The 130456-nt window shown below is 43.9% G+C and overlaps 3 protein-coding genes across 5 annotated transcripts; 2 read left to right on the plus strand and 1 right to left on the minus strand.

Annotated features, from left to right (window-relative positions):
- Positions 1-285: 285 nt before the first annotated feature.
- Positions 286-50379, minus strand: plekhm1 (pleckstrin homology domain containing, family M (with RUN domain) member 1). Of its 3 annotated transcripts, none has more exons than XM_078223800.1 (12): positions 50207-50379; positions 36515-36594; positions 33509-33747; positions 30949-31596; positions 20414-20933; positions 17166-17379; positions 14102-15028; positions 11483-11628; positions 8129-8322; positions 5843-5906; positions 4608-4765; positions 286-1927 (listed from the first exon to the last, which is right to left on the minus strand). In XM_078223800.1, the coding sequence occupies exons 2-12, from the start codon at positions 36566-36568 to the stop codon at positions 1819-1821; spliced, it is 3273 nt and encodes a 1090-aa protein (XP_078079926.1). In that variant the 5' UTR covers positions 36569-36594; positions 50207-50379; the 3' UTR covers positions 286-1818. The 3 variants fall into 3 exon arrangements, with proteins under 3 accessions (XP_078079926.1, XP_078079925.1, XP_078079927.1); XM_078223799.1 differs by having other exon boundaries at positions 50197-50379; XM_078223801.1 differs by lacking the exons at positions 33509-33747; positions 36515-36594; positions 50207-50379 and adding an exon at positions 33244-33328.
- A 67122-nt stretch (positions 50380-117501) lies between these two features.
- Positions 117502-119193, plus strand: LOC144500932 (interferon a3-like). The gene is made up of 4 exons (XM_078224431.1): positions 117502-117633; positions 117992-118081; positions 118753-118986; positions 119095-119193. The coding sequence occupies exons 1-4, from the start codon at positions 117502-117504 to the stop codon at positions 119191-119193; spliced, it is 555 nt and encodes a 184-aa protein (XP_078080557.1).
- Positions 119194-124206: 5013 nt separating this feature from the next.
- LOC144500933 (interferon a3-like) lies at positions 124207-126035 on the plus strand. Its single transcript, XM_078224432.1, has 4 exons — positions 124207-124338; positions 124696-124785; positions 125595-125828; positions 125937-126035. The coding sequence occupies exons 1-4, from the start codon at positions 124207-124209 to the stop codon at positions 126033-126035; spliced, it is 555 nt and encodes a 184-aa protein (XP_078080558.1).
- Positions 126036-130456: the final 4421 nt, after the last annotated feature.

Raw genomic sequence — 130456 nt, forward strand, 5'->3', positions numbered from 1 at the left:
GAAACTAGATGAGCAATGAGGGAGAAGGAAATGGATGGCTGCAATGGTAGATTTAGATGAGAAAAACTGGGAGGAGACTCGAGTGGAGCAGAAACACTGGCATGGGCCAGTTGGGCTGAATGGCCTGTTTTTGTGCCGTGTATACCAAGCAATCCTATGCAGTTGGAACACGCTCAGGTTATGCCCTTCGTCAAAAATTGACAGGCAGAGCATTAGTTGAATACGTTTGTTAAGATTGTCACACACGCTTGGATTTAAATCAGAGTCACAAATACTCTTTGCACATTTAAAAATCAAATCTTTAATGACAACATTCTGTTCTTAAGAAAATAGAATTGTCTATAGAGTGAGAGTTTAGTAAATCTAGTCATGATCTTTGATTGCAATGAAAGCATAAAGTCTGCAATGCCAAAAATCTGATAATACAAAAAGAAAAGTACAAAATTTAAGATTATTTTATGGCTGTTTTGTCCTGCTACAGTTGGAAGACCACAAACTTGTGTTATGAGCCATAATAAATCCAGGGTGGCTCTGATGTACCCAAAATTCTTGAGTCGTTTTGAATCTGAGTAATAAACACTGAAGCTTTGCAAATACTTGCTGCTTCAAGGATTTATCTCATTACACGTCAAACACGCACTGAGTCCAGATTTTCCTGCCAGAATTATAAACACTAGGGTTGACAGATTTGAACACAGAGACAGAATGATTTGCACCAAGCTGCACACAAAACCAAGGTGGTTCATAAATGCAAATGGTGCATAACAGGGTGCAACTACTTACATTTTGAATGCTCTTAGTATTACTGAGGATTTTTTAAAAAGTCCTACAAGTTTAGCACCATTGCAACTATTTTGGGCCAGTTTACGTAGGAAAGTACAAACTCCCATTGGAAATAAACAATTTCTTGAAAACTTAGACAGCAAATATTAAATTTGTACTGATTCATGCAGAATGTCTTAGAAAACGGTGTTAAAATTAATTGAGCTGCCGGATGATACAAATGCATGAGGATCATGATGATCAGTAATTTAAATTAATGCTGTTAAGTCAACCCATTTAGAAACTGATCTATTATCTGCATTGCTGTTACTCTCTTAAAACAAAACAAAAAATAAACAGATAAAAAAAGATATGAAATCTTGATTAGCGTCAGACACACCAAGAAAAGTGCACACACCCATTTGGCATAAGTGTTAATATACAGGAGACATCCTGCCTTACTGGTGGAAGTTTAAATATCTTGTGTGTATTTACAAGGATTAGTTTGCAAAGTGCAATTCAAAGCAGCAAGGTCTAACAAATCTTTTTATAGCTCTTTTCATCTGTGAATACCATATGTACACATACTGTACATGCGACGTACATTCAATCTTCTCAAACCAGCAATACAGTTTACTTTTTTAACAAATCTATATGTATGGATTGAAAAAATGACTGAAGCATTACCAAAAAAAAAGAAACTGTACATGTCAAACACTTTCTAGCAACATATTAGGGGGTTAAGGTTGAACTCCATCTGTAGGCAGCCTCCTTGGTAAAAGATCCCAACTTTAGTAGAGCGCTGATGTCTAAAATTCTAAATCAACATCATTCTCGTCACAGAGGAAAAGAAGCCACACATTTAAGTGTGAGGTTTGTAGATGACTGATCGTTCTCAGGAAAGGAAATGGGTGAAAAGTTTCTGCCTTCATGAGTGGCTGTGCACAAGTTCATATCACACCAGCCCTTGAAAGCTGCAGAAATTCCAAAGACTCTGTACAGTACGAAGGTCATCTCCTTTCTCCCACACATCACATCTTCAACGTAGATCAATAGTTAATGCTCCATCTTGCACTCCTGGTACCTTTGTTTGCGTACACAGCGAGGACATGATAGGACTCCAGCTTTGCAAACTTTGTGGAAGACAGTTCTGCACTCTTTGCACCTGAGGAGTGAAAGGAAAAAATCAGATCATATTTATTTATTTACTTATTAGTCACAAGTAGGCTTACATTAACACTGCAATTAAGTTACTGTGAAATTCCCCTAGTCGCCACACTCCAGCGCCTGTTCCGGTACACTGAGGGAGAATTTAGCATGGCCAATGCACCTAACCAGCACATCTTTCAGACTGTGGGAGGAAATCAGAGCACCTGGGGAGCACACGAGGAGAATGTGCAAACTCCACACGGACAGTGACCCAAGCCGATGTGGGGCTGTCAACTAGTTGCAATTAACTTGTTCATTTTTATTTCCCAGACTGATGTTTTTGATCAGAAGTTATAGAAATAAAACTGGAATTAAAAATGAAAAAGGATCTCCAGTGCTCCATACTTTATTTTCAAACACCACTGAATCTACTTGTGCCCTCAAATATAAAGTTAATTAGCTTCAGTCACAACTGCTTCCAAGCCATTCAACACCTTTCACCTATGAAGTGTAGGAATTGAAAAAAGTGGAAAAAACAAGGGTGGCAGTAGGTAAAAGAGCTTGCTACTTGATGCAGTATCATTGGGGTTTGGGGAAGAGGTGTATTTCTGATTAGTTGACGACACAGAAAGATACAGCTTTAGTTACAAAAAATAGAAAATGCTGGAAAATCTCAGCAGCTCTGACAGCATTTGTGGGGAGTGTCAAGTGTAGATGCTCTTCTTCAGAGCAGCTTCAGTTAGTTGGGGCAGAGACAGGCAGAAAGCCATCCTTAAAAAGGTGAAGAGTAAAAAATAGGATTGTGAAGTAGATCAAAGATTTTTAAAAATCATGATTAAAGTGGATTTAATATTCAACAGAATGCAACTGAATGGAAAAACCCAATTAAACTAAAGTATTTTGGCATGAAGTGTTAAAAATAAAGGATTTGTCAATGTGACTTAATATTGTTGAAATTGACTGATGATTCATTTGACAGAAAAACCTGTATTCACTGATGAACTGAGTTCCAACGTCACAGAAGTGCACTTCATGACAGCTTTATGTGAAAAGCCTGCGCATCCTGGATGATGGCGAATCTTCTGACCCACTCCCAATCACTGATGGAATTAGGCAAGGCTACATGCTAACACCAACCCTCTTCATCATGTTTCTCTCTGCCATGCTCTCTGATGCCTTCCAGGATGGTGATCTTGACATTAAAATCAGATATCTCATGGCTGGGAAGCTGCTCGATTTGAGACAATTCCAGGCAAAGACCAAGAATACCAAAAACATATTACACTGCTGCCTATTTGTCGACTGTGTACTAGCTGCCAGTCCCAAGCTGGACGTGCAATGCAGCAATGACTTGCTTTCCAATGTGTGGAACAACTTTGACCTTATGATCCACAGCAAATGGAGATTTAAGTTCAATGATTTTCTTACATCTGGAATAAAAAGCCAGCATCAGCAATGCTGACCGTGAAATTACTAGATTGCCGTAAGAACCCACTGAGGACATCCTTTATCGTGTTGTGTGGCACTACCACCGTGTCAAATGGGCTACATTCAGAACAGATCTAGCAGTTGAAAACTGGACATCCATGATGACTACTTGCCATCAGTAGTAGCAAAATTGTATTCACTTGCAACCTGTAAGTTCATGGCCCAGCAAAAGGCAGCATGGACAAGTTGGGCTGAAGGGCCTGTTTCCATGCTGTAAACCTCTATGACTCTATATCCCCCATTCTACCATTACCATCAAACCAGGGGATCAAGCCTGCTTCAAAGAGGAGTGTAGGACAGAATGTCAGGAGCAGCACCGGAATGAGGTGCCAACCTGGTGAAACTACAACACAGGACTACATGCATGCTATACAGCAGAAACAACATGCTATAGGTAGAGCTAAGCAATCCCATAACCAATGGATCAGATAAAAGTTTGGCAGTCCTGCCATATCCAGTCATGAATGATGGTGGACAATTAAACTGACGGGAGTGGTGGCTGTTCCATGAATATTCCATCCTGAATGACGGCATAGCCCAGCACCTCCACGCAAAAGACAGAGCGAAAGCATTTGCAACCATCCTTAGCCAAAGGTGCTGAGAGGATGATCCATCTCGGCCTCCTCCTGTGGTCCCCACCATTACGGATACAAATTTTCAGTCAATTTGATTCATTCCACATGATCCAAGAAACTGCACAGGATACAGCAAAGGCTATTGGCCCCTGACAATGTCCCAGCTGTAATGCTGAAAATTTGTGCTCCAGAACAGCCATGATTCTATCCACTTGTTCAAGTACAGTTTCAATACTAACATCGACTTGACGAAGGGGAAAATTTCTCAAGTATGCTCTGTCCACAAAATGCAGAGCAAATCTGATCCAGCCAATTATCACCTCATCACTCCACTCTCATTCACAGCAAAGTGATGAAAGGTATTGTCAACACTTTGATCAAGCACCATTTACTCACCAATAACCTGTTCAATGATGCTCAGCTTAAATTGTACCAGGGCTACTCAGTTCCAGAGTGAAAATAAACTTCCATTTGCAAATTCATAAACTTCCTTCCTTTAATTAGATGCATTCTGTGCAGTTTTCCAAATGCTCCTGGGCCTCAGGAACTTTTCCCGTGTTGCATTGGTTCTCTTGCACAAATCAATTCTGACAATGGTTTATCTACATGAATGGTAAGAATACTTCTGCTTACCTTGAAGTTGATTCAAACTCAAAAGGGAAGATGATGTCATTGCTATTACAGAGCTGGCAGATGAAGCCACGCTGAGTGCAAAGGTCACACATATAGACATGGTTGGTGGCATAGTGGATGGCATGTTGCAAGAATGCTTCAAAAACTCCTTGTGCCGTCTGCAAGATAAAGGAAACACTGGATGGACAGAACACTGCAGTACAAACATATTTTTAATTTGGGAAATGTTTGTGGTTGGTTCATATCCATAATCCAAAAATGCAGTGAACACACTTGGTGACCGAAAAATGTTAATAAATCAACCACAGCAAAAAATGCACCCAGAGTGAGTGGATGGGTGAGTGAGACAGGGGCTGGGTGAGTGAGTGAGAGGATAGGTGAGTGAGGGAGACGATGGATGAGTTGATGAGAAGATGGGTGAGTCAGAGAGAGGATGGGTGAGTGAGTGACTGAGTGAGAGAGAGGTTGAGTGGGTGAGCATGTGAGAGGGTGAGTGAGCATGTGAGCATGAGCGAGGCTGAGAGTGTGTGAGCGAGCGCGAGAGAGGATCGGTGAGTGTGAGAGAAGATAGGTGAGAGGCATGTGAGTGTATATATAGATGAAAGAGGTGTGAGTGAGTGTATGTGTATATGTATATATAAAAAATGGGTTCTCATTCACCCTCATTCCCATACTCTCCCACAACAGACACTCTCTCCCACTCTCACAAGGGAGTAAGGGTGAGTGAACGAGCATCCTGAGTGTGAGCTGGATACATACACTCACCCTTTCACATTCTAATGTGAATCTTTGTTAATTACTAAATTTTTAAATTAATTTATCGTCTTTTTTTGCTTAGCAAGTTGTATCTTTTCAAACATAAACTTTATATTTGGAATTTATGTTTAATGTTGTGCCAAACTTTATCTTCCAGAAATGTACTTATTTTTAAGATGAAAAAATAAACTTGTTTTAATTATACCCATTTTAAATAGTGCAATAGATATAGAATATAATAGATCATAGGTGGACCATGTTCTGAGGCAGTAATGAAGAGAAATTCAAATGTTAAATAGCTTTGCCTTCATTAATTATCAACTGTACATGAAGCACATGACCTGACAGTCTTGTGCAACCCAATTTGACTCATGCTTTATCTATTCAGGTTGACAGGCTGAATGTTTGACTTTATAAAACATTGCATATCTCACATTGTATAGTGTGAATAAGGAGTTGAACAAATATTAGACACCCACCTGTCGAAGATCAGAAACACTGTACAGATCGGGTGACTCTAGGAGATATTTCTTCTGTTCTAACCTGAAACAGAGGTGACAACACTTTTAGTTGTTTCAAACAACTTACATCGGAGTCCTTTGTACTGAAGAAGAAAGTAAAAAATGTATTCCTTCAGTCTGTAGTTGCATTAATAGCCAAGGAAAAATAGTGCTTATAGATAATGGCTTGAATCTGGAGGTTGTAATGACTGAAATTGTCAATGTGCATTGTCATTACAGTTGTGAAGCTGAGAGCAACTCCTGGCAATCATATATGTGCAGTTAAATGCAGAAATCCAGTAGTTGGTGTCAGTGACTTACTGCTCCACGAGCGTACCACTGAAGACCCCACAGGGTAAAAGTTTAAATCACTTGAGCAGATGTGAACATCCATTCTACATGGTAATATCGCTGTGAAAGCCGCTGACAATGTTGCGCCTTACTGAAAGTGGTCTACGTACCAAACAAACTCTTTAGCACTTAAAATCGCATTTAATATTTGTGCAATGACAAATTTCTACAAAGACATTCCATAACTTTTTTTACTGATCGCACGCACACACACACACGCATCCTAATCAGTTTCACGTTCCAGCAAATTTATAAACAATGAAAGATAATTAGTTAATTTTACTTCCTAGTGTAAATTGAGTTTGTGTCTGTATAGGCCCCGTTTGTGAACACAACTCCTCACTCACCTGAAGAAGAAGCCTGAGACTCCGAAAGCTTCTGCTGCCAAATAAACCAGTTGGACTTTAACCTGGTGTTGAGAGACTTCTTACTGTGCCCACCCCAGTCCAACGCCGCCATCTCCACATCAAGTTGTGCATAGCCAGTTCTTACAAACAGCAATGTGCCCAATGATCTTTTTTAGTGATGTTAACTGAGGGATAAATAATTTGCCAGGATATTGGGAATAACTCCTTCGTACTTCCTTGAAATATTGTCATGGGATCTTTTACATCCTCCTGAGAGGACAGATGGGGCTTCAGTTTAATGTCTCATCTGATAGATGATCCCTCCAACAGTGCAGCATTTCCTTGGTACTACACCGGAGTCTGTGAAGCCTACATTTTTGTGCTCAAGTTCTGGAGTAGAACTTGAACCCACAACCTTCAGCCTCAGAGAGAAGAATGCTATCAACCTAGCCGCACTGATACCAGAAAGTGAATTTACCTTAGAAGAGCACCTGACAGGGTTTTATCCTTCCCTGACAGAGTACTATATTTAGTACCTTGGCCAAGAATTGCAAACTCTGTACAGTTTGCCATTTAGTCAGAAGTAAATCTGAGGCCAACTCAGGAACACAAGACTGAGATAAAGAAAACTCTGTACTGTGTCTTGGATGTCTGAAGAATGCTCCAAAGTGCTTTACAGCCGATGGCCTACTTAAGCTTTTGAAGTTTAATTACTTTGTTTTGTGAGTAACTGTGGCAGCAATGTCCCACAAATAACACTTGGCCAAAGACCAACTAAACAGTTTTGCCGAAGATGGTTGGAGGATAAACGTTGACTAGGATTCTGAGAGAATCTGCTCTTCTTCGAATAGTGGATTCTTCGCAGCAACCAGAGCAGGCAGAAGGGGCCTTTGAAATAACACTTCATTTGAAAGATGGCATCTGTGACAATGCTTTGCTTCTCAGTTGTTCACTAAATAAGTTTATTGCCAGCATACAGAAACTTTCCTTTGAATTTAGGTGAACACATATCCCACTTCGGATAAAGAGCACTCATTGCATCATAAAATGATCAACTGCACTCCTGTTTCATCAATGTCAGAAATTAGAACTGTAACATCTAAAAAAGTTTTTTTAAAGTTTATTTAGTGTCACAAGTAGGCTTACATTAACACTGCAATGAAGTTACTGTGAAAATCCCTAGTCGCCACACTCCAGCGCCTGTTCGGGCACACCAAGGGAGAATTTTAGCATGGCTAACGCACCTAACCCCCAGCACATCTTTCGGACTGTGGGAGGAAGCTGGAGCACCCGGAGGAAACCCACACAGACACGGGGAGAACATGCAGATTCCACAAAGACGGTGACCCAAGCCAGGAATCGAACCTGGGTTCTAGGCGCTGTTTTGTAATATATTGAGCAAAAACGCCAAATTTATAAAACTAAAGCTATTTTACATTTATGGAAACATTCTTAGCATGTGGAGGAGGGCCCTTCAGGGTGGTTTCACATTAGTGGGCAAAATTGGAGTTTACTTAACACAATGCTGCAACTAGTGCAGTGAAAGCTAAAAGCAGCGATTGCTTACTTTTTATAAAACGCCTGGACTGCACCACTCCGACAAGTGAGGAGATAGTCTTCCAACAGCTTCAACCGATCTCTGCTCCTGCGGGCCTGAGTCATCTGCTCAATATACTGGTATAGACTTCCATTTACTACATTAATATCAATGAATGGTTCATTTTGGATCTGCTGCAGGAATTTTGCAGCAATATCAGAAACCTTTATTGAAAAATAGAAAAAATTAACTTGAGTACTGACAGACTTGTTAACTTATTGCTTAGCATTCTAAAACCGCATTTTCTCCAACAATATCTGTGGCATTTAGAGATTTTGTACCACATCATCGTTATAGTGGAATTTTGTGTAATTTGAATTACACTACATAGTCTCAGGATTATTACTGCGTATTATAGAGATTTCCTAATTTTCTAGTAATGAGTGAGGAAGTGAACCAGAAACATCAGCTTTTACGCATCAGAATTGTTGAACTGAAATAAGGTACCTTAACATTTTTCATACAAGGTAAGCAATCATTATCACAGAGAATCCTTACAGTACAGAAGGAGGCCATTTGGCCCAGTGAGCTTGTACCAACCACAATCCCATCTAGACCCTATTCCCTTAACCCTCATTTACCCTGCTAATCCTCCTGACATTTGGGTCAATTTAGCATGGCCAATCAATGTAACCCGCACATCTTTGGACTGTGGGAGGAAACCGGAGCACCTGGAGGAAACCAACGCAGACACGGGGTGAAAGTGCAAACTCCACACAGACAGTGAGCCGAGGCTGGAATTGAACCCGGGTCCATGGCGCTGTGAGGCAGCAGTGCTAACCACCGTGCCACCCTATCCTGACTAAGCGTGTTAGAATTTTATAGGATTCTATGAGATCCCCTCTCATTCTTCTGAACTCCAGTGAATACAATCCTAACTGACTTATCATCAGGGAAACCACAAGTGGAAAATAATCATGGTCTTGGCAGCCTGTCTTTCCTCTGCTGATAAAATAACTACACATAGAAAATAGGAACAGGAGGCCATTCAGCCCTTTGAACTTGCTCTGCCATTCATTATGACGGCTGATTATCCAACTCAATAGCCCGATCCTGTCTCTCTCTCTCCCACCTCCCCCCCCCCCCCCCGCCGCCGCCACCCCTTGAAAACATACAATGTTTTGGCCGCAACTAACTTCTGTGATAGTAAATTCCACAGTCTAACTATTCCCTGGGTGAAGAAATGGCTCCTCATCTTGATCTCCTCAGATTGTGATCCCTGGTTTGGACACCCCCACCAGAGGGAACATCTTTCTTGCATCTACCCTGTCTAATCCTGTTAGAATTGTATAGGTTTCTATGAGATTCCCTCTCATTCCTCTGAACTCCAGTGAACATAATGCTAACTGACTCAATCTCTCCTCATATGTCAGTCCTGCTATCCCAGGAATCAGTCTGGTAAATCTTCTCTGCATCAAGAACATCTTTCCTCAGATGAGGAGACCAAAACTGCACACAATGTTCCAGATGTGGCCTCATCAAGACCCTGTATAATTGCATCAAGATATCCCTGTCCTCGAATCCTCTCGCTATGAAGGCCAACATACCATTTTCCTTTTTTATTGCCTACTGCACCTGCATGCTTACCTTCAGTGACTGGTGTACGAGGACACCCAGGTCTCATTGTGCATTGGGCGGCACGGTAGCACAGTGGTTAGCACTGCTGCTTCACAGCTCCAGGGTCCCAGGTTCGATTGTGGTCAGTGCAGACTCGATGGGCCGAATGGCCTCCTTCTGCACTGTAGGGTTTCTATGATTTCTATGATTTCATTCCCCTCTCCCAATTCATGGCCAGATAGTAATCTGCCTTCCCATTTTTGCTTAACATTTATCCAAATTATTCTGCATCTGCCATTTATTTGCCCACTCACTCAACTTGTCCAAATCACACTGAAGGATGTCTGTATCCGCCTCACAGCTCATCCTCCCACCCAGCTTTGTGTCATCTGCAAATTTGGAGATATTACATTTAGTTTCCTCATCTAAATTATTAAATCAAAGTGAATAGCTGGGGTCCCAGCACTGGTCCCTGCCTGCCATTTGGAAAAAGACCCGTTTATTCCTACTCTTTGTTTCCTGTCTGCCAACCAGCTTTCTATCCATCTCAATACACTACCTCCAATCCCATGTGCTTTAATTTTGCATGCTAATTTCTTATGTGGGACTTTATCGAAAGCCTTCTGAAAGTCCAAATAAACCACATCTACTGACTCCCTTGCATCAAGTCTACTAGTTACATCCTCAAAGAATTCTAGTAGATTTGTCAAGCATGATTTCCCTTTCACAATCCATGCTAACTCTGTCCAAATCTGCCACTGTTTTCTAAGCGTTTTGCTATAAAATCTTTGATAACGGTTTTCCTCACTACTGACGTCAGGCTTACTGGTCTATAATTTCCTGTTTTCTCTCTACCTCCCTTTTTAAATAGTGGGATTACATTAGCCATCCTCCAATCTGCAGTAACTGCTCCAGTCTACAAAATTTTGAAAGATGACATCAATGCATCCGCTATCGCTCAAGTCACTTCCCTAATTACACTGGGATGTAGATTATCAGGTCCTGGGGGTTTATCAGCCTTCAATGCCAGTTTCCCAACACCATTTCTCTACTAATACTGATCTCCTTCAGTTCCTCACTCTCACTAAACCCTGCATTCCCCCAATATTTCTGGTATCTTATTTGTGTCCTTCATTGTGAAGGCAGAACCAAAATATGTATTCAGTTCGTCAGCTATTTCTTTGTTGCCCATTATAAATTGCCCTGTTTCTGACTGTAAGGGGCCTATATTAACCTTCACCAATCTTTTTCTCCTCACATAGCTACAGAAACTTTTACAGTCAGTTCTTATGTTCCCTGCAAGTTTACTTTGTTTTCCTTTTTTTAAAAAATAGTCCCTTGGTCCTCCTCTGCTGAATTCTAAACTGCTTCCAATCCTCAGGTCTGTTGTTTGTCTTGGCCAATTTGTATGCCTCTGCCTTGGATCTGATACTATCTCTAATTTCTTTTGTAAGCCATAGTTTGGCCACCATTCCAGTCTGACTTTTGCCCTCTACCCTGCTACAAACCCTCAACAAGAACTCTCATTGCCAGATTACCCAGCCTCAAACTGGTGGGTTACCTACGGAGAGCACATTTTACACTGACCAGCAGTCATGTAACGTGGATTGATCCCCAAAATATAACTGGCTCCCATACCAACTCCTCTGGGTGGTCGCCATGCACATCTTTTTACCGCAAGTACACAAAGAAAATCACCCCCACCCCCGTATGTGTGGTGGGAGCAGTGCATTGTAAAAGCAACTAGAACCAACAACGGTCACTCACCCCCTTTTTCGTCAGGTCCCAGTTGTGGATCAGTCTGGAAGGGATAACTATTAATGTATCCTGATGACACATCTCACAGTAATAGAGGCCAGAATAGGCACAAAGCTTGGGTTTTCCAAAAGAAATTCCAATTTGTTGACGACATCCTTCGAAATAAAAACAAAAAAATAAACTGAACGTTTTTAGCCCATTTAAAAATAATTAATTAAAAGATAGTACAATTGATTACAATTATATAATACAACAGAAACATGAGAACAGATTTCCCTGTTGCCGTGTCTGGGGTTATTTGATGATCTGAGCACAGGGAATTCAAGAAAATCAAGTGAAGAGGATTGCATGTGCCTAACAGAAACTGTCCAATTTGACATCCTTTGATTTAACTGGATGACATATAAATGACTCCCTTAAATTTGTGCACTTCCTCCCACTCTGATTTCTGTTATTTGAATTTATCATTTGTATTCGTTAAGCTCTATTAATCTATACCATTTTGCGCAGAGCCATGAAAAGTTGTGAGAAAACCAGAGTGTTCACATTTCTTTTCCCAAGGGGGTTAACTATTGTGGTATGGAGTTTCCGTATTGCTGTGCTGGCATTTCAGTGCACAAAGCTGACACAAAAGATTATGCAATTTAAGCGTAAATTACATTCTGTGCAACTCTGGTAGTGCAATATTTCGCACTGGAAGCCAGTATCAAACACGTCATATTAGTCATTACTGCAAGGTTCCATTAACTGCACTCATTTGCAGGCCTTCAAGGCTCCAAAAATTAGCTATTGTCCTTGGGTGCGAAGATACTAATAACTATGTTTCAACAGCTTTTGATTGCTTTCTTTCTATTCAAATTCACTCACTGACTATTAGAACATAGAACATTACAGCACAGTACAGGCCCTTCGATCCTCGATGTTGCGCCGACCAATGAAGCCAATCTAAAGCCCCTCTAATCTACACTATTCCAATATCATCCATATGTTTATCCAATAACCATTTGAATGCTCTTAATGTTGACGAGTCCACTACTGCTGCAGGCAGGGCATTCCACGCCCTTACTACTCTCTGAGTAAAGATTTATTGTGCACAAATATAACTAAGCAAATAGGTCTGTGCAGTTTTCAACGTCATTTTCAGTTATTTAAAATCGGATTACTCAGAGGTACTTGACGAGGCACCATTTAGAACACTTGTCTTTTTTGATAAACTGTTTTCAGTTGCATAAATTAAATCAAGTAAATAATCAAACATACCAAGGATAGTTTGAAAGCAAAATTATTTTTTAACAATGTTCTGAAACATTGCCTGACTGCACTGGTTCATGGCAGATTTTATATTCAGAGATGTGCAAATATTTTTCAGTGGAAATTCAATAAAAAGAAACACTAGTCAAAACTAGCACAACTTGGGATGAAATTAGTACCCAGGCCACCAAATGAGTCCAATGCTGAAATCTGCCTCTAACTTTTCAATTTGAATGCCAACATTGAGGAGGAGTCATTTGGAAGATTACCCCAGTAGATGATCTGGAGAAATCTTTAAGCATTGTCAGATATTAAAAGGATGCAGTAACTCTATACTAATAGATGCAGCAACTCTATACTAATAATACTAATAACACCCAACAAAGACTCAAATTTGGCAAGAGTCTAATGACCAACCACCTCCATTGATTCTCTCACACTACCCCCATCCCCCTTGGGAAAGGATGGGATCTGTCAGAGGGAGAAGGATTGTAAATGGGTAATTTGTAATTAAGGTGGGACCATGAAGATGTACATACAAGTTGGGTATTAATTCAGCCTGCTATGACAGACTCAGTAATCTAATATTAATCTAATAATAGATTAGTATCTCAGTAATCTAATAATCTAACCTGTCATGCTGGCTCAACAAAGGAGCATTCTCCTGATAGCCAGTTGGCAAAGGATGAAATAGAGCCCATCTTTATTCACAGTGAAATACTGACTCAATCCTCATTGCAGTGTCAGTAACTTTCTCTTTATATGTACTCAAGCAACAACACAATCAATGCCCTCCACCTTCATATAGTTTTGCACAATTGATCAGAGTATTTCTTCTGTAGGAATGTGCCTTGAATTGTAGGGCTAGGATTGCTATCCCCATTCCCATAACTTTTGGATTATCTTCATTTTAACCTATGCCAACCTACTTCATCTGATAGACAATGTCACCAATTGTTTTTTTAAAAATATTTTGTGCTCATCGAGGAAAGGACATAAATACTGAGGAATGGAACACATCACTTTGGACACTAATTATAGAATCAGTCACGTCTGTTTCAATAGGATTTGACAAGCACCAGCTATAGTACCTGTACGACATTTCTTTCATTTTCCACACGAATAATCATGTACCAAGAGTGAGATTGATAATTAGGGGCAATTGTGTTCAACACCTATGAAAACTTGGACTGAGACTGACCAAATCTGTCTCACATGGGACCCATACAGTTAGTAAACAGGGAAGATTTTTCATTCAATCAGCCTTGGCTGGCTTTCAACCTTGGTTATGGAGATGAAAGGTTCGCGTCTAACATTTTGGATTATCCAGACCCTATGAGATTTTACATTTAGACAAGGAGCATAGCAGTAGCATACCTGCGCATCGAAACTCTTGTGCATCCAGCCCTTTCTCCATAGGTACTGCAGTTAGGCACTGGAGCAGATTGCTGTGCTCCCCCAAGCCAAGCTCCTTCAGTCTCTTTTCATTTTTCGCAATACCCGCATTTGCTGCCAAGGCATCTTCTTCTGCTTCCAAGAAAGATGATAAAACTGCTCGAATAAGTTCGCGCCATGCTTTTGCCTCCCTTGCACTTTCTGCCCGAAGCCTCAGAATGACGTTGGATGTAATTAACTTAAAGTAAGCCGGACCACCAAGTGCAGTATCAGGTATAACATCTTTAAATGTTTCAGCTCTGTAGCTGCTGCATAGTGTTTTTTGCTGCCCCTGAAACTGGAAATATTTCAGCGATTCCAATGACAAAGAAAAGATATAGGGAGTCCAGGTTTTATCTGTTAATAGATACAGTACAGTTTCCTTAATAGCATCTAATTGTGGTTCTGCCTGAGAAACCCAATTAAATTCTTGCTGGAAGCCATTTTCTTTCTCATGGTTTGACTGTTCAGCATATCGAGGGGCACGGACCTCAGACACATGATGTGGTTTCTCGCTCGCTGCATTCTCTTCATGCATTGCTTCCGGTTTTGGAGTTTGGTGAGGCCGGCACTTTACTAAAGCTTCCCGGATGCGGTCAATCCAGTCCTCCGCTTCATCTCGGGAGGGCGCGCGCAGGTACAGCCTCTTGCCAGCAAGAACCAGCTCAAACCTTCCATCGCTGTGAGCCGGTCCCACTGATTCACATCTTAATAAAGAGCAGTTGTCATAACAATTGCGGTCGTCATCATTCTGGTAAAGCCGGAACTCAAATGGTGATAACTCACAGTAATACTCCTTCCAAATGCCAACGTGGCCTCGCCTCTCCAAGTTGCCCAATTTTAGAAGACCGCGGAACGGATTTGAAATACCTGTTCAAACACAGTAATTCCAACTAATAAATAGTGTAAAATCAGTGTCATATTGCCACATCTATTAAAAAAAGTTTACGGTGACCTGGAACTACCAGGAGCACAGTTGGAGCCAGAATAATCCATTTCAACTGTTCTGATGGCCTGGCAGATACATTTACTTCTTGGTGCTGTGTTAAGCATGGAGATTAGGTCCAGACTTCACAGATGATCACTGATGTTGTCAGTCAGGGTACATGTATTGATGCTACATGAGGACAGGATGGAATTGGGCTTTGCTAATACATTAAACCATCTTGCACACAGTTGGGACATTGTAGGCTGCTGACACTTGATGAATCAGCTGTGGTTCAGTGCTAGCACCTTTACCCGAGTCAGAAACTTTAGGTTCAAGTTTAATTCTAACTCCAGAGTCTTGAGCACATAATCCAGGCTGACATTTCAGTGCAGACTGAGGGATGCTGCCCTGTCAGAGTGGCTGTCTTTCAGATGAGATGTTAACTCAAGGACTTGTCTAGCCTCAAAGGGAAACGTAAAAAAAAATCTCTTGTCAAGAAATAGCAGGGCAGATCACCTCAGTGCCCCATGTTCAACCGCTGTAGCTTTGTATTTTCTTTTACAAATTTGCAGGTTATATGCTAGATATTCTTACAGGTTCAGTGTTAATAGTCCATCATCTTAGTGAACCTGTGTCCCTATAATCTGGAGTGAACTTTTACAATGAGGAATTGGATATTAAAAAGTTTGTTTTGTTACATGCACTGGCTACTGTAGTCAGACAGGAGGCACAGTGGCACAATGGTTAGCACTGTTGCCTCACAGCACCTGGGACCCGGGTTTGATTCCCAACTTGGGTCACTTTCTGTGTGGAGTCTTCTCCCCGTGTCTGCATGGGTTTCCTCCTGGTGCTTTGTTTTCCCCCCACAGTCCAAAAGACGTGCTGGTTAGGTGCATTGGCCATGCTAAATTCTCCCTCAATGTATCTGAACAGGTGTTGGAGTGTGGTGATTCGTGGATTGTCACAGTAACTTCATTGCAGTGTTAATGTCAGTCTACTTGTGACAATAAATAAACTTAAACTCAACTAAAGACACAGATGCGTCTTTTCTCAACTTTCTGATTGATGAATGGAAAAGCCCTGCCAGAGAAATCACAAGTATAAACCAACAGCTTGGGTATATTAAATACATGAACAAACTGTTTTCATAATATGATCTTCCAGTACTCATTGTTCTATGAAACAATAAAAATGTAAGCTCTTGTGATTATGAGGGCAGAACTCACTTTTAAGCTAGCTGGTTCCTTATGTTTTCCATTCTGTTTGGTACATCTATCTCTATTATGTGTGTGAGTACGAAAGTCAGTAGGAGTTATTGGACCTCAATTCAAGTTTGGATGTGGGGCTATTACGCTTCCGAGAATTTAATCAAAGTTATCATTCTGACTAAAATGTTTGCCTTTGATACAAGAATCTTAAGCACCTGATGAACTGTGTGGCTAAGGTGGAAACATGCCTAGCTATTTAAATTTGTGAAAACTCATCCAACACAATGGCATTATTAGCAATGACCCTCAGAAGCTCAAATCTAAGCGTTGTGCAGGAAAATAGTTTTATGACTGGTCGAATTTTAAGGTGAATTAACAGTTCAAATCATCAAGGTCTCTACCCATAGTTTAACACTGCCTCAGAGTGTCAGGCACCCGGGTTTGACTCCCAGCTTGGGTCACTGCCTCTGCAAAGTCTGCACATTCTCCCCATGTACGCGTTTCCTTACTCAGTGTACCCAAACAGGCGCTGGAGTGTAACTTCATTGTAACTTCACTGCAGTTAATACTTCATTGTAACTTCACTGCAGTTAATGTAAGCCTACTTGTGACACTAATAAATAACTTAAACTTAAAACATCTACTGGTTAATGTTAAGTAAAAAAATAATGCTGCATTTCTTCTGGAGTTCAATGTTTGGATCTTGCTTCAAATCAAAATCATTGACAAGCCATTCAGTGCAAGTTCCAGAATATCACATAGCTATTGGATTAAAATTTTGAACATGTATACATAATAGCAGTGATTGGATTAGTTAATAAAAAATGTCAGATCCCATACTATTTGGAGGCAGTTCTTCAAACCATCTTACCTGCTTTTCGGCGATGAGTCACTTTAAAAGGTGAATCCCCCTGACCACGTTTATAGCGACAGATATTGGAGGCGGACTGCCCATGCTTGGTCAGCCGAGTGCTATTTTCATTCACTGGGCATGTGCTCACTGAACTTTCCTTTGTGCTTTTTGGAAGCTCCTCTCTTGGAGAAGGTTTACAGATGTCATCATCTGATATCCAGCTACTTTTTTTCTGAAACCACAAAGTTGGAGTTTAGAATGAATTGTTGGATGAGAATAATGGAGCATTTCAGCAGTTATTTAAAAATAAATGATTTTAAAAACATTTAATTAGCTTTCCATTTTCATGGTGCTGCATAATTCTGAAATGCGCTGTTTGCACTCTCCTTAAGTGGTTGAGCATCTTCAATATTGCACAAATTCCCCCTTCCTTCATGATGTATTTGACAAAACTGTTCAATAATTTACTTATAAATCTGTCTAATTTGTAGCAGTGAGAGAAAACAGAATTACCCAGAGTACGTAAGTAAATTGCAAATCCCTAGCTCCTTCAATGGTAAACTCTTTTGATGATCAGCCATGATCAAAATGATCATGCTCGAAGGGCCAGATGGCCTACTTCTGCTTCTATTTTCTGTGTTTATGTTCAAAAGGATTCAACTTTCTGAGGTAAGAAAGTTCTTATCAAAAGATGTCTTTTTTCCATTTATAATTCAATGGTTCAAAAAAAACCAAGAATATTCTTAAATTAAGAGGTGGCAGAAGAAAAAGCTTGCCAAGTTTGATTTAAAAAAATCAAAGACATTGAGGTGTCTCATTCTACTTGTTGATTTGGGGCACATAGATAGCTCAAAACATATCCATTGTCCAAAAGGAACACAACATTGCATAAGGTTAAATCTCACGGGATCCAGGGCGAGGTATCTAAATGGATACAAAATTGGCTTCTTGGCAGAAGCCAGAGGGTAGTTGTAGAGGGTTGTTTTTCAAACTGGAAGCCTGTGACCAGCGGTGTGCCTCAGGGATCAGTGCTGGGCCCACTGCTATTTGCCATTTATATTAATGATTTGGATGAGAATATAGGAGGCATGGTTAGTTAGTTTGCAGATGACACCAAGATTGGTGGCATAGTGGATAGTGAAGAAAGTTATCTCCGATTGCAACGGGATCTTGATCAATTGGGCCAGTGGGCTGACAAATGGCAGATGGAGTTTAATTTAGATAAATGCGAGGTGATGCATTTTGGTAGATTGAACCAGGGCAGGACTTACTACTCAGTTAATGGTAGGGTGTTGGGGAGAGTTACAGAACAAAGATCTAGGGGTACATGCTCATAGCTCCTTGAAAGTGGAGTCACAGGTGGACAGAGCGGCGAAGAAGGCATTCGGCATGCTTGGTTTCATCGGTCAGAACACTGAATACAGGAGTTGGGACATCTTGTTGAAGTTGTACAAGACATTGGTACGGCCACACTTGAAGTACTGTGTACAGTTCTGGTCACCCTATTATAAAAAGGATATTATTAAACTAGAAAGAGTGCAGAAAAGATTTACAAGGATGCTACCGGGACTTGATGGTTTGAGTTATAAGGAGAGACTGGAAAGACTGGGACTTTTTTCTCTGGAGCGTAGAAGGCACAGGGGTGATCTTATAGAGGCCTATAAAATAATGAGGTACATAGATCAGCTAGGTAGTTAATATCTTTTCCCAAAGGTAGGGGAATCCAAAACTAGAAGGCATAGGTTTAAGGTGAGAGGGGAGAGATACAAAAAAGTGTCCAGAGGGGCAATTTTTTCACACAGAGTGGTGAGTGTCTGGAACAAGCTGCCAGAGTAGTAGTAGAGGTGGGTACAATTTTGTCCTTTAAAAAGCATTTAGACAGTTACATGGGTAAGATGGGTATAGAGGGATATGGGCCAAATGCGGGCAATTGGGATTAGCTTAGGGGTTTAAAAAAAAAGGGCGGCATGGACAAGTTGGGCCCAAGGGCCAGTTTCCATGCTGTAAACCTCTGATTCTATTTAATGGAAGGAAAGAATTATATGTTTTGGCTCAAAGCTAAAAACATTACTGATTTGGTGTTTATACACAGTGAATAAAAATTATCGCACAAACAAAATAATATTATACTACTTGTTTAAAATCAATGAGCCATAGAACCAATTAAAGTGTTCCAGAATGTAAAGTAACTAAATGCTGAAGCTTTAAGACAGGATATTAAAAATTCTGCCACAAGCAGCAACTGTAAAATGTGGCCCAAGAGTAGGGGAAAAAAAAACCTAGCAGATTCAGATTGAATAGAGCAAGTTAATTTAATGATCCATTTTCATTTCCTTGTTCTCTCCATCTCTTCATAGACATGTACTGTTAATAGAAAAGTTGCAGCATCTCAAGTTGATGCAGGGGCCTTCAGAATAAATGCCACTACTGGGGCAATGTGGGCGCAAGGGAGAGATGAAATGCCCTCTCCAATTTATTCTGGTATCATTTGTCTCAATCTCTCCATTGCAAATCACAGAATTGCCCAAAACTAACCCCACTCTCCACAGCCTCTTTACATGTGATTCTATCTTTGCCCTTAATGGATACAGTTCTGTTTAAGACCCGAGTGCTACACTGCAGAATTTTACAGTAAGTAGTCTCACAACACCAAGTTAAAGTCCAGCAGGTTTATTTGGTAGTACGAGCTTTCAGAGCGTTGCCCCTTCATCAGGTGAGTGAAGAGTTTGGTTCACAAACAGGGCATATATAGACACAAGCTCAATTACAAGATAATGGTTGGAATGCAAGTCTTAACACGTAATCAAGTCTTTACAGATGCAGATAATGTGAGTGGAGAGAGGGTTAAGCACAGGTTAAAGACCTCCTTAACCTGTGCTTAACACACTCTCCACTCACATTGTCTGTATCTGTAAAGACTTGATTACCTGTTAAGACTCGCATTCCAACCACTATCTTGTAATTGAGTTTGTGCCTATATATGCCCTGTTTGTGAACCAAACTCTTCACTCACGTGATGAAGGGGCAACGCTCTGAAAGCTTGTGCTACCAAATAAACCTGCTGGACTTTACCTTGATGTTGTGAGACTACTTACTGTGCCCACCCCAGTCCAATACTGGCAACTCCACATGCAGAATTTTAGCTATCCAATCAATAGAGAAGTTCCCGAAGTGGCTGGGCAAATTGTTTCGCTCATTTCAGGGCATACTTGTTGTGAAATTTGACATTGGCCAAACTACAGTAAGCAACAAATGGATCAACTCACATGATTATCTCCTGGTTCAGTCAAGTAATTGCTGGGCACATTCAATTTATCCACTTCCTTTGTTCCAGGAGTAATTCCTCCCACAAGAGAAACCAGTTCTGCTGCTTCAGTGTAATTTTGGTCGGTTTTTACTTCCTGTTCTTGGTGTTCTACAGATTGTAAAGTTCTCATAGAGCTTGTGTGGGCCAATCTTTTCACATGAACATGGTTTAGCTTCTCATCAGCAAGAGCAGGGGTTGTCTTGATATCACTTTCATTGGTTGGTACTGGTCGATGCAAGGTTAAAGTAGGGGTACAGAGTGGCAGTGAGGATTCAACTTGTGGATGGTTTTCTGTAGTCCTTGTATTTGTTTCTCCATTGCATGTATGCAAATCTACACCCTGTTCAACTGGCTGAGCATTAACTGGAGAATCGTCTTCCGCAGGCTTTGAGGACAACTCTGACTGTGGCACAGAAATATAAAAATTGTGCTTCATGGAAACTGGTGTTTGGTCTCCTCCATTGAGTTCATCTGGTGTCCTTTAAATACACAGAATAATTATCAGCAAGCTGCTTAGCAACAGACAAAAGGGGGTGCAACGTAAACCTGTGAAATCTCCAGATATCACCTGAAGATATGATTTGCTGAATTTATTTCCCACATCAGTAATGAATGGTCTCAGCTAAATTATAGAATAGGGATCAAAATAAAGAGAAAAACAAAGGTAAGGATAAAAACAAGAGAAGACAAAGGGAAAGGTGAGACAACATGGGTCTTGGAATCATTACAGTGGAGGAGGCCATTCGGCCCATTGGGTCTGCACCAACTCTGACAAAGCATCTTAGCCAGGATTCATCCCTGCAACCCCACATGTCCATCCCGCTACTTCCCCTGACCTAAGGACACTAAGGGGGAATTTTCTAAAATTGTACTTCTTCAAACCTTGCAGGTACCATAATATCTGGTTCATTACAGTAAACAGAAACTGCTCTTTGAGAGGAAAAGTCAGAAAGGATCAACTTGCATATCGGAGTTCAACCTATGAGTACCCTTACTCTCCCAGCTTAGTGGGCAACTGCATTTTGACACAAGCCTAAAACCTGCATTTCAAGCTCCTTCTTCATATATATCATATATATAATATATATATATATATATTTCCATGAACTGGAGAGGCCCATATAGTGTCAATGTTCAAAAAAAGGCAACAAGTCAGAACTGGAAAATTACAAATCAATGAACTTGATTTTTGTTGTAGTCAAGTTCCCAGAGGATTCATTAGTGATGCAGTGTATTAGCACCTGGATGGGGACATGGCGAGTGTAGACTTTCAACATGGCTTCAGGAAAAGGTCAAACCGTCTGGAACGTTTTTGAGAAAGTTACTAGTGTAGCAAGTACTATTATGTAGACAGTTCAGTTAATACTGAATGCCTGAATTATCAAAAAGCTTTAGTCCAAGTGCCATGCAACACACTACTAAACTACTTCTGTTAGATTGGCAAATCTGGGTTTGAATCAGGAATTGACTGCATTCGCGTAGGCAGAGGTTTGCTATTAATTGCAGTTCTGCACCTATAAGCATATACATGGGAAAGAAGTAGCTAAACTGAGCACTGGTCCCTTTGAGGACAAGACTGAGGAATTAATAAACAAGGAAATGGCTGAGGTTCTGAACAAGTATTTTGTATCAGTCTTCACAGTAGATGACACAAAAAACATCCCAAGAATAGTATAAAATCAAGAGGCATAAGGGAGCCAGGAACATAAAACAACTATGACGAGAGAAAATAATGGTACAGCTAACGGTACAAAAGACTGACAAATCTCCGGGGCCTGATGGCCTGTAATCCAGGCTCTTAAAGTAAGTGCATGCATTGGTTGTAATCTTCTAAAATTCCCTAGCGAAGTCCCAGCAGATTGGAAAACCACAAATGCAACACCTTTGTTCAAGAAAGGAGGGAGAAAGAAAGCAGGAAACTATAGGCATGCTAGCCTCACGTCTGTCATTGGGAAAATGTTCAAATCCATTATTAAAGGAGCTAATAGCGGGACATTCAGAAAACCAGACACCATCCTGCAGTGTCAACATGCTTTTGTGAAGGGAAAATAATGTTTGACAAATGTATTAGAGTTCTTCGAGGATGTAACCAGCAGAGTGGATAAAGGGAAACCAGTAAATATACTGTATTTCGACCTCCAAAGGCGTTTGATGTAATGTCACATAAAAGGTTACTGCACAATACAAGAGTTAATGATGCTGGCGGTGATGTATTAGCATGGACAGAGGATTAGCTAACTAACAGAAAATAGAGGGGCTGGAAAATGGGTCATTTTCAAGATGGCAAACTGTTAACTAGTGGACTGCCAGAGGGATCATGTTGAGGCCTCAAATATTTACAATCTATGTTCGCGGCTTGAATTAAGTGACCTAATGCATTGTATCATCAGCAAATTTGGCTACAATGATATCTGGAAAGGATGTCACGAGAGGATTGGAGAGTCTGCAAATGTGTATAGATAGATTGGGTGAATGGACAAATATTTAGCAGTTGAAGTATAATGTGGGAAAATGTGAGGTTGCCCACTTTGGCAGGAAGAATAGAAAATCAGCAAATCATTTAAATGGGGAGCGACTGCAGAATGCTGCAGTACAGGTGGTGTCCTTGTAAATGAATCACAAAAAGTCAGCAAGCAAATACAGCAAGTCATCTGGAAGACAAATGGAATGTTGACCTTTACTGCAAGGGAGATGGAGCATACAAGTTGGGAAGACCATAACACATAGGACCAGATGTGGGTCATTCAGCCTATCAAGTTTGCGCCACAATTCAATGAGATCATGACTGATATATGATAATCTTCAACTCCAATTTCTGCCTTATCCTTATAATTCTTGATTCCTGCACTGATTAAAAATCTGCCTATCTCAGCCTTGAACCTACGAAACGACCCAGCAGGGTCGGGCTGGTCCCCAACCAGGGAAGTCTTACTACAATTATATAGAGCATCAGTGGGACCATACCAAGGGTACTGTGCAGTTTTGGTCACCTTCCTTGAGGAGAACATATCTGCATTGGAAGCAGTTGATTCTGAGGGCAAGGGGGTTATGGGCCTTATAAGGAAAAGTAGAGCAGGTTGGGTCTATAAGCATTGAAGTTTAGAAGAATCAGAGGTGATCTGACTGAAACCTACAAGATTGACAGGATAGATGCTGTGAGGAGGTTTCCTCTCAATGGGGAATCAAAACAAGGGAAGACAGTTTAAAAATAAGGAGTCTCCTATCTAAGACTGAACTGAGGAAGAATTTCTTCTTGGAGGGTCTTTCTTGGAATTCACTTCCTCAGCAAGCAGTGGAGACTGGGCCATTGAATATATTCAAGGTGGAGTTGGACCGATTTCTAACTGGAGGGATTTGAGGGGTTATGCAGGGCAAACACGAAAGTGGAGTTAAAACCACAAGAAGATTATGCACGAACTTATTGAATGGCAGATCAGGTTTGATGGGCCAAATGGTCTACTCCAAGAATAAAATCACATAATTGAGGAATGTTGTGTTGCCTTTGCCATATTCTACGTCACAAATATGTCACACATTTTCAGCATCATGAGTTTTTGTAGACAATGACAATCAATATTAACAAGTTAAAATGAATGTTTCATATAATCTCACTACAAACTACAAGAGGATCAGCATTGCTATTGTACAATTGATTTCAACTGGCTCAGGATAAAGGAGATAGGAGTTAGCCATATAACCGCTTGAGACTGCTGTCATTCAATAAAATCATGGCTGGTCTTCCACCTCGACTTCACTTTTCCGCCCTATCAGCTCGATTCCTTCAGAGTCCAAAATGCTATCAATGGCATATATGAATATACTGGAGTATGAGGAGGATATGGTAGAATACTGATAATGTCATTGGGCTAGTAATCCAGAAGTCCAGAATAATGCTCTGAGGACATGGGTTGAAATCCTATCAAGGCAACTGGTGGAATTTGAATTCAATGAATAGATCTGGAATTGAAAGCTGGTCCCAGTAATGGTAACCATGCAATGATCAACTGCTGTAAAAACGCATCTGATTCGCTAATGTCCTTTAAGGAAGGAAATCTGCCATTCTTGCCTGGTCTGGCCTACAGGTGGTTCGACTTTAACACGTCCTCTTGAAATGGCTGCACAAGTCACTCAGTTTAAGTGCGACTAGGGATGGGCAACAAATACCGCCCTTGCCAGCGATGCCTGAATTTTTAAAAAAATGACTGAGCATCCACCAATAGCCCTCTGGAGTAGAGATTTCCAAAGTTTCTTAACCCTGAGTGATGAAGTATCTCTTCACCCAAGTCCTAAATGACCAACCAGTTATCCTGTGTTTTTAGCCCTTAGTTCTAGCTTCTGACCAGGGAAACAGCCTTTCAGTATCTAACCTGCCAAGAATTTCATACATTTCAATTAAATCACCATCGCTCTGAGTTCTTCTAAACTCTAGAGAAAATAAGACTATTCTATTTAACTTCTTCTCATAGGACAACCTTCACCCCAGGAATCAATTTAGTGAATAAAAGCAAAATACTGTAGATGCTGAAAATCAGAAATAAAAAAGAGAAAATGCTGGATGAACTCAGCAGGTCTGGCAGCATCTGTGAAGAGTGAAATAGAGTTAACATTGAGCCCATAGGACTCTTCTACAGAACTGAGGGAGGATGGAAATGTAATGATTCATATAGTGGGTGAGGCACGATGGGGCAGAATGGAATGTCAGGAATAGGCCAGAGCTAAGGAGAGATTGACAAAGATGTCATGGACATGAGACAAAGGGAGTGTTAATGGTGGCATTAAGAACTGAAGAAGTGTTAATGGTGATATAACTTTATATCAATTTAGTGAACCTTGATGCATGACAAAAACTGTACAGAACACTGCAGATGAGGTCTCACTAAAGCCCTGTGTAATTGCAACAAGATTTCTTTACCATTATACCCCAAGTCCCCTTCAATATACCATGGGTCTTTCTGAATTGCATACAGAAGTGGTTCTTCAGAGAAAATTTCAAAATTATGCTTCCAATATTTCCACATATAGCAAGGTCACAAAATTTGACTTCACTAGTTTGATAATATTGTGCAATAACAATGATCTGTCAAATGTACTGAAATTGTATGATTATTATGCAAGATTGCTGGAACTCATCCATGAAATAATGTGTCAATTTAAGTGTTAATATTTCAAGTGAAAGGCTATGAAATGATCTGATAATGACCTATACATATGCTGATTGTGAGGCAATGGACTAACATTAAAAAAAAAACTGGGTTAAGAGGCAAAATTCAGATTTCTGAAAAAGCAGAAGCAGGAAGGAGGCCAAGAGGAAAAAATGCTTTGGTCAAGAATATTTATATTTCCTGAGATGTAAACTGAGTTCAAATAAAGAGATGCAGAACGGCAAAACAAGTCAATCTGGATACCAATTTGATCATCACATTTCACGGTTCGACAGAGCATGCAAAAAGCAGGAGGGTGATATCAAGATGTAAATATGATGTGGAGATGCCGGTGTTGGACTGGGGTAAGCACAGTAAGAAGTCTCACAACACCAGGTTAAAGTTCAACAGGTTTATTTGGTATCACGAGCTTTTGGAGTGCTGCTTCTTCATCAGGTGGAGTAGGCTCCATTCCACCTGTTGGACTTTAACCTGGTGTTGTGAGACTTCTTAAGGTGCAAATAAAGCCCTTTCGGAACTATAAACATCATATAATCCCTACAATACAGAAGGAAGCCATTCGGCCAATCAAGGCTACACCACAACAATCCCACCCAGGCCTTAACACCACATATTTACCCTGCTAGCACCCCCCCGAACACTAACGGGCAATTTAGCATGGCCGATCAACCCAACCCACACATCTTTTTGGAGTGTGGGAGGAAACCCACGCAGATACAGGGAGAATGTGCAAACTCGACACAGTCACCCAAGGCATTGAACCCGGGTCCCTGGTGCTGTGAGGCAGCAGTGCTAGCCATTGTGCCACCGTGCCGCCCATAGCAACATAAGAACATGTTAAATTGCTCCTTAGTGTCCCAAGATGTGTAGGTTAGGGGAATTAATGGGGTTGGGTTACAGAGTAGATCAGGGAGGGGGCCTGGATAAGATCCTCTGTCAGAGAGTCGGTGTAGACTTGATGGGCCAAATGACCTCTTCTGCACTTTAGGGGCTCTATGATTCCACGATAAGAAATTGGAGCAGCAGTGGACCATTGAGGCCCTCAGCTCTGCTCCATCATTAGGTTAATTAATGATCCTCTACCTCAACTCCACTTTTCCCAAATTATCTCAGTGTGTTCTGCAAGAACAAATCAGCTAGCCCATTCTCCTGCCTTTTCCCGTAACACTAAAATTTTTCCATTCGTGATGATCCAATTTGCTTTTGAAAGCCACAATTTCAGGCAGTGCATTCCAACTCCTAGCCACTCACTCCATAGAAAATCTGTTCCTCAAGTCACTTTTGGTTCTTTTGCTAATCACCAATTGACCCTTCCATCAATGAAAATAGTTTCACCCCATCTACACTGTACAGACACTTCATGATTTTGAACGTTTCTGTCAACCTGTCCTGGTCCCTCCACGCCAACGCTACAAGTTAAGAAAGCCCACCAATGCCTCTACTTTCTTAGGAGGCGAAAGAAATTCGGTATGTCTGCTACAACTCTCACCAACTTTTACAGATGCAGCATAGAAAGCATCCTTTCCAGATGTATCACAGCCTAGGACTGTGATACATCTTGTGCTGCTCTGACCAAGACCGCAAGAAACTACAAAGGGGTGTGAACGAAGCCCAGTCCATCACTCAAAACAGCCTCCCATCCAGTGACTGTCTACACTTTCTGCCGCCTCGGATAAGCAGCCAGCATAATCAAAGACCCCACACACCAGGGACATACTCTCTTCCACTTTCTTCCATCAGGAAAAAGATACAAAAGTCTGAGGTCACTTACCAACCGACTCAAGAACAGCTTCTTCCCTGTTACCATTAGACTTTTACTACAAGATATATCTTATATTAAATTGATCTTTCTCTGCACCCTAGTTATGACTATAACCCTACATTCTGCACACACTCCTTCCCTTCTCTATGAACAATTTGCTTTATCTGTAAACCGTATAAGAAACAATACTTTTCACCAATACATGTGACAGTTATAAATCAAATTTTTTAAAAATTGACTCTCAACTTCAGATTTTCCAGTCATCAGGTACTAAAAAAGATTGGAAGATTATGGTCAGTGTCTCTGTACATTCTACCCTTACTTTCCTCAATATTCTGGGATGCATCAGATCTGGTCCTGGTAACTACAGCTAGCCTTCCTAATAAGTATTCTCTATCAATTTCAGCCCATCCAGTGTCTCAAGTAGCTCCTCTTTCACTATGACTTTGCACCTGTCCTTACTGAGAAAGGACATTCTGCTTAGTGCTCATTTGGTACCTCAACACCCCTTTTTGGTCCTTTATTGACACCAATCCTCTGTTTACTATCCTTGTACCTAAAGATGACTTTGGAGTCCTCTTTTTGTGAATAGCCACTCTCTTCCCATGCTTTCTTTCACTTCTCATTTCTTTTCTCACTTCCCTTTTAAACTTTCTATATTCAACCTAAATCTCACTTGTGTTATCAACCAGGCATGCTTCATCTTCTTCATCATACTCTATTTCTTTGTTATCCAGGGAATTCTGGCTTTGTTTGTCCTACCTGAGCCCCTTATGGAAATGTACTTCAATTGTACCCAAATCACCACTGCTGCCTCAGCGCCAGGGGCCCTGAGTTCGATTCCAGCCTTGGGTGACTGTCTGTATGGAGTTTGCACGTTCTCCCCATGTCTGCATGGAGTTCCAGGAGTTCCAGTTTCCTCCCACAGTCCAAAGATGTGTAGGTTAGGTGGATCAGCCATGATTGGGGTAGGCGATGGCCTGGTGGTATTATCACTATGCTATTAATCCAGAAATTCAGCTAATGTTCTGGACCCGGGGTCGAATCCCACCACAGCAGCTGGTGGAATTGGAATTCAATAAAAAATATCTGGAATTAAGAATCTACTGATGACCATGAAACTATTGTCAATTGTCAGAAAAACCCATCTGGTTCACTAATGACCTTTAGGGAAGGAAATCTGCCGTTCTTACCTTGTCTGGCCTACATGTGACTCCAGAACCACAGCAACGTGGTTGATTCTCAACCGTCCACCAAGAGCAACTAGGGATGGGCAATAAATGCTGGCCAGCCAGCAATGCCCATGTCCTCCAATGAATAAAAAAAAAGATAAATATGTGGGGTTACAGGGATAGAGTAAAGGTGTCCTGGGCAGGATGCTCTTTCTGAGAGTCAGTGCAGACTTCAAGGCCGAATGGCCTCTTTCTGCATTATAGGGCTTCTATAATTAACTATAATATTCTCTTAATCAATATTGCCATCTCGACTCCTTTATTGTCCTCCCTTTCTTTTCTTGTATACCTTGTATTTCGGAATGTTTAGTACCCATTCCTGGTCTTTTTTGATCCAGATTTCTCATCACCACAATAAAAGTCCTATTTAAATATCTTAGCTGCAGCTTACTAACCTTTTTTACTATGTTCCATGTGTTCACATACATGCACTGTAAACTAATTTAGTTCTTAATTTAGTTTCTTATCCTGACTTCACTTAGTACCCAATTCTTAGTCTTCTGCTATCAGTCTCTCTTAACCTTTTGTGCACTTTTCTCTAACGTTACATCCCAATTCCCATCCCTTGGTTTAAACTCTCCCCAATACTAGCAACCTGCCCCCACCACAAGGACATTGGTCATAGAGTTTTACAGCACTAAAGGACCATGTCATGTCTGCACCAGCCTTCAAGCACTATCTATTCTAATCCCATTTGGTCCTGGCTATATGGCAGCATTCAAAAATCTATTGATCACGAATATACTCCATGACTGAACATCCACAGCCATCGAGGATAAAAAATCCAAAAATTCACAATCCCCTCGAGTAGAATAATTTCCCCTTATCAGAGTCCTGAATAAATGACTCCTTATCCTAAGATTAAGATCCATTCTTCAGCCAGGGGAAACAGCCTCACAGTCCCTCAGCCCTCTAAGAGTTTTGTACAATTCAATGAGATCACCTCTCATTCTTCTAAACTAGGGAGAATATAGGCCCATTATACTTAATCCCCTCTCATAGGGGAGGCAGTGGTATAGTGGTACTGTCACTGGACCAGTAACCCAGAGACCCAGGGTGATGCTCTGGGGGTGCAGGTTCACATCTCACCATGGCAGATCATGAAATGTGAATTCAATATGACGACCAGGGAACCGTTGTCAATTGTTGTAAAAAACCCATCTGCTTCACTAATGTCCTTTAGGGAGGGAAAACTGCCATCCTTGCCTGGTCTGACCTACACGTGACTCCAGATCTGTAACAATGCGGTTGAATCTGAAATACCCCCCGCGATGGGCAATAAGTGGTGGCCAATCAGCAATGCCCACATCCCAGGAACTAGTAAAAAAAATATTCACACCAATGCGGTTGCCAGTTGAAATGGCCTAGCAAGTCACTCAGTTCAAGGCCAATTAGGGATGGCCCAGGCAGCGACACCTAATGAATAAAAATACTGCTCGACAGCACAACTGAGAAGAACTCACCGTATTCAGGAGTCGCTGCTACAGATCCACATACAATATGTATTTTTTTAAACATGGAACAAAACATGGAATTCAGATACAACAGTTTGTTAGTGACTGCAGGTTCCAAATAGAACCTTATTGCTTATGCACAATAAGGTTAAGTTAAAAGTCGATATATCCCTTACCAACTTTGCAAATGCTTACAGCAACACGGGATAGGAGAACCGGCTGCCTAACCCAAAATGTTGTAAACCACAATGTCCAAAATGGTCGATCACAAGAGCACAGCCGTGATCAGGTCAGAGTCTTCCACCATGCTTATGGAGGGATTTCCAAATAAAATAAATGGCCACACAGTTATCCCATGGAAAATCTAGATGTCAATCTCTCAAACAGGAAGTTAAATTGGTCTCCCAAACTGAAAGGCTTCAGTCACAAAGGTATTTTCACTCAATCAGAATCTCAGGAAAATCTCAGGCAAAAAGCCATTCAGTATTAGACTTCATGCTATCCATTACTTTGCGAAATTATGCAGAACATATATTGATGCAACCATATGATATATTTTAAGTACCATAGCTGGAAATCTGATGCCTTCTGTATTGCAACTAACATTAGCACCACCCAAAATCATCAACTGAATCTCAGAGTCAATGTTATTTCCTAATCTGAAACCCATGAGGGGCAAAGTAAAACTAGTTTCCTAAAGATTGATTGTGAAGCATAAATTGCAAGTTGTATTATTTAAAATAAAATGTGAAAAAAGGCTATAGTCAAAAACTGTTCCTTAAAATGGTAAGAAGTTCTTAAAGACAAAACACGTCAGCTTTACAAATGAAGGTAAAATGGTGCATATTCCAATAGAGGTGCAGATAAAGGAAAGAAATACTTACTCTTGGAGAGATTTGTTGGAACTCTCTGCACTCGCAATACCCTTGTCTATATCACATGACCACAATTCTTCAGTAGTTTGATCAGGACTCTTCATCCCACTTGACTGAAGCAAACTGTCAGAGCTCAGACTCGATGAAAGTTGGGATGATCCAGTTGTTTCCAGACTTAGTGTAGAGGATGTAAGTTTTAATTTTCCTGAGTGCTGACTGCTCTGTGCAGTCGTGGAACCGGAGTGAATTACTTCAATGATATCAGACCCGGAGGACTGAGAAGCCGAATCCCATGATCCTTTCCTCCTGCCTTCAGAAAAGTCAGGCAATGAGTGTTCTGGGAGCTCCGATGTAGAGCATAAACCTGCCAAGGCCAGGGGAGTCGTGGTCCATTCATTTAGTACAGCTGATTTATAAGAGAGTGCAAATGAAAGAGATGATAGACCTTGCAGATAGCTCAGTAAAACTTCGCTGTCCTCTGAATCTAGCAGTAAGGCCACAGGGTGATAGAAGTCACATAGGTTGTCCTTTTCACGGAACAGAGATACTAGATAACACTCCATCAGGCCATCATTCAATGCAAGCCTGACCCATGCACGACACCGTCCAACATCAGTGTTAATAAAATTCAAATGTTCCAGCTCGGTCACAACATTTCTGTAAGATTAAAAAGATATTAGCCATTTTTTAGCAAAATAAAGGAAAATGAATTGCATTGCCATATTAATAATGTAATATATTGCCGATCTGTGCTGCAGTCCGCTTATCTTTGCGCCTCCACCATTAGCCATAGATAATGAGCATCAGCTGATCTACAGTGAGGGAGCTGCCAGGCTGACCTCTTTCATTTTAAACAACTTGAAAAGCCTTATTAAAACATTTGCAGCATCTTCTTCGCACAGCACATGAATGGCAAGGCCAAATATGCAACATCTTGCGTGTAATCACGAAGCTTGCAGGGTTAAAGAGAACCACAGCACCAAGCCACATTCAGCTGACTTGCATTGGTTCCATATTCTCTCTCTCGCGTGCTTTTACTAAGGAACCTGCCCCCCCACCCCCAGTACACCCTGTGACAAGAAACGGTGGCGCAGCTGGGCCTGTAGTTTCAATGCTGGTTGGAGGCTGGGAAAGGGAAGTGTTGCGCCGCCATAAAATGTCACGTTCTCCTTGGCTTTGGAGTAGAGGTATTGCACTGAGACAGCGTTTCCAAAGGTCCATCTGGCAAGGTCTGAGCCTCCTTTCCGCTTCCCATGTAGGCTTGAGGGTGATGATTCAGAACACAAGGCTGAGGCACTCATTTATTTATTTAATGTTTGCTCCGGTACTTGGCCCCTGCATCCTGTTTTCATGAGCACTGTTTTTTTTTAAATTTCAATTTCTCCCTCTCAAAAATCAAAATCGATCTACGTTATTCTGGTCTTAACTGACAAGGAGGAACACAGTAAGTGTAAATTTCAATTTGAAGAATGAATTAAAGCCTTTGAAATGATTGGAGAGATTATATTTTTGTTCCGAAATGTTTGGGTTTTGATTCCTGAAAAACCAAGGTAATATTGGAAAAATTCGGGATTTTTAGACCAAAAGACATGGGCCCAAATCTTCTGGTCTCCAGACAGTGAGAAACTAGACAGGTGACTGAGATGTGCACTGGGATCTTGTAAGAAGTCGTGTAAGAAGTCCCACAACACGAGGTTGAAGTCCAAAAGGTTTATTTGGTAGCATGAGCTTTCGGAGCGCTGCTCCTTCATCGGGTGAATGGACTGATGAAGGAGCAGCGCTCCGAAAGCTCGTGCTACCAAATAAACCTGTTGGACTTTATTCTAGTGCTGTGAGGCTTCTTACTGTGCCCACCCCAGTCCAATGACGGCATCTCCATCTCATTGGGATCCTGTGCGAGTGCTGGTATGCTGATCGAGGTGGACATTGTCTGGGAAGTTTCAACTTCTGATGAGTAATTCCCCTGCTTCCCAGGCCCTCCATGGATGTTTCCAATCCTGAGTTAAAGTCAGAGACTTTGAACAGTTCTTATGTATTTATTGGATAGTTACCCAGGAAACAATGGGCTGATTAAAGCCTGATTTAACTCCTGGTTAACTACAGAACAGACCTCTAATCACTCACACTGACCTCCCTGACCACCCGACGTCTTCGACTTGCAACCACCGCACCCTCCAATCCACCTCGCCATTCCTACTCACTTATCTCACCCCCACCCCCATCCTACCTACTTATTCATGCACGTATTAACGGACCCATACATTCATCTACTCACTAACATTCAAAATAAACATTTAAACTTACCAGACAGCAATTAATGCCATAAAGGGGATGTGTCCTGTCTTCCCCTACTCTACTACGCTGCAACGGAACTCGCCAAGGGATGCTGCGCTCCTCTGGTGGGAGAGACTACAACTAGGGGAGGGTCGTGAATCTTTGTGAATCTCCGGAGGGCAGTTGAGGCAGGGTCAATGAATAATTTTAAGACAGAGATAGATAGGTTTCAAGATTGGGGAATATGATAATAAAGCAGAAAATGAATTGGGTCCACAAAATCGCACAAACTTACCGATGAGTGACAGCCTTGAGCAGGGTCCAAAAGACAGGCTGTGGCAAAGGGGCTCGATTTCGCCCCCATTTTCCTCCATCAGTTTTGACATGCTTTGATTTCAAGCCATGTATAAACACCGATTCTAATACACAGCACAGCACATTTGCATCACTGTCATCACTGGTTACCACATTGTCTGAGTTTACGTAACGCTTCTGTAAGCACTTCAGGGAATTTGCCAGTTTCCTCTTTATCCGCTGAGAACAAAAGCAGGTTGCCGGTTATTTAATTTTAAATTAATTAAATGTTGATTTCACAAAATCACCTACAAACAGAAAGAGCCGTCAATTCCAAATTCAGGAATTAAATTATTGATCCAGGTAGTTCACCAGCTTACCAATACTAAAAAGTATGGCCTGAAATGGAACTGCGCGATAGCAATAATTTCCCAATATCAAACCTGCACCTAAAAAAGGAGTCTTCATACTAAAGTGGAATTCAGACATGGAATATTTGCACATTCATGGGAATTTTCTCATCCTTCAGACCTGTGAAGGGTACTTCTCTGGCCATCAGTCTGCTATTTAGCACCTCTACCTATAATGATCTTGAACTCAGAAAATTCTTTATTCCATTTGTCTCCTCAACCATTGTCACAGGCCGAATCAGAATGGAGGGTTGGTGGTTGGTATCCTGTTCGACCTTGAGCTGAGTTTGCAACCCTTAATACTTTCCATCAGAAAGAGCATCTACTTCCACTCCCATAACATCACCACCCCCACCATCAGCTGCTGAATTCCTCGGCTTGGACTCCACGCTTGAATATGCCAACACTCTTCTTGGAGGTCAGCTATTTTCCACCCTTTGTAAATCTTAGCCCACTCAAAACTCTTCTGCCTCTATCCAGTAGCACTCAAGGTCATGCTTGCCAGTCACTTATAGACCGGTTAGTCTCACTTCGGTGGTTGGTAAATTGCTGGAAAAGGTCCTTAGGGATGGGATTTACGACCATTTAGAAAAATGCGGATTAATCCAGGATAGTCAGCACGGATTTCTGAAGGGCAAGTCGTGCCTCACAAATTTGATTGAATTTTTTGAGGAGGTAACTAAGTGTGTTGATGAAGGTAGGGCAGTTGAAGTCATATACATGGATTTTAGTAAGGCGTTTGATAAGGTCCCCCATGGTCGGCTTATGATGAAAGTAAGGAGGTGTGGGATAGAGGGAAAGTTGGCCGATTGGATAGGTAACTGGCTATCTGATCAAAGACAGAGGGTGGTGGTGGATGGAAAATTTTCGGACTGGAGGCAGGTTGCTAGCGGAGTGCCACAGGGATCAGTGCTTGGTCCTCTGCTCTTCGTGATTTTTATTAATGACTTAGAGGAGGGGGCTGAAGGGTGGATCAGTAAATTTGCTGATGACACCAAGATTGGTGGAGTAGTGGATGAGGTGGAGGGCTGTTGTAGGCTGCAAAGAGACATAGATAGGATGCAAAGCTGGGCTGAAAAATAGCAAATGGAGTTTAACCCTGATAAATGTGAGGTGATTCATTTTGGTAGGACTAATTTAAATGTGGATTACAGGGTCAAAGGTAGGGTTCTGAAGACTGTGGAGGAACAGAGAGATCTTGGGGTCCATATCCACAGATCTCTAAAGGTTGCCACTCAAGTGGATAGAGCTGTGAAGAAGGCCTATAGTGTGTTAGCTTTTATTAACAGGGGGTTGGAGTTTAAGAGCCGTGGGGTTATGCTGCAACTGTACAGGGCCTTGGTGTGACCACATTTGGAATATTGTGTGCAGTTCTGGTCACCTCACTATAAGAAGGATGTGGAAGCGCTGGGAAGAGTGCAGAGGAGATTTACCAGAATGCTGCCTGGTTTGGAGGGTAGTTCTTATGAGGAAAGGTTGAGGGAGCTAGGGCTGTTCTATCTGGAGCGGAGGAGGCTGAGGGGAGACTTAATAGAGGTTTATAAAATGATGAAGGGGATAGATAGAGTGAATGTTCAAAGACTATTTCCTCGGGTGGATGGAGCTATTACAAGGGGGCATAACTATAGGGTTCATGGTGGGAGATATAGGAAGGATATCAGAGGTAGGTTCTTTACGCAGAGAGTGTTTGGGGTGTGGAATGGACTGCCTGCAGTGATAGTGGAGTCAGACACTTTAGGAACATTTAAGCGGTTATTGGATAGGCACATGGAGCACACAAGGATGATAGGGAGTGGGATGGCTTAATCTTGGTTTCAGATAAAGCTCGGCACAACATCGTGGGCCGAAGGGCCTGTTCTGTGCTTTACTGTTCTATGTTCTAGTCCTGTTGACCTACATTGGAAGCATTGGGAGCCAGGTAGCCAATTTAAAATGTATCCTTATGTTTAAATCTCTTCATGGTGCCACCCCGCTCTATCACTCTAAACTTTCCTTTCTTTACAGACCACTCCAAATTAAGTTTCTTGGACTCTGGCCAAATTCTCTCTCCCTTTGCCTAACCATTGGTTGCCATGCCTTCAGTTGTCTAAACCTCACACTTGGAAATCTTCTCAAAAATGTTTTTACCTCTCCACCTTTAACATCCTTTGTAAAACCCGCATCTTTAATCAGACTTACGTACATGCGTCCAAATAGCTACTATTTTGACTAAAATGATATTTTTGCCTGATTACATCTCAGTGAACCACTTTCTACCTAAAATGTGCTAAACAGATGCAATTTGATGCTGTTCACTCTGAAATCAGTGATCAACTGATTAACTCCAAAATATGTAAATATGACCACCAAATGTCACTTGATTACAATACTTCCAAATATATTATATTTCAACTGTGCAAAAAGCAGATCTTACCTGTCTCATTTTGGTCAGTTCCTGCCTCAATAAATATTCCCTAAATCTTAACTTTATGATGATTTGCTGAATGAGATTTACTTTTTACCTCATTAACCTGAACGTTACCAATGAGAATGCAAAAGCAGAAGTACAGCCTCTATTTTACAGCTGTCAGCTGTATTCATATTTTACTTCCCCTTACCTGTTTAACTTCTCTGGGAGCAACTGCATTTTCGGATGTGTGCGTAGAAATCATTGTGTATAGGTCGGCTCACATAACACCTTTAGACAGAGGAAAGAAGAAATGTTTAGGAGCACAAAATGAATTCAGAATTAAAATAACCACCAAGCTAACCTTGGCAAGTGCACTCTGAATTTTATCTCAACCCATCAATTTCCCTTGGATGACAAACCGCTAACCTTGACTCAGGCAGCCAACAACATAGAGCAAAGGTAATCCAAGGCAGAAGTAAAAACTTTTCCTTTAAAGCCCCACCTTAGTATTGGTTGACCCAAAAAAACTATATACTATTCATTCAGCGTCAAGCTCCACAATTTACTTTAAAAAGTAACCTCTTTCCAATTCTGATATTCTGCATTTTGGAAAAATCACTTTGGGATTGGTCAAATAAAGTTTTCTGCAAGCAAGCAGAAGTCCAGGCTGCAATTCTTTGGTTATCTGAAACAACATGCTCACATTGCATAATTCTGTCATCAAGAGACTCATGATTCAAATCCATCACACCATTTACTTTGAGAAGGGTTATCACACTAACCGGAAAAATGACAAAGCTTCCGTAATGTGCATTGCCGTGGAGCTATGAGGAGACGATAAAGGCATAAAAAAGCTACAGTACAAGGTTCTGTTTATGTGCCATAGATTTACGCCGGAACTCTATCACCCTGTCCGCCACAGAATCGGAGTGGGTAGGGGTCCGACAACGGAAATGTCCATTGACCTCGGGCGGAATATCCGCTCTTGCTCAAACGAGACCGTAAAGCCCCACCCTAATGTCCAGATATACTAGAAAAACCAACAATCTTGATCTTGTGTGTGTGCCTGTCTGTCTCTGTGTGCTATTCAGAGCTTCACAAGCCACAATGACACCATTTGCCAAATATGCAAAAATATTTCTTATTCAGTTGCATGGCAGCAGAGGGAGATCTGCCTCACGCATCACAAACCAGAACTGATGAAAGGTCATTGACCCGTGACTGTTTCTCACTCCACAGATGCTACCAAACCTGCTGAATATTTCTAGGACTTTCTGCTTTCATAACAAGGTTAAGTCTGGCTCAGTTGATTGCACTTTCACCTTTGTGTCAGATGGCTGTGGATTTGAACTGCACTATGCTAATGTTCTTGTACTGTACTGAGATTGCTGTAAACAGAGATAGCATCCTGTGCATGAGTAATTGAACCAAGTTTCTGCCTCTCATTCAAATGGCACCATCCAAAATGGAGTGTGCTCATCAACATTACTTGCAATCAACTGCCACCAAAACGGAACTGGTCATTCATCCTATTACTGGGAGACATTGCTGTTGCAGAATAAGTGATATTTGCCTACTAACCCATCATTGCATCACAAAAGGCAACTGAAGCACTTTGAAACATTGAGGTATGATACCTACCAGGTTTAGAGATAGACAAGGCAAGTGGTTCCTGTCATATTGTTGGCATTATTGTGCAGAATTGTGCATCTATTTATAAATTTGGGTTTCCAGCCCATTTCCATAAAGTTCTGTACTTTTAACCAAGAGGGAGGATAAGAGGCCCTTGTTGGTCACAAAAGAGACAACTGATCCCATGGCCTGAAGAAGCACCGTCAAAATCTGGATAGAAACCATTCCAGTGCCAGACGTTTAAGCTGCAGCTTTTACCCAGTGGGCCCCATAGAGTAAATTTGACAAAATTACTTGCTCATCAATCTAAAGAGAAGAGACTCAAGGGACCAATCTACAACCAGCAAATAATATATCAAACCATACTGAAGTGAGTGCTTATACATGATTTTGCCAGGCAAAGCAAGTGGCTGAATGGTGCCTTATCAACAGATCAGATAAACTAGTTAACCTTTCCAGACTGAAAGAGTGAATGAAGGGTAGCATGATATCATGTCATCAAGGAACTTGCATTTGCCTACATGGTAGCAAATCCATTGCCACCCGGTCAAAGAAATCCACATATTTCACTTGCACTGCCTCAGATCCATGTGCCTATGAAATCTCTCCCCCTCTCCATGCAAATTCCTTATGGATCCAGGGTTACTATCATGGATAATGCCAGGATAGCACCCTAAGAAATACTTCTGCACTAGAGGTTTGAACCCATGCTGTTAGCATTATTCTGCACCAGACTATAACCATCTATCCCATTGAGATAACTAGCCCCCAAATCTGTAACAAAAATGTGAAAAATCAAATAACATAGAGTCAACACTAACTGAAGCTTAGCTCCATAGAATGGAACACGGCCATAGCTTAGTGATCTAGTACGCTCACCACAGAACCAGAGAAGGGATCTAAGTTCCACTCTGGAAACCAGAGCACAAAATCTAAATTAATACTATAGCCTAATTCTGCGGGGCACCATTGGACAGAAGTGTCATCTTTCGGATGAAATGTGAAACTATCTTCCGGGGTAAACTTAAAAACTGGTCACGGGTGACTTGCTTCCACTCCGGGGAGGTGGGTTCTGCGCTGGCTTAATAGTCCAATCCTGGAGCTGCAGACCCTGTTGCAGGCTTGGCAGGTGGTGTTTGATGAGGTGGGTGGGTGGGTGCGACGCTCTGGATTCTGCGCTGTCTTTCCGCTGCTTACACTTGGTCTCCGCATGCTCCACCTGGTGACACTCAAGGTGATTGGGCACCTTCGCAGATGCTTCTTCTCCAGATTGTGCATTCGAAGACAAGCGATTCCCACATATCGATGGGGGTGTTGCATTTACTTAGGGAGGCTTTTGGAGTGTCCTTGTAACATTTCCCCTGTCCTCCTTGTAATCTTTTGCCATTGCGGAGCTCAGAGTAGAGCACCTGTTTCGGTTGTCTTGTGTCAGCCATGAGGACAATGTGGCCCACCCAACGCAGCTGGCTAAGCATGACCAATACCTTGATATTGGGGATATTGGCTTGGTACAGCACTCTTACGTTGGAACACCTATCCTGCCTATTCTAGGGGAGGTACAAAAGATCCCATACCATTATTTCAAAGGTAGGGAAGTTAACCCATGGATTTTAGTCAATATCTATCACTCAAACAACCAACATTACAAACAGATTACCTGGGCACTAATACATTGATGTTTGTGGGAGTGTGTTGTGTGCAAATTGACTACCACATTTTCTGCATTACAACAGGACATATTCTTTAAAAAAAAAACTTGGTTGTAAAGCATCTTGGGCTGTCCTGGTGGAGTGAAAGGTGAAATATAAATCCAAGTTTTGTATTAAACATGTTGTTCAGATCAATGGACAGCTATTTTCTTTGCAGCAAACACAAACACCATATGCGGAGGGAGCATTTGAAGAAAATACTGATGCAAAATGCATTTAGTATGGCATTGACAAACAACTGACTGATCAGGATGTTTTTCAACGATTTGATACAGAGTGAACAACTTGGATTGCAGCACTGACTATAGCAGCAAGGAAGTGGTCACTGCTACAGAAACAGCCTCAACAGGAACATGCGAATGACTGAAACAGATACCTGCACCGACTGTGGTGTGCCATGTGATAATCCAGCCACAAACAATTTCATAGAACTAACTGTTTCAGTGACTGGAGGAGCAACAAGCTAAAAACAATGGGGCAGATTACATTGACAGGCCATCTAAAGGACCCCACCATTAGCCCAACTTACACCGACATCTTTCAGCTCAAATACATTTTGCCCAAGAAGATGCTATGGCACAGTGGCACTGTAGTTAGCACTTCTGCCTCACAGCGCTAAGGACCCAGATTCAATTCAGGACTTGGGTGACTGCCTGTGGGGAGTTTGCACATTCCTCCGGGTGTTCTGGTTTCCTCCCATAGTCCAAAATGTGCAGGTTAGATGGATTGGCCATGTTAAATTGCCCCTTCTTGTCCCAAGATGTGTAGGTTAGCGGGATTAGCCATGGGAAATATGTGGGGTTACAGGGATGGGGAGGGGGAGAGGAACTGGGAAAGATAGTCAAGGTGAAGACTTGATGGGCCAAATGGCCTCTTTCTGCACTGTAGGGATTCTATGATTCTATGAAGTGTGAGCTGATGGTAACACAATGAAAAAAATCAGGGCATCTGGGACTTGACTGAACAGAGCAATAGGGTTTCGGTGTAACTAGGTTTTAAGGATTGGGGAATAAATGCTGGAAAGATCGAGGAGGGGGATAACTGGATTGAGAGAAAAAAAAGAAACACGAGAAAGAGTCTGATTTAAACTTGACATTTTTAAACTCTCCTCCTCAAAATTCAAAACCTTAACAAATGCAACCCCAAACTGTAGAAGTTAATTTTCAGAACCAGCAAGGCTGACTGGTAATAACTAACAATTATCATATCGGTAAAAAAGTATTTACACAAGGAATTACTCATCTTAAATATCTGAGGTAGGATTAGCCCGTACCTATTGTACAAGGACAGCAACTTCATGATACCCAACACACACCACTGGTGAGCCCAACAGTGAAATACTGTTTCACAAAGTTAATGGTAGAATGGCACAACCCGAACAGCGAACTTCTGGATATTCGCGTTTAAACGCTAATCTTCCCCTCACCTGAAGTTAATATACCATTTACACATAATTGCAACTACCACTATTTTGACAGCCAATTCTGATTCAATGACATTTCTACATGTTGTGTAGGTAACGTACATTTACACAAAATGGCCTTATGAGTGATTATGTGTGGTCATGGTTCTTTTGAAAAGCAGCTTTTTCAGTAACCTTTTCAAAACAGCAACAAGTCAGGCAACAAAGAGTTTAAACTATGAACATTAAAAAAAACTAGAGGCCTAATTGAGAAGGCCCTTACGAACAGAAAAAAAGATTGAGGAGTTGTTATTCTTAAAAATTACCTATGTCCTTAAAGCTCACCCGCTTAGCGAATTGGGAACAAATATGTTTAAAGGATCAGGTCAAGAGACCCATTGCTCTACTGCCGTCTCACTGACTTGATTTAGAATTAAAGTGCCATAGGCCTGAACACACAAAAATAACAGGAGAAATATAGCAAAGCGCATAAAAGTTAGGGCAACGTGTGTGGGTGAACTTTGTTGACCGTTTGTTTTTTCTAACCTTCAACACTTGTCGCCACCGTTTTAAATGCAGCAAATAAGGATATATATTTTATACATTTTTATGCAAGCCAAAAAATAATTTGCCTTTTGCAAGACTAACTTCTGAATCACAGCTCATGCTCGTCTCCCTAAATTATAAAAATTATTCTCCTATATACTGATAACAAAAGAAGTCCTGTAATATTCTCCAGTGTGACTCATGATCCCGTGCTGTGATTTAACATTGCTTGATTCAATTGGCAGCAATAGAGAAATGCTTTTACTCAGGCTCACTGTGAAGTTGTCAGACACAATGGAACACAGTGGAAGGCCAGACTATTCGATCTGCCTGCACACGTGAAGCACAAACCTGGCGATGTGGAAACGCATCGCTTTTCAGCCTTTTGGCTAAGATCAAGCGTCGGCTCAAACCCAAGATGGAGTACATCATGCCTTATCTTGTCAGCTTGGATCTTGTTTGCCTCTCTTGTGGGAACCATGAATTAGATTCAATTGGAACTTGAATTTGGTTTTTGGAGCAAGCAAGGAATGGATCTGAGTTTTTCTGGGCAATTCTAAGAATTGGCTGTGTCACTTTTAAGGGTGGAGTAATTTTTTTTTCAAATGTGGAAATGCAGTCTACATCAGGTCATACACCGGTACTTCCTTCATCATCAACAGCACATCTTCAACATAAAAAGCAGAGGACTTTCATCAATAGCAGATTTTTAGGGGGTGCTGGATGAATGTTCAGCTAAATATCTTCTGATTGTACAAAATTCAAACCAACAGCCAACAAACAAGCTCTGGGATTTGTTTGAAACTCTAACACTGCTCCGTTCTCCAGGGTATTAAGCTGTTTTTAATGCTAGGAGAGGTGTTGGTGTTATTTGATCCCAACCCACGAGTCTCATGTGCTGAGTAGCAAGCGGCACCAGTTTCCAATGCACAGGGCTCTACTCAAGCTATTTTTTCTTGCTACCAACTTAAGAGGATCTCGGCATATTTACTTCTGGGGTGTAACTTGCTTTGGAGGATCTGCACGTCAGGAGCCAGTACCACTAAAGAGAATCTTCACATAATATATTAAAGGAGATAAAGCCCTCCATTAATTAAGGACACTTAACTAAGACAATTACTTGCCCAAGGCTTTGAAATAAGATCAAGCTCGTTGTTCTTGATAAAGCTCTCCAGAAACTTGTCAAAACAATTAAGAAGTTCTGAACTCATTTGTAAAACAACACCTGCCAGGTGATTTGGGTTTTATTTGGTATTTAGCAATTCTATAGCTTTATATTTTGGATTTTTGTTTGAAATCTGATTCTGCTGTCAGGATAAGATGACTGATTTTTCTGCATTTTAACATAGCGAACCCAAGTGGAAAATGGAAAAATGTCCATTACTACTGTGCAGCTAGATTATCCTGTCTTTCCACATCAGTGAAGTAGGAATGCTGTTCTGTACACTTAGACACTTTCATAGCATAAAAGTGCAGCTGACAAGCTCACACATAAAATTCCTTCCATTGGCTGCACCCCACAGCCCAACATTCATCAGCAATGGCATAGGCATGAACGAAACTGTCCTAGTAACATGAATACTATCTGTTTGGCAGTTTTAAAGTTTATTTACTAGTGTCACAAGTAGGCTTACCTTAACACTGCAATGAAGTTACTGTGGAAAATCCCCTAGTTGCAACTCTTGAGCGCCTGTTTGGGTACACGGAGGGAGAATTTAGCATGGCCAATGCACCTAACCAGCATGTCTTTTGGACTGTGGGAGGAAACAGGAGCACTCGGAGGAAACTCAGGCAGATACAAGGAGGATGTGCCCGCTCCAGACCGTGACCCAAGCTGGGAGTCGAACCCGGGTCCCTGGCGCTGTGAGGCAGCAGTGCTAACCACTGTGCCACCGTGCCATCCGTAGGTTTGTATATAAAATGAAGCCCAGTGCATATTCCTCAGTCTAATACCAGAAAAGTGACATGCAGACGTTGCTCTCCTGACACTGGATGCACAAGTATAATAGTCTCTTCAGAGTTAATTTCTACTCTACCAATAAACTATAGATGAGGCTGCAGTAACTTGACCCTGGGAGCATGACAGTGCATAGCGCCTTTAATGTAATAAAATGCCCCGTGGCATTCCACAGGAGCTTTTACAAAATTTGACACGCAGCCACACAGGGAGATATCAGGTCACATAACCAAAAGCTTGGTCAAAGAGGTAGGTTTCACAAGGAGTGTCTTAAAAGGAGGAAAGAGAATGGTAGAGTGGCAAGGAGGATTACAAGGGAATTTCAGAGTTGCCTTGGGAGCTGAAGACACAGCTACCAATGACAGAACAATATTGGTATGTAGAATAGGAAAGTCACTTATTAGTTGGAAGGTGCAAGTCTAGCTGGGGAGGGGAACAAAGGGATTTCAGAGTACAAACACATCAAATGTTGTGTCACAAGTTAGTTGACGCCATAAATAAGCAAACCAAACACTAGGTGTTATTTTTAGAGGAAGTTATGTTAAACCTATATAGAACCATGGTTAGACCACATTTAGAGTATTATGTGCAGTTCTGGTCGCCATTTTGTAAAAAAGGATATAAAAGTACTGGAAAGAGTGCAGAGAAGATTTACAAGGATGATACCAGAAATGTGTGGGTATACATATCAGGAACGGACTGACAGGCTGCGGTTCTTCTCTCTTGAAAAAAGACAGCTGAGGGGCGATCTAACAGAGGTCTTTAAAATGATGAAAGGTTTTGATCAAATGGATACGGAGAGAATGTTTTCTCTTGTGGGGAAGAGGAAAACTGGAGGCCATGGATATAAGATAGTCATCAAGAAAATCAACAAGGAATTCAGAAGAAACATCTTCGCCCAATAAGTGGTAAGAATATGGAACTCATTACCACAGAGTGTGATTGAAGCAAATAGTATAGATGCATTTAACAGGAGGAATGGCACAGTGGGTTAGCACTGTAGCCTCACAGCGCCTGGGACCCAGGTTCAATTCTGGCCTTGGTGACTGTGTGGAGTTTGCACGTTTTCCAGGTGTCTGCATGGGTTTCCTCCGGGTGCCCCGGTTTCCTCCCACACACCAAAGATAAGCAGGTTAGGTGGATTGGCCGTGCTAAATGACCCCTATTGTCCAAAATTGTGCAGGTTAGGGGGATTAGCGGGGTAAATGCGTGGGGTTGAGATAGGGCAGGGGTGGACCTGGGTAAGATGCTCTCTCGGAGAACCAGTGCAGACTTGATAGGCCGAATGTCCTCATTCTGCACTGCAGGGATCCTAAGAAAGAAACAAGACAAGCAAACGAGGGAGAAGAGAATAGATGGTTATGATGGCAGATTTAGATAAGAGGAGGCTCGTGTGCAGCATAACAGCGGCATGGATTCTGGTTTGACAGAATGGCTGGTTTCTGTAGGCCCATATCCTATGCTATCCTGTTTGTGTAATTAAAATTGGTGACGAGCATGAGGCCAGAATTAGAGGAGCTATTAGAAGGTTGTAGGGCTTTATACAAAAGGCACGGATGAGGGATTCAGCAGCTGATGAACTAAGACAGGTAAGGGGTATGGAGAGAGTCAGGCAATGTTCGAGGAGAAACGTTGGTCTTGGTGATGGTGAAAAGATGCAGTTAGAAACTCACCTTGGTGAAACACAGTGCTGGGTTAAGACCAGCCTGGTTCAACTTCAGTGTCAGGGAGATGGATGGAGTCAGCAGTTAGGAAACAGAGTTTACGGCTGGAATCAAAGACAATGGCTTTGATCTTCCCACATCTAATTTGTGGAAGTTTTTGTTCATCCAGTACTGGTTGTTGAATAAATAGCCTAACAATTAACAGTGATGGGGAGGTGGTGGCGTAGTCGTATTTTTACTGGACTAGTAATCCAGAGACCCAGGGTAATGCTTTGAAATCCAGGCTCGAATCTCACCATGGCAGATGGTGAAATTTGAGTTCAATATTTTAAAAATCTTGAATTAAAAGTCTAACGATGACCATGAAACCATGGTTGATTGTTGTAAAATCCCATCTGGTTCATTAATATCCATTAGGGATGGAAATCTGACATCCCTACCTGCCAGTGATGTCTATATCCTATGAAAGAATGAAGGAAAATAAACTGTCTGGACAACAGAGAGGTGTTGGCGAAGGATAGAATGGCCGACATGTCAAAAACGGCAGGCAAGTTAAGACAGATAAAGGGGGATGACTTTTTATTCATTTGTGGGACATGGGCGTCGCTAGCTGGCCAGCATTTATTGCCCATCTCTAGTTGCCCGAGGGCAGTTGAGAGTCGACTACGTTGCTGTGGCTCTGAAGTGACACATAGGCGAGACCAGGAAAAGATGGCAGATTTCCTTCCCTAAAGGACATCAATGAACCCGGTGAGTTTTTCCGACAATCGGCAATCGTTCATCATCATCAGTAGATTCTTAATTCCAGATTTAAAAAAAAATTGAATTCAAATTCTACCATCTGTCATGGTGGGATCTGAACTCGGGTTCCGAGAACATTAGCTGAGTTTTTGGATTAATAGTCTAATAACAATACCACTAGGCCATCACCTCCCCATCACAGACAATGTAATTTGTGACTCTGACGAGAACTATTTCATTATTGCAACACCCATGGAACAAAGGGAAAGAACCCTTCCCGGTCCCTTATTGAAAATATATAAGTAGGCTCTTGCTTTTCACCATTACTAAATTGCAGAAGTTCATTTCCGGCACAATTAATCTAAGCATCTTGCAAATGCTTACTCATCTGGGTATCCTTGGCAATAGCTGTCCTTCCTGTTTCTATAGAGAAATATGCAAGAAAAATTGGCCTGATCAGGTCCTTTCAATCTTCAAATGTTACCCGCTTAATTAGATGTAAACTTGGGTTTAGTGTCAGAGGTTTTAGCTTGACTGGGAATTTCTCCAGCAAGAATTGGACTGTGACCAGAACAAGCACTGGAAGCACTGGAGTGGGTTTCCACAAGGCATTCAATAAGGTGCCACTTAAAAGGTTGAGGCAGAAGATAAGAACTCAAGTTATTGGAGACGATATATTAGCATGGATGGCAGATTGGCCAACTAATGGGAAATGGAGAGTCGGGAAAAATGAGTCATTTTCAGGTGGGCAAACTGTAACCACTGGAGTACTGCAAGGATCAATGCTAGGTCTCAGCTAATTACAATCTAGATTAATGACTTGGATGAAAGGACTGACTATATCATCAAATTTGGCTGTAATATAAAGTTAAGTAGGAAAACAAGTTTTGAGGAGGATACAAAGGGATATAGAGTGGTCGAGTGGGCAGATGAATTTCGATGTGGGTAAATATGAGATTGTCCACTTTGGTACGAAGTATAGAAAAGCAGAACATCATTGAAATGCAGAGTGCAGCAGTACAGAGGGATCTGGGTGTACATGAATCACAAAAAGTCAACATGCGGGTAATGAGCAATAAGTATTAAAGTAGGGAAGTTTTGTCACAACTGTACAGAACATTGGTGAGACTACACCTGGAGTACTCTGTACAGTTTTGGTCACTTTATTTGAGGGATATACTTGCATTGGAAGCAGTTCAGAGAACACTCACTAGGCTGATTCCTGGGGTAAACGGTTTGTCTAATGACTAAAGGGTGAGCAGGTTGGGCCTCGAGAAGAACGAGGGGTGATCTGATTGAAGCATAGATTTTGAGCGGGCTTGACAGGATAAAGGCTGAGACGGTGTTTCCTCTCTATGGTGAATCTAAAACTAGGCAGTGTTGTTTAAAAATAAGGGGACTATCATTTAAGATGGAGATGAGAAAGAATTGTTTCTCTCAGAGAATCGTTTGTCTTTGGAATTCTCTCCCCCAACGATCATTGAATATATCCAGTTCAACAGATTTTTGATTAACAAGGGAATCAAGGGTTATGGGGAACAGGCAAGAAATGGAGTTAAAGCCACAATCATATCAGCAATTATCTTACTGAATAGTCTAGCAGACTGGATGGGCTGAATGGCCTACATATACCTCTATTTCTTATGACCTTATGAGCAGAGCTGCAAAAATAACAAACAAAATTATACTTGGCAGGTAGAATTAATTGTATTAATTTGTAAAAAATTAGAATTAGAATTCTTAACAAGATGGCGCCAGAGCGAGACGACTTCTTGCAAGCTGTGCCCAGCATACCCTCCATTTCTATCTTTTACTCTCATTTTCACTACACCCTGCACTCTCTCGTTTCCTTCTCTATGAACGGTATGCTTTGTCTGTATAGCACACAAGAAACAATACTTTTCACTGTATGTTAATACATGTGACAATACTAAATCAAATCAAATTATAAACACGACTTGGGAAGAAAGTACAAAGGAAAAACAGAGCCAACTATTTTTAAAAATCTGAACTTGTTCACGTGTTTATTTCAGTACTTTGTGGTTCGGACGACGTGAACAAAACCCTCCCGGTCTATTTTCTTCCTTGGAGTTGCGTCACAAGAGCTGAACACTCACTGAACAAGTTAGCCCAAAGAGTCAGAAATTCTACTGCTTAGTTAGCAAGCTAATGGCTAAAGGAAACTAAATAACTGAGTTTTTAAAAAATGTTCTAAAGGAAAACGGCAGGCAACACTTAATGTGATGTTTCACAAACAGTGGAAAACAACATCAAGCGTTTTTGACTGTAGTATGATAAGCCAAGCCACAAGTGACAACTGTGACCCAACACTTAAAACAGTCAACCCCTCAAAGGACTGACTAAACAGTTGTATCTTAATAAAAATGCTTGCTTCATCTCCTTTGCAATTTTGTTGGCCAATTAGCCTCCTGCTCTCCTGAAGTGTTGCCAACTTGCTGAGCTACACATCCACAGGCAGTTTGACAAAAACTGGCCCGCTATCAACCATCTGTGAACTATTTGACTGTAGGTAGTCATCCTTCCCTTGACAACTACACACAAGTGCTAAACAAACGCATTTCCAACAGGGTTGTTGGGTAGATCAGTGTTGAGAACCACATCCAAGGCTCTTTTCCCTAAGCCCAAGTTCCTCCAGGCCTGAAACCTGCCACCAACAACACGAAGAGAAGGTTTCTTGGCCCTTGAGCGATGCCCCCTACTCTTGTGAACCCAGTTTGTATTAAGGTTATTGTTTGACATCGTCTGCTCCTGTGAGCAATTTTGGGCCCCACACCTCAGGAAGGACATACTGGCACTGGAGCGGGTCCAGCGGAGATTCACACGGATGATCCCAGGAATGGTAGGCCTGACATACGATGAACGTCTGAGGATCGTGGGATTATATTCATTGGAGTTTAGGAGGTTGAGGGGAGATCTGATAGAAACTTACAAGATAATGAACGGCTTAGATAGGATGGACGTAGGGAAGTTGTTTCCATTAACAGGGGAGACTAGGACGCGGGGGCACAGCCTTAGAATAAAAGGGAGTCACTTTAGAACAGAGATGAGGAGAAATTTCTTCAGCCAGAGAGTGGTGGGTCTGTGGAATTCATTGCCACAGAGGGCTGTGGAGGCCGAGACGTTGAGCGTCTTCAAGACAGAAATTGATAAATTCTTGATTTCTCGAGGAATTAAGGGCTATGGGGAGAGAGCGGGTAAATGGAGTTGAAATCAACCATGATTGAATGGTGGAGTGGACTCGATGGGCCGAATGGCCTTACTTCCGCTCCTATGTCTTATGGTCTTATGGTCTTATGTAGTTGCTGAACTGAACTGAGTCCAGAACTGGGGGAACGGCACTGGAGATAATGTCACAATTTTTGGTCTGCTATTTCACACAACAATACAAAATTACTTTTAAATAAAATATTTTGCTTCATTTAAAAAGATACACAGGCCACTAAGGCCAATTATGGCAATTACCCCTGCTGAAGTCAGCTAACTCAGCAATACATGTTCAAGTAAAAAATTGAATAAACCAGGAAGATTCCGTCTGTTTAGAAGTAAATTAGGAAAGCTTAACAAAACAACATTCATCAGACGATTCTTTTGTCACAACTTTCAGAATTTTAATGAAGCTGAACAAAAAGAAAAAGGGAAACTTGACTTATCAAGAGCTTAGCGAACAGAACTGTAACTGACACTGCCCACGCTCCACAATAAGTCAAGTTTAATATGGAGATGTTCCAGCTAAATGCCATTAATAAAAGTCAAGTGTTGAAAAGCTTATTTGTGGGGGAAAGAAAAACAACAAAAGCATTAATTGTCGAATTGACATGACCATTAGAAAACATTTAAAAAAGTGTCCCCAAACCTTTTGTTTGACAAAACAATGCTTTGCTTCTGCTGAGAAACTTTTTTTTTTAAAACAAAAGAGAAACAAGCCAATGACAGATTGGCAAGTGTAAAACAGAAAATTACAACCAGGGCTTCCAAAACAGGGTTTCATTGACAAACCTATTCCTGATATGCTTCTTTCAAAGGCAGCTCGATCTCAAGGGTGACAGACAGTGAAATGTGGGGGTTTGAAATCTCAATAGGGTTTCTCCCATCACAGGGAGATGCCCTGACTCACCTGTCCCCAGTCCCCCAGTGGCACCACCCCAGCCCCTTTATTCTTCACTTAACTCAGCTAAGTTACCACACCGCTTCCCTTCCCCTCGTCCAGTTGCTTCTTACCCTCACAGACCTTTGTACTCTTCACTTTTCACCCCCTCAGCGTCTCCCCCAAGGGGCTTCAGCTCTGCCCTCAGCGCCCGTCCCCAGACGACAATCCAGCCACATAAACAACCTCCTCCCAGCGACTCCGCCAGAATCCCGGCGCTCGCCGCGACAACAAGCCTTCTCCTCCCAGCGGACTCCGCCAGTATCCCGGCGCTCACCGCGACAACGAGCCTTCTCCTCCCAGCGGACTCCGCCAGTATCCCGGCGCTCACCGCGACAACGAGCCTTCTCCTCCCAGTGGACTCCGCCAGTATCCCGGCGCGCATCGCGCAAACGGTCATTTCTCCTCCCAAGGACTCTGCCAATATCCCAGCGCTCACCGCGGAAAGCGCTCTCCGGCCAGCTTCCCCGATCCCTGGAAGCGGGCTCCACCTGGCGACAGACTGCTGTGAATACAACACCTGAAGCAGGGTTTCCAACCCTCCAGGATTGGACTGGAGTCTCCAGAAATTAAAGAGGGATCTGAAGGAGAAAAGCTATAGAAGGTCATGGCAAAGCGGCTGAACGAAACAATCGAGATCAACCCTAGGCAGAAAGGGTTCTTAGCAACTTCTGGATGTAATGAAAATATTGCAGTCTGAGGGGAGCAAAAAATAACCACCAGGACCTTTCAGTTGTCTTTGTCGACTTGTTAAAGGTGTTCAACTCGGTTGCGCACAAACTACTCCTGAGATCACTCCAAAGAGCAAAGCTACCCAAAGCCTTCGTGGATATGGTCGAGGGACTACACGCGGGCAACAAACACCACGGTAGTCGAAGGGAACAGAACTGTGACAACCGAAATCATCACCGAGAAGGGCGTGAAACAGGACGACTCTCTCTCACCAACATCGCTCTGGATCCACTGGTGTGCTCGCTGAAGAACAGCAACTCAGGAGTTACCATGCTTCTGGGAGGCAGAAGAGTCAACTGTTGGGCTCAGGCCTTTGTGGATGACTTTGCCCGACTGAGCGACTCACAGGCTGGGATGGAACAGAATCTGAAACTACTCCAGTTATTTTGTGATCATACGGGTCTAACAATATTGCCAAAACGAAAGGCTTTCACTTCACCGGTAAGCGAAAGACTTTCTTATCCAATCATGGCAAAAACTGGAGACTCCAGAATGAAACTGTATTCTATATTGCCCCCACACCCCCGCCAGCAAGCGAAACCGAGAAGTACCTACCTGGGCGCCTGGATCAATGAAATCATCTGGCCTCATCAATAATTTACTTATTTGAAGTAACTTTTATCCAACAAGGTCAACCCTAACAGGGGTACGACTGAACGTCATGAAATCATCTCGGCGGTGCGAAGCAGCAAGTAAGACCCAAGCACACATTTCTGGTTGCTGACTGTTTGTAAAGAATCCAAAAATCAAACACCACAAAGGTACTTGCACAACTAGGTCTGTACGTCGGCAAGTACGGCTGGACATCCCACCAGGAACCGAGACTAGAGACCAAGGACAGCTTCCTATGGAAACCCGATGTGATATTCACAAAAGACCAGAGAGTTGCAATGGTGGATGCCACAGTGCGGTACGAAGATGACTGCAAGGAACTTGAGTTGGCGTGGGAAGAGAAAAGGCAAAAATATAGCCATCTGCGATTGGAGATCAAGGAATTGATGGGGGGCTTGGAACCTGAGTACTCCGCTCTGAACTTTGACAAAGGGTCATCTGGACTCGAAACATCAGCTCTTTTCTCTCCTTACAGATGCTGCCAGACCTGCTGAGATTTTCCAGCATTTTCTTTTTTGGTTTCAGATTCCAGCATCCGCAGCGATTTGCTTTTACTCCGGCTTTGCGCTGGGGGGGGGCGAGAGGAAAATGGCTTGAGTTGAACCACGCTCAACTAAAATTCCTCAGCACAGAAAGATACAAGACATTCACCCTAAAATCATCCAGACTCGCAATATCCTTGACACTGGAAATGTTGCAAATTTTTAGCGACAGGTGAGTGTTCTGGAATTCCATCCTAAAGCCCAGTCTTTGGCTGGGGGCGACAGGTCAGCCCTCGGTACCAGTGTGCGGGTCCAAAAGAGGACAGGTGTAGTGGATACTGTCACTGGTGGCAAAAATAGCGGCGGTAAAAAATGCAAAATGTACAAAAATGTGTATAAAAAGCCAAAAAGAACACAAAAGAATTAACGGAGGCGGATAAATCACAGAGCGTGGTGTTATTTTCCTAAATTGTTCACGAATAAATATGTATTTCACTGCTTCAGGTACATGGCGTTGGGTACTTTAACTGCACACATATCAAATGATGACTGTAATGTTTGTTTTTTTTGGTCCTCCTATCTGACCTGAAGTTCATAGAATTATAGAATCCTACAGTACAGAAGGAGGCCATTCGGCCCATCAAGTCTGCACTAACAACAATCCCACCCAGGCCGTATCCCCACAACCCCATGCATTTACCCTAGTTAGTTCCCCTGACACTAGGGGGCAATTTAGCATGGCCAATCCACCTAAACCACATATCTTTGGACTGTGGGAGGGAACTGGAGCAACCGGAGGAAACCCACGCAAACCCATGGGGAGAATATGCAAACTCCATACAGACAGTGACCCAAGCTGGGAATTGAACCTGGCTCCCTGGCGGTGTGAGGTGGCGTGGTGTGCTAACCACTGTGCCACCCACGGTGTTCCCAGTCTCATGCTCCTCCAAATTGAAAGATGCCCGTGATAACCTGCAAAAGCTGGCCCAGAAACAAGATCAGTATGACCATCTATCTGGATCGCCCAGTTAACTCAATGAAGGTCGGTTAGGGCCGGCCCTAGGCCTGTGGTAATGTGAGAGGTTTCGAAACGTCAACGAGCAACATAAAGACTGAGATAATGTGCTCGCGGGGAGTGTTATCAAAATTGCCAACCCTCCAGGATTGAACTGGTGTCTCCAGTAATTAAAGACAATCTGAAGGAGAAAAATCATAGGAGCATTTAACACAAAAAGAATATGTTCCTGTTGATCACTTTAACTTGCTGGGCATAAAAAGACCGGAGATAGGGGAAAGAGGCTACTTCACTATCTAAAGGCAAAACTAGGTCACATTTAAAGCCAGGGGAAGGTGGGCTCCATAATGGTTAGCACTGCTGCTTCACAGAGACCTGGCCTGGCTTCAATTCCCAACTTAGGTGACTGTCTGTGTGGAGTTGACACATTCTCCCCGTGTCTGCATGGGTTTCCAAAGACGTGTGGGTTAGGTTAATTGACTGTGCTAAATTGCCCCTTAGTGTCAGTGGGATTAGCAGGTTAAATACGTGGGGTTACGGGGATAGAGCCTGGGCGGGATTGTTGTCGGTGCAGGCTGCACTATACGGATTCTATTAGGTGACCAATGGCAGGAGTCTGGGATTCACAATTGTTACAGTGCAGAAGGAGGCCATTTGGCCCATCCTGCCTGCACTGTCTCTCCCAATAAACAACTCACTGAATTCCATTCCCCCATTCTCCCCATAACCCTGCACATTCTTCCTTTTCAGATTACAGTCTAATTCCGTTTTCAGTGCTTCAATTGATCCGGCCTCCACCCAGGCAGAGCAATCCCGACCCCAGCCACTCGTTGTGTAAATTGTTTTTCCTGATATCACTATTGCTTCTTTCACTAAGTGCTTTAAAATCTGTGCCCTCTCGTTTCTCATGTCCACAACCATTCTCATGAGTCTTTTCTGCTGTTGAAGGTATAGAGGAGTCCTGTGTTGGTGCCTCCTGGAATATGCCCAGCCAGAGTTGGCAATCTTATTCCATAGATCGTTTAGAAGATGTTATTAGCAATGGAGCAGTCGGTGCTAAAAGGCTTGTGGCAATTCCCAGAGGTGTCAAGGTGGCAATGGGGGAGAGGCGTATACAGGTCCACTACATACAATGAGATGTGATGCATGTTTACAGGAAGAAGGACAACATTTCACACAGATGGCCCATTTTATTCTTCACAAAAAAGGGAAAAGGTGCAAACCAGACATCTGAACAATTTGTAGGAAATGAAGAACATAAGAACATAAGAAATAGGAGCAGGAGTAGGCCATCTAGCCCCTCAAGCCTGCTCCGCCATTCAATAAGATCATGGCTGATCTGATAGTGGGTTCAGTTCCACTTACCCGCCCGCTCCCCATAACCCTTAATTCCCTTAATGGTTAAAAATCTATCTATCTGTGACTTAAACACATTTAACGAGGTAGCCTCTACTGCTTCATTGGGCAGAGAATTCCAAAGATTCACTACCCTCTGGGAGAAGAAGTTTCTCCTCAACTCTGTTGTAAATTGACTCCCCCTTATTTTGAGGCTATGCCCCCTAGTTCTTGTTTCCATTGTAAGTGGAAATAACCTCGCTGCTTCTACCCTGTCTAGCCCCTTCATTATCTTATATGTCTCTATAAGTTCTCCCCTCAACCTTCTAAACTCCAATGAGTACAGGCCCAGTCTACTCAATCTCTCTTCACAAGCTAGCCTCTTCATCTCCGGAATCAACCTGGTGAACCTTCTCTGTACCCCCTCCAAAGCTAATATATCCTTTCTTAAATAAAGGGACCAAAATTGTACACAATACTCTAGGTGTGGCCTCACCAGTACCCTGTACAGTTGCAGCATGACCTCCCTGCTTTTATACTCCATCCCTCTCGCGATAAAGGCCAACATTCCATTTGTCTTCTTGATTACCTACTGCAGCTGCAAACTGAGTTTTTGTGATTCATGCACAAGGACCCCCAGGTCCCTCTGCACAGTAGCATGTTATAATTTTTCACCGTTTAAATAATAGTCCATTTTACTATTATTCCTTCCAAAGTGGATAACCTCACACTTACCAATGTTCTACTCCATCTGCCAGATCCTTGCCAGGACCTTGCCATGAAATTGTCAGGGCCTTTAATGAAAGATCAGGATTGTCTCACCCAAACAAGGATGGCGGCACAGTGGTTAACACTGCTGCCTCACAGCTCCTGGGCCCAGGTTCGATTCCCGGCTTGGGTCACTGCCTGTGCGGAGTCTGCACGTTCTCCCCGTGTCTGCGTGGGTTTCCTCCGGGTGCTCCGGTTTCCTCCCACAATCCGAAAGACGTGCTGGTTAGGTGCATTGGACGTGCTACATTTTCCCTCAGTGTACTCGAACAGGTGCTGGAGTGTGGCGACTAGGGGATTTTCACAGGAACATCACTGCAGTGTTAATGTAATCCGACTGGTGACACTAATAAATAAACAAAACAAAACCTGGCTCCCCTTCCCAATCAGATAATAAATTGGGAAATGATTGGCTGTCTGATTGGCCGTGGGAATTCGGGCTTGGGATGGCATGGGCCAGTTGGCAGCAGGATGAATCTCCAGGAATACGTCCAGTCACAGTTGGCAAGTCTACCCTCTTACCGCATTTCCAAACCTACGTCCCATTTCCAAGCCTCCTGATGTGTCTTTTGGTTCCCAGAATGATCACACTTTTAGACTCAAAATGCTGGATATTCATCGAGTGTATTTCTTGCTGCTATCCATGTGACTGATGGACTGATAGATTGTTATTTGCACTTGACTACAGTAAGTGGATTCTGGATGTCAATTCTCATATCTCCCTATCGGCATTGTGGGTCAACCTACAGTGCATGGACTGCAACGATTCAAGAACAGTAAGAGTTTTAACAACACCAGGTTAAAGTCCAACAGGTTTATTTGGTAGCAAATGCCATTAGCTTTCAGAGCGCTGCTCCTTCATCAGATGGAGTGGATATCTGCTCTCAGACAGGGCATACAGAGACACAAAATCAAGTTTGTGTCTCTGTATGCCCTGTTTGAGAGCAGATTTCCACTCCATCTGACGAAGGAGCAGCGCTCCGAAAGCTAATGGCATTTGCTACCAAATAAACCTGTTGGACTTTAACCTGGTGTTGTTAAAACTCTTACTGTGTTTACCCCAGTCCAACGCCAGCATCTCCACATCACGATTCAAGAAGGCGGCTCACCACCACCTTCTCAAAGGCAACTGGGGTTGGGCAATAAATGCTGGCCACCCAGTGACGCTCATGTCCCACGAATGAATTTTAAAAATCAGTTGGTTCCTAGTTCTTTCCAAATAATCTAACAAAACAACAACCCATTCTTTACACAAAACCTCTCTATCAATGTAAACTGTTCCAGTCATTTATGAAATCTGCATGTACACATGTATATTACATCTAACTAATGAAGATTTAACAAGCGGATTTTATAATTAAACTGAATACCTTTAAAGTCTGTTATACCTTGTTTACTTTTCTCAAAATATTATTCTTGTATTGCATAGTGGTAAGATGTTATGCCTGTGGTAGATTTGGCAACAGTGGTGAGTTGGCATAATGCACAGGCCACATTGCACATTGTTGTTCCTGGTGGTGTTAGAGTTGTGCTTGATGACAGAGTGGTCCAGATCTTCCAGTCAGCTGTTCATTGACTTACGGGTGACATGGTGGCACAGTGGTTAGCACTGCTGCCTCACAGCGCCAGGAACCCGGGTTCGATTCCCGGCTTGGGTCATTGTCTGTGTGGAGTCTGCATGTTCTCCCCGTGTCTGTGTGGGTTTCCTCCGGGTGGTCCGGTTTCCTCTCTCAGTCCGAAATATGTGCTGGTTAGGCGCATTGGCCGTGCTAAATTCTCCCTCAGTGTACCCGAACAGGCGCCATAGTGTGGCGACTAGGGGATTTTCACAGTAACTTCATTGCAGTGTTAATGTAAACCTATTTGTGACACTAATAAATAAATCAATACATTGTTTGAAGCAGCAGTGTCAACCTAGGACACTGCACAGCCTTAACCCACTGACAATGCTCCATCCCCCAGCCCTGACAGTGTTCCCCCACCCCCCTTACCCTCAACAGTATTCAGCCCCTCTCACAGTCCCCCATCTTACAAAAATCCTCAACCGCCCCCCCCATGCACAATGTGGACTCTTCTGGCATCGGCTGGACAGGAGCCAGAAATTCCAGAAGGCGAGTTGGGAGAGGGGGTTCAGGAGGGCGGGAGCACTGTCCGTGGGGAGGGGGTGAGCACTGTCCCCGAGGGGGGAGGGGGGTGAACACTCTATGGGAGGGGGTGAGAGAGGGTGAGCATTGTTGGGAGGGTGAACATTCCTGGGAGGGCAGTAAGCATTGCCAGGGAAGTGGGGCGGGGGGGGGGGTGGGGGGTGGTCTTTAAATATTCCCAAAGGGAATGAACAGTGCGGATGGGGGGAGGGGGGGGGTGAGATCCAGGGGTAGGTGAACATTGTCTGGAGGCGGAAAACAGTGCTGGGAGGGTGGAGGGGTGAACATTGCTGGGTTGTGGGGAGCAATGCTGGAAGGTGGAGAGTGAACATTGCCGTATGTGTCATTGTGCTTTGACACTCCAGTTGATTTTCTTTGGGTTTCATGTTTTTATACCTGCTATGAAAAGCTTTCATTAAATTTGTATAAAAAACGGGTTAAGTATAGCGCGAGTAGCCCAAATCTCTATGGTTCTCACCATCTGGTCTCACTGTCGTTAGAATGACGGAGCAATCCAGGCAGAGTAAAACTGGCAATCGGAACTTTATACTTTCCATGCAGGTGCTGCGGATGAGCACAAGTCGGGACTTCCTCAGGGTCACGATGCACATCAGTGGAGGATGTTGAGTCAAAGACCTCTTCCCATATCGGAAGATTTGGCCGAATGTGTCATTTACTTGTGACATTGTTTTTTTTTATATACTTTTCCAATTCAATCAAATCAAATCCAATTCAGAGTCTCAACAAGTTGAGACATTTCAGATCCAGGCTGACAAGACAGGGCGGGAGACCAAAACCACCCTGTCCTGGGCCTGATCTACATGAGCCAAGCTGATTGGAGAAGGGGGAGGATCCTCCTCCAAGACTTGAGCTCATTTGCATCTTAGCCAAAAGGCCGAGATGCCGCTTTTAAAAATTGCTTCATATGAAACATATGAAGCCTCAGCGTAACCTAATGACCTCAACCAAGCGCAGGCGATCCATACTACACTTGATCTTAGCCAAAAGGACTTGTGACATTGTTGATGTTGCCCTGCTTGTTGTTGATGTTGTCTAACTCATTAGTGATGTTGCTGTTGTTACTAATGAGCTTGCTCAGCTCACATGTAGGTCGAATTGTGGACTCTGTTTCTTTTCATTTGCTGACAGTTTAGTCTTAATAGTGTGGGGCCTTAGAGTTTCAGACACATCGACAACTTTTACTGGGTTCCGCATTTTCATAATTTGACCTCTATATATCGAGCTTACCCGTTCAAAAACTCAGCCAGGGATTTAGCATGCTTGTTCCAGTCTGGACCTCTTTCCCACTTGTGCAGCAGTGAATAGTTTGCTTTATTTCCTCCTGCGAATCATAGAATCCCTACAGTGCAGAAGGAGGCCATTCAGCCCATCGAGTCTGCACCGACCACGATCCCACCCAGGCCCTACCCCCGTAGCCCCACATATTTACCCTGCTAACCCCCCTGACACTAAGGGACAGTTTAGCATGGCTAATCATCCTAACCCGCACATATTTGGACTGTGGGAGGAAACAGGAGCACCCGGAGGAAACCCACGCAGACATGGGGAGAATTGCACACTCCACACAGACAGTGACCCAAGGCCGGATTTGAACCGGGTCCCTGGCACTGTGAGGCAGCAGTGCTAACCACTGTGCCACCCGTGCCGCCAAAAACAAAATGAAATGTGATGTTTTGCCAGGTCAAAATGCAACTGATGCATGCACGTGTGATGTGGATTATAATTCTAGCCCCAAACATAGACTAACCTAGACTGGGAACACTCCCTCAACAATCACCCTCACCCGCGTTTGAGGCAGCAACTTCACACAGACACTTATTTTAGGTCTGAGAAAATGAACCACGTCTCTTCCCAAGGAAAGTGACTATTAAGAGATGTTAATTGTCCCCAGATAGCCTGTTAAATAATTTGTTGGCCAAGTTATAACTGCCTGGATATAATAAGGATCTGGGGATCTCTGTTCAAAAATTGCATCTCTCCACTTTTGGAAAATACAAGAGAGGTGGGTTCTTATACTGCATGCAGAAGACTACAAGAAATGTTATATGTCACCAACTTACAAGTTTACTACAAAACTATTTAACACACAAAACATTTTAAAATGGTGAAGTTCATCGCAATATTAATTACTATAAAAGATTTTTAAAATAGTCTTCCAATGCAGAATCCATTAAAACTTTAAAAATACAATGCCACAACTAATATAAATTTAAGAATACCCATCAATATTCAAAGTAAAATTCCACCTGAATCCCGAGTAAGTCAGTTGTTGGGCAGTTGGATTGAAAAGCTGTCTGCTTTATGATATCAAAACTCCCAACATCCAAAGAAACATTGAGGGGTTCTCCCAGTGCTGTTCTACAATATTTCTGATGTTGTGAAACAGAAACTGGAACAGTTATAACTTTCTAAACCAGATTACATCATTCTTTGGCAGCAATGGGTGTTAGCTCTTTGATTAACTCTTCCCCATAGATGTGGCCTTTTTGTTCTCTAGTATTTAATTGTTAAAGTGGTTTTATTATTTACATTATGAGCCAGATACATGGTCATAGTGCTCTAAAATATGTGTTTCAAATTTTTTTATAGAATAGATTTTTAAAGCCTTTTTCTTTTCTAATTTGCTGTGGCACAGTGGTTAGCACTGCTGCCTCTCAGCACCAGGGACCTGGATTCGATTCAGTCACTGTTTGATTTCCTCCGGGTGCTCCAGTTTCCTCCCACAGTCCAAAGGTGCGCAGATTGGGAGAAAAGTATCAGCCTTGATTGAATGGCGGAGCAGATTCAACGGGCCGAGTGGCCTAATTCTGCTCCTATGTCTTATGGGTGGATTAGCGGGTTAAATATGTGGGGTTACAGGGATAGGGTGGGGAGTGGGGTAGGCCTGGGTAAGAAGCTCTGTCGGTGAGTTGGCCGAATGGCTTCCTTCTGCACTGTAGGGTTCTGTGATTCTATTCCATGAAGATCTATGAATGACTTCTGAATAGATAAGGGAAGGCAATGCTGTCGTAAAAGCTTGTAAAGTTCCTTTGAAAACGACTGGTGCTTTTTCTTATCTTTATTAGTGTGAAGAGAACTTGAAAGGCCCTGGTGTTACTTTGTGTGTGGCACAGTCAAGGTCTCTTTAACACCTGTTGAAACTAAAGCTGTCAGCAAGCGCTGCCCCACAAGTCTTGTGGGTAAAATGGCTACACTTGAATATGTGTCCACTTTCTCAATTCTAAAGTATAGTATCCTTAATACATGTGAATTCTACCTATTTATTCATATATTCCCATCACACATGAAGTTCAAGTACCCACTTGTTGGTTCAAGCTTTGATTCATGTAACTACATATACAGATGGCCACAAGAGGGTGCACTTACATTTCCTGCTCCTTAATGAAAAAGTTACACAACGATCAATATCCATACAACTTATATACATTCCTTGATTTTCAATTACAAATTAAACTTAACCACTGGTTTCCTATTCCTAAGGGGATATCTCCGTTCTTTAATCAACTTTTCAGAACTGGGGACAGGACCTTAGAACAGAATCATAGAATCACTACAATACACAAGGAGGCCATTCGGTCCATCCAGTCTGTACCGACCACATCCCACTCAGGCCCTATTCCCGTAACCACACACATTTACCCTGCTAATCCCCCTGACACTAGTGTCAATTTTTAGCATGGCCAATCAACCTAACCCGCACAACTTTGGGCTGTGGGAGGAACCGGAGCACCCGGAGGTAACCCACGCAGACATGGGCAAACTCCACACAGACAGTGACCCGAGGCCGGAATTGAACCCGGATCCCTGGCACTGTGAGGCAGCAGTGCTAACCACTGTGCCACCGTGCCAAGCTTGAGCCATGTGGGCCTGAACCTGAGGAGAGGTTTTATCCAACAAGGCCTTTCCATTTGTTCAAGGCACTGAAGCAAACACAATCGCACTCCCCTCACCATTATCCAACAGCTGAGAGATCACAGCACCTACACCGAATGAGACGCATCCTGGCTTAATCTTTTGAGAGACATTATAGTGTACGGGCATTGTACCATCTAACAATTTACTTTTTTTTTGTTTTTATACTTTTCCAATTCAATCAAATCAAGTCCAATTCAGAGTCTCAACAAGTTGAGACATTTCCGATCCAGGCTGACAAGACAGGGCATGCAATCCTCTACCCTGTCTTGAGCCTGATCTACATGAGCCAAGCTGATTGGAGTAGGCGGAGAATTCCTCCTCCAAGGCTTGATCTCATTTGCATCTTGACCAAAAGGCCGAGATACCGCTTTTAAAAATTGCTTCATATGAAACATATGAAGCTTAAATGCAACCCAATGACCTCAACCAAGTGCAGCATCCGCATAACTACACTTGATCTTAGCCAAACGGCCGAGAAGTGCTACTTTTACACAGCTAGAATGCTTTGTCAGACTCCCTTGTCCAATTCCATGGAATAGCCTTCCAAACGAAGGTGATGGTGGTTAAATGGTATTGTCACTGGACTAGTAATCCAGAGACCCAAGGTAATGCTTTGGGGAACTGGGTTCGAATCGCACCATGGCAGATTGTAAAATTTGAATTAAATAATAAATCTGGAATTAAAAGCTGAATTATGACCATGAAATGATTGTTGGAAAGACCCATCTTGTTCAATGCTGACTTTAGAGGAGGAAATCTGCTATCCTTACTTGGTTGACTCAGAAGTGGTCTAGCAAGCCACTCAACTCAAGGGCAGTTTGGGATGCGCAGAGTGTATTTCTTGCAGTTTGCTTAGCCAACAATGCCCGTATCCCATGAATGAATTAAAAAAAGTTAATTAATGGGTGTAATAAAGTTGCCAAATTTGATATGAATTTACATAATTCCCAAAACGTGTGGTGCATTTCTTATTGTTTGATCGAAAGACTCCACAAAGTTTGGAATCATTTCAAATTTCTGTGCCTTTGCCCGAGCTCCATGCTTTTCCAAACTTTAGAACACCGTTTTCAGCCTGGCTCTGCCAGTTCAGAGCTGAAATAAGAATGTCATCCAAGTAGCACAGTACTCCTTGCAGAATTCGATGCATCGCCACTTGGAAATTTCCAGGGGATGAAGAAACACCAAATGGCAACCTCCGAGACTGAATTGGACCTATGTGTTCATAAATAGCCATGATGTGGAGATGCCGGCGTTGGACTGGGGTAAACACAAGTAAGGAGTCTAACAACAACAGGTTAAAGTCCAACAGGTTTATTTGGTAGCAAACGCCACGAACTTTCGGAGCGCTGCTCCATCTCCCACTCACCTGACGAAGGAGCAGCGCTCCAAAAGCTAGTGGCTTTTGCTACCAAATAAACCTGTTGGACTTTAACCTGGTGTTGTTAGACTCCTTACTTCATAAATAGCCACATACAATGTAGACACTTCATCTAATTCAAGTTGCAGCTAGGTGAAGGATGTAACTGACATTTCCTCTACTCGTGTCTTTAGCAAGCTATTGAATGTCAGTCTGTATTTTCTTTTAAACGTCTCAAATGCCTCGACAGCATCATAGAACCATAGAGTCCCTGCAGTGCAGAAAGGGGAATTTGGCCCATCAAGTCTGTATCAACTCTCCAAAAAGCATCGCACCCAGGCCCTTCCCTCCACCCTATCTCTGTGCATTTACCATTGTTGATCCCTCTTACCTTCACATCTTTGGACACTCAGAGGCAATTTAGCATGATCAATCCGCCAAACCTACAGATCTTTGGACTGTGGGAGGAAACTGGAGCATCCGGAGGAAACCCACACAGACAGAGGGAAAACGTGCAAGCTTCACACAGTACCCAAGGCTGGAATCAAACCTGGATCCTTGGCGCTGTGAGGCAGCAGAGCTAACCACTATGCCACCGTGCCACTTCCAATTCATTATGGCCTGTAACTGTGCATTCATTATCATAGAGGCAGCCATTTTGTGTCACTCAGATTTTAACTCCAGCACTAATTTGGATTTCTTTTTCAATCTGATTCAACATTATGTCTGTTTATAATGTTTGTCTTTCTCACCGACACCTTCTACCACCATGTTATGTCTTTTGGTTCCCAGATTTCAAAATCATTGCACCTTTAGATTCAAAATACAGGAGCTTCATTCAGTGTATTTCTGACAGTTTTCCATGTGTCTGGTGGACTAATCTATTGTTGCTCAACAGCTGATTGCAATGCAGCAGTATTTTTCACTGGATTGTGGTGACTGAATACTGCATACAGTATTACACTGAGAAATGATGCCAAACCCATGTGCCCGTTAACACCAGGGAAAATACCTCACCCCTTTATGAAGAAAATGCAACAACAACTTGATGAGATGACCAAGATGGGGGACAACCCCCCCACCCCCAACCACCAAACCAATGGAATGCCATTCCCAGCCGGTCCCAGTTCCAAAGCCAAATGGGTCCCAGTTGCATCTGTGTCGACGTGATATAACTCAATGAAGCAGTGGTGAGGAGGTCCTTGGTGGATGAGATGACAGCTTGACTAAACTCTCCAACAGCTCAGTGTTCTCAAAGCTTGAGGCCAATTGTAGCTACTGGCACCTCCGTTAGACAAGAAATCATAGAAACCCTACAGTGCAGAAAGAGGCCATTTGGCCCATCGAGTCTGCACTGACCACAATCCCACCCAGGCCCTACCCCCATATCCCTACATATTTATCCACTAATCCCCCTAACCTATGCATCTCAGGACCCTAAGGGCAATTTTAGCATGGCCAATCAACCTAACCCGCACATCTTTGGACTGTGGGAGGAAACCGGAGCACCCGGAGGAAACCCACACAGACACGAGGAGAATGTGCAAACTCCACACAGACAGTGACCCAAGCCGGGAATTGAACCCAGGTCCCTGGAGCTGTGAAGCAGCAGTGCTAACCACTGTGCTACCGTGCCACCCCTAATATAAGCCACCCTCAACTTTTATCACCCCGTTGCCAGATTGTGTTTCAATCATTTGCCCTTTTATGTTACCTCAGCGCCCATAATTTTCAGAATATAATGTTGGCCATCTTTTTTTATTCATTCGTGGGACATGGGCCAGCCAGCATTTATTGCCTATTCCTAGTTGCTCTTGTTCAGAGGGCACTTGAGAATCAAGCACATTGCTGTGGCTCTGGAGTCACATGTGGGCCAGACCCGGTAAGGACGGGAAATTTTCATCATATATGTCTTTGATGTCAGGTCAAAGACTTGATACTCTCACCAGATATCCTGACTCATTACAATTAACTCCTGATCATAGCAGTGGATGACTCAGCTACATGAATGCCACTGACTAGTGTAGCTAGGAAGCTATTAGACACGGATATTGAGGTAATCCATTACCTCATCAATCTACTGATGACCATGAAACCATTGTCGATTGTCGGAAAAACCCATCTGGTTCACTAATGTCCTTTAGGGAAGGAAATCTGCCGTCCTTACCCGGTCTGGCTTACATGTGACTCCAGAGCCAGAGCAATGTGGTTGACTCTCAACTGCCCTCCAAGGGCAACTAGGGATGGGTAATAAATGCTGGCCAGCCAGTGACACCTATTTCCCACAAGTGAATATTAAAAATAATGTCAGATAAGCAGGCAGACATTTTTGAGAAAGTGGCAGAGTCGAGGGGGAAATGTTGACATTAATGAACGAGATGGGTTTTTCCGACTGTGGTTTCATGGTCGTCAGTAGATTCTTAATTCCAGATTCCAAGGGCTAAATGGTGTCACCTGCCACATGGATGATGTCTTTGTCCATGGTATGAACATCGAGGAACAGCTGTCTTGGAAAGCTTGTAGGAAGCAGAGTTGATGTTGAACAAGAAATATAACTTCTTTAAGACCTCCATTCATCCTTATGAAATACTGTGAGCAGCAAAGACATCATGGAGGACTCACACAAAAAGAAGGTAATCAACGAGTTTCTGACCTCATCATCCATTCCAGGCCTTCAAAGATTCCTAGACATGATGAACCAGCTGGTGATATTTCTTCCCAAACTGGCACAGGTAGCCCCTGCTACACCTTCTCAGAGAGGGCCAGGTGTGGTGCTGGGATACGCAATAAGAGCAAGCATTCTATCAGATCAAAGACATGCTGCTCTCACCAGATATCCTGACTCATTACACCCTTGACCATAGCAATGGATGACTCATCGACATAGTTACAAGAGTAACTACATGAATGCCACTGACTAGTGTAGCTAGGAGGTTGTTAGACACGGATATGAGGTAATCCATTATTGAAAAGGGCACACTCACAGTCACATGGGCTCCTGAGAAATTCTCTGACTACATTGTTGCCTGTAAGTCACCATCAGTACAGATCATAAACTGTAAAGACAAAGCCTGTGGCGAACTCAGAGAATGGGTCCAGTAAAGCCAAAATAAATCAAACACAGGGAGAGTGTACAAAACAAGACCGGGCAGATGGTCTGAGAAAGGAGGGCAGAGAGCAAGGGAAGTCTAAATTAAACTGCGTTTATTTCAATGCAAGAGGCCTGACGGGCAAGGCAGATAAACTCAGGGCATGGATGGGTACATGGGACTGGGATATTGTAGCTATTGCTGAAACATGGCTAAGGGAAGGGCAGGACTGGCAGCTCAATGTTCCAGGGTACAAATGCTATAGGAAAGTTAGAACCAGGGGTAAGAGAGGAGGGGCAGTTGCACTTTTGATTAGGGAGAACATCACGGCAATCCTGAGAGGGGATATATCTGAGAGTTCGCCCACTGAGTCTATATGGGTAGAACTGAAAAATAAGAAGGGAGAGATCATTTTGATAGGATTGTACTCCCAAATAGTCAGTGGGAAATTGAGGAGCAAATATGTAAGGAGATTACAGATAACTGCAAGAAAAATAGGGTGGTAATAGTTGGGGATTTTAACATTCCCAACATTGACTGGGACAGCCATAGCATTAGGGGATTGGATGGAGAGAAATTTGTTGAGTGTATTCAAGAGGAATTTCTCATTCAGTATGTGGATGGCCTGACTAGAGAGGGGGCAAAACTTGACCTCCTCTTGGGAAATAAGGGAGGGCAGGTGACAGAAGTGTTGGTGAGGGATCACTTTCAGACCAGTGACCATAATTCCATTAATTTTAAGATAGCTATGGAGAATGATAGGTCTGGCCCAAAAGATAAAATTCTAAATTGGGGTAAGGCAAACTTTGATGGTATTAGACAAGAACTTTCAAAAGTTGATTGGGGGAGTCTGTTGGCAGGCAAAGGTATGGCTGGTAAGTGGGAGGCTTTCAAAAGTGTGTTAGCCAGGGTTCAGAGTAAGTACATTCCTTTTAGAGTGAAGAGCAAGGCTGGTAGAAGTAGGGAACCATGGATGACTCAGGATATTGAGGCCCTGGTCAAAAAGAAGGTGGAGGCACATAACATGCATAAGCAGCTGGGATCAAGTGGATCTCTTGAAGAGTACAGAAGTTGTTGGAAAAGAGTTTAAAAAAATCAGGAGGGCAAATAGAGACATGAGATTGCTTTGGCACATAAGGCAAAGAAGAATCCCAAGAGCTTCTACAAATACATAAAGGGTAAGAGAGTAACTAGGGAGAGAGTAGAGCCTCTTAAGGATCAACAAGGTCATCTATGTGCGGATCCACAAGAGATGGGTGAGATCCTAAATGAATATTTCTCTTCGGTATTTACTGTTGAGAAAGGCATGGATGTTAGGGAACTTGGGGAAATGGTGATGTCTTGTGGAGTGTACATATTACAGAGAAGGAGGCGCTAGAAGTCTTAAAGCGCATCAAGGTAGACAGATCCTCAGGACCTGATGAAACGTATCCCAGGACATTGTGGGAGGCTAGGGAGGAAATTGCAGATCCCCAAACAGAGGTATTTGAATCATTGACAGGTGCAGGTGAGGTGCCGTGATTGGAGGGTACCAAATGTTGTGTCTTTGTTTAAGAAGGGTTGCAGGGAAAATCCTGGGAGTGAGCCTGACGTCTGGAGTGGGTAAGATGTTAGAAGGTATTCTGAGAGATAGGATCTACAGGCATTTATAGAGGCAAGGACTGATTAGGGAGAGTCAGCATGGCTTTGTGAGTGGAAAATCATGTCTCACGAATTTGATGGAGTTTTTTGAAGGAGTAACCAAGAAGATAGATGAGGGCAGTGCAGTTGACATTGTACACATGGACTTTAGCAAGGCCTTTGACAAAGTACCGCAAGGTAGGTTGTTGCATAAGGTTAAATCTCACGGGATCCAGGGTGAGGCAGCCAATTGGATACAAAATTAGAAACCCTACAGCACAGAGAAAGGCCATTCGGCCCATCGAGTCTGCACCGACCACAATCCCACCCAGGCCCTACCCCCATATCCCTACATATTTACCTACCAATCCCTCTAACCTACGCACCCCAGGACACTAAGGGCAATTTTAGCATGGCCAATCAACCTAACCCGCACATCTTTGGACTGTGGGAGGAAACCGGAGCACCCGGAGGAAACCCACGCAGACATGAAGAGAATGTGCAAACTCCACACTGAAAGTGACCCAAGCCGGGAATCGAACCCAGGTCCCTGGAGCTGTGAAGCAGCAGTGCTAACCACTGTGCTACTGTGCTACAGAAGACAGAGTGTGGTTGTAAAGGATTGTTTATCAGGCTGGAGGCCTGTGACCAGAGATGTGCCTCAGGGACCTGTTATTTGTTATTTATATTAATGATTTGGATGAGAATTTAGGAGGCATGGTTAGTAAGTTTGCAAATGACATCAAGATTGATGGCATAGTGAACAGTGAAGAAGGATGAAGAGTCTAGGATTGCAACGGGATCTTGATCAATTGGGCTAGTGGGCCAATGAATGGCAGATGGAGTTTAATTTAGATAAATGTGAGGTGATGCACTTTGGTTGATCAAATTGGAGCAGGACTTACTCAGTTAATGGTAAGGCATTGGGGAGAGTGATACAACAAAGAAATCTAGGAGTACAGATTCTTAGCTCCTTGAAAGTGGAGTGAGAAGTGGACAGAGGTGGCATGCTTGGTTTCATCGGTCAGAGCATTGAATACAGGAGTTGGGACATCTTGTTGAAGTAGTACAAGACATTAGTAAGGCCACACTTGGAATACTGTGTACAGTTTTGGTCACCCTTTTATGGAAAAGATATTATTAAACTAGAAAGAGTGCAGGAAAGGTTACTAGGATGCTACTGGAACTTGATGGTTTGAGTTAAAAGGAGAAAGCAGGATAGACTGGGACTTTTTTCCCTGGAGAGTAAGAGGCTTAGGGGTGATCTTATAGAAATCTATAAATTAATGAGGGGCATAGATAAGATAGAGAGTAAACATCTTTTCCCAAAGGTAGGAGAGTCTAAAACTAGACGGCATATGTTTAAGGTGAGGGGAGAGATACAAAAGGGTCCAGAGAGGCAATTTTTTCACTCGGAGGGTGGTGAGTGTCTGGAATGAGCTGCAAGAGACAGTAGTAGAGGCAGGTACAATTTTGTCTTTTAAAAAGCATTTAGACAGTGGGTAAGATGGGTATAGAGGGATATGGGTTAAATGCGAGCAATTGGGACTAGCTTAGTGGTAAAAAGTGGGTGGCATGGACAAGTTGGGCCGAAGGGCCTGTTTCCATGCTATAAACCTCCATGACACATTGGTCTCATTGTTAGTCAAGAAGGAATTTGCGAAGGTGCACCCCAGAATTCAACGATTCCACTTGCATCTCGCATCCTTCATGGATGATTCAGTATATGTTCAGGTGAAATATCAAATGAGTGCAGACCCGCTATCCAGGGCCACAGTTGACCAACTTGTGACACACGATGTCAACCTGGTCAATGAACTCGAGGCTTACTTTCTGTAAGTCACTGACAGTAATTGGATGTATCAACAGATACGTCAGGAGCAGCTGCAGGATGAAGGGTGTGTTAATACTGTCTACAAGGCTGGCCACACAGCTTCCTGGGGGCAATGTCATGAAAATCTATTTTGAGCAAGAGAAATACTCCACTATGAGAGAAGGTCTGGAATGAATATTGAGCGGTTTGGTCATTCGGCACGGTGGCACAATGGTTAGCATTTCTGCCTCCTGGGTTCGATTCCGGCCTTGGGTAACTGTGTGGAGTTTGCTCATTCTTCCCGTGTTTGCGTGGGTTTCCTCCGGGTGCTCTGGTTTCCTCCCAAAAGTCCAAAGATCTGTGAGTTAGGTTTATTGGCCATGCTACTCAAGGGAAGGCTTCAGATTTGTGGATCATTGGCATGTCGTCCAGGGAATGTGGGGCTTGTACAAGAAGGAAGGGTTACACCAGAACTGCTGGGGCACCCATATCCTGGCTGGGAGGTTTTCTAGTATGGTTCGGGTGGGTTTAAACTTGTGTGGCGGGGGTGAGAATCAAATCAGTAGGTCAGCAAGTGTAGAGACTGGGGATGAGCATGGGACCAAGGCCAGGCTAGCTAAGAGGAAGAGCAGGCTGGGGGCGGTCGAACTCAGTGGGCCTGGAGAGTGCATCTGCTTCAATATAGGGAGTATAACAGGTAAGACAGATGAACTTAGAGCCTTGATTCATGTGTGGAACTTGGATGCGATTGCAGAACGGAGTCTTGGTTAAAAGAGGGACAGGACTGGCAGTTAACTGTTCCGGGATATAGGTGTTTTAGGCAAGACATAGGGTAAGGCAAAAGAGGTAGGGGAGTTGCAATACTGGTTAGGGAACATATTACAGCTGTGCAGAGGGAGGACACCTTGGAAGAATCATGCAACGAGACACAGTAGGTAGAGCTCAGAAACAGAAAGGGGGCAGTCACTGTGATGGGAGTGTACTACAGGCCTCCCAACACCCCACGGGAAGTTGAAGAATGGATATGTAAGCAAATTCTGGACAGATGTAGTGGAAGACTGTAATTTTCCTCTTATTGACTGGAAATCCTTTTGGGCTAGGGGTCGGGATGGTGAGGAATTTGTTAATTGTGTCTTGGAAGGTTTTTTGGAACAATATGTAGATAGTCTGACTAGAGAGGGGGCTATACTGGACCTGAAACTAAGGAATGAGCCCGGCCAGTTCATCAAAGTTGCAGCGGGGGAGCATGTGGTGAACAGTGACAACAATTCTGTAAGTCTTTGGATACTCGTGGAAAAGCACAAGTGTTGCCCTAGGATTAAGGTGCTAAATTGGGGGAAGGTTAACTACAACCTGATTAGGCAGGATTTGGAGGCCGTTATTTGGGAGAGGCTGTTTGAGGGTAAATCCACATCTGGCATGTGGGAGTCATTTAAGGATCAGTTGATCAGAGTGCAGGACAGACATGTGCCTGTGAAAGGAAGGACAGGAAAGACAGGATTCGGGAACGGAATGACCAGGCAAATTGCAAATCTAGTCAAAAAGAAAAAGGATGCATACATAAGGTCTAGGCAACTAAAAACAGATGAAGCACTTGAAGAATACAGGGAAAGAAGAAAAGAGCTCAAACAGGGAGTTAGGAGGGCAAAAAAGGGTCACAAAATGTCCTTGGCAGGCAGATTAAGGAGAATCCCAAGGCATTTTATACATATATTAGGAACACGAGGATAGCTAGAAAAAGAGTTGGTCCACTCAAGGACAAAGGAGGGAAATTATACATAGAACTAAAGGAAAGGGTGAGATCCTTAATGGATACTTTGCATCAGTATTCACAAAAGAGAGGGACACGTTGATTGATGGTGTCTCAGAGGGGAATGTAAACCCTCTGGAGCAAGTCATCATTATGAGAGAGGAAGTGTTAGATGTAATAAAAAGCATTAAAATAGACAAATCCCCAGGCTAGATGGCATCTATCCCAGATTACTGAGGGAGACAAGAGAGGAAATTGCTGGGCCTCTAACAGAATTTTTGTTTTCTTGTTGGCCACAGGTGAGGTCCCAGAGGATTGGAGGATAGCTAATGTTGCCCCGTTATTTAAGAAGGGTAGCAAGAATAACCTGGGTAATTATAGGCCAGTGAGCTTGATGTCAGTGATAGTGAAGTTGTTGGAGAAGATTCATAGGGATAGGATCTATACACATTGGAACTGAATGGTTTTATTAGTGATAGACAGCATTGTTTTATACGAGGGAGGTAATGTCTCCCTAATTGGATTGAGTTTTTTGAAGAGGTGAAAAAAATGATTGATGAGGGAAGGGCTGTGGATGTTGTCTACATGGACTTTAGGAAAGTACTTTTCAAAGTCCCTCATGGTAGGCTGGTGCAAAAGATTAAATCACACAGGGTCAAAGGTGAACGAGCTAGATGGATTCAAATAAAAACAGAAAATGCTGGAAAGTCTCAGCAGGTCCGACAGCATCTATGGGCAGAGAATAGAGCCAACATTTTGAGTCTAGATGACCTTTCATCAGCTCTGCATGATGGACTGGGCTACGTTCACAACCCTTTGTAGTTTCTTGTGATCTTGGTCAGAGTAAGAGCCAAACCAAGCTGGGATACACCCAGAAAGGATGCTTTCTATAGTGCATCTGTAGAAATTAGTGAGAGTCGGAGAGGACATACCAAATTTCCTTAGCCTCCTGATATAGTAGAGGCATTGGTGTGCTTTCCTAATTATAGTGTCAGCGTGGAGGGACCAGGACAGGTTTGTTGGTGATCTGGACACTGAGAAACCTGAAGCTATCAACAATTTCCACTTCATCACCATTGATGTAGACAGGGACATGTCCTCCACTACGCTTCCTGAAGTCGATGACTATCTCCTTCGCTTTATTGATATTGAGGGAGAGATTATTGTTGTTGCACTATTTCACCAGATTCTCTCTCTTTCCTGTAGTCTGTCTCATCGTTGTTTGAGATCCGACCCACTATGGTGGTGTCATCAGCACACTTGAAAATGGAGTTTGAGCAGAATTTGATGTTGAGTAGAGTCCGCCACAACCATTCTGAACATCTTTGTCAGCACATACTGAAGGAAGCTTTGAGATCCACCTGGGCACCGTAGACACATATCCAATACACCAATGGCTTGTTCACATAGCTGGTTATTATATGCCATTCACTACTGAACCCCATTGGTCAGGTTTCTGATGGATATCATTTGTTAAGTTTGAAGTGGACATCTGCTGTCTCCTAGCATCCAGCCCTTAAGTGTGCTTTCAGGTTCAAAGACATCAAGGAGTTTGGGATGCCACAGATCAGAGGAATCTTTGTGCCTCCCTGGGAATCATGCAGAAATATCTTTCTTTAGTTGTACATCACCAGTATAATGATGGAATGGATGCCTGAAGGGTTACAGGTGCTCCTGATTAATACAAAAGTGCACAAATTCTAAGTATGTGCAGTTGATGTACCTGTCAATGCAAACCCGTGTGCCCATTCATTCTGACTCATCACACTAAATGTCACATAACTGCCAACCCTCTCAACCAAGCCATCAGCCTTATGCATTTGTGGGTTACTGACTCAGAGATCTCAGAAATGTTTCAAGTTGCACCCTGGAAGGATCTGGAAGCAGTTGAGGATGGAGTGACTTTGCCAGCCACTGGTGATCATGAGGACCAGCAGGCAACAGGTCTTCTTCTAACAAGCTCAAGAGGTCTGCCACCTGACACAACAAACAGAGTCACCTGAAGCACTGCTGCTTGAACGTGCCACAGAAGTTCAGTCCCTGCTGATATGCTCTGTGTTCTGGGGAGCACCCCATGTTAGCAGCTCTGCTGTTGAGCGACAGAGCAGACTCTTGTTGCTTTGCTTACACAGGTGGAGTCATTAGATCTTCATCCAAAATCCAAACTAAGATCCTAATGGGCCACCCACTCTGATGTGATTCAGAAAACCTCCAACCTGTGGAAAGCAAACATCTATCAAAAGTGTTCTGAACAACTCTTTTATAAGAACAAAAGATCTAGGAGCAGGAGTAGGCAATTTAGCCCATCAAATCTGCTCCGCCACTTGATACGATCATGGCTGATCTTGTCCCAGCCTCAATTCCACTTAGAATCATGGAATCCCTATAGTGCAGAAAGAGGCCATTGGGCCCATCAAGCCTGCACTAACAACAATCCCACCCAAGATCTATCCCTGTAACCCCACATATTTACCCTGTTAATCTCCCTGACACTAAGGGGCAATTCAGCAGTTAACCTAACCCGCACATCTTTGGACTGTCAAAGGAAACCCACGCAGACACGGGGAGAATGTGCAAACTTCACACAGACAGTCACCCGAAGCTGGAATTGAACCCAGGTCCCTGGCGCTGGGAGGCAGCAGTACTTACCACTGTGCCGCCCTACTTTCCTGCCCATTTTCCATAACCCTCCATTGCCAATTAAAAATCTGTCTATATCCTCCTCAAATTTATTCAATGTCCTGGCATCCACCACACTCTGGTGTAGTGAATTCCACAGATTCACAATTCCTTGAGAGAAGTAATTTTTGCTCATCTCTTTTATAAATCTATTACCCCTTAACCTAAAACTATGACTCTTGTTTTAGATTGCCCCACAAGTGGAAGCATCCTCTCTATGTCTACCCTGATGATCCCCTTTAGCATCTTATATCAATTAGATCTCCCCTAATTCTTCTAAACTCTAGACAGTTTAGGCGTAAAACTGCTCAATCTTTCTTCATAAGACAAGCCCCTCATCTCTAAAATCAGTCTAGCAAATCTCTTCTGAACTGCCTCCAATGTAACTACATCACTCCTCAAGTAAAGGGACCAAAACTGTGCACAATACTCCAGGTGCGGTCTCACAACTGCCTTATACAGTTGCAGCAACACTTCCTTACTTTTATACTCTTTTCCTTTAATAATAAATGCTTGAATTCCATTTGCCTTCCTGCTGTACCTGCATACTAGTTTTCTGTGATTCAGTCACGAGGAAACCCATATCCCTCTGCACTGAAGCAACTTGAAGTCTCTCTCCATTTAGATAATAAGTCACCTTTCTATTTTTCTGACCAAAATGGATAACCGCACATTTGTCCATATTAAACTCCATCTGCCAAATGTTGGCCCATTCACCTAACCTATCCATATTGATTTGTAAATCACTTATTTCTTTATAGCAAATTACTATCCCACCTATTTAAGTGTCATCTGCAAATTTGGCTTTAATACATTCTATCCCTGCGACTAAGTCATTAATATAGATTGTAAATAGTTGGGGCCCAAGGACCGAACCCTGTCTCAGACCACTAGTTACTGGCCAACCAATAAAAGACACATTTACCCCGACTCTCTGCTTTCTGGTGGTTAACGGTGGGAAAACAGCTGGAATTTCTGGTATTTATTGCAGTATTTCTATAATTTTGATTCTGCCCCCTCAGTTGCCATTATGTTCTCACCTTGGTTTCAATGCTGAGTTTCAGGGAAATCCTCAGATGTGCTACTAATTTTGAAAGTCAGTGAAAGATCACTTCAACCCAAAGGGAAATTGCATGCAAGCAAGAGAAAGACTCCGTTTAAATGTGGATTTCGGCAGATTTGGGATGGCTTCGCTAAGTGCTCATGTGTTTTCCATTTTGAACCCACCCTCCCCCCACACCCTCGCCGTCCATCCCCAAATCATCCTCTCAATAAATAATCCAGGACAAAGTGAATTGGCATTTGTAAGTCACGGAATCACAGAATCACACAGCGCAGAAGAAGCCCTTCAGCCCATTGAATCTGCACCAAAACCTGAACTCCCACCTAACCCAATTTACCAGCACTTGGCCCGTAGCTTTGAATGTTATGATGTGCCAAGTTCTCATCCAGGTACTTTTTACAGGATGTGAGGCAACCTGCCACTACCACCCTCCCAAGCAGCGCATTCCAGACCATCACCATCCTCTGGGTAAAAATGTTTTTCCTCACATCCTCCCTAAACCTCCTGTCCCTCACGTTGAACTTGTGTCCCCTCATGACTGACCCTTCAACTAAAGGGAACAGCTGCTCCATTTCCACTCTGTCCATGTCCTTCATAATCCTGTACACCTCGATCAGGTTGCCTCTCAGTATTTTCTTCCCCCCCCACTCTTTCCTTCCCCTTACTTCATCCCCCTTCCCTTACCTTTTCTCCCCCTCCCCCGCTTACTCTTTTCTACATTCTACCTCTGTCCCATTTCCACATCTGTCACAGTTTACAGCTTCTCTGCTGTTTGGCTATTCACACCCTTTATTCTCTCTTTGGACAGCTATTAGCAGTCTTTTCCCTGGATTCTATGGCAGTATAAATATCTCCCACTTTCTATGCTTTGACAAAGGGTCGTCTGGACTCGAAATGTCAGCTCTTTTCTCTTTTTACAGATGCTGCCAGACCTACTGAGATTTTCCAGCATTTTCTCTTTTGGTTTCAGATTCCAGCATCCGCAATAATTTGCCCCTCAGTCTTCTCTGCTCTAACAAAAACAACTCAAATCTATCCAACCTCTCTTCATAACTTAAATGTTCCATCTCAGGCAACATCCTGGTGAATCTCCTCTGCACCCTCTCCAGTGCAATCACATCCTTTCTATAATAGGGAAACTAAAACTGCACACAGTACTCTGGCTGGGATCTCACCAAAGTTCTACATAACTGCATCATGACCTCCCTGCGTTTGTAATCTATGCCTCGATTGATAAAGGCAAGTGTCTCATATGCCTTTTTCATCACTCCACTAACATGCCCTTCCACCTTCAGAGATCTATGGACAAACACGTCAAGGTCCCTTTATTCGTCAGAACGGCCTAGTATCATTCTGTTCATTGAATAGTTCCTTGTCAACCACTTCTTCCAAAGTGTATCACTTTGCAGTTTACAGGGTTAAATTCCATCTGCCACTTATGTGCCCATTTGGCCATCCCGTCTATATCTTCCTGTAATCCAAGACGTACTAACTCACTGTTAACCATCCACCCCATAATTGTGTCATCGCTAATTTACTAATCCTACTGTCATGTTTTTACAATTCCAAAAACTTTGTTTTAGTGACCTTTTGCAAACCACCTTGCGTAACTTCTTCCATCCCCAGGAACTTTGTAGCTTCTGAAAGAGCCATTATCTACAAGTCACTTCCTATTTAAACCTGTAAGAAGTCTCACAACACCAGGTTAAAATCCAATAGGTTTATTTGGAATCACGAGCTTTTGGAGCGCTGCTCCTTCATGAGGTGAGTGAGGGTAGGTTCACAAACACGGCATATATAGGCAAAGACACAATTGCAAGATAATCACAGATTGGAATGTGAAGAATGGTTGGAATGCGAACCTTTACAGGTACAAACAGTGTGCATGGAGAGAGGGATAATCACAGATTAAAGAGATGTGAATTGTTTCAGGACAGTTAGTAGGATTTTGCAAACCCAGGCAGAATGGTTACATGTAGTGCGAAACTTGGTTATCAGTTTCTGCTTGGCGATTGTGTATTGTTGTGTGTCTTGAAGACTGCTTTGGAGAACATTTTAAACCTGAATACAACATCTGAAAAGAAACCACAAAATATGCTCACCACTGTCTTTGAGTTCAATAACCCCAAATCAATCAAGAAATATAGAGAGCCCCCAATTGCTATGGTTCAATTGTTTCAGGGTTGGAAACATCCGAAGTGTCTGGCTTTATATCAGAGTTTCGGCAGGTTCAAGATGCAAGGGAATTACCCATTGAAAGTCCAAACTTCCCCAGCAATTCCCACGTGGTCAGTGCTCGTGCATCTTTAGAGGGCACCTCTGGGGAATGGCCATCTGGAGATCAGAAGTTCTGGGCTGTTGTTTTACACAGCTGGCTGTTGCAACCTGAAAGCATGGTGGCAGCAAATTCGACAGCAACAAGCAAAAGGGATTGGGAAAACATTTGAAGGGAAAAGCTTTCAGAACAATGGAGAAAGAACAGGGATTAACTGAAAAGCTTTATCAAAACCCTGGCACAAGCAGAATGGGCTAAAGAACATCATGTATTGTACCAATCTATGATTGTATGGCAGAAAGAATCATCAAATCTCCAGACTATTGCGAAGCTTCTTAGTTTTGGAGCTACTAATGTGAAGGAAATCTTGGGTTTAAAGTATCTTTGTCCTATAGAGACAAAATGATCAAAATGAACCATTGGAGTAGTTATGTATTGAATCGGGGGCAGGGGGTTTTCTGGCTGTTTAATAAGTAGCCACAGACCGGAAACATTAACTGTGCTTTCCTCTCCACAGATACTCCTCTGACCAGTTGAGTATTTCCCGTTTTTATCTGAGATATCTGATTCATTTTGTTCTGTATAACTGCTTGAATTTAACCTCACTGTGCACCTTTCTAATACTGATGCTAACACCTACATTAAATGCATAGATGGATCATGCCCACCACCTTCTCAAGGGCATCCCTATTTGCCCTTGAGAAGGTGGTGGTGAGCTGCCTTCTTGAAATGCTACAGTCCCCGTGCTGTGGGTTGACCCACAAGGCCATTCGGGAGCGAATTCCAGGATTTTGACCCAGCGACTGTGAAGGAACGGCAATATATTTCTAAGTCAGGGTGGTGAGTGGCTTGGAGGTGAACTTGCAGGTGGTGGTGCTCCCATGTATCTGCTTCCCTTGTTCTTCTCGATGGAAGTGGTTATGGGTTTGGAAAGTGCTGTCTAAGGATATTTGGTGAATTTCTGCATGATGTGATGCCATTCAAACAGGCTACTTTGTCAAACTCCTTGAGTGTTGTTGGAGCTGCACCCATCCAGGCAAGTGGGGAGTATTCCACCACACTCCTGACTTGTGCCTTGTAGATGGTAGACAGGCTTTGGGGAGTCAGGAGGTGAGTTACTCACTGCAGTATTCCTAGCCTCTGACCTGCTCTTGTAGCCACGGTGTTTATGTGGCGAGTCCAGTTGAGTTTCTGGTCAATGGTAACCCCAAGGATGTTGACAGTGGGAATTCAGTGATGGTTACACCATTGAATGTCGAGGGGCGGTAGTTGGATTGTCTCTTATTGGTGCTGGTCATTGCCTGGCATTATTGTGGCGCAAACGTTATTTGTCATTTGTCAGCCAAAACCTGGATATTATCCAGATCGTGTTGCATTTGAACATGGACTGCTTCAGTATCTGAGGAGTTGCGAATAATGCTGAACATTGTGCAATCATCGGCGAACATCTCCACTTCTGACCTTGTGATGGGGGAAGGTCATTGATGAAGCAGTTGAAGATGGTTGGGCCTAGGACACTATCCTGAAGGGCTCCTGCAGAGATGTCCTGGAGCTGAGAAGGCTAACCCCCCCACAACTGCAACCATTTTTGTATGTACTAAGTATGACTCCAACCAGTGGAGAGTCTACCCCCAGATATCCATTGATTCCAGTTTTGTTAGGGCTCCTTGATGCCACACCCGGTCCGAATGTGGCCTTGATGTCAAGGGCTGTCACTCAGTTCTTTTGTCCATGTTTGATCTAAGGCTGGAATGAGGCCAGGAGCTCAGTGACCCTGGCAAAACCCAAATTGGGTGTCACTGAGCAGGTTGTTGCTGAACAGGTGCTTCATAATGCTGGTGATGATTACCCCTCCATCACTTTGCTGATCATCGAGATGGGACAGTAATTGGTTGGATTGGATTTGCCCTGCCTTTTGTGTACAGGACATACCTGGACAGTTTTCCACATTGTCAGGTAGATGCCAGTGTTGTAACTGTACTGGAAGAACTTGGCGAGGGGAGCAGCAAGTTCTGGAGCACAAGTCTTCAGTACTATTGCCAGAATGTTATCAGGGCCCATTGCCTTTGCAGTATCCAGTGCCTCCAACCATTTTTTGATATCACGTGGAATTAATCCAATTGGCTGGAGGCAAGCATCTGAGATGCTGGGGACTGCTGGAGGAGGCCGAGATGGATCACCCACTCGGCACCTCTGGCTGAAGATTGCTGCGAATGCTTCAGCCTTATCTTTTGCACTCATGTGCTGCACTCCACCATCACTGAGGATGGGGATATTTGTGAAGCCTCCTCCTCCAGTGAGTTATTTAATTGTCCACCACCATTCACGACAGGATGTGGAAGGATTGCAGAGCTTAGATCTGATCTGTTGGTTGTAGGATCACTCAGCTCTATCACTTGCTGTTTATGCTGTTTGGCACACAAGTAGTCCTGTGTTGTAACTACACCAGGTTGACACCTCATTTTATGTATGCCTGGTGCTGCTCTTGGCATGCCCTCCTGCACTCTCCATTGAACCAGGGTTCATCCCCTGGCTTGATGGTAATGATTGAGTGGGACATATACTGGGCCATGAGGTTGCAGAATTTGCTGGAGTACAGTTCCACAGCTGTTGTTGGCCCACAGTGCTTCATGGATGCCCAATCTTGAGTTGCTAGATCTGTTCAAAGTCTGTCCCATTTAGCACAGTGATAGTTTCACACAACACAATGGAGGTTATTGTCAATGAGAAGGCGGGACTTCATCTCTACAGGGACTGTGCAGTGGTCACTCTTACTGACACTGTCATGGACAGATGCATCTGCAGCCGGCAGGTTGGTAAGGATGAGGTCAAGTATGATTTTTCTTGTTGTTCCCTCAGCACCTGTCGCGGACTCAGTCCAACAGTTATATTCTTTACTGCTGTTGCCAAGCCACTCTTGGTGGTGGACACTGAAATCCCTCACCCAGAGTACATTTTGCACCCTTACCATCCTCAGTGCTTCCTCCAAGTGTTGTTCAACATGGATGAGTACTGATTCATCAGCTGAAGAAGGACAATATGTGGTAACCAGTCAGAGGTTTCCTTGCCCATGTTTAACCTAAAGCCATGAGACTTCATGGGGTCTGGAGTCAATGTTGAAGATTCCCAGAGCAACTCCCTCCCAACCACTGACCACCACCTCTGCTGGGTCCGTCCTGCCAGTGGTACAGGACATATCCAGTGATGGTATTGTGGTGCCTGGGATGTTACCTGTAAGGTATGATTCTGTGAGAATGACTACGTCAGGCTCTTGCTTGACTATGATACAGCTCTCCTAGTTTTGGCACTAGCCCCCAGATATTAGTAAGGAAGACTTTGCAGGGTCGACAGGGCTGTTTGTTTTGCCGCTGTCTGTTCCAGTGCTTAGGTTGATGCCAGGTGGTTCATTTACTGATTCCATTCAGTTTCATTTCTTTGTTGAGATTTTGTAGCAATTGATACAACTGAGTGACTTGCTTGGCCATTTCAGAGGGCAGCTGAGAGTCAACCACACTGCTGTGGCTCTGGAGTCACATGTCGGCCAGACCAGTTAAGGATAGCAGATTTCCTTCCCTGAAGGGCATTAGTGAACCAGATGGGTTTTTCTGACAATTGACAATGGTTTCATGGTCATCAGTAGATTCTTAATTCCAGATATTTTTTATTGAATTCATTTTCCACAACCTGCCATGGCAGGATTAATAGTGATAATACCACCAGGCCATTGCCTCCCCATGTGAGGGGCCTGCCTATAGAGGGAAAGAGAAAAACTATAACTTAACTCGCTCTCTCATGTGGGGAAAAGACCAGCCTCCCACTCATTTACAACAGTCAGTATTTATATTTTAATTGTTCTGCACATTATGTATCACTGAGAGACAGTTTCGGCTCAGTTGTGACTCAGACATACTGCATAACTGATAAAGAAACCAGTCTGAGTTCAAGTTTCTGCAGCTGATGTGAGAGGGCTCCAGGAGGTAATGTCACATCATGCCACCTTCACCCTGAAAATAAGCTACTTCCCTTCGGGGAATGCCAAGACACATTTCTCACTGGAAGACGCAATGCTCAAAGTACTGAGGACAATTGTAGTGCCTCATTTGCTCTCTCTGATAGCTCCCTGCATGCCAGACATTGAACTTGGGTTTGCTGTCTTTTATGTACTTGTGCAAAGGTTTCTCCCAACAGGCCATTCAGAAAGCTAATAGTATTAAGGCAATGTTTAAAATACACACTGATGCAGGAGATTTACAAAAATAATCCAAAAATGGGCAAAATAATGAGAGAAGCACATACTAGCATTCACACGTCACTTAAATATGGACACTAAACATATATTGATAGCAATGGCTCTTTTAGTTTTTATTTTGTTTCTGACATTTTACTATGTAACAAGTCAGGCAAAAATTCAATTTTACAGGAAAACAACATGAGTTGGTAAGGTTTCAGGTTAGTGTTTACCGATAAAAGGGGTCTCAAATGATTCTCAATCGAAATAACTTGCAAACATTTCAAAGCAGCTCCTTGTGGAGGGGAGTTTCATGTTTCAATAAGCATGAATTCTTACTTGATTATAAATACATACAGCATATACACATACTTAAAGTACTTTGGGTTTAAATAGCATTAAATATAATTTTAATAAATTAACAGATTATTTCTCTTATTTGGTTAAAGAGTCACAGGTTACCTGAATGCATAGCTTGCTGGTTCCAATTGAAAATGTGGCACAAGTGTCAGGGTAAATTTTCCCAGATGCTGTTCCTAGCATGGAATTTCATTTGACAGGAGTAGATATTGGAGAATCAAGAGGAACATCGGTATGCCCAATTCGCAGCTCTCTCAATTTTGCTATCGTGAATTTTAATGATCTGTCCCAGAATGTTGATGGTAAAGGATTCAGCAATATTTTTTACACCACAGGATTTTTTTAAAACACAGAGGGTGGTGGGTGCCTGGAACTCGCTGCCTGGGGAGGTAGTGGAAGCAGATACTATAGTGACTTTTAAAGACGGTCCAGACAAATACATTAATAGGATGGGAATGGAGGGATATGGTCCCCAGAAGTGTAAGGGGTTTTAGTTCACATGGGCAGCAAGGTCGGTTCAGGCTTGGAGGGCTGAAGGGCCTGTTCTTTGTTTGTTTGTTAAAGCAAGAACTCTGCACATTAGTTACTCTTGTGTCCAGTGCCCTGATCCAATCTCCTGCCAAATGAGGTTTGATGCTGGAGGTGTCATGACAAGTTTTGCTTCCACTATTAGAACTTTAGACTGTATGGATAATTTTACGAACTCACTGTGCAGCGTAGTGACTTTACTTGCTGTCAATACTGAATGTGTGACCTGCATGATTGCCGAGTAGAAAAGCATGGCAAACATTTGCTGGAATTTCAGATAGACAGTTTCAATGGGTGAAGCTCCACAGGAAGTGCAGGAATTTGTAAAATTAACTATTGTATCTCTTAAACTGTACAGCAGGACCTTCACTGTTGAAAGTGCAGCAAATTCACACGTGCCATTGTTATCATTCTGATTGGCCACCATGTAAGAATTTTTGTATAAAAGCAAAATACTGCTGATGCTGGAATCTGAACCAAAAACAGAAAATGCTGGAAAATCTCAGCAGGTCTGACAGCATCTGTGGAGAGAGAATAGATCCAACGTTTTGAGTCTAGAGGACCCTTCGAAGGGTCCTCCAGAATCAAAACATTAGCTCTCGTTCCTCTCCACAGATGCTGTCAGACCTGCTGAGATTTTCCAACATCTTCTGCCTATGCAGGAATTTTAAGTTTGGAAGAGAACTAGCCCTCCAATTTACAAAAATAAACTAGTATAAAAATGCAACTTCTTTCTTTAATGAACCTCTGACATTATAAAAGATGACACATAATTCTTGCTCATAGGAATAAAAACAAATAGGAATCTGGAAAATGTTCAGCAGGTCAGGCAGCATTTGTGGAGTCAGAAACCACAGTAGGGGATGTGGTGACGGTGTGTTTATGTCACTGGACTAGTAATCCCGAGGCCTAGACTAATGGCTAAGAGATGTGAGTTCCAGCCCCAACCCAAGAGGATGAGGAATTTAGATTTAACTAAATCAGTAATGGTGGCCGTTGTTGTAAAAAGCCATCTGGTTCACTAATGTCCTTCAGGGAAGAAAATCTGCTGTCTTTACTTACTTTGATCCACATGTGACACCAGACCCCACAGTAATGTGGTTGAATCTTAACTGCCTGCATGAAATAACTAGCAAGCCATTTAATTTGCATTCAAGAAAGTGGTACACTCTGACCTTCTCATGGTCAATTAGGAATGGGCAATAAATGCTGACCTTGCCAGCGACACCACTATGCTGCGAGAGTCAATGACCTTTTCAGCTGAACTTCTGAACCTGAAATCTTTTTGATTCCACAAAAGCTGCCTGACCTAAGTCATTTCCAGCATTTCCTCTTTTTATTTCAGTTTTTTTTCATTCATGGGATATGGGGTGTCGCTGGCTGAGCCAGTATTTATTGCTCATCCCTCGTTGCCCGAGGGCAGTTGAGAGTCAACCACATTGCTGTGGCTCTGGAGTCACATGTGGGCCAAACCAGGCAAGGACGGCAGATTTCCTTCCCTAAAGGAGATTAGTGAACCAGATGGGTTTTTGCAACATTCGACAATGGTTTCATGGTCATCAGTAGATTCTTAATTCCAGATAGTTTTTTTCATTGAATTCAACTTCCACCACCTGCCGCGGTCCCCAGAACATTAGCTGAGTTTCTGGATTAATAATCTAGTGATAATGCCACTGGGCCTCCCCCTTGATTACCAGCATCTGGAGTGGAAAGATCTTTAACCTGAAACGTTAGCCGGGATTTTCTGGCTCCTCTCACCAGTGGGATCTTCCGATCCCACCAAAGTCAAACGCACATTTGAATGGCTTGCCGCATCTGTTACAGGGGAACCCACCGTGCGAGGTCAGAAAATTCCGGCCATTGACTCTGTTTCGCTCCACTGATGCTGCTTGACCTGCTGAGTACTTCCAGCATTTCTGTCTTTATTTCTGCAGTAGTTTGCTTTAATTCTCGCTGCCTTGTCAGCTTAGTAAAATATAAAGAAGTAAGTGATTCTAGTTATAATGGTCAAATTAAAGATTCAGCAAATTTTTAAAAATACAACCATTGAAGGAGTTAAATTATTTCAGTAAGTTTATGGCATCTACCAAGTTTCTTCTGCTTTCCAAACGGATTATTTCCCATGCACATGTACTGTACTCCTGAAAACAGAACAAAGATAAATATTGAGGAGATTATATATTGCATCCACAGAATTAAGCAAATTAAAGGCTTTTAATTGGCAGAGGTTTCCTTTCACCAAAGGAATAATGAAATATCAATATACCTCATATTGTAGAAACATTCTCAGTTTTTTGAAATATTTGCGAATTCTTTTCTTCCCAGTCATCTTGGAGTCTGACTGCCGTTCTCCTAATTGTTGACTCAGTTCCCCAAGCTGCTGATAGAGAACTGTTTCAAATCTCTCCATTCTATCTTTGTTCCACGTTTTGGGGCAGACGTTTGTTCTGTACATTTTGCTGGTGTGGCGCAGTATTTGATAGAAGATCATTATTTTGTCTTCATTCTGGGTAAAAAACACAACACACTACTCAGTGAGCAGTGACAAGCTCGAACTCACTACCATGCGGAGTGCTTGAGGCAAATAATGTACATGTATTTAAGGGGAAGCTGGATATGTGCGTGAGGAGAAAAGAATAGAAGTATATGATGGTAACTTGAGATCGGTAAATTTACTAAATTTAGTAAATTGAGACTAAATCTAGTAATGCATTTTGGAAGGTCTAATAAAGATAGGAAATATACAGTGAATGCCAGAATCCTTAGGAGTATTGATAGACAGAGGGATCTTGGTGTACAGGTACACAAGTCACTGAAAGTGGCAACGCAGATGGAGAAGGTAGTCAAGAAGGCATACGGTATGCTTGCCTTCATTGGCCAGAGCATTGAGTTTAAAAATTGGCAAGTCATGTTGCAGCTTTATAGAACCTTAGTTAGGCCACACTTGGAATATAGTGTTCAATTCTAGTTGCCACACTACCAGAAGAATGTGGAGGCTTTGGAGAGGGTACAGAAAAGAGTTACCAGGATGTTCCTGGCATGGAGGGCATTAGCTATGAGGAGAGGTTGGAGAAACTTGGTTTGTTCTTACTGGAATGACAGAGGTTGAGGGGTGACCTGATAGAAGTCTACAAGATTATGAGGGGCATGGACGGAGTGGATAGTCAGAAGTTTTTTCCCAGGATGGAAGAGTCAATTACTAGGGGGTATAAGTTTAAGGTGCGAGGGGCAAGGTTTAAAGGAAATGTACGAGGCAAGGTTTTTTTACACAGAGGGTGGTGGGTGCCTGGAACTTGCTGCCGGGAGCGTCAGTGGAAGCGGATATGATAGTGACTTTTAGGGGGCAAATACATGAATAGGATGGGAAAAGAGGAATATGGTCTCTGGAGGTATAGGGGGTTTTAGTTTAGTCAGTTAGCATGGTCAGTGCAGGCTTGGAAGGCCGAACGGCCTGTACCTGTGCTGTAATTTTCTTTGTTCTTTGTTAGATTATTAGACTAATCTAGACTAGATTAGTCTAATAATCTAGACTACTAGTTTGAGAAGTAGGTGGCAAGATGTTTATGTGGAACACGAATGCTGGTTTAGACCTGATGGGCCAATTGGCCTCTTTTCTTTGCTCTGAAGTTACAAGCAATAAAATCTTCTCGCAGTTGCCAACCCATCATTTCAATTTTCTACCCCTATTATTTGGAAGTTGATGCCACATGTCAGGATACAGTACCACGGAGACTGATAGCCCTCTGGTGGAAAGTTACATGTCTGAACCTTGATGACAGTGGCACAGTGGTTAGCACTGCTGCCTCACAGTGCCAGCGACCCGGATTCGGTTCCAGCCTTTGGGTGACTGTCTCTGTTGGGTTTGCACGTTCTCCTTCTGTCTAAGTGGGTTTCCTCTGGTTGCACCGATTCCCTCCCACAGTCCAAACGCTGTGCAGGTTCGGTGGATTGGCCATGTTAACTTGCCCCATGGTGTCCCAAGATGTGTAGGTTAGGGGGATAAATGTGTGAGGTTACAGGGATAGGGCAGGGAGTGGGCCTGAGTAAGATGCTCTGTCAGAGAGTTAGTTCAAACTTGATGGGCTGAGTGGCCTCCTTCTGCGCTGTAGTGATTCTGTGTGGAAATCATAGAAACCCTACAGTACAGAAAGAGGCCATTTAGCCCATCAAGTCTGCACTGACCACAATCCCACCCAGGCCCTACCCCCATATCCCTACATATTTTACCCACTAATCCCTCTAACCCACACATCTCAGGACACTAAGGGCAATTTTTAGCATGGCCAATCAACCTAACCCGCACATCTTTGGACTGTGGGAGGAAACCGGAGCACCCGGAGGAAACCCACGCAGACACGAGGAGAATGTGCAAACTACACACAGACAGTGACCCAAGCCGGGAATCAAACCCAGGTCCCTGGAGCTGTGAAGCAGCAGTGCTAACCACTGTGCCACCGTGCCATGTGTTGGAGGATAGCTGTTTTTGTGACATCATTTGTTTTGCTTTCAGTTATTATTTAATGAATTGATAAATAGGGTGAAGATAATTATACTTGGCATGGATGGACAATGCTTTGCAAGAAAAAGAAAAATATCAGTCATGTAACAATTATACAAACTACATTGATTGTAAATTGATCTTACATTCTATTTGCAAAATTATGAATCATAAAAAATCCATATTAGGGAGATATAATACTGTTTTTACTCTGCCAGGACTAGAGTTTTAATTTAGCACAAGATGAAATAATGAAATACTTCTATTTCTGCTGGTTGGTAAAGTGATAAGTGATAAAAAGCCAACACTGCATTTGGTACTACTACATAGAAAAGAAGAAAAGCAACAATGTGGAATTGACATAAATTTAACAATCTTACTGAGAATGTCCATAATGATGAGTGATGTGGGGATTGAGGATATTGCATTGGTGCTATAGGAATGCTTCACTTGAGCTGCAAATGGAAACAATAAAAGCAATCTTAATCTGCCTCTAATTTGAGCAATGCCATTGAATTTATTCATCCCTTGAGTTGGAACTTTATTTTTTTGTTCATTCGCTCACCATTTCTACTCCCTTCATTGTCACTGTATTTCAATCAGGATATATTATATTCTCTCCCAGTCGCCTGCATTCATTCACTAGGATCTCAAAACTGTCAAACTCATTATATTTGCAAGTCTTTTCGTCTTCCTCTTATCTACACATTTTGAAGATATCAATTTGCTTCTTCTCTTTTCCACTTTGTTATTTGCCTTAAACTTGGGCAACATGGCACTGGAGCATGGCGAATTCTTGTGAGCTGTCCCCAGCATACCCTCTAATTCTATCTTTTATTCTCGTTCTATGCTTTTAAAACTGTACTCTAATTCTCATAAACTCTCTGGGCCTCGCTCGTCCCGAAACCGTAGAATCCCACCCGAGGTCAATGGAACTTTCCATTGTCTGCCCCTTGCCTGCTCCGATTCCCATGGCGGGCGGGGCGGTAAAATTCCAGCCTCAAACAATGGTCTATTTCAATCTCTTACAGATGTGCCTTCTCTGCGGCCATTAGACTTTTGAATGCACCTACCTTATATTAAGTCGATCTGTCTCTACACCCTAGGTATGACTGTAACACTACACCCTCTCCTTTCCTTTTCTCCTATGTACTCTATGAACAGTATGCTTTGTCTGTATAGCCTGCAAAAAAGAACTTTTCTCGGTATACTAATACATGTGACAATAATAAATAAAATCAAGTTGGCTTTGCCAACTCAACATTTCAATATTGAAAAATCCCGATCCAATTAGAAAGAGGGTCTAAGATCTGATTGCCACTCCCAGTATATCATTTATCCACTTTGCAACTCTCTCTGACAACATAGTAGAAATTGTAAACTCATTGGTTTCAATTCTGTCTGCCTTTATCTGTCATTAATGGGGCAAAAACAGGCTCAAAATGGGTCAGTTGCCTTACCACCTCATTGTCAGGTAACCTTACCTCTCAGGTGGATATAAGAGGACCCATGGCACGAGGCGTAGAATCATAGAATCCCTACAGTGCAGAAGGAGGCCATTTGGCCCATCGGGCATGCACCAAAAACAATCCCACACAGGCCTTATCCCCGTAACCCCATGTATTTGCCCCGTTGGACACGGGTGAGGTCCCTGAGGATTGGAGGATAGCGAATGTGGTCCCGTTGTTTAAGAAGGGTAGCAGGGATAACCCAGGAAATTATAGGCCGGTGAGCTTGACGTCCGTGGTAGGGAAGTTGTTGGAGAGGATTCTTAGAGACAGGATGTATGTGCATCTAGAACGGAACAATCTCATTAGTGACAGACAGCATGGTTTTGTAAGAGGGAGGTCGTGCCTTACAAATTTGGTGGAGTCTTTTGAGGAAGTGACAAAAACGGTTGATGAAGGAAGGGCTGTGGATGTCATCTATATGGATTTCAGTAAGGCATTTGACAAAGTCCCACATGGCAGGTTGGTTAAGAAGGTTAAGGCTCATGGGATACAGGGGGAGGTGGCTAGATGGGTGGAGAACGGCTTGGCCATAGGAGACAGAGGGTAGTGGTCGAAGGGTCTTTTTCCGGCTGGAGGTCTGTGACCAGTGGTGTTCCGCAGGGCTCTGTACTGGGACCTCTGCTATTTGTGATATATATAAATGATTTGGAAGAAGGTGTAACTGGTGTAATCAGCAAGTTTGCAGATGACACGAAGATGGCTGGACTTGCGGATAGCGAAGAGCATTGTCGGGCAATACAGCAGGATATAAATAGGCTGGAAAATTGGGCGGAGAGGTGGCAGATGAAGTTTAATCCAGATAAATGTGAAGTGATGCATTTTGGAAGAAATAATGTAGGGAGGAGTTATACAATAAATGGCAGAGTCATCAGGAGTATAGAAACACAGAGGGACCTAAGTGTGCAAGTCCACAAATCCTTGAAGGTGGCAACACAGGTGGAGAAGGTGGTGAAGAAGGCATATGGTATGCTTGCCTTTATAGGACGGGGTATAGAGTATAAAAGCTGGAGTCTGATGATGCAGCTGTATAGAACGCTGGTTAGGCCACATTTGGAGTACTGCGTCCAGTTCTGGTCGCCGCACTACCAGAAGGATGTGGAGGCGTTAGAGAGAGTGCAGAGAAGGTTTACCAGGATGTTGCCTGGTATGGAGGGTCTTAGCTATGAGGAGAGATTGGGTAAACTGGGGTTGTTATCCCTGGAAAGACGGAGAATGAGGGGAGATCTAATAGAGGTGTACAAGATTATGAAGGGGATAGATAGGGTGAACAGTGGGAAGCTTTTTCCCAGATCAGAAGTGACCTTCACGAGGGGTCACGGGCTCAAGGTGAGAGGGGCGAAGTATAACTCAGATATTAGAGGGATGTTTTTTACACAGAGGGTGGTGGGGGCCTGGAATGCACTGCCAAGTAGGGTGGTGGCGGCAGGCACGCTGACATCGTTTAAGACTTACCTGGATAGTCACATGAGCAGCCTGGGAATGGAGGGATACAAACGATTGGTCTAGTTGGACCAAGGAGCAGCACAGGCTTGGAGGGCCGAAGGGCCTGTTTCCTGTGCTGTACTGTTCTTTGTTCTTTGTTAATCCCACAAATGCAATTTACCATAGCCAATCAACCTAACCCACACATCTTTGGACTGTGGGAGGAAACCGGAGCACCCGGAGGAAACCCACGCAGACACGGAGAATGTACTAACACTACACAGTCATCCGAGGCCAGAATTGAACCCGGGTCCCTGGCGCTGTGAGGCAGCAGTGCTAACCAATGTGCCACTGTGCCGGGTGTAGTGCATCGGAGCACCACTCCTACCCTACCTATTTAATGGCTTTAATATTCACCACTGAATGGTAAGCTCTCCTTTGCTGATCGGCCATCTGCTAGATGCTCCATTTGAGTTTTGTTTCCATTGATCTCTGGGGGATCCACTCCATTAATTGCCTGACTGGGTTTTAATTCTCACTGCCTCCAACATTGAAGTTACTTGTTTCTAGGTGTAACACATAGAGTGAGATTTGGTTCATTCATGGCAATAATTAAAACTGGAAGGAAACCTTCTCGCAGCCACATGGAGCTGTGTGACTTGTGATGTATAGGCGGCCAGCAAGGGGACTATGTTGAGTGAATTCTACCTGTGCTAGGGGCACAAGGGCAAAATTTGGCCACGGTTTCCTGGAGATTGAATTTAGGCCTGACCATCAGAGTTGACCAGAATGCCTGGAGTTCGCAGTGTGCTTGTGAATCTGGACCCTGGGGAGGTTAAGAGGTGTTTACTACCAAATAAACCTGTTGGACTCTAACCTGGTGTTGTTAGACTCCTTACGAGGTTAAGAGGAGACAGAGGAAAAGCCGGTCACATTGCTGCTGCTGAATGTCTCTGAGTCAATGTGCAACAGCAGTGACCCTCCTGTACAGCTCCCTGTACAGCTCCATGTAAACATGGACAGACCTTACAACTCCCTGCACTGCCTGGCCATGTCCCTCTCCCCCGGGGGGATATACTCACCTTTACGCCCTGGGGGAATCCCTACGATAACTTCACAAATGGGTGAACTGGGTGCCGATGTGACATCACGTCGGCGAAGTGTGAATGTACAGCGGGGGTGGGTCAATATACGGCGAGGGGGCGCCTAATGACATGCAGATCTATTAAAATGTATTTGAATCAGGTGCACGCCTATTGTGGGCATGAACCTGATTATGTCACTGGCGTGGGATGGCAAAAATCAGGAGTTGCGATCTTGACAGCAGGATCCGCGACTTCCGGGATTCGCTGCCAGCGGATCTTGAGCCCCTGCCGGCAATCTTGAGGGGCATAGATAGGGTGGTTAGAAAGGCACCTTTTCCATTTGTAGAGGGGTCAGTAACCAGGGGGCAGGGATTGAAGATAAAAGGTAGAAGACAAAGAGGGGAGTTGAAGAGAAACTTTTTCAGCAGAGGGTTGTGGGAGTCTGGAACTCACTGCCTGAAAGGGTGGTTGAGTCAGAAACCTTTGGTATATTTAAACATCTTTTAGATAGTCAGTTGCGCTGCCATAATGTCCAGGGCTATGGGCCAAGTGCTGGAAAATGGGATTAGTGTAGTCAGATCTTTGATGACTGATGTGCACACAATGGGCCGAATGGCCTCTTTCTGTGCTGTAAATGTCTATGTATCTATTTTCTCTGTCAGTTTTCTGCAAAAGCGACTCAGCTCGTCCCACTTCTCAACCTTTTCACTGTAGCCCAGTAAAATCTTTTCCCTTTTAGGTAATTACTCACAGCGCCAGGGACCCGGGTTCAATTCAGCCTTGGGTGATTGTGTGGAGTTTGCACATTCTCTCTGTGTCTGTGTGATTTTCCTTCTGGTGCTCCAGTTCCCTCCCACAGTCTAAAGATTTGCAGGTTTAGGTGGATTGGCCGTGCTAAATTATCCCTTAGTGTCTCAAGATGTGTACATTAGGGGGATTAGCAGGGTAAATGTGTGGGGTTATGGGCAGAGTGTGGAGGGGATGGTCTGGGTGGAATACTCTGTCAGAGAGTCTGTGCAGACTCGATGGGTCAAATGACCTCCTTCTGCATTGTAGGGATTCTATAATTTTAATTAGCCTGCTCCCTTTTAAAAACTACAGTTGAATTTGCCTGCGCCACACGCTCAGGCAGTACAGTCCAGATCCAAACCACTTGTTGCATAAAGAGGTTTTTCCCCATGCTGCCTCTGGTTCTTTCATTAGGGTTCTCAACCTTCTGCCAATAGGAACCGATTCTTCCATTTACCCACTCTAGAAGTCTCATGATTTTGACCACGTCCAACAAATCTCCTCTCAACCTTCTTCCCCCAGTCGGACAGACCCGGCTTTTCCAATCTATCCATATAACATATATCTCATCCTCGAAACCATTTTCATAAATCTTTTCTGCACCCTTTCTAAAACCTTCCTGTTCTTCTTGTTTAGACAGAACCAGTGTTTTATAAAGGTTCATTACTTACTCACTTCTGTACCCTCCCTCTATTTAGAAAAAAAATGATATTCAGTATAATTTATTGACTGCTTTCTCAACCTTCCCTGTCACCTTCAATGATTTATGTACATATACACCCAGGTCCCTCTGTTCCTGCATTTCCTTTAGAACACGACCCTTTATTTTATTTCGCCTATCCTCGTTCTTCTGAATGTATCACTTCACACTTCTCTACATTCAATTTCATCTGCCACATGTCTGCCCATTCCTCCAGTCTGCCTATACCTTCTTGAGATATATCACTGCCCTCCTCACAATTCACAAAACTTCCAAGTCACATATCATCTTCAAATTTTGAAACGGTGCGAGGTACACCCAGGTCTGTTTTAAAGTTTATTTATTAGTGTCGCAAATAGGCTTACACTGCAATGTAGATACTGTGAAAATCACCCTAGTTGCCACACTCCGGCGCCTATTCGGGTACACTGAGGGAGAATTTAGAATGGCCAATGCATCTAACCAGCACATCTTTCGGACTGAGGGAGAAAACCGGAGCACCTGGAGGAAATCCACGCAGACATGGGGAGAACGTGCAGACAGTGACCCAAGCCGGGAATCAAATCAGGGTCCCCGGCACTATGAGGAAGCAATGCTAACCACTGTGCCACCGTGCCGCCTGGGTTATTAATATAAATCAAGAAAGACGGTGGTTCCCTCTACATACCAACCCCAGTCAGAAGGATTTGTGTACTTCATGTTTTAATAGGATTGAATTTAACAAACCGTTGCAGGATGAAAGTTTACCTATGCTGAAAGACGATACGGATTGAAATAAAATGCCCGCTGGCACTAATATTCTTCACTTAACCCGCATAGTTTTACTAACACGACTACTTCTGATATCATATTCACTGGAAATTGAATGCTGTTTATTCTGCCTTCCGATGCCGTAGTTACTGAGTGCCCCACGCCAGCAATCTGTTGTTCGTTGCTTCAATTTTATTACAGTTTCATTGACCTTCGGGGTCTCAAATGATTAATACACAGGGAAAAAACGCAATAGTACATTTGGAAATGATTTGGCCAACACATTTTCTTAACGCTCCCGCGCCTCGGATCAAGCCCAAGATGGGGTGCAATGCCTTACCTCCTCGGCTTGGATCTTGTTTGTCTCCCTTGTGGGATTCAATTTGAAATTTTTTTGGAGCAAGTGAGGGGGTGGATTCGCGTCCTCCCGGTCCACTCTGAGTGTTGGCTTTGTCACTTTAAGAATCGAGGATTTTTAAAAAAAATGTGGCACCACACCCCATGGGTGACACTTTTCCAAGGGGAATACGCCCTCGTGTCCTGGCTAGTACTTCAACTCACATTGCATTTCTCACCTTCCAGCAATCCTTCGGAAGGATTTAATTGCCACTTTGGTACATCCCAAAACACTAATTTAAAGGACGCCTTTCTTTTTTTTTGGGAGGCAGCTCGATTTCACCGGATTGCATAAGCGGTCTCGACAGAGAGTATTTGTCACCGAGTTTACCTTTGCACTTGCTGTAATCCGCTTCAGGTCAAGATGGTCCACACTCAATCCTTGAGCTCTGCAGTGAACCGGGAAGCTACCCGCCTGAAAGAGAATAGAGGTGTGTGAATCTGTTACACAGGAGGTTCAGAGATCTGGGGAATGGGGGAAAGGTTGAGGGGTTGGGATAGGTAAACTCACCACTGTGTCCAATATTTGCACAGCATCGCTGATGAACCGCTGATGGAGCGGCAGCCTCTCCTGATGATGACTGGCCAAAGTGCCGGGCAACAGGAGAAATGGAAAAACAAGGTGCCAAATCCAAGCCAAAGCCATCCCAAAAGCAAACCTGACCTGAAATGCTACAGTGAATAGAGAAAAAAAATGATATATGGGATCTGCCACTCATCCAACTAAGATAAAAGCAGAGTCTCTTACCTGCTGCTGGCTGAAGGATTCTGTGCAGTGAATAACTAGGGAGAAATGGCCTGGAGTCCCTAGATAAACCCTATTGATACTGAACTGTTTACATCACAAAAGTGAAAAAAAAAATTAGCCACATTCGTTTTCAGGTCTGATATGACAAGCAATTTCGAGGAGGGGAAAAAAAGTACCCTGAGTGTTCGTCATGAATAAATAGAAAGTACCGGAGAATCAGTTAACAAAATATTGGACATGGGTGTAAATGTGACTCGTACAGAAAGTGCCAAAATTAAAAAAAAATCTCAGGCTATCAGGAGGTGAGTGAAGATTTGGAGCCTTTTCACAGCTTTGTGGGCAACTCGAGTGACTCTACCAGACTTGTGTGGAGTTTCGGAAATGGGGAATCTCTGCTCCTTTCCCCCAGTGCCAGTGAAGGCGGATCAGAGAGGATTCACTATGAAAGCAGCCCTTTTTTCTTGCGGGAGGGAGGGCGGCTGGTCGCTATTTTTAATGAGTCAATAATCAGACGCGTTTAACAGAAGAGTTGAGGGGAAGCTGTCAAAGTGTCTTTTTCGCCTGCGGAGGCAGCGCCAGTGTAATAATGCAACGTGGGCTAATTAAAGTGAGAGAACATTGGAACTCTAAATCATAGCATTAATGTCTGCCTCAATTGCTTCTACCTTCACCGGTTCTGGAAGAAAATTGATGTCCTAACTTGCCCCTGTTCTGACTGAGCGCAGCGGCCAAGCTGCTCCTCAATTCCTCTGGGTGGCGGTGTCCCTCTACATTCAGCACATTGCCTGAGAAGGAGGAGCCAAGATTGTGTCCATTAATTCGCCAGTTAGCGACAAAGACAATGGGGTTATTCACTAACCGTAGCAACCAGTCTCTTTCACGTAGCCTACAATAGAGGGCTGAGGAAAATCCCAACGATGGAGATTTTTGGGAGATATTTTTCCAAAGTAACCTTTATTTTTTGGTTATTCTTTTGTGTGAGACGGGGGCGACGCTGGCTGGTCAGCATTTTTTATTACTCATTTGCCCGAGGGCAGTTGAGAGTTAATCACATTGCTGTGGCTCTGGACAGAATTCCCACTCACCTGAAGAAGGGGTTTAGAGCTCCGAAAGCTTGTGTGGCTTTTGCTACCAAATAAACCTGTTGGACTTTAACCTGGTGTTGTCAAACTTCTTACTGTGCTCTGGAGTCACATGGAGGCCAGACCAGGTAAGGACGGCACATTTCGTTCCCTAAAGGACATTAGTGAACCAGACGGGGTTTTTCCAACAATCGACAATGATTTCATGGTCATCAGTAGATTCTTAATTCCAGATTTTTTTTTTACTGAATTCAAATTCCACCATTTGTGGTGGCGGGATTCGAACCCAGGTCCCCAGCTGAGTTTCTGGATTAATAATCTAGCGATAATACCACTAGGCCATCGCCTCCTACAACGCATGCTGCATTTGGCAATTTAAAAAAAATACTAATACTTCAAATTTCAAATGGGCAACATCTCAAAATATTGGGGGTGGTTGTCCCATGCTGCTGGGCTGCTTTTGTAGTAAGAAGTTTAACAGCACCAGGTTAAAGTCCAACAGGTTTATTTGGTAGCAAAAGCCACACAAGCTTTCGGAGCTCTAAGCCCCTTCTTCAGGTGAGTGGGAATTCTGTTCACAAACAGAGCTTATAAAGACACAGACTCAATTTACATGAATAATGGTTGGAATGCGAATACTTACAACTAATCAAGTCAAGTCACATTCATTTTCAGGTCTGATATGACAGAAGCAATTTCGAGGAGGGGAAAAAAAGTACCCTGAGTGTTCGTCATGAATAAATAGAAAGTACCGGAGAATCAGTTAACAAAATATTGGACATGGGTGTAAATGTGACTCGTACAGAAAGTGCCAAAATTTAAAAAAAATCTCAGGCTATCAGGAGGTGAGTGAAGATTTGGAGCCTTTTCACAGCTTTGTGGGCAACTCGAGTGACTCTACCAGACTTGTGTGGAGTTTCGGAAATGGGGAATCTCTGCTCCTTTCCCCCAGTGCCAGTGAAGGCGGATCAGAGAGGATCGTGGACCTGCAGAGTTTCACTGGCTGTCTTGTCTGGAGACAATACACATCTTTTTAGCCTGTCTTGATGCTCTCTCCACTCACATTGTTTTGTTTCTTAAAGACTTGATTAGTTGTAAGTATTCGCATTCCAACCATTATTCATGTAAATTGAGTCTGTGTCTTTATAAGCTCTGTTTGTGAACAGAATTCCCACTCACCTGAAGAAGGGGCTTAGAGCTCCAAAAGCTTGTGTGGCTTTTGCTACCAAATAAACCTGACCAGGACTTTAACCTGGTGTTGTTAAACTTCTTACTGTGTTCACCCCAGTCCAACGCCGGCATCTCCACATCATGACTGCTTTTGTAGCACAGTGGGCCGGGAGACATCAGCGATGGCCGATTCGTGGGATTTGTGCTGGGCGGCCAGGCCTCCATGTGACTCCCAGCCTAGGTTTTTTCATGTTGACGGATCCACATTGAAAATCAGCGCAGCAGCGATTTGCATTCGTTAACATACCTTTGCATGTCATTAGTGGGTCTGCAACTAGAATCTCTACCTTCCCCCCCACCTCCCCCCGCTACCGTCACCCCCCTCTCCGGCATGAAGTCATGGTGGCAGGGCTTACAACTGCTCTATAAAAGTTGGGACCTGGAGTGGGAGCATTGAACAGGAGTAAGGAGGTAAGTGTTATGAAGCTGCAGCCCGCGGACTGCAGAGGAGGTTGGAGGCAGGGGCTGGAAAATTTCTGCTTGCTGTGGGGGGTTCCCTGGAGAGCTGGAAGTGCTGTCCTCAGGCCCAGGGATGTTCCATGTAGTCTCTGTGGGGTGGGGTGGGGTACTTTACTGAGGGCTGGTCAGTCTGCTGTCTGCAGCCACTGGGCTGTTCTATTGTTCTGGCTGTGGGGTGGGTTGGGGTGTGGTGAGGGACTGCACTGAGTGCTGGGGTTTTAGCGAGAGTGGGGAGAAGTGCACCATGTGCTGCTTGAATGCTCATCAATTCAGGCAGCTAGTGCCCCAAGCAAGTGTGCTCATGTTAACACAGACACTCATACTGCATGTACTCTGCAGTGAATGGGAACCCATCTTGTGATAATTAGGAACTTGTCCCTGCCCCGTGTCCCTGACCGCAACACATGTCTGGAAGGGAATGCTGTAGTTGCAATCGTGGCAGTGGCTCAAGGTATTGCAATGGCCACACCCGCACACCACCCTGCATCCTCTTCTTGCCTGCCATTTTTATGATGCCAATGGCAGGTAACCTAATCAGATGATGCATGGCACCATAGATTGTGTAGTGTTGCCAGCATCCACAAGTGGGAGCACTGGTCCCAGTAAGGGACTGTGGAGGAGGGGGGTTGGGGGGGGCGGGGGGGGGGGAGGGATAGCAGGGGGTAGATGCTGGGGTAAATGCAAGCAATGACATGTATCTATCAATCTCTCTCCAACCTCCACCCGCGCAGCTCAGTCTTATTGATTTGGAACTGGCCATCACGGTGGCGTCTCAGGTGGAGGAGGGTGTAGGGAGGCCACTCCAGGAGCAGCCAGTGGCAGGCCCTCAGGAAAGAGGACAGGGGGCTGCCGGTGATGGCCATGAGGTGGGAGAGCAGTCTCCCAAAAGGCTGGCCAGGAGAAGGAGGATACGGAGGCCAAGGCAATACCAGACAAGGAGGTCATTTGAGGGCCTATCAGAGGTCATGTGTCATCGCTGGCTCTGCCTACCAAAGGCACTTATGTGAGGACCTCGCATAACTGACACCTCAGGTACGGCCAACCGCTCCCAGGAGAAGTTAAGGTGATGGCAGCACTTAACTTCTATGCAACAGGTCATTTCAGGCACCCAGTGGCGACCTTGTGGAATCTTGCTGGCCTCAGTCCACAGATGCGTTCGCCAGGTCACAGATGCCTTGTACGACCGGGCAGGCCTTTACATCAATTTTAATGTTGGACAGGCTCAGCAGGCAGAAGTGGACTACTTGCCATACGAGGAGCTGTGCGATGGAGGGCAGGCGGTGTTGGCAGGGGCCTGGCAGGGCAGGGCTGCAAGGGAGGCCCTAATAGCAGCCTGCTTAACCTAGTTGGTGCCGTGCAGTGTGGGGGCTGCTCCTAACACCCTTCCACGACACCCCAGGAGCCACTGCAGCTGCCACCTCCCTCCCCCTCCACAACCCAAAGCTGGCCCCTCAACCCACATGTCTCTTCCCCTTTTCCACCCTCTCTCAGCCCATCTCCCCCACCCCTCCTGACTTCGAGAAATGTCACAACTGGTTAATGGGTCTGGGCTGGTACTGGTAGCGAGTCTTTGGTGATGACAACTCGTTGTAAGGCACACTGGGATCCTGCCCCTGGTGCCACTCAAACCTGATTCCTATCTGTTCTCCGAGTACACACTGGCACCTGGGCCCAAGTAGCAGGAAGGGTTAGGAACACAAGCTTTTGGGGTAATGGATCGGGGGGTTCGACTGGGGGGATGTGGGGTGCGATGCCAGGGGGTGGTGTTTGACTCAGGGTCCGGTGGATGCTGGGCATTTGGTCTATGACTTTCAGCCAAGATGCTGATATCACGCAGCAGAGCAGTCTGTGCCTTGTTATGTGGGATTGGGGTATACTCAGCTCTGTGTGAGGGGGAGCCAGAGACAGATTAGTCACAGCTGTGAGGTGCAAAAAACATTTAATAATGCTGTTAACAGGAACCCTGACTACTGGTGATCTTCACCCGTGCCCTCTTAGTGACCCTACAACCTTCTTATCTTGTGCGGTGTACTGCTTCATCTCGGTGCTCCTCCAGGATGTACATTGGAAGTGGAGGTGTCCAGCTGTGATCCGTGCCCTATTACCTGTGATGCCCTTGGCGGGTATCTCCTTGGGGGGGCCGAGATCTGAAGGGCCCCTGTCGACCTGCAGATGACACTGATATTTCTGTGCCATCCTGTTCATCCAGCTGGCCCTGATGCACCTCAGTGTGAGGAAGGGGGGGATTGAAAGGTCTCAGGATGGGCTCTCGCCCTTTCTCCTCCCTCAGGGCTCCCATAGGTCCCTGGGCTACTCCATGGGATGCCAGGGTAGCTGAACTGAACTCCAGAAGCTCCGGCGTCACCTGGCTCTGCCAGTCCTAGAGGCCCAGATGCATCTGCCCCATGGTCTGTGATCCCTCAACACTGGCCCTCTGAGACTGGGCCAAGCTCTGGAGCCCCTCCAACATTCTGTGAGTGAGCCAAGCTCTGCAGCTCCTCAGCATTAGCCCTGTGAGACTCACAGCCATGGCTTGCTGTGTCTCCAGAATCCCAGCGAGAGCCCCAGCCAATTTCCACAAAGATAAGTGGAAAAGTGAATCGTGTGGAGGACGGAGAAGATCTGCAGAGAGATTTGGACAGGCTGAGTGAGTGGGCGAGGATATGGCAAATGGAGTATAACGTTGAGAAATGCGAGGTTATACACTTTGGAGGAAATAATAACAAATGGGATTACTATCTCAATGGAAACAAATTAAAACATGCTACCGTGCAAAGGGACCTGGGGGTCCTTGTGCATGAGACGCAAAAGCCCAGTCTGCAGGTACAACAGGTGATCAAGAAGGCAAATGGGATGTTGGCCTATATTGCGAGGGGGATAGAATATAAAAGCAGGGATGTCTTGATGCACCTGTACAGGGCATTGGTGAGGCCGCAGCTGGAATACTGTGTGCAGTATTGGTCCCCTTATATGAGGAAGGATATATTGGCATTGGAGGGAGTGCAGAGAAGGTTCACCAGGTTGATACCGGAGATGAGGGGTTTGGATTATGAGGAGAGGCTGAGGAGATTGGGTTTGTACTCGTTGGAGTTTAGAAGGATGAGGGGGGATCTTATGGAGACTTATAAGATAATGCGGGGGCTGGATAGGGTGGAGGCGGAGAGATTCTTTCCACTTAGTAAGGAAGTTAAAACTAGAGGACACAGCCTCAAAATAAAGGGGGGTCGGTTTAAGACAGAGTTGAGGAGGAACTTCTTCTCCCAGAGGGTGGTGAATCTCTGGAATTCTCTGCCCACTGAGGTGGTGGAGGCTACCTCGCTGAATATGTTTAAAGCGCGGATGGATGGATTCCTGATCGGTAAGGGAATTAAGGGTTATGGGGATCAGGCGGGTAAGTGGTACTGATCCACGTCAGATCAGCCATGATCTTATTGAATGGCGGGGCAGGCTTGAGGGGCTAGATGGCCTACTCCTGCTCCTATTTCTTATGTTCTTAAGGCCAGCAGTTTCTCCAACATGCCCCTGCCACCCTCGGCCATGGCCCGCTGTGTCCCCAGGATGGCCTTCACCCTGTCATGAGGCCAAATCTCTGTGCCAGACTTCCCACTGTGGATGCCACCCTTGCAGTGTTGGCCTGGTAACATGCTGTGCTGGCATCACCTCTAGTGGGGGGAGGGGGGGGTGTGTTTGGGGGGGATGTTGGGAGGGGGGTGAGGGAGGGGAGCGGCAACACCAGAATGGCCTGGGGCATCAGTGTCCAGCACTGTAAGAAAGAACACACATTAGGGGAAGAGAGGGAAAACAGCCCATGCAGCATGGCACTTAATTCAAAGAAGAGTAAGGAATAGGGTTCAGCTGATGCTCACTTGCATGCCAGACGCTGACCTGGCTGTCAGTTACCATTCAATGCACATCCTCCCCTGCCAGCTCCAGGGCACACTGCTCACAGGTGGTCAACAGCCACAGCTCTGGAACACCATCACCAGTCTTTTCCCTCTCATGGCGGTTGTGCACAGTTTTCTCCTGTGGGGCCATAAGGAGGATTGAAAGCATGATGTACGGAAGGGTATGGGGTGCAATGTGTGTCGGGGTGGGGAAATCGTGTTGGCCGTTTTGGGGAAATGAGTCCCCACAAGGGAGTGCTGATTGGGGGGATGCCACAGGGGTTGGAGGCAGTTCTGGTGGGGGGGGCGGGGGGAAGAGGAGGGGGGCGGGATGGCAGGCTGGTGCAGTTCGTGGCTGCCCTTGAGGTGTCTGGGAATGGTTTGACATTGTAAGCACAGCACATGTACAGGTTTCAGAATGGGATGCACACTCACCCTTGCTGCCCGAAGGAGGCCATTCATTTTCTTGCGATACTGTTCTCTGGACCAAGAGGTCAGTGTCCTGGCATTTACTGTAGATGCCACTGCCTCCCACATGACGCTTGCTGTGTGACCCCTTGGGTGATGGGCCTGAGTGGGATACAGCAGCAGGCACCTCTACTCCACTGTATCCAGCAGGCGGGCCTGCTCACTCTCAGAAAACCTGGAACCACTTTTCTTGGGGCCATCTTCCTGACCTGACTGTTTGTATGTCCATCATTGCAGCTTATATACAGCTCTGGCTTGTTAAGGGAGCCAAGGTGCAGTCGGTTTGGGCCAGTCATGGACCCGTTAATTAAATTTCATTGTGAATAACGGACAGGCAACCTGGTTTCAATAGAGGGTGAACCATCTGCAAAGGTGCTGATTGGGCGAAATCAACAAGGTATTGTGTCCGGGGGGAGTGGGTGCAATGCTCAAGGCTCTCGCTCAACAAAGGGGAATGCTCGCAGGCAGGGGATGTGCATGGCAGCACAGCGCTGTGTGTGTGGGAAGGGTATGAAGGGTGGGGCGGGGGGGGGGGGGGGGTGGGTGGGGGGGATGGGGAGGCTGGGGGGGCCAGTGATGTTCTTGTGGAGGGAAGGTAGGGGTGAGAGACCAGTAATGTCTGTGGGGAGGAGTGAGAGGCCAGCTGGGAGGACTTATTTAGCGATCTCCCAGAGATGGGCACATGCTCAGGGGCCCACTCCGCGCGCTGATTTCAGCCTGATTTCTGCCTCTTCAGCCCTGCCCCATGGTGCACAGTGTGGGAGATTCATTTTGAAACTACCGCTGAAAAAACAACATGATTTACTCCAATTTTTACGTGAATTCGACAGTTTCTTTGGGAGAATCGCCCCTATTTTTTGACAAGGAAATCTAATCAATTTGAATTCAAATGGATCAATGCCAACAACTTCCACTATCTTGCTAGCAGCCTGCTGTCCACTCCTTTACTGCAATATTGTTTCATAGAATCATAGAATCATACTGAACATTAGAGGCCCTTCGGCCCATCAAGTCTGCACCAACACACAAGAAATATCTGAACTCCCACCTAATGCCATTTGCCAGCACTTGGCCCACAGCCTTGAATATTACGATGTGCCAAGTGCTCATCCAGGTACTTTTTAAAGGATGTGAGGCAACCCGCCTCTACCACTCTCCCAGACAGCACATTCCAGACCATCACCACCCTCTGGGTAAAAAAGGTTTTCCTCACATCCCCTCGAACCTCCTTCCCTTCACCTTGAACTTGTATCCCCTCGTGAGTGACCCTTCAACTAAGGGGAACAGTTGCTCCTTCTCCACTCTGTCCTAGCCCCTCCTAATCTTGTACACCTTGATCAGGTTGCCCCTCAGTCTTCTCTGCTCCAATGAAACCTATCCAACTTCTCTTCATAAATTAAATGTTCCATTCCAGGTAGCGTCCTGGTGAATCTCCTCTGCACCCCTTCCAGTGCAATCACATCCTTCCTATAATATGGCAACCAGAACTACACACAGTACTCTAGCTGTGGCCTCACCAAAGTTCATAGAATCCTACAGTGCAGAAAGAGGCCATTTGGCCCATCGAGTCTGCACCAACACAATCCCACCCAGGCCCTATCCCCATATCCCTACACATTGACCCACTACTCCCTCTAACCTATGCATCCTGGGACACTAAGGGGCAATTTAAAATGGCCAATCAACCTAGCCCACGCAGCTTTGGACTGTTCTATGCAAGTTCTATGCAACTCCAACATAGCTTCCCTGCTTTTGTAATCTATGCCTCAATTGATAAAGGCAAGTCTGCCACATGCCTTTTTCACCAGCCTACTGACATGCTATTCTGTCTTTAGAGATCTATGGACAAACACGCCAAGATCCCTTTGTTCCACAGAACTGCCGAAAGTCATACCATTCATTGATTACTTCCTTGTCAAATTACTCCTTCCGAAGTGTATCACCTCACACTTTTCAGGGTTAAATTCCATCAGCTACTTATCCGCCCATTTGACCATTCCATCTATATCTTCTTGTAGCCCGTGACACTCAGCGTCACTGTTAACAATCTGGCCAATCTTTGTGTCATCCACAAACTTACTGGGTGGAATTCTCCCCAAAAATTCTAAGTGTCGAACTCGCGTGAAAACTGGAGTAATTCACATTGTTTTTTCAGTGGGAGTTCAGGCAAGAATCTCCCACACTCTGTGCACTGCAGAGGCCACCAGTGTGAATATCATTAAATTTCAGGGGGTGGGGCCTATTCCCACTGGAGAGGCTGAAACCAGAGCACTAAGCGGACCACTGTGCATGCGCTGATCTGTCAGTGCCAAGATCGGTGCATGCGCAGTGGCCCCGCACTGACAGCCTCCCGATCGCTGGCCAGCCCCGTGACCCCCACAACGCCAGTTCTCCAACCCCCCATGGCCCAATCACTGCCCCCCCCCGATCATCCCCGGGTTCAGTCCCGACCCCCTCCCTCCCGGCCCGCCGCGATCTCCAGCACCCCCCCAGCCCACCGAATCTCCCCCGACAGTTAACCCCCCGCAGTCCCGTCCCCCCACCCCCCGCAATGCTGACCCTTCCCCTGCTGTGCCAACCTCGCAGCAGGCTGACTCCTCCCCACCACTCCCACCGCCCCCCTCCCGACTGACCCCCCCACCTCCAGCCCACCCTGATCGCTGGCAGCCCTCCTTCCCCGACCAATCCCTAGACTGAGTGACAGCGGGACACCCCACCCCCACCGATCGCCCCTCGCCCTCACGCCCAAAGAACAAAGAACAAAGAACAAAGAACAGTACAGCACAGGAAACAGGCCCTTCGGCCCTCCAAGCCTGTGCCGCTCCTTGGTCCAACTAGACCAATCGTTTGTATCCCTCCATTCCCAGGCTGCTCATGTGACTATCCAGGTAAGTCTTAAACGATGTCAGCGTGCCTGCCTCCACCACCCTACTTGGCAGCGCATTCCAGGCCCCCACCACCCTCTGTGTAAAAAACGTCCCTCTGATATCTGAGTTATACTTCGCCCCTCTCAGCTTGAGCCCGTGACCCCTCGTGAAGGTCACTTCTGATCTGGGAAAAAGCTTCCCACTGTTCACCCTATCTATACCCTTCATAATCTTGTACACCTCTATTAGATCTCCCCTCATTCTCCGTCTTTCCAAGGAGAACAACCGCAGTCTACCCAGTCTCTCCTCATAGCTAAGACCCTCCATACCAGGCAACATCCTGGTAAACCTTCTCTGCACTCTCTCTAACGCCTCCACGTCCTTCTGGTAGTGCGGCGACCAGAACTGGACGCAGTACTCCAAATGTGGCCTAACCAGCGTTCTATACAGCTGCATCATCAGACTCCAGCTTTTATACTCTATACCCCGTCCTATAAAGGCAAGCATACCATATGCCTTCTTCACCACCTTCTCCACCTGTGTTGCCACCTTCAAGGATTTGTGGACTTGCACACCTAGGTCCCTCTGTGTTTCTATACTCCTGATGACTCTGCCATTTATTGTATAACTCCTCCCTACATTATTTCTTCCAAAATGCATCACTTCGCATTTATCCGGATTAAACTCCATCTGCCACCTCTCCGCCCAATTTTCCAGCCTATTTATATCCTGCTGTATTGCCCGACAATGCTCTTCGCTATCCGCAAGTCCAGCCATCTTCGTGTCATCCGCAAACTTGCTGATTTCACCAGTTACACCTTCTTCCAAATCATTTATATATATCACAAATAGCAGAGGTCCCAGTACAGAGCCCTGCGGAACACCACTGGTCACAGACCTCCAGCTGGAAAAAGACCCTTCGACCACTACCCTCTGTCTCCTATGGCCAAGCCAGTTCTCCACCCATCTAGCCACCTCCCCCTGTATCCCATGAGCCTTAACCTTCTTAACCAACCTGCCATGTGGGACTTTGTCAAATGCCTTACTGAAATCCATATAGATGACATCCACAGCCCTTCCTTCATCAACCGTTTTTGTCACTTCCTCAAAAGACTCCACCAAATTTGTAAGGCACGACCTCCCTCTTACAAAACCATGCTGTCTGTCACTAATGAGATTGTTCCATTCTAAATGCACATACATCCTGTCTCTAAGAATCCTCTCCAACAACTTCCCTACCACGGACGTCAAGCTCACTGGCCTATAATTTCCTGGGTTATCCCTGCTACCCTTCTTAAACAACGGGACCACATTCGCTATCCTCCAATCCTCAGGGACCTCACCCGTGTCCAAAGAAGCGACAAAGATTTCCGTCAGAGGCCCAGCAACTCCATCTCTCGTCTCCCTGAGCAGTCGAGGATAGATGCCATCAGGCCCTGGGGCTTTGTCAGTTTTAATGTTCCCTAAAAAACCTAACACTTCCTCTCTTGTAATGGAGATTTTCTCTAACGGGTCAACACCTCCCTCCGAGACACTCCCGGTTAACACGCCCCTCTCCTTCGTGAATACCGATGCAAAGTATTCATTTAGGATCTCCCCTATTCCCTTGGGTTCTAAGCATAATTCCCCTCCTTTGTCCCTGAGAGGTCCGATTTTCTCCCTGACAACTCTTTTGTTCCTAACGTATGCCCATCAGGCCATACTCCTTGACACTGCCCCCTGCCTGATGGGCAGTGCCAAGATGCCCACCTGGGCACTGACACTTTCTCTCCTGGGAGCACATGCTGGCATTGCCACGGTGCTTATGCCCAGGGAGCACCACCCCAACGCCGCCCAACCCCCTTCAGGGCCCCAATTGCCCCCCCTTCACGAGTGGGGTGGCCACTAATTCCCCGTTAGTGGAGAGCTAGTGTAATCCCCGCTGGAGTGAAACACTCTGGCAAGGTGGGAGAGGCTAGCAGGCCCAGAGACTTCAGTCCTGGGCCCAATAATCTCTTTTAAATCATATCCAAAGATGTGCGGGTTAGGTTGATTGGCCATGCTAAAATTGCCCCTTGGTGTCCTGAGATGCATAGGTTAGAGGGATTAGCAGGTAAATATATAGGGATAAGGGGGTAGGGCCTGGGTGGGATTGTGGTCGGTGCAGACTCGATGGGCCAAATAGCCTCTTTCTGCACTGTAGGGTTTCTATGATTCTATGATATGGAAATAATTATGTAAATCATTTCTGTGTCTCCCCGCCGATTTCCGGCACAGAGCTGACAAAATTAACAAACAAAATTCAAACAGACACATCCAGCATGTCCTTTTTAGGCATTCTGAGCCCCTAATTATTATGTTGGCAGACTGGCCAGAGAGTTCAGTCATGAGACTACCTTAATGAAAGAAGGTCAGTACAAGTTTGTTAAGTTCTTATGTAAACCACAGCAATACAGTCAGGGAATGATTCACAATCTAATGCGGATTATGTATTCGCCATATTAAAACTGGATGGGAAGCCAGAAGAATGCACAGTGACTTCTCTTTTTGCACCTTTTGGTCTCTGGGCTCTGCTTGTCTGTTTTATGTCTCTTCTCGTCTCTTGTCTTCTGCTTTCTAGTTTTTTGTGCTGCATTTTCTTAGCAATGGGAGCATCACTTCTCTTATTAACCCTCCCCTGTGCCCAGTCATTGTTCATGTGAGGTACCGCTAGCCTTGCTTAATCATGCACTGATCTGCATTTTCATCATCGCCCCATATCTTCTTATCTCAGAGCTGCTATCGCATGCTGCTCTTTATGTCAAACAAGCACAACCCCCCCTCCCCACCCCAACATTCATTCACAAAATCAGGTTCAAGGTTTAGCTTTCAGATACCCTAAATGTCATTTTCAAGCATGATATAATTTCACATAATCTTTCCACCTTGGCATCTGTTCTAATATGCCTTCAAGGGAAATCAGCATTACTTTATGGAGATGTCAACCAATCTTAGTTTCACTTTAGCATTGAGCAGAGCACACACGCACACAGCTCTGTTGTCTTCAAGCTTTATACCTATGGGTAACAGTTCTCATGTGGCCAGTCTTAATATATGAACCCAATCACTTATGAGTGATTTGAGTCAGAATGACCCTTCATCAGAGCTCTGACAAAGGATCATCCTGACTCAGAACATTAGCTCTATTCTCTCTCCACTGGTGCTGTCAGACCAGCTGAGATTTTCCAGCATCTTCTGTTTTTATTTAAGATTCCAGCATTCCCCGGTAATTTGCCTTTACTGTTATGAATGATTGGTGCCTTGCGTCTTTTATAGTACATAAGCTCAGTGTGTTATACTGTTATAAAAACACAACAGCATCAAATTATATTATGTCCTACTTTCATGGTGGCACAGTGGTTAGCATCGCTGCCTCACAGCGCCCGGGACCAGGGTTCAATTCCCAGCTTGTCTGTGTGGAGTTTGCACATTCTCCCCATGTCTGCGTGGGTTTCCTCCGGGTGCTCCGGTTTCCTCCCACAGTCCAAAAGTGCTGGTTAGGTGCATTGCCCATGTTAAATTCTCCCTCAGTGTACCTGAACAGGTGCTGGAGTATGGCAATTAGAGAATTTTCATAGTAACTTCATTGCAGTGTTAATGCAAATCTGCTTGTGACACTAATAAATAAACTTTTAAACTTTTCTACTCTATTATGTTACAGAGAAGGGCAGCTAATCATGTTAAGTGTTAATAATTTTATTAATAACAAAATAATCATACAATAAATATAATCATTTGGTCGAATGCAGCAATGAATAAAAATGATGAAGCAAAGGAGAAGTTGCAAAAAATATATTTATTGAAACACATTGGTTTGAATACAAAAGGCCTTTCAAACAATAATATTCCGCTCCAGTTATAAAAAATAATTCAATAAATATGAATAAAATAAAATGTTCTTGTAACTTACTTTCCTCCATGTGCAACTAACTAAGTATATCGATACAATAAATAAAAATAATTTAAGGTCACTATTACATGATGATTTAATGATTGCTTAACATTACTTTATGGGCATATTAAATAAAAATAATTTAAGGTCACAATTACATGATGAGTTAATGATTGCTTAACATTACCTCTGGCAGTGAGAGCTGAAACATTCAATGTTATCAATGACAAATAGGTGGGAATTATAAAAATATTTGTAAGAATTGATCAAGTTCCTCCAGCATCAGAAGCCATTCTGATTAGAACGATCGCTCCATGGTCATTTCAGCGGTTACATCTTTCCTGCTATGGCTGGGATACTTTGTAAACTGCTCCTGATGCGATTGCTGACCAATTTCCAAGCACAGGCACTAAATCTCTAAAAGGCAGAAATACCAAAATGTATTAGTAGGACCATACCGTGTTTAACTGAGATTTATTTTCTTTAAGCGACACACTATTTTAAAGCCATGCTATATTTTTTCTCAGGGGAATATGAGCATTAATTTGGTCTCAGAAATTTGGGAAATTCCAAATCCCTTCCTTCTGAATCATTGCAATGTTAGAGTTAAATGATGAATATTTCCTGGCATGTTTCATTGGAAGTTTTTGACATTTCTCAGGAAATCTTCCTAAATGCACCTCAATTGCCCACCAGCAGTGACTGGAGTGTTTCTTTTGTTTGCATTTTATTTATCAGTGTCACAAGTAAACTTACATTAACACTGCAATGATGTTACTGTGAAAATCCCCTGGTCGCCACACTCAGGCGCCTGTTTGGGTACACTAATGGAGAATTTAGCATGGCTAATCCACCTAACCAGACATCTTTCGGACTGTGGGAGGAAACCGAAGCACCCAGAGGAAACCCACGCAGACAGGGGGAGAATGTGCAGACTCCGCACAGACAGTGACCCAAGCCGGGATTCGGACCCAGATCCTTGGCGCTGTGAGATAGCAGTACTAACCAGTGTGCCACCCCGGACATTTACAAGTTGAGGGACTTTGCTTCATAGGGGGGGTGTTTATTCACATGGAACTTCCCTAAGGATACAGCCGTCAACAGAATCACCATACCTCCAGTTCTAAGAACTCCCTCAACTTCCTGAAGTACTGGTGAATTTTCTGGCTCCCAGAGTCTGATGCAGGTTCTCCGACACATTCATTAAGTCCTTCCAGCTGTTGATACAGGCGAACTCGAAATCCTTCCAGCTGGGTAGGGTTCCAGGGTACTGTGCTGAGCTTCTGACTGAAAATCTGGTTGACTTGATCCACTGTTTGACGGATAGCCAGCCTCTTGCCCTCGACCTATTATACATGAATAGTTAGTTCAATGGAAATGGTGTTTTTTAATGCATACATTAGACGCTGGACCAACATTAATTGTCCATCTGAATGGTTGGCTTGCTGTGGATCTGGAAATCAGATATAGGCTGGGATGGCAGATCTCCTTCCTTAAAGGTGAGTTTGTTTCACTTGATTTTCTTATAGAAGACAGTATCACCAGCTGCTGTGAGAATAGAGCCAACGTTGTGAGCCAGGATGACCCTTTGTAAAGGCTGGGTTGTTAAGTATGTTCAAGGCTGGGACAGTTGGATTTTTAATCAGTGAAGGAATCAAGGCTAATGGAGATAAGGCATCTCATTGAAACTTACAGAACACTGAAAGGCCTGGATAGAGTGGACGTGGGGAAGATGTTTCCATTAGTCAGAGAGACTAGGATCCGAGGGAATAGCTTCAGAGTAAAGGGACGACCTTTTAGAACCAATTTGAGGAATTTCTTCAGCCAGAGGGTGGAGAATCTGTGGAATTCATCCTCACAGGAGGCTGTGGAGGCCAGGCCATTGAGTATATTTAAGACAGAGATAGTTAAGTTCTTGATTGGTGAGGGGATCAATCGTTATGGGGAAAAGGTGGGAGAATGGGGTTGAGAAACTTAGCAGCCATGATTGAATGGTGGAGCAGACTCAATGGGCTGAATGGCCTAGTTCTGCTCCTGTATCTTATGGTCTTATATCAGGTCAGTCATGATCTCATTGTCTGACAGAGCAGACTCGATGACTGAATGACTTACTTTTGTTCCAATGTCTTATGGTCTTATGGACCTGACCCACTTTCTTAATCAGAAAATGCTGGATAACCTCAACAAGTCTGACAGCATCTGTGGAGAGAGGAAAGTCATCCAGACTTGACACATTGGTTCTAATCTCTCTCCACAGGGCCAGAATTATCCCGTCCCGCCCGCCACAGGAATTGCAGTGGACAGGTAGAGGGCAGACCATGCCAAGGCCCATTGACCTCGGACAGGATTCTCCCTGTTTTTGCGGTGAGCGCAGCCGGAGAATCCTGCTCTAGGTGTCAGACCTGCTGACATTTTACAGCAATTTCTGTTTTTGTTTCAGATTCCAGCATCCGCAGTGTGTTGCTTTTCTCACCACCTGCTGTGTGGGGATTCGAACCCAGGTCCCCAGAGCATTGCCCTTGGTTACTGGATCTACTGAGCTAAGAGACGACGCCACCGTTTTCCCTTAGAGAGTCCAATAGAATATGTCACTGTACCTCAGTAAAGCTCAGACATTGAAAATACATTGTGATAGCTCCTGCCATAGAAGAAATTTACCTTCTGCACTTAATACTTACAGTTAAGTTGGCTGTCAGGTTGATGAGAGACACTGGGAGGATCTGAGGTGTCCTCATGCTGGTCACACAGTCTAAAGTTAACCGGCTTCTCTGCAACTGAGGAAATCCCGGTTAGAGCAACTTTGTCACATACATTAATCTTGGCGATTGGACGGGAGGAGTGGAGATCAACTCAAACTCACCATTGCCCTCAGCTTGAATAGAGTGGCTGCATTCTGAATGACTAACTGCTCGCAGCCCAGACTGAGGGTCCCGAACAGCAAGATCGAGGCTACCCAAAATCTCCAGATGCACGGAAGAGCCATGGGCGTTGGAGAGAACTGGATCTGCAACAACATAAAATGATGAGCGACCAACAACCAGCAAGAGGCACTCAAACCTGCCCCCACCACCCCCCGTAAATTAAGCCCTTTCTGCTGTCTCCTTGCCTGCTCAAGATGAATACTCCGACAAGAGGCAAACAGTTGTCCTCAGATTCGAGAGAGTGAAGTTTCAGTGAGCCGGAGGAGAATATAAATGATCTCTGCATCATAAAAGTGAAAAAAACCCTGGATTTACACCCGCACCAGAATTTTTTGTAGCACATTCATTTTTCAAACGCAAGGAATTCACCCTGAAGAAAAGTACAAGACAATGGGACAGTGAGAGACAATCAGCTGTCGCCTGGTAAAAGCGGCTGCGATTTTCACTTTCAACCGAACCGCATCCGCGGATTGCGACACTCAGAACTGAAATCAAACGGAAATTAAAGAAAAAAAATCTGAATCAAAAGCAAAACGGTTCCGGCTCAGTGGGAGATTTTAAAATATATAGATTTTATTAATCAATGAATTCAAATAAATAATGATCAGCTATTTTCCTGACTTGGGAATGAGATGGAGGGGATCTGATAGATAAAGCACATTATATGACCAAACCACTCCATGACAATCGTTCTCACCTCATTCATTTTGCTTTTATCTAGGGTCCCTCTGTTTCTCCCAACTGCTGGTGTCCCAGATGTGGCCAGTGGGCCCCAGCTCCATCACCCCCAACTGCCCAACATCAACCCGGCTCTCCAGTTTTCAGCTCGTCCGGGTCAGTAGAAAAGCAGACTTTATTTATTGGTGTCACAAGTGGGTGGCACGGTAGCACAGTGGTTAGCACTGCTGCTTCACAGCTCCAGGGTCCCGGGTTCGATTCCCGGCTCGGGTCACTGTCTGTGTGGAGTTTGCACATTCTCCTCGTGTCTGCGTGGGTTTCCTCCGGGTGCTCCGGTTTCCTCCCACAGTCCAAAGAATAAGGTTGATTGGCCAGGTTAAAAAATTGCCCCTTAGAGTCCTGGGATGTGTAGGTTAGAGGGATTAGCGGGTAAAATATGTGGGGGTAGGGCTTGGGTGGGATTGTGGTCGGTGCGGACTCAATGGGCCGAATGGCCTCCTTCTGCACTGTAGGGTTTCTATGATTTCTATGAAGTAGGCTTACATTAACACTGCAATTACTGTGAAAATTCCCTAGTTGCCACACTCCGGCACCTGTGGAAGGGATTTAGCACGGCCAAATGCACCTAAGCAGCACTCTTTCAGATTGTGGGAGGAAACTTGAGCACCCGGAGGAAACCCAAAACCCACGCACAGGCAGTGACCCAAGCCGGGAATCGAACCCAGGTCCCTGGTGTTGTGAGGCAGCAGTGCTAACCACTGCGCCGCCCCTGCCGACTGGTAGAGTTAGTGAAGCTAACTCAGTTAGTAAGGCTGAGATCCCCATGTTGTTGCACCATCTCTCCTCCTGAGAGGTACACTTCCCAAGGATAGCGGTGCTCCTGCATTCAAAAGTCTTAAGAATCCACGGGGATAACACCTGAACTTGCCTCTCAGGAGTTGGTTGGGCTGTTGTGCATTCGCGATGTTTATTTATTAGTGTTACAAGTAGGCTTACATTAACACCACAATGAAGTTACTGTGAAAATCCCCTAGTCGTCACACTCTGGCACATCAAGTACACTGAGGGAGAATTGAGCATGGTCAATGCACCTAACCAGCACATCTTTCAAACTGTGGGGGAAAACCAGAGCATCCACAGGAAACCCACACAGACATGGGGAGAACATGCAGACTCCACATAGATAGTGACCCAAGCCGAGAATCTAACCCAGGTCCCTGGCGTTGTGAGGCAGCAGTGCTAACCACTGTACCACCGTGCCACCTGTTTTCTGGTTTAGCTTGCTCCCAGAGCTGTTAAAGGCTGGAATGCTTTGTGCAAGCCAATGATTGAGGCAGGGGTCATTGTACATGTTGAGAACAGTGTGGATATCTACCTGGAACTGAATGTGATGGCGGTAGAGCTTAGGGTACAGGATTAATTCTGTACTGTTTCAAGGGTGATGGGCCAAAAGACCTCTTTCTATGTTAAAAACCTCGATAGTTTTTATGTCTGAGCTTTCCTACTGTTCCTATCTGCTGTGGTGTTAGAATGACATCTCTGTTACTTATCTGAATGGATTCAAGTGGATTAGATAATAGAAGATCATAGAATCTGTACAGTGTCAGAGGAGGCCATTTGGTCCATCGAGCCTGCACCGGCAACAGCCTCACCTAGACCCAGGATTAGTAGTGGCTTACAATACAACAGTCCCGTGTGTGTGAGAAAAGACTGACCGCCAACATAAAGGGGAATCCCAAAGTCTTCTATCGGCAAATGTATAGTAAAAGTGTAATAAAAGGAGGAGTAGGGCTGATTAGGGGCCTAAAAGGGAATTTACACATGGAGGCAGGGGGCATGGCTGAGGTATTAAGTGAATACTTAGCATCTACCTGTCTTTACCAAGGAAATGGATGCTATACAGGCCACAGAGGTGTAAACACTATCACTCGTAGGGTTTAAAACTGATAATGAGGAAATATTAGATAGACTGTTGGTGCTTAAAGGTGCTGGGACTGGATTGAGATGCACCCAATATATTAATGTAGGAAATGAGAGTGGAGGTTGAAGGGGCACTGGCCATAATCTTCCAGACTTTTCTAGACCCAGGGAAGGTGCCAGACGACTGAAGAATTGCAGATGCTTGTTCAAAAAAAGATTATAAGGATAGCGCCAGCATGGAATCATAGAATCCCTACAATGCAGTAGGAGGCCATTCAGCCTTCTGAATCTACACTGACTCTCTGACAAAGTATCTTACCCAGGCCCTCTCCACCACCCCATCCCCATACCCCACACATTTCCCGTGGCTAATCCACCTAACCTACACATCTGTGGACACTAGGGGACAATTTAGCATGGCCAAACTAGCTAACCTGCACATCTTTGCACTGTGGGAGGAAACCAGAGCACCCAAAGGAAACCCATGCAGACACAGGGAGAATGTGCAACCCTACACAAACAGTCACCCAAGGCCGGTATTGAACCCGGGTCTCTGGTGCTGTGAGGCAGCAGCGCTAACCACTGTGCCACCATGCTGCAGTTTTTGACCCATCAGTTTAACTCCAGTGGTGGGAAAGATTCTAGAAACAATTATTCAGGATAGAGTTAGTAGTTACGTGGAAAAATGTTGGTTGATTAGGAAGAGTCAGCATGGATTTCTAAAGGGGTAATCATGTTTAACTAACTTGCTGGAGTATTTTGAAAAGGTAACAGAAAGGGTGAATTAGGGTAATGCTGTTGATGTGATATACGTGGACTTTCAAGAAGTATTTGACACAGTGCCACACAATAGAATTGTGAAGAAAGTTACAGCTCATGGAATAAAAAGGACAGTTGTGGATACAAAATTGTCTAAGCAGTGATCAATGTATATCTTTCAGGCTGGAGGAAGCTTTGTACAGAAGTTACCCAGAGGTTGATATTGGGACCCTTGATTTTCCTGATATATATTAATGATCTCAATCTTGGTCTGCAAGGGGCAATTTCAAAGTTTGAGAATGACTTGGAAGCATTGGCAGCATTGTAAACTGTGAAGAGGATGGTGTAGAACTTCAAATGGACTTAGGCAAGTTATTAAAGTTCAGTTTATTTATTAGTCACAAGTAAGGCTTACATTGACACTGCAATGAAGTTAGTGTGAAATTCCCCTAGTCGCTACAGTCCAGCGCAAGTTGGTGGAGTGGACAAATAGGTGGCATATGAAGTTCAATGCAGAGAAGTGTGAGATGATGCATTTTGATAAGAAGAACATGGATAGACAATATAAAATATGAGGCACAATTCTTAAGAGGGTACAAGAGCAAAGGGACCTTTGTGCATATGTGCATAGATAATTGAAGGTGGAGAGAGAAGTTAATAAAGTATACAATATCCTGGGCTTTATTTATAAGGACACAGAATACAAAAGAAAGGAGATTATACTGAACTTATATACAAGACCCTGTTTAGACCTCCAATGGAATATTGTGTACAGTTCTGGGTGGCACATTATAGGAGGATGCAAACACATTGGAGAGAGTGCAGAAGAAAAGGACAAGATACTTCAATTATGAGGATAGATTGGATCAGTTCTCCTTGCAGAGAAGAAGCCTAAGAAGAGATTTGATAGAGATAATCAATCTCTTGGGGGGGGGGGGGGGGGGGCGGGGGGGAGTGGGGGGAGGGGTGGTGGCTGCTGTACAGAGTAGATAGGGAGAAACTGCTCCCAACCATAAAGCGATCAAGAGTGAGAGGGCACAGATTTAAAGTGATTTATAAAAGAAGCAAATGTGATGTGAGAAAAGAAAATTCCCACAGCGAGTGTTTTGTGTGTGGAATGCCCTGCCTGGAACTGTGGTGGGAGCAGGCTCAATCGAGGCATTCAAGAGAGAATTAGATGATTATGTGGATAGAAATAATGTGCAGGAGAAAAGGCAGGGGAATGGCACTAAGTCATAATGTTCATTTGGGGAGCTGTTGCAGATACGATGGGCCAAATAGGCACCTTCCGCGCCATAACAATTCTGTGACTCTGTGAGGAGATTTTCTTTGCCAATCTGCCTACAGACACTTGACATGACATGACATGAATAGACCACAGGCGGCACGGTAGCACAGTGGTTAGCACTGCTGCTTCACAGCTCCAGGGACCTGGGTTCGATTCCCGGCTTGGGTCACTGTCTGTGTGGAGTTTGCACATTCTCCTCGTGTCTGCATGGGTTTCCTCCGGGTGCTCTGGTTTCCTCCCACAGTCCAAAGATGTGCAGGTTAGGTTGATTGGCCATGCTAAAATTGCCCCTTAGTGTCCTGAGATGCGTAGGTTAGAGGGATTAGTGGGTAAAATATGTGGGGATACAGGGGTGGGGCCTGGGTGGGATTGTGGTCAGCGCAGACTTGCCTCTTTCTGTACTGTAGGGTTTCTATGATTCTATGAAGAAAAAATATAAAAAAGTACCAGTGTCACCTACATTCCAGACATCCACAATATGGGCACACATGTGTCTATGCCACCTTCATCCAATTTCTACAAGAAGTTAAAAAATCAGAGTAATTTATAGCACAGAATGAGGCCATTCAGCCAATTGAGTCCATGCTAGTTCTTCACAAAACAATCTAGTCAGTTTCATTCACCTGCTCGTTCCCTGTAGCCCTGCAAGTTTATTTCTTTCAATTACCTACCCAATTTCCATTTGACCATTGATTATATCTCCTCCTCCATCCTTGTGGGAAGAGAGTTCCAGCTCATTATTTCTGGTTGTGTAGAAAATCTTTCCTCATATTCCCATTTATTTCTTGGCCAACACCATACGTCTGTGTTCACTGTTCTCTGTACCATCAGCTAATGGGATAGCTTTTCTTGTCTACCTTATCTAACCTGCCATAACTGTGTACATCTTGATCAAATCTCCCTTCAACCTCCTGTGTTCCAAGGAACCTTTTCAACCTAACCATTTAACTAAACACACTCTCCCCCGCCCCCCCCCCCCCCACCCCTCGTCCCCAACAACCCATCCCAACACCACCACTACCATCCTGAAATAATTTGGGTAAATTTGCACACCTGGACTATTGTGTGCCATTTTGGTGTCCTTATCTGAGGAAGGATGCGCTTGCTATAGTGGGAGTGCAGTGAAGGTTTACCAGGCTAATTCCTGGGATGGCAGGTCTGTCATATGAGGAGAGACTAGGTCAGTTAGGATTGTATTCACTGGAGTTTAGAAAAGTGAGAGCAGATCTCATGGAAACTTATGAAATTCTAACAGGATTAGATAGGGTAGATTAGGAAAGAATGTTCCTAATGGTGGGGGAGTTCGGAACTAGGGATCATAGTTTGAGGATAAGAGTAAACCTTTTAGATCTGAGGTGGGGAGAAATTTCTTCACCCAGAGCGTGGTGAATGTGTGAAATTCACTGCCTCAGAATGTAGTTCAAGCCAAAACGTTGTGTGATTTCAAGAAGAAATTAGATATAGCTCTTGGGGCTAAAGGGATCAAGGAATATGGGGGAAGAGGGATCAGGGTATTGAATTCGATGATCAGCCATGATGAAAATGAATGACTGAGAAGGCTCGAAGGGCTGAATGGCCTACTCCTGCTTCTAGTTTCTATGTTTCGCCAAACTTCCATGGATTGCATGTTCACCTTCTCAATCTCTCATCCCAGAAGTAGTTTTGCTAGTGTGTGCTTGCTTAGGTAAAGAAACAAAACTCACATTTTAAACATTCCAATAAGTACACAGCACAACACGCTGATAGTGAGCGGAGCGGTTCCCAATATAAATGGTTCCACATTTGAGAATCTTAAAACATATGAAACGACTTTTAAAATGAATTACTTATCTAAGTCTGGCCAGCAAAGGGACAACAGATGTGAAATTTTGGGTAACATCTGTCCAGCTTTTAATGTCGAAGTATAGGTTTGCATCCTAATTTATTAGAGATAATGCACTCTCTTATTAAGCAGAAAGTGAAAAAGGGTTCAAATGAAGAAGTCGTTTCTGGAAACAAGTTAAAAGATTCCCTGAAAACACACGGCGGTTAGAAGCAAAATCGATTGGTTTTTGTAACGTCAAAGGAATATCCTGGTTCACACCTTCAAATGGACACAATGGATGAATATTCCTTTCAATCCAACAGCGAAGGAGTTCAGCTGGTGTTAATATTGTGTTCGGCACTGAACCCCGATCCAGTCACTTTCTGTGATTTCTGATCGCTGCTTTACCCTGTGTTGTTTCAACATGTTTGTGCCGAGTGTTTGCGGGCTGTGGATTTTGTTAATCTGTTTGCCCGGGATCCTGAGCCAGGACTGCCAGAGGCTGCAGTTACAGCAAGTCCTGAACAAGAATGCTCAAAGGTCCCTGAGGGACATGGTGAGTTTATACTGAGTTTCGGGGATTCGAGTAACCAATCCTAACTCGCAGCTTCTCGGGATAATCTCCTGTCGAGCAATTGCTGAGATTGAATCCGTTTCCTAATAAAAATGTAGATCATTTCCTTGATGGAATACACATTGAAGTATTAAAGTAGAGAAGGAAGTGTGTGGAAATGTGAAACACTTTGCACTTAGAGTGATTCAGTTGGGTGGCCAGGTAAACATGTGAGAGGTAAAATATTTAAGCGAGTTGTGGAATGATTGTCCTGGTTTTGAGGGCAAGTTTCTGAGAGTAAGGACCGATGGTGAAGTGTGAGCTTGGAGCCGGTTTTGACAGTCACTCTGTTCTGTTGCAGGGAGGTCCCTTCCCATTCCAGTGTATGGCAACGAGAGAATCACTGAAAACCAAATCCCTGGACCTGCACCAGCTCATCAAGAGATTACAGGTGAGTGGTGCACTTTGTAACCTGTCTGATCATTGTGTTAGTACTGTCAGGTATAATAGATATGTGGGGAATGTATCCACATCCCCAGTAGGAACAATGTAAATGATATTTAAAGGCAAAGGCTTTATTTAATTTATTATAGAACATAGAACATAGAAAAAATACAGCACAAACAGGCCCTTCGGCCCACAAGTTGTGCCGGTCATGTCCCTACCTACCTAGGCTTATATATTGTCATAAGACTGAAAATGTAATGTTGACCATTTTGGGGGACCGACAGACATTCTGCGGAATAGTCTGTCCTTTTTCTCTCCATTTACTCCAAAATGCTGACAGTATCGGGTTAGCTCAGCAAAAGAGGACGATAACAGGAACCAGTTTGATAATGATCAATGTTGCCACCACAAAAAACGGTGTTGACTTTTTAAATTCGAGCTCCAACTTCTGTGTGAAAAGCTGCCCCTCAGGTCCGTTTAAAATCTTTCCCCTCTCACGTTAAACCTATGGTCTCTAGTTTAGGACTCCCCTACACTCCTCTACTAAATCTGCCATCCCTTGAACCACTGGCCCAGTTGTGCAAGATCACGTTGTCGTCTTAAATAACCTCCTATTTAAATAATCAGCTAAAGGAGAAATGTCCTCACTAATGTCGTTATGTATATTTTGTCCAGACTCAGGACAAGATCCACATTGTCCACCAAACCCTGCGCCGCATCAACAAGATCTACAGCATGAATCTGGGCTCAGTCACATGGGCCCGGGACAAGGTGGAACATTTCCGGTTGCTCCTGGATCGGCAGCTCAGTGAGCTGGAAGAATGTGTCAGGAACCCGGGATCCAGGCTGAGGAGAAACTCCACCATTCACAATTACTTTAGGAAACTGGAAAAGTTTCTCAAACAGCAGGTGGGACAATGGATAATTGACTGTGTGATTACCGGCATGTCGTTTCTTTCACCCCATTGAAATCTGTTCATTCTCTAATCCATGTCCCTCAATGTTTCCATTTCTCAGGGATTCAGTGAGTGTGCCTGGGAAATAATCCGCACCGAGACCAGAGGCCGATTACAACAGCTCCTTCTCATAACGGCACAAATCAGCGGAAGCAATTAAATAATTTCTATCGATATATTTAATGAAGACTGGGGAACAGTGATTATTTATTTAAAGATTGTATAATTTTTATCGAAGGATTATATTATTCAGTCAGCTGCACAAGCCGGTTTACCAGTTTGAGAATGGCCATTGTACAACATAATATCATAATGAAATAATAATATATATTTTTATAATATTTAATTTATGAGTCTAATATTCATACCTGGATGCACTGTGTGAACATATTTCAAATCTAAAAATATTTGATGAATGCGAGAGAGGCTGCAAGATATATATTTATTGACACCAGTTTTATATTGTAATAGACTGTATTTACCGGCGTCAAATGTGTCCCAAATTGCAGTTTCACAATAAATATTTTGAACTTTGAATTTCACGATGTTGTCTTCGTTTTCGCATTAATACCGATGTTGGCTGGCTGTTTCTGTTCATCTTGTGTGAGACATTTAAGTCATTGGGTTATGGAGGTTGTGCGGCCCAGTGCACAGCGCCAAAACCTTTGAGCCAGAACTTCCGAATTCAAGTCCACGCCAAGAATGTCGGATCTGAAAGCGATGTTTATGAGCGGATTCAAATGAATTACTTCCCCACTATTGTCCCAAAGGGAAAATAAGTGTGTGCAGATACGAAACAAAACATCGAAATGTGTGTCTCTTGTTAATAGCTACAGAATAGAAACTGGTACATTTCCAGAAGCTGCATTTACTTCTTTGAGCCCGGGATTAGCTATGCTGCCCTCTGTCAGAACCGACCTGGCGAAACGCGCCATTTACCGGTCCAGGCAGCGGGCGATCGAGGGGGCCGTCCATCCTGACTGTCTTCCCCTCTACCGCGGCTACGTTCGCGGCCAGGTGTCCCTGGAGAGGGAGCATGCGGTGTCCACGGGCGAGGTTGACGCTTTCCGCGCCCGCTGGGCACCGCAGGGGTTGGGGTGCATTATTGACCCTAATAATCACATTTTAATTTGATGTTTTTAAGTTTCCTTTGCATTTTGATTTCTGTTCGGGCTGTTCCCCCTCCTTTTTGGGGAGCTGCCCCTTTTACTTTGTCCTGATTTAATTTGAGTTTGTTTACTTGGTTTGACCTAAAAAGAGGTCTGTCAGAACCGACCTGGCGAAACGCGCCATTTACCGGTCCAGGCAGCGGGCGATCGAGGGGGCCGTCCATCCTGACTGTCTTCCCCTCTACCGCGGCTACGTTCGCGGCCAGGTGTCCCTGGAGAGGGAGCATGCGGTGTCCATGGGCGAGGTTGACGCTTTCCACGCCCGCTGGGCACCGCAGGGGTTGGGGTGCATTATTGACCCTAATAATCACATTTTAATTTGATGTTTTTAAGTTTCCTTTGCATTTTGATTTCTGTTCGGGCTGTTCCCCCTCCTTTTTGGGGAGCTGCCCCTTTTACTTTGTCCTGATTTAATTTGAGTTTGTTTACTTGGTTTGACCTAAAAAGAGGTTTCTCCTTTTCTTATATATGAACGGTATGCTTTGTCTATACAGCGAGCAAGAAACAATATTTTTCACGGTATACCAATACACGTGACAATAAATCAAATCAAAATCACCAGTGCAGCAGGCATGGCAGTGCGAAATAGAGGGTTGAACTTGTTGCCACTTTCAGCCAGAAATGCCAAGTAATGAGCTGTTTTGCCTCCGCCGGCTTCAGCTGGACTTGCCGATCGCATCTCTCAAAACTCTATCCTGGTTTGGAACGCATTCCGGCCCTGTTCCTATTCTTCTCTCAATATCTCAGCAGCTGCAAGTTTGTAAATGGCATTCGTTCCTCACTATTTGATGGCGAGGAAAAAAAGACAGGAAGTATAAGGAAAAGTTAACATTCACCCCAATAGACCCTGCCGGAGGGGTGGAGAGGGTAAAGGAGAATGAGGCAGGAGACCCAAGAGTTACTGTGTCACCGTGACCTGAAATGTCTCACAATGATTCAGATAGAGCATTGACTCTTTAATCATTTAGAACATAGAACAGTACAGCACAGAACAGGCTCTTCAGCCCACGATGTTGTGCCGAGCTTTAGCTGAAACCAAGATCAAGCTATCCCACTCCCTATCATCCTGGTGTGCTCCATGTGCCTATCCAATAACCGCTTTAATGTTCCTAAAGTGTCTGACTCCACTATCACTGCAGGCAGTCCATTCCACTCTGTGCGTAAAGAACCAACCTCTGATATCCTTCCTATATCTCCCACCATGAACCCTATAGTTATGCCCTCTTGTAATAGCTCCATCCACCCGAGGAAATAGTCTTTGAACGTTCACTCTATCTATCCCCTTCATCATTTTATAAACCTCTATGAAGTCTCCCCTCAGCCTCCTCCGCTCCAGATAGAACAGCCCTAGCTCCCTCAACCTTTCCTCATAAGACCTACCCTCCAAACCAGGCAGCATCCTGGTAAATCTCCTCTGCACTCTTTCCAGCGCTTCCACATCCTTCTTATAGTGAGGTGACCAGAACTGCACACAATATTCCAAATGTGGTCTCACCAAGGTCCTGTACAGTTGCAGCATAACCCCACGACTCTCAAACTCCAACCCCCTGTTAATAAAAGCTAACACACTAGAGGCGTTCTACACAGCTCTATCCACTTGAGTGGCAACCTTTAGAGATCTGTGGATATGGACCCCAAGATCTCTCTGTTCCTCCACAGTCTTCAGAACCCTACCTTTGACCCTGTAATCCACATTTAAATTAGTCCTACCAAAATGAATCACCTCACATTTATCAGGGTTAAACTCCATTTGCCATTTTTCAGCCCAGCTTTGCATCCTATCTATGTCTCTTTGCAGCCTACAACAGCCCTCCACCTCATCCACTACTCCACCAATCTTGGTGTCATCAGCAAATTTACTGATCCACCCTTCAGCCCCCTCCTCTAAGCTATTAATAAAAATCACAAAGAGCAGAGGACCAAGCACTGATCCCTGCGGCACTCCGCTAGCAACCTGCCTCCAATCCGAAAATTTTCCATCCACCACCACCCTCTGTCTTCGATCAGACAGCCAATTACCTATCCAATCGGCCAACTTTCCCTCTATCCCACACCTCCTCACTTTCATCATAAGCCGACCATGGGGGACCTTCTCAAATGCCCTACTAAAATCCATGTATATGACATCAACTGCCCTACCTTCATCAACACACTTAGTTACCTCCTCAAAAAATTCAATCAAATTTGTGAGGCACGACTTGCCTTTCACGAATCCGTGCTGACTATCCTGGATTAATCCGCATCTTTCTAAATGGTCGTAAATCCCATCTCTAAGGAACTTTTCCATCAATTTACCAACCACCGAAGTAAGACTAACCGGTCTATAATTACCAGGGTCATTTCTATTCCCTTTCTTAAACAGAGGAACAACATTCGCCATTCTCCAGTCCTCTGGCACCAACCCGGGGACAGCGAGGACCCAAAGATCAAAGCCAAAGGCTCTGCAATCTCACCCCTTGCCTCCCAAAGAATGCTAGGATATATTTCATCAGGCCCCAGGGGACTTATCGACCTTCAGTTTATTCAAAACTGCCAGGACATCCTCCCTCCGAACATCTATTTCCTCCAGCCTATTAGCTTGTAACACCTTCTCTTCCTCAAAAACATGGCCCCTCTCCTTTAACTTGTTCTAAATGCACTATTAGGCTGGAGCTAGAAGTTAATCTTCAAGCATCGTGTCTTTATATTAACATTGGTGTCTCTACAAAGAAGCAGGTCTCAATTGATTAAGTTCATGAGTAGGTGAGTCAATCATGTCGTGAATGTTTCCAGAATCAATTCCAATGAGGTTCTTGCCCTTGGCTGTGATTGTGGCAGAGGGGTTATAATGGGCCGTGAGGTAAAGCAGGGTAAATTAGTCCATATTGTATCCAGTTTCTGCTCATTATCCATTGATGCATTTTTGCAGTCTATCTGTGTGTGCTGTGAGGATAGTTCAGGACCAACAACCTCCTGCTGACAAAGCAGTCAAGCGCATTCACAATGGCCTCTTTGTGAAATAACAGTCTGCACAGTTAGCTTCACCATGAATGAATGTCTGTTGGGGAGGAATGAGAGGAGACAGACTTTAAGGGGAGATGGGAACAAACTCAACAGCCAGTCTCCTATTGGCAGGCCCATTGGATTTCAGTGGAAGTCAAATTCCATCATTCCATCGAGTTGTTCAGTGAATACTTAATTACAGAGTCAGGACATTACAACCATGTCCTTTATGGAAGGAAATCTGCCATTCTTACTTGGTCTGGCCCACATGTGACTCCAGATCCACAGCAATGTGGTTGACTCTCAACTGCTCTAGGGCAACTAAGGATGGGCAACAAACGCTAGCCAGCTCGCGATGTCCATGTCCCACGAATGAATAAAACAAAATCCTTGAGTTTAAATGAGCATCCAGGATTTTTAGTGCAGTTTCCATAATGGCATTGAATCAATTCACTTCTCACCTTCCCCGCCACATCAAACCCATCATTCTTCCCTGTTAGAGCCCAGCCTAATATTTTAAATCTCATCCAATTCTGAACAGATTACACTGACTGTGAGTCATGCAGTTCCCGAGATAAGGTGGTTCCGCATTTTAGAATCTTAAAACATATGCAATGATTTTTTTAACGGATGTTTTTCTCAAGCCAAAAAAGGGCCAACAGAGGCAAATGTTTGGGTAGCATCTGTCCGATTTTTAATATCAAAGGATATATTTGCATCCAAATTTATGAGAGATAATGCATTCCCTTAATTAAGCAGAAAGTGAAAACGGTTTCAAATGAAGAAGTCGTTTCTGGAAACATGTTAAAAGATTCCCTGAAAACACACCGCGGTTAGAAGCAAAATCGACTCGATTTTGTAACGTCAAAGGAATATCCTGGTTCACACCTTCAAAAGGACACAATGGATGAATATTCCTTGCAATCCTACAGCGAAGGATTTCAGCTGGTGTTCGGCACTGAACCCCGATCCAGTCACTTTCTGTGATTTCTGATCGCTGCTTTACCCTGTGTTGGTTCAACATGTTTGTTCCGAGTGTTTGCGGGCTGTGGATTTTGTTAATCTGTTTGCCCGGGATCCTGAGCCAGGACTGCCAGAGGCTGCAGTTACAGCAAGTCCTTAACAAGAATGCTCAAAGGTCCCTGAGGGACATGGTGAGTTTATACAGAGATCCGGGATTCGAGTAACCAATCCAAACTTGCAGCTTCTCGGGATAATCTCCTGTCGAGGAATTGCTGAGATTAAATGTGTTCTCCTCCAAAAGTGCAGAGCATCTCCTTGATGTAATGCACATTGAAGTATTAAAATATAGAAGGAAGTGTGTGGAAATGTGAAACACTTTTTACGAAGAGTGATTTATTTCGATGGTCAGTAAAATATGTGAGAGATAAAATGCTTCAGCGAGTTGTTGAATGACCGTGCTGGATTTGGGGGCAAGTTTCTGAGAGTAAGGACCGCTTGTGAAGTGTGAGCTTGGAGCCGGTTCTGACAGTCACTCTGTCCTGTTGCAGGGAGGTCCCTTCCCATTCCAGTGTATGGCAACGAGAGAATCACTGAAGACCAAATCCCTGGACCTGCACCAGCTCATCAAGAGGTTACAGGTGAGTGTGCACTTTGCAACCTGTCTGATCATTCTGTTAATGCTACCAGGTATAATAGATATATCGGATAATGTATCCACATCCCCCCAACAGTAGGAACAATGTAAATGATTTTTAAAGGCAAAGACTTTATTTTGTTGATTGTCGTAAGACTGAAAATTTAATGTTGAGCATTTTGGGGACTGATAGACATTCTGCGGAATAGTTTGACCTTCTTCTCTCCATTTACCCCAAAATGCTGTCAGTACCAGATTTGCTCGCCAAAAGAGGAAAATACCAGTAACCAGTTTGATATTGATCAAAATTGTCACCAGAAAAGACGGTGTTGACTTTTGAAATTCGTGATTCTTACACTTTTACTGCGTAAACGTGGAATCAGAGAGATATACAGCACGGAAACAGGCCTTTCCGCCCGAATCGTCCATTGCGACCAGGTTTCTTGAACTGAACTGGCCCCATTTGCCTGTGTTTGGCCCATATCCCTCTAAACTTTTCCTATGCATGTACCTGTCCAAATGACTTTCAAATGTTGTAATATATCCTGCTTCTGCCACTTCCTCTCATTCCATATACACACCATCCTCTGTGTGAAAAAGTTGCCCCTCAGGTAGCTTTTAAATCATTCCCCTCTCCCTTAAATCTATGCCCTCTAGTTTTGGACTCCTGTACACTTCTCTACTCAATCTGCTATTTCTTGGACCAATGACCCAGTTGATCAAGATCACGTTGTCGTCTTAAATAACCTCCTATTTAAATAATCAGCTAAAGGAGAAATGTCCTCAATATGTCGTTGTGTATATTTTGTCCAGACTCAGGACAGGATCCGAATTGTCCATCAAACCCTGCGCCACATCAACAAGGTCTACAGCATGAATCTGGGCTCAGTCACATGGGCGCGGGACAAGGTGGAACATTTCCGGCTGCTCCTGGATCGGCAGCTCAGTGAGCTGGAAGAATGTGTCAGGAACCCGGGATCCAGGCTGAGGAGAAACTCCACCATTCACAATTACTTTAGGAAACTGGAAAAGTTTCTCAAACAGCAGGTGGGACAATGGATAATTGACTGTGTGATTACCGGCATGTTGTTTCTTTCACCCCATTGAAATCTGTTCATTCTCTAATCCATGTCCCTCAATGTTTCCATTTCTCAGGGATTCAGTGAGTGTGCCTGGGAAATAATCCGCACGGAGACCAGAGGCCGATTACAACAGCTCCTTCTCATAACGGCACAAATCAGCAGAAGCAATTAAAGAATTTCTTTCGATATATTTATATGAAGACAAAGAACAGTAATTATTTATTTAAAGATTGTATAATTTTTATCGAAGGATTATATTGTTCAGTCAGCTGCACAAGCCGGTTTGGTTTACCAGTGTGAGAATGGCCATTGTACAACATAATATCAGAATGAAATAATAATATACCTTTTTAATATTTAATTTATGAGTCTAATATTCATACCTGGATGCACTGTGTGAACCTATTTCAAAACTAAAAATATTTGATGAATGCGAGAGGCTGCAAGATATATATTTATTTACAGCAGTTTTATATTGTAATAGACTGTATTTATTGGCATCAGATGTGTCCCAAATTACAGTTTCACAATAAATATTTTGAACTTTGAGTTTCATGATGTTGTCTTCGTTTCCACATTGATGTCGATGTCAGCTGGGTGTTTCTGTTCATCTTATGTGAGAGATTTCAATCACTGGGTTATGGAGTTTGGGCGGCCCAGTGCTTCCGAATTCATGTCCCTCGCCAAGACTCTATCTGTTCTGGATGATGTTTATGAGCGGATTCAAATGAATTACTTCCGCACTATTGTCCTAAAGTGTGTGCAGATACGAAATAAGACATCGAAATATGTGTCTCTTGTTAATAGCTGCAGAATAGAAACTGGTACATTTCGAGAAGTTGCATTTACTTCTTTGAGCACGGGATTAGCTGTGCTGTCCTCTGTCAGAACCGAAATGTATTCAATTGCTGTTCAAATGCACACCCACTGTCAATGAGCACCTGGTGATCTACTCAGGTTATAGACCATTAATGTAAACAGCATCGGAGAAACATACTCCATTCTCAATATTTAACCGTTTCTTAACCTGAATGCTTTGATGTTAAATATATTATCAGTTTTCCTCTTTGACTGTGCTGTGTTTGCAATTTTTGATTTCTTGAAATCATGTCTAAATGCAAACAAATATCTATCGAAAAGATTCCCACTGTTTGCAACTCAGATTTACATCAGGTCATGGTATTTTTTTTCAAGACTCAAACATTTTGGCTAAATATTACATGGTACAAAATGATTCAATTATTCGCAACACCGAAGTGAACGAAATGGAAATAAAACGGCCTTGTTATAGAGAAAAAGTAATAAAGTCCGGTCAAAGAATCCCTTCAATATATCGAGAAATACAACTATAATCAGAATGTATAATAGCTATTGACTGTGAAGCTTAGCTTTCCATTCAGGGTGGCACCACAACACAATCAGCAGATGTTCAGGGGTAAATGAATGGTTTGTTGGCGATCAGTCGCCCAGATGTGACCTTATTGTTTTCGGGGCAATGTGTCTCCTGATAGCGTAACGCTTCCATTTGGTAGGAAGGGGTTTCCACTGCGAATTCATCTCAAAGCTCTGTTTACACATTGTTGATCATCTCTTAGCAAGAAATTGCATTGTGCAAAGATTTTGCGACATTCATTGAAACGCTGACCATTAATGAGCACAAAGTGTACCTTTCCACTTATTGGTTAACAAGACTGAAATACCTGTCATCTGCATTATTTCTCGAATTTCCCTCCAGTGCGAAGTTGCTTTGCGGCACTGTGTCTTTTTGGAGCACTTACAACTATGCATATCATGAAAGCATTATCATCATGTAAAAAATTGTATACTATTTCATATACATATAGTGAAGAGAAAAAGCAGCGTTGCCCACATTATTGTCATTTCTCACCTTTTTTTGGCCATCGGGGATTTTCCAATGCATGTTGCATTTCACCCCATCATCGACACAACAATGTAGGATATGTTTCTGAAAGGCATTTGCCATATGAAGTTGAGAATGGTGGTCGATAGTTAAACAACCAACGAGATACGGTTCTCCACAATCATCCCAATTACTCATCTCCAAACTCCGTGGCCTGGGCCTCAGCTCCTCCCTCTGCGACTGCATCCTGAACTTCCTTACTCACAATCAGTAAGGAAAGGCAATATCGCCTCCTCCACGACCATCCTCAACACCGGTGCCCCACGAGGCTGTGTTCTCAGCCCCCTACTATACTCCTTATACATCTATGACTGTGTGGCCAAATTCGCCTCCAATTCGATTTCCAAGTTTGCTGATGACGCCATGGTAGTGGGTCGGACCGCAAACAATGATGAGATGGAGTACCGAAACGAGATAGACAATCTGGTGAACTGGTGTGACAACAATAATCTCTCACTCAATGTCAACGAAACAATCGGGATAGTCATCGACTTCAGGAAATGTAGTGGAAGACATGCCCCTGTTTACATCAATGGGGATGAACTAGAAATGGTTGAGAGCTTCACGTTTTTAGGTGTCCAGACCACCAACAACCTGCTGACACTACAGATAAGAAAGCCCACCAATGCCTCTACCTTCTAGAAAAGACTAAGGAAATTTGGTATGTCCACTACAACTCTCACCAACCTTTACAAATGCACCCGAGAAAGCATTCTTTCTGGTTGTATCACAGCTTGGTATGGCTCCTGCTCTATCCAAGATTGCAGGAAATTACAAAGTCTCCTGAACGAATGCCAGTCCATCACTCAAACCAGCCTCCCATCCATTGACACTGTCTACACATCCCGCAGCCCCGGAAAAGCAGCCAGCATAATTAAGGACCCCACACATGCCAGAAATACGCTCTTCTACCTTGTTCTGTCGGGAAAAGATACAAAAATCTGAGGACACGTACCAACAAACTCAAGAACATTTCCCTGCTACCATCAGATTTTTGAATGGACCTACCTCACATTAAGTTGATCATTCTCTACACCCTAGCTATGACTGTAACACTCTCTCCTTTCCTTATGTATGAACGGTATGCTTTGTCTATATAGCGAGCAAGAAACAATATTTTTCACGGTATACCAATACACGTGACAATAAATCAAATCAAAATCACCGGTACAGCAGGCATGGCAGTGCGAAATAGAGGGTTGCAATTGTTGCCACTTTCAGCCAGAAATGCCAAGTAATGAGGTGTTTTGCCTCCGCCGGCTTCAGCTGGACTTGCCGATCGCATCTCTCAAAACTCTATCCTGGTTTGGAACGCATTCCGGCCCTGTTCCTATACTTCTCTCAATATCTAAGCAGCTGCAAGTTTGGAAGTGACATTCGTTCTTCACTATTTGATGGCGAGGAAAAAAAGACAGGAAGTATAAGGAAAAGTTAACATTCACCCCAGTAGACCCTGCCGGAGGGGTGGAGAGGGTAAAGGAGAATGAGGCAGGAGACCCAAGAGTTACTGTGTCACCGTGACCTGAAATGTCTCACAATGATTCAGACAGCGCATTGATCCGTTCGTCATTTAACTTGTTCTAAATGCTCTATTAGGCTAGAGCGAGAAGTTAATCTTCAAGCATCGCGTCTTTATATTAACATTGGTGTCTCTACAAAGAAGCAGGTCTCAATTGATTAAGTTCATGAGTAGGTGAGCCAATCATGTCATGAATGTTTCCAGAATCAATTCCGATAAGGTTATTGCCCTTGGCTGTGATTGTGGCAGAGGGGTTATAATGGGCCGTGAAGTAAAGCAGAGTAAATTAGTCCGTATTGTATACAGTTTCTGCTCATTATCCATTGATGCATTTTTGCAGTCTATCTGTGTGTGCTGTGAGGATAGTTCAGGACCAACAACCTCCTGCTGACGAACCAGTCAAGCGCATTCACAATGGCCTCTTTGTGAAATCACAGTCTGCGCAGTGAGCTCCACCATGAATGAATGTCTGTTGGGGAGGAATGAGGGGGGCAGACTTTAAGGGGAGATGGGAACAAACTCAACAGACAGTCTCCTATTGGCAGGCCCATTGGTTTTCAGTGGAAGTCAAATTCCATCACTCCATCGAGTTGGTGAGTGAATACTTAATTACACAGTCAGGACATTACAACCATGTCCTTTATGGAAGGAAATCTGCCATTCTTACTTGGTCTGGCCCACATGTGACTCCAGATCCACAGCAATGTGGTTGACTCTCAACTGCTCTCGGGCAACTAAGGATGGGCAACAAACGGTGGCCAGCCAGCGATGCCCATGTCCCACGAATGAACAATACAAAATCACTGAGTTTAAATAAACATCCAGGATTTTTAGTGCAGCTTCCATAAAGGCATTGAATCAATTCACTTCGCACCTTCCCCGCCACATCAAACCCATCAGTTTTCTCTGTTAGAACCCAGCCTAATATTTTAACCCCCAATCCAATTCCGGACAGTTTACACTGACTGTGAGCGTAGCAGTTGCCGGGATAAGGTGGTTCCGCATTTTAGAATCTTAAAACATATGCAATGATTTTTTTAACGGATTGCTTATCTGAGTCTGGCCAACAAAGGGCAACAGAGGTAAAAGTTTGGGTAGCACCTGTCCGATTTTTAATATCAAAGAGTATCTTTGCATCCTAATTTATTGGAGA

Source organism: Mustelus asterias, chromosome 11, assembly GCF_964213995.1.
Source record: "Mustelus asterias chromosome 11, sMusAst1.hap1.1, whole genome shotgun sequence".
Lineage (NCBI taxonomy): Eukaryota > Metazoa > Chordata > Chondrichthyes > Carcharhiniformes > Triakidae > Mustelus > Mustelus asterias.

What these genes read in the sequence shown, in the direction of transcription:
- plekhm1 (XM_078223800.1), bottom strand. Translation starts at nt 36,568, where the DNA reads ATGATTTCTACGCACACATCCGAAAATGCAGTTGCTCCCAGAGAAGTT. An exon ending in CTCAAGGCTGTCACTCATCG is followed by an intron (nt 31,597 to 33,508) that starts GTAAGTTTGTGC and finishes TTAATCTTACAG; the next exon opens with AAATGTTGTGACCGAGCTGG. An exon ending in GTGTTTCTGATCTTCGACAG is followed by an intron (nt 4,766 to 5,842) that starts GTGGGTGTCTAA and finishes TTTATCTTGCAG; the next exon opens with ACGGCACAAGGAGTTTTTGA.
- LOC144500932 (XM_078224431.1), top strand. Translation starts at nt 117,502, where the DNA reads ATGTTTGTGCCGAGTGTTTGCGGGCTGTGGATTTTGTTAATCTGTTTG. An exon ending in AGCTCATCAAGAGATTACAG is followed by an intron (nt 118,082 to 118,752) that starts GTGAGTGGTGCA and finishes TATTTTGTCCAG; the next exon opens with ACTCAGGACAAGATCCACAT. An exon ending in AAAAGTTTCTCAAACAGCAG is followed by an intron (nt 118,987 to 119,094) that starts GTGGGACAATGG and finishes TCCATTTCTCAG; the next exon opens with GGATTCAGTGAGTGTGCCTG.
- LOC144500933 (XM_078224432.1), top strand. Translation starts at nt 124,207, where the DNA reads ATGTTTGTTCCGAGTGTTTGCGGGCTGTGGATTTTGTTAATCTGTTTG. An exon ending in AGCTCATCAAGAGGTTACAG is followed by an intron (nt 124,786 to 125,594) that starts GTGAGTGTGCAC and finishes TATTTTGTCCAG; the next exon opens with ACTCAGGACAGGATCCGAAT. An exon ending in AAAAGTTTCTCAAACAGCAG is followed by an intron (nt 125,829 to 125,936) that starts GTGGGACAATGG and finishes TCCATTTCTCAG; the next exon opens with GGATTCAGTGAGTGTGCCTG.